Source organism: Tenrec ecaudatus, chromosome 9, assembly GCF_050624435.1.
Source record: "Tenrec ecaudatus isolate mTenEca1 chromosome 9, mTenEca1.hap1, whole genome shotgun sequence".
Taxonomy (NCBI): Eukaryota; Metazoa; Chordata; class Mammalia; order Afrosoricida; family Tenrecidae; genus Tenrec; species Tenrec ecaudatus.
Genome location: NC_134538.1, coordinates 112,035,890 through 112,180,068, shown reverse-complemented (window position 1 = coordinate 112,180,068; position 144,179 = coordinate 112,035,890). Strand labels below are relative to the sequence as shown.

The window sequence follows — 144,179 nt, the reverse complement described above, 5'->3', positions numbered from 1 at the left end:
TAACATGGTTATAAAACGTCATTTCTGGAGACTTCTGATATTTTGTCTGCCTCGTGACAGCTTTCACCTTGTTCCCTAGCTGCGCCCTCACATTCGTGTGAACGGTGATAGGCCGAGATTGCCTCAAACTGGAGTACTTTCCTTGAAGCCTCGTGGCTGATGCATAATGTAAGATTTGTGTCAAAGGTAGTGTGTGTGTGTGGTTACAAATGGATTTTGAATCACGTGTGTTTCTAATTATAGATCGGCGCTGCAGGCTCATTAATTATAAATGGAGCAAGCCTCAGGAGAAAATGCAACTTCTCTAGACTTTCTCAAAAAGTGTATTTTTTTTCCTCACCATTTTCACAGACGGTGGAACTACGATTTACTATGAACGTGGGGTCACTCCTGTCTCAACAATGTCTTTCTAATAACACTATGGCATCGGTCATCTGCGTGCAAAGTAAATCAGCAAGAAGACATCAAGAGAAGGGGTTCAATAGAGCCCTCCTCCCACACTAAACCCGTTCACCGCCACTGAGTTGATTCCGACTGATAGCAACCTTCTAGGAGACGTTAGCAGGCTCCTGAGACTGTAACTCTTTACCAGAGTAGAAGCCTTACATTTCTCCTTGCTTGAGAATAAATTAGCGGCGTGGTTGTTAGTTCCCTTGAAGAGCTCCACATCTATGAAACTACCTTCTTCCTGCGTGATTCCTCAGGCGGAATACCTGGCAAAGAATGGGGCAGGCGTGTTCCAAGCCGGGCAGAACTCAATTCTCGCAAGCGCGGAATGTACCCCCAAGGTGGCTTTTCCTTACATTCCAGAAAGACTGACTTGAAGTCCCAATTTCTATATCGTCAGACCATTTTCTTGGAAAATTTTTAAGTTCCTTCACAGTATATTGGAGAACTGAGCAATAAATTGTCCAACTACACCCTTGCTAGAAAGTTTTCTTAAATTAGCATCAAAATCAATGAAATCGGTGTCTATCAAATTCTAATATGCGTTGGAATGACCAGAGACATTGCTAAAAATTCAGATGTTAAGTCAATAGGCCAGGGATGGTGTCTAAGAATATGCATTTCTGGGGAGATCTTGGTTGGTCTTCCTGCTGGAAAAGAGCACCATGCTGGGTAAAGAGGAAGGAAAGTGAAAGATGTTGGACAAGACAGATTGATGCTTGCTCTGAGTGAGCCCAAGGTTGCAGACACTGTATCCGTCTGTCTCTTCGAGGCGCTTCCCTCCGGCACTGACACTGTCCACAACCAGCACGATGTCCTTTCCAGGGACTGACCTCTCCCGATAACACGTCCACAGTATCTGAGGCCAAGTCTTGCCATCCTTTCTTCTCCAGAGCACGCTGGCAGTATTTCTTCCAAGACAGATCTGTTTCTTCTCCTGGTACAAACAGCTCGCAGTGTATTCAATATTCCTCACCGACATAACAATTCAAAGGCATACATTTGTACATGTGTTGCCATGTGTTTGATATAATGGATATATGTATGGATTGTGGTAAGAGCTGTATGAGCCCCCAATAAAATGCTTTTTAAAATGCACAAATTATGTTTGCATCATTTCCTCTTTGGTTTTCCTTATTCGTGGTCAAGTTTTCACATGCAATGAGGCGATTCAAGAGCAGGAAGTCTTAATACTGCACCCTTAGTCTTCAAAGTGCTATTGTGTCTCTTTAACACTTTAAAGAGGTCTTATGCAGCACATTTACCCAATGAGATACATCACTAGATTTCTTGACTGATATTTCCATGAGCACTGATTGTGAATTCGGGTGAAATGAAATCCTTGACAACGTTAATCTCTTCTCCATTTATGATGATACTAATTGTCCAGTTGTAAGGAATTACATTTTCTTGATATTGAGTTATAACGCACACCAAAGACTGTATTCTTTATCAATACATGCTTCAAGTCCTCTTCCCTTTCAGTAAATAAGGATGTGTCATTTGCATGCCACAGTTTGTTGAATAAGTCTTCCTCCAACCCCGATGCCCACTTCTTCAATAATCTGGCTTCCCAAGGATTTGGTCACCAGCTGCGCTCGGTCTAGGTGCAGGTTCCACATGAACAAAGTCAAACTCGCTGCTTCCAGCACTGCATCAGTTTATCGAGACATTCCGTTAGGGTTCTTCACTAAAGACTTCAGTGCAGCTTGGGATTTGTCCTTCAACACCATTGGTTCTTGATCCTGTGCTACTCTTTGAAACTGTCCATGCTGGTTGTTAAAAGTAACTGTTCCGGGCCTTTCCGTAGTTCATTATAATGCTTTACTTTGTCTTCTTAAGCTGACTTTGGAAATTTATGTTCAACTCTTTTACTTTCTCATGTCTTCCATTTGTTTCAACTACTCAACTTTCAGTGTCCTTTCTGACATCCACTTTGCTCCTTTCTTTCCTTCATGCGATATTCATGGGCTGTTGCTTTCCTCGGGTATGATGTTCTCTAAGACATTCTGCAACTCATGGAGTCTTTGACCATTAAGATTCAATGTGTCAACTCTGTCTGGAGATGGTATCCAAATTCATGTGGCATATGCTTCCGATCATATTTGGCCCTCTTGGACTTCATTTCCCGCAGCTCAAGTTAAACTTACATAAGAGAGAATAAGGGTCTTTTCCAACGCTAGCCAATTGCCTTGTTTCCTGATGACATTCGCCTTCCCCATCATGGCCACTCAGACACAGTCCATTTGATGACCGTGTACCACAGCTGGCAAGATACAAATGCATGGTCTGTATTTACATTGCTGAAAAAGAAATCTTTTCAATGAAAATGTCAGCTTTTCAAAATTCTCTCATGCAATTTGCCACCTTTGTTTCTCTCTCCAATGTTCTATCTTTAACTACTGATCCTTAATCTTTGTTTCCGACTTGCACAGCCCAGTCATTTGTAATTATCCAAGCATTTAATCACATGTTGAACCAATTTCAGACTGAAAATGTTGGTATAATTCTTCTATTTCTTCAATACTGGCTTTAGTGGTTGGTGTGTAAATTCCATTTATAGAGTATTAACTGTTTTTCTTTTTTGAGCATATATAGATATTATCCTATCACATGCAGCAATATACTTCAAGATAAATTTTTAAATGTTCTTTTTGATATACAATGTAATGCCAATTCTGTTGAATTTGCTATTACTGACATAGTAAGCCACATGATTGTCTGATTCAAACTGTCCAATAGCCATCCACCTAAGCTCACTAATGCACAGGATAACAATCTTTATGCATGCCTTTTATTGTGGATGACTTCTAATTTTCCTAGACTCACACACTAACATTCCTCATTGTGTTTGCCGCTGTTTCTTTTCATTTTTAAGACATGCTCCATCTATCGATGAAGGTCCTGAAAGTTTTCCTTCCCCTACAAGATTAACATTGACTATACTCAGAAGTAGCTGCTCTGCCCCAGTCACACTTTTAGGGTCTTCCTGCCCAAAGAGCTTACCTGTCTGCCTTTATTAGACTGATATGCTGGTGCCCAGGAGGTTTTCGGTGACCAAACCCCAGAAGTGGACTACCTCTTCCTTCTTCCTGTTCTGTTTTGAGCCAGAAGTTTGCTGAGATTTGCTCATCATGGTGACCCTGCCAGTACTTGAACTAGCAGTGACTTAACTTTCAGCATCACATCAACAGGCAAGCCAGCACAGCACTACAAACTGACAGATGAGTGAGCCTACTGCACGTATCACCCTCCAAATTTAGTGTCAGAAAGCCACCACTATTAGGCTATGCTCCTGTATTATGTGGATGAGGAATTAATAAAAGAGTTGGCAGCCTTAGGCTAGGCAGACTTGGACATGTGATACAGAGCTCTCCGCACAGCTTCATTGTGGACAAGGTAGAAGCAGCAGCATCTTCCGATACCTAGCTGCTAGAGTCACACGGTATCTGTCACTTCCACCACATTCTAGCGATTACTAGAGTCACAAGTGCTCTCGTTTTCAAGGGTAGAGCAATCAAACTTAACCTATTGATAAGAGAAACAAGTGTCCTTACAGAGGAACAGGTAGGATGGCCATCTTTGTAAACTAAAGTTTGCCGCCGTAGTCATTTACTCCCTGACTCGCTGCTATTGAGTCAATCCTGACGCACAGCCCCGCTACAGGACAGAGGAGAACTGCCCCTTTGGTTTTCCTGGCCTGCAAATCCTCCCAGGAGTAGAAAGTCTTCTATTCCCTTTGTACTGTTGACTGACGAAAACCCTATAGTCATGGTACTCCCGCAGCCATTGTTGGACTTTGTATTAACGGCTTCTGTGCCTCAGTCTTAGTCTAAGGCTCCACAGTGCACTGGCATGGCTAAGGAAAAGACGGTGGCCTCACCCCAATGTGCTATCAGTGATCGTCTTCTTTGTCTAAGAATTCCTGCAGGTTATGTCAGCTCCCGTCCCAAACCAAAGGCCACTCACCATCTCATTGGAGGGCAGCTCTCTAACTCCAGGTGAGAGGGCTGAATCTGTGCTCCTTGGTGGCACCTGTTCTGATGTTCGTCCCACTTCGAGAGTTGAATTTCATTGAGGGTCTCCTGATGCTCAATACACCAACACCGCGTGAATCCAATTACATCCTCATGTGCTTCCATCATCATCCAAATTCTCTCTGGAATCTATTTATTGTAACTGACCTCTTTCTCTAAATTTCTCACGACTGGGCCTTCAACAGCCTATTCCACGTATCTAAATCCTTATAGATCACGACTCCAAATTATCACTTCTTACTACTTTTATTTTAATGATGTACTCGAAAAGTTGGTGCCATCATACTTCATCTGAGATGGAGAAGTATAATGGAAAGTACTTTTCATATTTACCGTATTTACATTTTCTGTTGGTCTAACCTGGGCCCACGCTGAAAATTAATAGAGTCATTTTCTCTCATGTGAGGGACAAGATCTGAATACTAACAATGGAAACGAAAACCTGAAACGGACAATTTCAGTGCAGCAGTCAGAACCGAGGCAGGGGATGCAGAGACCTGCGTGGGAATCAAATATAATAAGCAGTCAACAAAGTCTCCAAATAGAGCCAGAAATAGAAGCTCCGGTGAGGAGAGAACACACATGAGAATAAAGGAGTCCTCTTTTTCCAGGGAATTAAGTTGGAAAGGCAGGAGGAAGACAAGTTAACTATAGCACAAGGCAGAAGGTGATGCACCGCACACGAAAGACACAAAGAGATTCACAGGACGTTTGTAGAAGGTTTTAATGGAAGAATCATCACTTTTAAGCAAAGGAAACTATTTCTCAGGATGAAAATCAAACCCTTTGGAAGGCATTCACAGTTCCTTATGGTTTCCTTTCTAGCTATAGCTCTTCTCCCAGCAGCCTTCTCGCCCCACCCCGCCCCCACCCCTTCCCAGTCCCATATGTTCATCGTTCTTTCTCTGGATAATCCCTAACTCCTACCAGTCCTGGAAGACTCCCTTCACATGTTTCCTTCCAGCCGATGGCGATAGATACTCGCTCTGTGTACTCTCCTTATCTGTTACATCAAATACTATCATGTACATAATCTTTATCAGTCCTTCACTATCTTCTTTACTTAAGGGAAGAAACTACACTTTTCCTCTCTATCTCTGTATTTTTGGTGAAAAGCTGGACACACTGTGGCACTGACCAAACGGATGTTGAATATATGAACGAGAACTCAGAGTCAAGTCAGAAGCCAGGTACAAGAAAGAAAAGTTTTAAGAAAACAAGATCAAGTGAAAATTTACTGTTTTATAATCCCCAGGTATATGAAGGGACGTAGAAGGTATTACTATATGATCTGAGAAAGCTTTACTAACAAAAATACTGCAGTGTCAAGTTATTGTATCTCAACTTATCCTCCAGCTAGGCCTATCCACTCTGAAAGAGGTGTTTCCAAATCTCTACCCCTTCCCAGAAGAATTCTGTAATCTTTAATTCACATTCTGTCAAGTGGTAGCTGTGGCATTCTCAAAGGATTTAAATGTTCTTGCAGTTTGGGTAAAGGAGAGCCCTGGTGGTCCAGTGGTTTGGGCACTGGGTTGCCAACTGAAAGGTCAGCAGTTCAAAGCCACCCACCATGCCATAGGAGAAAGAAAAGGCTACCCATTCCCATAGATTTATAATTTTGGAAACCCTAAGGTGTCCAAGAGGGTCACAATCAAGTCAATGGCAGTGGGTTTGAGTTTGGCAACTGAAAAGAAGACTGAAAGCGGAAGCAGAAATGTGGGGGAGGTGGGGGAGGTAAGATTTCCCAAAGAAATTCTCATGTGATAGTTTTTGCTACCCTTAAAGACTAGCCAAGGGCTTTGTCAGGATGTGGTAGAAACTTTCCCAAGTAGAATGAACCCTCCTGGGCTTGTCCACACCCATGCAGTTTTCTATCTTATTCAAACTAGCTTCTTCCTGATATGACTCCATGATCTTGCATGCCCTCTGAAAAAAATCTATAAAGATTTTCCCTATGGAATCACCAAAAACAGTTGCCCTCGCGGCTTTAAATTTGGCTGGCTAAGTAGAGCCTCGTTGGAAGCCACTGCTTTGATTAGACCTTTTTAAAGGCACCCTAATGAGACCAGACAAGTGCATAGCTGAGAGAATGTGTCTGTGACCACCCACCAATCATAGAGACATTTTAAATATATTTTGTTTGGAATAGACTCATACGGGCATGAAATGACACCCTCGTAGCAATGTTTTGTTTGTTGGTTGGTTTGCTTACCGGGACTAAGTGCATGAATGTCAAAGTGTATGAACTAAACTAGGGTCAGCAAACTTCTCTCTGTGGACTGAATCTGGTCTACAACCTGTTTTTGTAAATAAAGTTTTATTGAAACAGAGCTTTTCACACATTCCTTAATGGATTACCAACGGCAGCTTTCACACCACAGCTGCAGTAGAGTCCCTGTTATGAAGACCATCTGGCTTACAGAGCCGAAAGTGCTTACTTTCTGTCCCTTTCCAGAAAACGCTTGCTGACCCATGAAATCTCAACATCAAGATGGGTAATGCTTAGAATATTTCAAAATGGCACATAATACCCTGAAAACAATTTAGATTGCCTCAACATATATATTTTTTCCTTTGAAACTTTCTTCTTGTACTTTTCAACAATTTAAAAATTATTATTATGCCACTGAAGCGCTACTCCTCCTGGGTCAGCTTTCCCCCCGTTACATTAGACACTGGAAGGTGCCGCATAAAAAGGACCTAGACTCTGCACTCCGGGAATTGAGAATCAAGACAAAAATTCAAAGTGGTAGTTCCATCAGCATCTTCCTCTGCTTCTAGGGAAGCGCCAGGATGTCAAGGAAAGAGCAGTGCACCGGGATCCTCTGCGGATGCGAACGGAAGCATGAGTGAAAGTCCAACATCATTTAGGCTTATACAGAGTCTCGGGCTGTGTTTGTCTCAATCTCCTGCAGAAGGTTGGAACAAGCTTAAACGTCCTGAAAACTTGAAAAACAACAGTATCCTGAGATTCAGCCCATCCCCAGTTGTGAGGCTGTTGAGAAAATCAGTGAGTTAAACCAGGCAAGTCAGTTCTTAGATTTTACGTGTGCTAAAGTCCTGGCTCCTGCATTCAGCCCTGCCCCTGAGCCTACCACCTCCTTTCTCATCATCCTCTTCCTTCCTCACAGCAAGTGTCTGCTTGTCCTTTCCCTTTGGAGCACTGCGGTGTGACTCTCTCCATATGTTCACTGCCTCTCATTTGCCACACACCGAGCTGGGCATCCGTGTCCACATCTGCTCTACGGCTTGGGGTTTATCATTTAGCTAATGAGCAGGCAATGATACTGGTAAAGAAAGCGCAATTAACTCCAACCCTCCCACAGTGAAATGCAGTAGTGGAGATACATAAGTATTGATGTGGGGTCTGCACCGGATCAGAAAGTCCTTGTTGGAAGGCTGTCTTTGCCTAGCATATGCGTTTTGTAAAGGTACCTTTTGAGTCATGAGTCTTCGGTTGCCATAGGAAATGTATCCTTAAAAACGAAAAAGCACCATTGCATCTGCTCCGATTCCACTTTCAGAGTGAATCCAGGTGCAGCGCTACTCAGTGACTCCTGGTTGACTCCCTCTTGTGAGATCATTCCAAAACAGATTTCCTAGTTGAAGAAAGTTGAGGACCAGGGCCCTAATGTTAGAAAAACCATTACATAACAAGCACTTAAGAACATGGACGCCTGACCCAGGCTGCTTGCCTTCAAATCCCAGCTCTACTGACTTCTATCATAAGGATCCCCTTGGCATCTGTTGTCTGCAGTTTCCACACCTGTAGCGTGAACATGATTGTGCTTGCTGCAGGAGGCTGTAGAAGGATGAAGTGGGTTAATATGTCTAACGTGTTAGAACAGCATACAACATGTCATGTTAGCCATCCATAGGATTGCTCAAACTCACTCTACATTTGTCTAGAGAGCATCCTGTTGTTACATATTGTTCTTCATGGAAGTGGCCTAATGACCTGGGATTACCCATTCTGCTCTATTAATGACATAAACATTTATTTTCAACCAAATTCAATTTATGTTTCTACTACGCAGAGAAGAGAATTCTAAATGGCTAACGCTCCCATATTCGTTAACAGAGGGCCAATATACCGTGTACTTTCGACATGCAGTTGGGAAAACCCCTCCACAGAGAAGGACGTCCAGCTTGGCAAAGGAGCAACACCATGGCATTTCTAGGGAACCCAAAGTTCCATATGCTAATGCATGAAATTATATATGTATGTGCTTATGTATTCCAAATAGTCTAACAAAATCGAGGCAAGCTGGCTGTGTAGGTGTTGGTCTAAAGTAACATAATTTTACAAGCCACGTGGGGAAAAATGCCTCCTTATGGTTTCCTTCATTGCTTTGATCATATAAAACCTAATTCATTCTTTCAAATACCCCAGTCAATCCATATGATTATTTAAAAATAGCATAGCTGGTTGCAAGATAGAGGGATACTTAAAATTTTGAAGACTTTTACCTGAAAGAAAAGCCCAGAATTCATATCCCAAAGGACCTCATTTGTCAACTACTGCACTTGTTGCTCCACTTCATTTATTTTGTGCACTTTCCTAAGGAAAAGTAGCTTTTGGGAAATCGCACTCACTAGCTATATTTCTCTCCTCGGTACCTTTAGAGCGCTCCATCTCATTTTCCCCAAATTGACAGAAAAACCAAAACCTTGAATCTTTCCAGAAACTTCATAGATATATACATAAAAAGACATACTCCCAAAGAACCTTGACAGTCATCAAGTCACAAGTCTAAATCAGACCAATAAATCAGACAAGCATAAAGCATCTAAACACTTTAGGCCCCCACATCTGAGCAAAGAGCCACTTTACCTGGTAACCTCCCATAATTGCTTTGACTCTCTCATCGCTTACAGCCCTAGCATACTGTCTTCCTCGGAGCCGTCACTCTGAAAGGGTCCTTTGAGGGTCGCTGGTGGTCTCCTAATTGCCAGACACTCACCAAATGGCCTTTGAGCTGCCCACAATTTCTCCGAACTTGCTAAGGCATTTTGAAAGTGTCAGTCATCACGGGATCTTGGCTACTCGGATGACACTCTTCTGAAGGCTCCAGTTCGCTCGCCTTGCCTGACCATGCTTTTTATGCACCCCCTCAAACCCAGGCATTCTGAAGTGTCTCTGTGTGGCTGCCACCGTGCCCAAGGCCATCTTTCTCAATAAACTGAATTGATGCCATGGTTTGAATCACCGCCTCTCCCTGCTTAATTCTATCCCCAACCTCTCTAGAACGATGACATGTTTCTGCCTATTTTCAATCTTTGATTTATTTGTGTAATTGAACATCTGGGACATCTCTAAAACTATCATTATTGTGCTACCTCTCTCCTCATAAACAAGCTCCTCTTCTTAAAATTTCATTTTTATTTCTTGGTAACTTCACCCTTGATATTAAAACATGGCGGTTTTCTTTAGTGTCTTCCTCCCCCTCCTCACCAAACAGCATTATTCCCCAAATTATGTTGATTCTTCCCATGAAATGACTCCAAATCCTCTCCCTCCTATTCATTTTCCAGGACCACCACCAACGTGAAGTCATCACTGAACTTCTGCATTGATTCTTAATTGATTTCTACACTTCTCCCACTCTATCTCCCTTCCCTACCCATAGTGCCTTTGGACATGCATGCTCACATCCGCCATCTCGTCACAGCAACACCCTTACAAAGTCAGGCCTTTGGAGCATTGATACTGTTGTGGTTGCCATGGTTCTTCATTGCTGTTGTTAGGTGCCAAGTAGTTGGCTCTGACTCATAGCAACCCTACATCTAACAGAACAAAACACTACCACGCCCCAGGCTGCCCTCACATTTGTTGTTAAGCCCATTGTTACAGCCACTTTGTCAATCCATCTTGTCCATGGTCTTTTGCTATCCATCTATCTACTTTAACAAGCATGATGTTGTTTTCCCGATTTGGTCTCTCCTGAGAACATGCACAGTCTATGTGAGATGAATTCTCACCACCCTTGTTTCTCAGGAATCTCTGTCTGCACTTCCTCCACGACAGGTTTGTTTGCTCTTCACCAACACTGTCATTCAAGTACATCAGCTATTTTGCCCCAGTTCCTCTCAAATCATATAAATAGTACAATTAAAACTTAAAAGGCAGATAGCTACAAAATTAGGCTGCATATAAAATTAAACCATGCAAAAAGGCATTTTCTGTCACTAAATTTGCTGACAATTTTTGGTTTAACATGGTGTTTACATAATATCAAGAGAGACCTGAAGAGAGTTGTGGAGGAAGTAGAAAAGAATCTAGACAGAAAAATTGATAGGATTTTAATGGAAAAGGAAAACCAGATAGGTAAAGATGAAAAAAGTGTTAGTTAGGAACATTATCAAACTTCATCTGAGTAACATTGATGGATCATTTCGCTGGATTTTGGGGAGCAAAAATAAGGAAAGGTCAGGTGCAAACTGTGGAGGATCTTTAAACTGCATCTGTGTGCTCTCTGGTGGGCCCTGAACCAGCAGGGCGGTATGCTTTCCCTAGAGCTATCCGATCCGTACATGAGCGGAAAATCCTAGAAAATGGACTCACTGGAGGAGGAGGAGGCACCAGTCTGTCTGTCTGGATCATCTACGTTACACTAAACATAGTCACAAATTTAGTGACAGAAAATGCCATTTTACGTGGTATAATTTTATATGCGGCCTGATTTTATAGCTATCTGCCTTCCAAGCTTTAATTTTACTATTTATATGATTGTGAGCCATTCATTTAACTTCTCTAATTCCTAATATCTTCATCTTGAACTACAGTTTCATAGTTTGCTATACCTACCTCATAGGATTTTTTTATTGCGCAGAAAACAGGCTTGTAAATATATGAGTGACAATAGCAGGATTATTGGACTACAAAGACCTTTTTGTCATATTCCCCAATTCTCTTATTAGGATCACAGTAAGAGCTACGATAAAGGAAAGAAAACAGAGGGAAATTGAATGATGGCTAGGTAAATGAACTTGGCTACAGAGGCAATTGTTAAAGTAAAAAATTATGGCAAATGTTCATGTGATTCAGGTAGGAATTCTTCAAACAGAGACTACAGGGCAAACGAAACTACCTCACTGCCATCGAGGTGATGCTGACTCACGCGGACCCTGTACGGCAGAGCAGACCCGCCACTGTGAACCTCTGAGACTGGAAGTCTTTACGGGAGTGGAAAGTGCTGTCTTTCTCACGGAGAGCACTAGGTTGCAGCTGCCGACTGTGTGGCTGGCAGCCCCGTCCGTAGCCACCAGGGCTCCTCCGAAGGCAGCTCGTCAGCATTTGTTAGTACTTAGTAGGTGCTAGGCAATATCCAGAGGGTTTACTTATTTCATCTTACAACCATCCTATCATGAAGGAATTAATATTATCTCACTTTCCGAATAAAGAAAATAAGCTTTCAAAAGTATCAATGCCTTTCCAACAGTTACACCACCAGCAAATGGAGGCGTCTACAAATTCAGGACCTCTTCAATGTAAATGGAGGGCTGCTTTGACTGACCGTTGACTTCGCACAGCAGAGTCGTAGCGAAGTAAAGCCTAGCGTGTTTCTCCAAGAGGCTGGAGTTGGCATTATCCAACCAGTTGTGTACACTCGGATGATGCCAGTGCAATCCACACCCAGCAGGGAGATGGCATGCTGGGGATAAAACGCAGATAGGATAACAGGGGGAGACGTCAAAGAGTTGGTGGGAAAGAGTCCTGTTTCTTTTGACTTCAATTATTCCAAGAACTGCCAGTGAAGCAATTCTGACCCATAGCAACCCTGTATAGAGTTTTTAAAGCTGTTCCCAATTCCAGTAGCCCCAATTTTCTCCAGTCGAGGGTTGGTGGATCTGAAACACTGACCTTCAGGTTAGCAGGTCAATGCTTACCCAGCAACAACTTAAAATTTCCTTTGCTCTCTCACTGGATTCCCAGTCTAGGGAACGAAAGACTAATCCAAGAAGTATAGATTTGTGGCTTTTGTCATTCTACCTTCCTGGAAGTTCCAAGCAGAACTGAGCCTATGGGTGGGGCGCATGTGTAACTAACTCCCAAAGGAAGGAATCAGTATCTGAAATTCAGGCGTAGATACACTGGATTATGTAAGGCTTCGGGGAAGAGAACTGGAAGGATTTTTAAAGACTGGGGGGAAAGGATGGGTTTCTGAGGAAGCACAGATGCAGGAGAGCAACAGGGAGTAATCCAGCTTAGCTGAGGCAAAGAGTCAATTTAGGAAAATAGCCAAAGAGCAGAATAGCAACAAGTCCAGCAGATGAGGGGCTTCACAGTGGCAGTGGCTGACGAGGCGTTTTCATTGACCTTTAACTACTAACTATACAACTGAGAAGAGCGGGTTGAAAATCCTCTTGGCATTCGTTAATACCATGTGCATATTCCTCCATCATAGCTTATTGCTCGCTGGTGTTGGTCATTTCATTATTAAATTAGGGCTTTTCTGGAAGCTATGACAGGCAGATAGGAGGCAAGAGTAAAGCTGTCCATTCTGCTGCTATTTGAAACTATGGGTTAAAGGGAAATTTGGGGGTTACTTTTGGATTCCATTTATCTTTCCAATTTCTGTCCATCAAAATAGTGGCATTAGTCATAAAACATAAATCTCTTCATAGACATTGTTAGAGTTAGATAGCTCAAATATCTACTTGTAAGAAATAATAACCTTCATATTCCCACAAAGGGCACACAGGAAATCACTCAGCATGTAGCCTCATTCCAGAACAAAGCCCCCTAGCAACCCGAATGTCCTTCACAGACAAACCTAAACACAGACAGATGCCTTCCATTCCCTGCTACTTTGGGATATCCGGTGAAATCCTTCTCATTCATTCTTTCCCGCACCTATCACTTCTTATTTGTATTTCCTCTCCCACAGTCTCCCGCTCACGCCCCTCCTCCCTGCTCGCTTCCTCAGCCACACACATCCCAGCTCATTCAAACGGAGTCCAATTCTTGTATTTATACACACACTTAACATTTAATTATGTGTGGGTGTATCATTATTACTATCAGCAACGATTTCACATACACATGATACTGAAGCGGTTGGGGAGAAGAGACTAAGTGGAATACGGAGGCTCGTCATTCCTTTGGGCATGTCGCTGGACAAACATGTAACTGTTACAATGCAGCTCCAGCTACAAAAGACCAACGGGGATTTGAAAAGAAACCACCTTAAAATAGCTGGACCGAGAAAAGGCAACGGCAGGTGGTTGATGATGACATAATCGCCCTGGTGCTAATCCTTCCATTTCTGCAGGCTTCTTCATCAGGCCTTCCCTAAACAGCTGCAGACCACTGTGCGCCTTAATACAAGCACCTGATCTTCCTGCAAAAGATAGGATTGTATAGACCTTACATAAACTGAAAATCTTATAAATCAGGAAAAAATTATTCTACTGGCTACCGTTGAAATTTCTGATGCCTCACCTGACCTCCAGTGGACTGTGATTTCTAATTCTTCAATATTAAGTTTGTCTTCCTCTTATCTCTACAGCTAAATATTTCCTAATCTGCATGCAAACAGTGACAAGTGCAAGAAGGATCTGACCTGCAGCAAACCCTTTGAATAGATGAATGATTATATTTTTCAGTGGCTCCATGAGCTAGTGCATATTCGATGCTCAAAATAACTCTACCAAGTAGGCATTATTATTCCAAGTTTACCAGTAATAAAACCAAGTCATGAAGCTACTGGTCCACTGAAGTACTAGTTTCTGCAAGCAATGGACATAAGGCTCAACTAAAACTCTGTGTCTACATTCACTGTACCACACCTCACTTCCTTGTACAGATGGATTCAGAACCCTTCTGTGGTGCCGCTACACAATTAACATGTTACTAAAGGACCCCAGCGCTCCCTTACTATTTCATATAAATAGAAATTAGGATGCTCTGCAGAGCATTTACTAATCCCTTAAATACATTCCCCTACGCCATGTCCATCCTGGGAGTATCTCAGGTAGAGAAGCACCACAGAACAGATGAATAACAGTTTTCAGAAAAAAGAAAAAGATGAGAGGCATGTGTAGAAGTGATTGTAATGCCACCCTTGGATGACGGGGGTCAGTTCAATGGCCACCCTGTCTTGTTCATGTTTTGTATAATAAAGGCTTGTGTCTCTGCTAAAAAAAAAAAAAAAAAAAAGATGGTAAAAAAAAAAAAAAGATAGGCTTGCCCAAACTTACATGGTCAGTAAGAATCAATAGAATCAGAACTAACCCCCAGGTCTTCCTAGTTTCTTTCTACCATATTAGGAGCAGTCAATATTTGCGTGTCATGCTGAATGAAGATTCAAATCCCACCTGAACTGTATTTAATGATATGATAGGGTAGATATTGTAGCTAATGGTATTGTATTATGTGGTCCTGAAGAAAATTGAGTGAGGGAGAAGAGTGGATGAATATCATCAAATTCTAAGGGGAGCTGCTGTCTGGAGGCATGTACTAGTCCACTCTACCCACAGACGGTGACCTTCAGCAAAGAAGACGGAAAGGGGACAAAAAACCCTTCTTTACACAAGAGTCAACCTGATTGACCTCCCTGCCGAAGAGTAGAAAATAGCAATTGGAAAATCTTTCTGTGTGAGTTGAATTAAACAAATAATCCCCAAAGAGATAATATCCCAACACAAAAGAAATTCTACTTTGGTGTTGGATGGATGGAAACTCATTAGGAATGATCTAGGAAAGCCAGATGCCTTTCATATATGGCTTTACCAGTTTATATAATGACTCTCTTGCCATTTTCTATAGTGACTTTCAAGTTTGACAAGTTAAACTTCAATCTAGCCAGGAAGGAAAAAGAGCATGAAGTCTATTTCACGGAAAGCTTACATGAGCACCATTATGAATATATTATATTGACATAACTCAGTTAAACCTAATTGCAAGGGAGCATGAAAAATACATATATATGATCTATACGTATATATGATCTACCAATGAACTTAAGAACCAAGACCATATCTAGTGAATATCTAACACAATCCCCCCAACTCTATGCCATATTGTTCTGTTGTAAACTTGGATTTGCATTTTTTAAATCTAACCTATATCTAAGGAAATGCACACAATGGTTACTTAGAAGAATATTTATTTATCCTATTGTGGCGGAATCCAAAAATCATTATTACTGAAGTTCATAAAGAATAGAATTCAAATAATATCTCTTAAAAATGAAAACTGCTTCACTTCTTTAAGAAATAGCCAAATTCACATGCTAGCTTAAATTTTAATTCAGCATGCAAACAGAAACAAGTACAGTTTTGGACTTAAGAAGATGAAATTTGGTGATAGAAAGATCCTGATGGCTTTTCCTTGGTAAACACCAAAACCATTGTTGTGAATTCCATTCTGATTCATAGCAACCTTAGAGGCTGTAGTAAATTCACTACACCATTAGATTTCCAAGGTTGTAAACCATGATGGAAGCAGGCTGCCACATCTTTCTTATGTGCATGGTTGGTGGGTTCAAAATCCCACCCATTGGATACAAGAAAATGTTGATCCACTGTGTCATTGGGGCCCCTTCTGGGTCCATAATGAATCGGTCATCCGGGCTTCCTAAGGTCTTAGCCCAGTGCGTAGCGTCTCACCTGACTTATCATAAATCACCTTCACAGCAACCCTTTGGGAGTGAATTTTGTGGATGAAGTAACTGACGAAAGAGCTAGTTTAAACTTGCCCAAGGGCAAAAATAAGTTACTGAACTGAGCTCAGACCCAAGTCTGTGGGACTCCAAGGGGCTCTGCCATTTAATGAGCCTCTCTGAGCGCCACTACATCTGTAAAACAGGAGTAATCAGCGATAGCTCACACTCTGCTGTAGACAGTACACAAGCGAGTGCATGAAAACGCACAACACAGACACCTAATGCATGCAATGAAGTCCTTAACTTGTCAGTGCTCCCATTAAACACATTAAGTAATCATTTTATCCAGTTTAGCACAGTTTACTTTTGGTCCACCTTTTAAATATATGTATCTGAAAAGACTATAATAGAAACATTCTTTGTGACACATCCACGTTGGACACAGAGGTCTCTAAAATTACCAAGGGGCACATGTGTGAACAGTTAATAAAGGTTCAAACAGCCTCTGCAGGCGCAGAGCATGATACAAAATGAATATAATCTTTAAAGCAGCTATAGAAGAGGATAAAATATAATGGCAAATCCAGAAGGGAACAGCCAGGACCAGCAATCTATTAATCTGTAAGCTGGCAGACGAGAAGGATAAATACTCTCATTATGAGTTCCGCATGCTCCATTTAGTTCTATATGAAATCTGTGGTGTACATTCCCTCCACCATTTAGATGTTTCCTTGCCAGATCTGACACATGAACATTTCCCACCCTTGTCAGGTTTGCTCTGCTGGGAACATCTTGTAGACAAGAGTGTGGTGTGGTATTGCAGTGGGTGTCCCTGGCTTAATGTCAACAAACTCAGGGCAGGAAAAAGTCACATATTTATTGCTTTGTAAAGCACGGTGCGCACTACAGATCTGGACAGACAGTGGGGAAGCGGGAGCTCATGCCTCAGAGGTTTCTCATGGAGTCCGGGGGTCCAAACAGGATCCCAGTGTCGTGGTTATACATTGTGCTGTTAAGGGCAAGGCCAGCACTTGGAAATCACCGGGAGAGAGAGGGGGTTCCTATTCCCATGAAGAGTTACAGTCTCGGAAACTAACAGTGGCACTTCTCCCCTGCCACTGAGTTGGCATCAACTTAGCTCCACAATCTTTCTCCCTTCTCACTAAGATTCCTCTTTTTTGCTGATCCTTTACCAAACACGAGGGACTAGTCTCTCCAACGAAATGTTCAAAATAGATACGCCGAATCCTTGCCAGGCTCGCCTGTAAGGAGCACGCTGTCCGTACTACACTATATCAGAAGATACACAATGTAGGCATTTGGAGTTCAGCTACTTCATTTAATCCTCATAGCTTCCCTGTGAATCTGATGCACTCCTCTGTTTTACAAATGAGAAAACAGGCTCAGAAAAATTAGGGGATGAAAAAAAAATAGGGGACATACTAAGAATCACTTACTTAGTCAGCATCGAAACTAGGACTCAAACGAAAGTAAGTTTTCACTTTGAAACCAGTCTCCTATGTAGTAAGGATAGAAGTGACTTGGAAAGATAGCTTTTGTACTTGAATTGTACAGGTGAAAAGAGGGATTAATTGTATAATGAAAATGAAATTGGGATTTTAAATCCAGGTGCTTCCTTTATATACCTTGTGTAGAGTATTTCATCTGTAAGTAAAAGAGGTTTAGTAGCCGATTTCTCATGTATGCATGAATGCCTTGTAACTGGAGGACTCGTGCTTCCAACGGTAGCTACTGTACAATGTTAAGACTTCGGAACTATTGAATATGCCGGCTGTTTAAATTACATGATCGCATCCGGACCCCACATTGACCAGATGGTAGACTTGTAAGTGAAGGGCAGGAACGTTCCTGGATAGATAGACCTGGGCCTTTTTCATCTTACAATGCCCCCGTGGGCATTTTTTCCAACCGATACACCACTGTTGCTTTTTAAGCCCATATCATAGTACATAGTTGGAATTCCCAGTCTTCTTCACCTTCTCACATTTCTTGGAGATTTTCACATAATAGATCATTCAAGATTCCATGTAACAATTGACAGAGAATAGCTGTCTTTGAAAACTGACTACCTCCAAAGAGAGCAGTCAACAAATTGGAAGGAGGCAGAGAGGATCAGAAATTGTATCATTTCCTAACAAACCGGACTCATACTACCCCCATCAATGTCTGCCATAAACAGGGCCTGGTGAAAAAGAAAATGTCCACATGTACAGAGCAGTAGCCTGTCTATCTTGAAGAATTAGGAGTCACTCTTTCCCTTGAACAGAAGGCTGCCCATTGTTGTTCACAACCACAGATGTGCAAGAGTGAATACTCCCACTCTCTAAGAGCAAGCTCCTGCAGCACCACTCAGCCAAAGCCAAAACCAATTACGAGTTGATTTTGACGCAACTCAGGGTAAGTCTGTGTGTGTGTGTGTGTGTGTGTGTGTGTGTGTGTGTGTGTGTGTGTGTGTGTCAGAGAGAACTGTGCTCCACAATTTAACCAAAGGAACAGTTATACAACAGTTCAGGTGTGAGGCTGACACCACAAAATCTTCAGAAAACCAAAAGAACTATTGTAACTCATGCATGACAATCGCCACCTCGCCGGAGGACTGCAAATGCAAACACTGGAGCAGCACCCAGATCTCCTGCATCTGAAATGCTGAGGCTGGAGCCCACTCCCAGCACCTTACGTGCGATGTTGATGGCACTTAAGTATGCAAACCATTGGACTAAGGCAACTTGAGTGCAGCTATTCCTGTAAATTCAAATAAATACTGAAAACAAAATCTATAAGCTTCAGTAAAATGTCCAAAGAGATTAGGAAATTTAAGCAAGTAAAATATATATGAGAAAATACGTATATAATTTGGGGACAATTGAATGATAACAGTTAATTAATGAGGTAGTAGTTAATTAAAACCGGATACTATTTCATGGGTCCAGTTTTAATTCTGATAAGGTGCCAGTGTAAATAATTGCCCTGAGTGTAACTCATTCTGGGGAAAACACCTCCTTCATCTAGCGGATGCAGGCCAGGAAGCGGAAGATGAAGTAAGGAAACATCACACAGAAACACTCTCCTGGTTCAAAATAAGCACAACTGGGAAACTTACTTTAAAAATCAAGAGCTTTAGACAAAAGAAAATGTTGAAACAGCAAAATGTGTTGCCATTGAAAGTATTCAAATAAAAACTAACAAAAATAATAAGAAATTTATCAAGCAATTAAAACTGAAACTTCAGGGCAAAGTTTTTAACCCAAAATGCAAATGAATCTTTCTTCATAAACACCCGTGTTCACAAGGACACATAATTTTGAAGCAAAGGAATATCAAGTAATTTTCATGAAAATTTTCAAAAAGTAATGAAGAATTTAATCATCAAATTATGGCAGAGGCAAGGTAAGGAGTGATTTCGTGGTCCATTTAAAAAAATCAGGTCACTGATTGAAGACTTCAAAGAGCAGAAAGAGTTCAATGCCAGAATTCCCAGGTCACTGGCTTCATTTCATCCGGAACCTGCTTTAGTTGACCGGACACTTTCCTCTCTGAATGACAGAAATTGTTTTTACTTCATTTAATTTCCCCTGTGTGTTCACTTCTTTAGCACCTTGTGGAGCAGATTGGTTGGGCATGTAGAGATCAACCTGTATAGTTCATGTCCAATTTTTGTGGCAGATAAAGATGCAAACTAGGTATAGGGATTTCAAAAAGTTTGAGGGAAATTCCATCACCTTCTAATTCCATCTTTCCACGAACTCTTTGAAGCCTTCTTGTGTATAGGAGGATAGCCTTGCACAGTCAGGTGAACAGAAAATGTTTCTCCAACATTTTCACGAGTCCTTTCCACTCCAGACCTAGCACTGAAAACATTTCAATCTCTTGAAAAATTGAGTCTGAAACCCAGAGCAGAGATAATAATAGTCTTGGGGAGTTCCTCTGAAGGAAAGCTGATGCAAGAAGTGAAATACTCTTCCAGGCACTTGCCTGTGGCCTCTCCCTGTGACTGCTTCACAGCAAGATGGCTGAGTTCCCAAAGTGAGCATCCCAAGAGAAGCCAAGGGAAGTACAAAGTCGTGCCCACATTCAAGGAGATGGGAAATAGACTCTTTCTCTTGAGTGGGGAGTGGCAAGATTCTGGAAGTGCAAGTGGGACCAAAATTATCTTGGGAAAATACATCAATCAGACCAATGAATGAAATAACAGATATATGAAGAATAGTGGAATATGGTGAAAATTTGGGCAGAACAAGTGTAATATGCAAAGATTCTCAAGGAATTTAGATACATAGGAAAGTAACCCAACATGTTAGGGAAGGGGTTTTATAGACTCAGAGATGTGACCTCCAGTTCCTTTCTATGCCCTCTTACTATTTGGCTGTAAAGTAGAAGTAAACCTTAGGAGCACTAAAATTGCTAACATACATCAGATATTTCCATTGCATTAACTTTCGTAAAAGTCAAATGAACAATCTTAGGTCAATGTTATTATCTCTACTTTGTATATAAGGAGATTGAAGGCTAGAAATCTTCAATAACTTACCCCAAATCAAACTTGGTTTGCATTCATAGAGCCATGATTCAAACTCAGTTTGGTTGCTCTAACACATAGGTCCTTCTCCCTGTGTGTGTACGCTGTTACACTGCTACATTGCTTTAAAATGAAAGAATCACAGAAACTGTGCCTGATATATAGTGAGGAATACTGTAGTAGTCCCTCTCTGCATTTGCTTTCTTTTTCAAGTTATGGAAAATGAAATATTCAGTTTCTGTTTAGAACTTAGAATAAGAATTTGGGGGAGAAATTGGAAAAGTGTGCACCATCATATCTCATGATCCCACTATCTGTGATATATTATTTACTCAGTGATGCACAACTCTCACTGCCACCAAGCCAATGCCGATTCATAGCATCCTTATAGGACAGGGTAGAATTGCCCCCTGTGGGTGTCCAAGAATGTAAATCTTTCGCCAAGGAGGTTGAGGATGGTTTCAAACTGGTCAGCACCACCACCTAGCCCACTACACCACCCCTAACTGACTCAGGGAAGCTATCCTCTGAGGAATTGAAATATCACAAGAAAAGAGGCTACATTTGTAGTGATTTTATGTCCTTCCTTCTATCCTTTCGATCAAAATGGTCTTCACTTTTAACCTAATATTTCTTCTCCCTTGAAGCCTCATGTGTAGTTTTTAATGCTGATTCTATTTGCAACTATAAGTCCACCCCTGTCCTCATGACCAAGGAAATATTGGAAAGTTGTCCACTATCTTGGTGACCGAGTACTGCCATGACAGAAACACGCGAAGTGCATGGCTTAGTAAACAGACATCTATTTTCTCACGCTTTAGGCAGTCAGAATTGTGATGCCAGAGAATATGGAAGATGCCATGACTGCTAAAATGACAAACTCATCTGTCTTGGAAGAAGTGTGGCCAAAGTACTCCTTAGAGCAGGGGTTCTCAACCTGTGGGTCATGACCCCTTGGGGGGGTCGAATGACCCTTTCACAGGGGTCGCTAAAGACCATCAGAAAACACCTATTTCCCATGGTCTTAGGAACTGAGACACCGCTCCTCTATCCATCTCCAGGCAGGTCCTCCCACATGCAGATACACCCACATAGGAGCGAGTACCTGGCATGAACACTGTTACCCATGCTGCACCATGCTTCAGGACAGAATTTATTTGTCATTGGAAATAAATATTTCTTAATATATGATTACATATTATTTTTGTGATTCATCACTATGCTTTAATGATGTTCAGTTTGTAACAACGAAAATACATCCTGCCTATCAGATATTTACATGACTATTCCTAACAATAGCAAAATGACAATGATGAAGTAGCAATGAAAATCATTTTATGGTTGGGGGTCACCACAACATGAGGCACCGTATGAAAGGGTCGCAGCCTTAGGAAGGTTGAGAACCACTGCCTTAGAGACAAGGACGGCAAGCTTCTTTTGACCTACTTTGGACCTGTGGCCAGGAGAGACCGGTCCCTGAAGGACATCCTGTTTGGACATCGGTAAAGAGCAAGGCCCTCCAAGAGCTTCGTAGACCCAGCGGCTGCAGCAAGGGGCCCAAGTAGAGGAGCCAGTGTGAGGAGGCACAGGCCTGGCAAGTGTGTCGCTCCCTCTGGGGGGGAACTCGCTCAATGGCAGCTGGGGACAGCAACAACCGATGGAAGCCTGGCAGCACAGAGCTGCTGAAGCTGCTAAAGCCACGTGGCGGGGGCAGCTCTCCGAGCCAGTTCTTTTCTTATCTCGTCCCGTCCACCAGGGAAAGCCCTGCTGTCCAGGCTCTGTCACCACAGGCCTCCGAGCAACACGTTCCTCCTCCAGCGACGAGTATGCTCCGCCGAGACGAACTCAAACAGCAGGTGAAGGATGCGACAGCTTTTCTTCACAAGGGCAGTGACAGACATGTGGTGACCAAACCTTGCCCTCTGCAGCCACCTAATGTCCCCAATTTTTTGCAATGCTGAAAGAATTGAAGCGGGTTCATTCTAGTCTGTTCATTCTACTCTGCAATACAGTTTATGAACGACTTCCCACCACCAGATCTCATCGACCCCCCTGCACCACCACCACCACCTCTCTCTCTGTCTCTCTCTCTCTCTCTCTCCCACGTGCGAGCCAAAATAGATAGATTGATAGACAGATAGATAGATAGATAGATAGATAGATAGATAACCTCGATGCTGACTCATAACCATCCCTGTGGGTTTCAGACACCGTAACTTTTTACGGGAGTAGAAAGCCCTGTCTTTCTCCCTTGGGACTGTTGGTGGCTTTGAACTGCTGACCAGGAGGATCTCAGGCCAATGTGGAACCCCTACTGCACTGGGCTACCGCAGACATCATCAAGGGGAGATGTTATTCACAGGAGAAGGAGGCGATCCATAGGAAGCCTCCACGGAAGAATAGCAGACAGGGAACGAACACCCCATCTCAGAGCCAAAGTCATGTCTCCTGAGCATTGAGTCTGCAGTTCGCTGTGGCGAGCGCTGAATCCACTCGGTCCGGGCACTCCAGACATACGACCAACACAAGTTGGGAGATAGGTTGGCTATGACACAGACTACGGCCCGCCTTACTAAACGTCCAAGAAAAGCACACTTGGAAGTGCCTGGAAGGCGACTGTGGAAGCAGAAACAGGCCCAACTGAACGAATGCCAGGCCCCGGACTCTCAGCCCCCCGTGTTTGCTGCCTCCCAAGTCTTGGGAATTCACGGTGCAGTGCGGTAAGTGGCTGATGCATGTTGAAAAGGAAAGTCAGACTTTCTCATTTGCATATTTTAACCTGATGGAACCTTCCCGTTGGCCTGCGAACTCCCCTGCGCCGCATGTGGGTCAGTGTCCTCTCCGGCTGACTTGTTGACCGGCAGCAAAATCCTGAGCTTGAGGCCACAGCGGAGGGATGGGCTCGGCCGCACTGAGATGCGCTCCATTCGGCTTGGCAGCTGTACCTGGCAGCCCTGAGGGCAGTCGGAGGTGCATCTGATCCAAGTCTTCGCAGTGGTTCTTGTGGGGTAGAAAGTGGCAAAGATCCAGGGACAGAGAAAAACACCTCCCTCTTCTTCAGCACGGGCCGGCGTGGAGAAACTGGGCTAAAGTCTCAAACACTGCCTTCCAAATGTGGAACGTCCGGCACCAGAAAATTGGAAACAACCGTCAGGAATGTGCAAAGAGAAGAACTCGCCATCTTCCCCGAGGCACCTGCAGACATCCTGGATCCAGAGCTCTCGGTCATTCCCCTCTGTGACCGCGGCGGGCTCACCTGATGGGCTATGCTCCCAGTTTCCACCTGGCATTCATGGCGTGAATGCCTACCTGCGCAGCTGCCCACCGGGAGTTTAGGAGGATAGGAAGTTGGACATTTTTAGCAGAAATTTATTGGACAAACATGCTCTATAGTGCATCACAGAACAATGTATACAGACCTACTTTGGAGGGAGCAGTGTCGTTCATGGTCAGGAAGAATAAAGAAGAAACACAGTTCCAGAACTTTCTGAAAGAAATCTACATAATTTTCTCAAAGCATATGAAATTCTTTTTTTTATAAAATGGAGGATAAAATACCTAAAAAGACCGTATCTTTTTTACTTATCCCTCTATCAAGGGCTTAATTACACTGATTAATATTAATTTAAATCGAGTGCATGGTGGAGAGGACTGATTATAGTGTGTTTATGTCTAGCTCAGTGCCTAGAACAAAGTAGAGCCTCAGCAAGTATTTCCATCTCCCCCCCCCCAGCTTTTTCAAAGATGTAAACATTCTAACAAGCAGGCACTAACCATTCATAGCTTTTAATAAAATTGAATTATTGAGTACAGTTTTCTAAAGTTTTCTGCTGGCCTTCTAATGCTCACTTTGTGATTAATTAATGTGCTCTCATGCCTTGGGGCATGATGGAGACGAGCGGCAGGTGAGAGAAATGTCAGGCATGAGGACATATACCCAACAGTGGGAAACCAGCCCGAGTGAATGACGAGAAGAGGTGTGACCATGTAAAGAAGACAGATAACCTATCTGTAAATCACTTCAATAGAAATCTACACCAGATTTCAGATGCAAGAGGAGTATTATGAAATTAACTAGATAGAGCACTCAGTTTCTAGGAGAAAAATATTAATATTCAATGTAGAATTATTTTTAAAGTGCACCTAGAGAATACCCTCACTCAGCCCCACCCTCTCATCCTAGGAAACTGAGGCCGCAGGTTTCCCGTGGGCACACCAGAGGTCAGCCATTTACTCTGTCAAGTCTGTCTCACTTTCCAATCAGTGTGAATGCCTAGCCTGAGACATCACTGAATACCTAAGTCAGAAACTGTTTCACACGGTTACATTACATTACTCAAGAGGCATATTCGACAGAGGTCCAAAAGTGATTTTAGTGATTCTCGGGTAAAGTTGATCATTTGGAATTGGCTTCTTTGAATTAGGTTTCACCTGACAAACATTGAAAGGAATCAAGTGCCCCATACTAGCATTGGATTTTTTTTAATCATCTTATTTGGGGCTCTTACAGCTCTTATAACATTCCATATATCAATTGTATTTGTACATATATGTCATCATTTCCAAAACATTTTCTCTCTACTTGATCCCTTGGAATAAGCTCTTCCTTTTTACCCTCATGAATTCTTGATCAATTATATACTGTAGTTATTACTTCATATCTTACACTGTCCACTGTCTCCCTTCAGCCACATTTCTGATTTCTGTTATTCATCCCCTTCGGCCTTCAATGAGGGTTGGGGGGGGGGCTATATATCCAACCTTGTGATGGATTCCCCCTTTTTCTCCCTTCCCCCCTCCCTGGCCATCTCCATACCCTCATGATATCACTAATCCCATGTTTCTGAGGGGTTTATCTGTTCTGAATTCCATGTGTCAAGAGCTCTTATCTGTACCAACGTGTGTTCTCTGGTCTAGCCCACAAGGTGGAACTTGGTTATGTTAGTGGAGGGAGGAAGCATTCAGGAACTAGAGGAATGGTGTGTGTTTCATCAGTGCTATACTGCACCCTAGTAGAATCATCCCCACACTATAATCTGTCTGTGGGGGGACAGCCAATTGTCCACAGATGGGCTTTGGGTCTCCACTCAATATAAGTGTTTGTCTTGGATCTTTTGATACCGGATACCTGATCCCATCGACACCTCAGGATATCAGTTCTGCACTGACTTTGCAGATCTGGTGTCATTGCCCTTGACACCTTCAAAGGCAAATACCCTTTATATCCAAACCTGCTGCCATTGTCAACTCATGGTGATCCTTGGGAACAGAAGCCAACAGCTCTATAGAGTTTCTAAGGCTGGAAATGCTTGAAGCCACTGATCTACTGCAAACAATACAGTCAAAAGGACTCTGAGGCCATAAACTTGGGTGCAAGTTTAGCTCTGCTATAAAACCAATGTAACAATGTGGACAAGGCTAGTCCCTGTTCCTAACCCTCAGAAAAATGGGAAGAGATGTTTTATAAGATGCCATCCACATTTAAATGTCACCTGCACCATCATCTTAAACAAGTTTCAGTTGACTGCAAAAAGAAAGGTGTGTCCATATGTGTGCTCTTCATTGTACCTGCACTAACACATGTCAAAGCAGAAATAAGAACAGACACTCCAATACATTCCCAAAACCAAACGAAATGCACTGCCCATGCACCAACGCTGACTCACAGTGACCACCAGGAGTACAAATCCCAATGTTTCTCCCTCGGAGCTGCTGGGTATAACCACTGCACACCAGGGCTCCCTCCAATGTCTTAGGAGAGAAAACTTTGATAGCCGCTTGTTTTAGAGAAAATGCCTTTGAGCTCTTTTTCTTTTTCTTAATTGTTTTATTAGGCACTCATACAACTCACCACAATGCATACATACATCTATTGTGTAAAGCACATTTGTACATTCATTGCCCTCATCATTCTCAAAACATTTGCTCTCCATTTAAGCCCCTGGCATCAGGTCCTCATTTCCCCCTCCCTTCCCGCTCTCCTCTCCCTCATGAACCCTTGATAATTCATAAATTATTATTTTGTCATATCTTGACCTGTCCGACATCTCCCTTCACTCACTTTTCTGTTGTCCGTCCCCCAGGGAGGAGGTCACATGTAGATCCTTGTAATCGGTTCACCCTTTCCAACCAACCCTCTCTATACCCTTCCAATATCACCATTCCTCTGAACTCTTTTTTATCACAAAAATAAAGGCCATTACAGAAATTTAATCTACAAAAAATCAAGGTCTCTGTTCTTACAGACATAGTAAATTCTCTGAGCTGTTATTGATCTGTCTATATTACCAGGTGTTGAAGAGTTTTAGCCTGACCCATGTTTAGATTATCAGGCATAATTTTTTTATGATTTATTGTTCTTTTTGGAAGCCATTTTATTGGGGCTCATACAACTCTTATAACAATCCATATATACATCAATTGAGTAAAGCACCCTTATACATTCGTTGTCATCATCCTCAAAATTCACCTTCTGCTTGGGTTCCTGGAATCAGCTCATTTTCCTTTTTTCCCTCCCCCTCCTTCTCCCTCTCCCCTCCCTTATGAACCCTTAATAATTTATAGATTATTATTTTATCTTATCTTGCACTGCCCGGCGTCTCCCTTCACCCACTTTCCTGTTGCCCATCCCCCAGAGAGGAGGTTATATGTAGATCCCCAGGATCAGTTCCCCCTTTCTACACCCCCTTCCTTCCTGGTATCGCCACTCTCACCGTTGGTCCTGAGGGTTTCATCTGTCCTGAATTCCCTGTATTTCCAGATCCCAACTGTACCGCTGTGCATCCTCTGGTATAACCAGGTTTGCAAGGTAGAATTGGGATCATGACAGTTGGGGGGAAGGAAGCGTTTAAGAACTAGAGGAAGGTTGTAAGTTTCATTATTGCTACACTGAACCCTGAGTGACTCATCTCCTCCCCACTACCCCTCTGCAAGGGATGTCCAGTTGTCTACAGATGGGCATTGGGTCCCCAACATGCACTCCCCTCATTCACGATGATATGATTTTTTTCCCCACCTTTGTTGCTTGAAACCTGGTCCCCGCAGCCCTTCATGATCACACATGTTAGTGTGCTGCTTCCATGTGGGCTTTGTTGCTTCTGGACTAGATGGCCACTTGTTTACTTTTAAGTCCCCAGATGCTATATCTCTCAATAGCCAGGCACCATCAGCCTTCTTCACCATACTTACTTATGTACACATTCATCTTCAGCGTTTATGTGGGGAAGGTGATCACACAATGATGGTTTTTGTTCTTTGGTGTCTGCTACCTGATCCCTTCAACACCTCGTGTTCACTTAGGCTTGTGTGCTTCTTCTCTGTGGGCTTTGTTGCTTCCAAGCTAGATGGCCGCTTATTTGCCTTCAAGCCTTTAAGACCCCAGATGCTATATATTTTTGATAGCCGGGCACCATCAGCTTTCTTCACCATGCTTGCTTACGCACACATCTGTCTTCAGCGATCATGTTGGGAAGGTGGATATCATGGAATAACCATTTAGCTGAGCAAGGTGCTATTATATTGAGGGAGTGCATGCGAGGAGGCCCAATGTCCACCTGCTACCCTACTACTGAACCTATAAATATATGCACATAGGTCTATTTCCCCCATAACCATAAATATATTTACATATGTACGTATCTCTATTTAGGCTTCTATGTATGCCCTTTGCCTCCTACTCCTTTCCTCTATTTCCTTATGCTTTCCTCCTGTCCCACTACCATGTGCAGCCTTCATTCTGGTTTCAGTAATTCCTCTCAGTTACCTTGCCCTTGGTCATTCTCCACCATTCCTCCCTTCACTGGTTTTGAACCACTCATTGTTCCCTTGTCCCTGGGTTGGCCAACACCTCCTCCCTTCCCCTACCTCCCACACTCTCATGTCCCTCTGGGACCGTTGGTCCCATTATTTTCTTCTCACAATTTTTGTACAGCCTATCTTATATTAAGAAAAGTACATAAACCAAAAAATAAACACTTCTGAAAGAGTCTATAGGATTATCTTGGGGCCCTCAGCTCTGTCTGTCCTCACAATTATACTTCTTTCGTGCTTCAAAACCCTAATGGTTAAGACCCAAAATAATAGCATTGTAAGCATAACTAAAATCAACTGTTTTATTAATGATTTAATAAGAACATATTATAGTTTAATAAACATCGAGTTGTTCAATATGGTTGCTGAAATGCAGTAATAGCAGGATGTAATTAGCAGCAGCTTCGCCTCCCTTACAAACCCTTGATCTGTTCATTGTGATTTCACACCTAACTGAACAGCACAGCCTGGAGCTAACGTTATGGGAAAGGAGCCATTACGTTTGTTGTTGTTTGGTCTTCTTCAATGTTGTTTTTCCTCTGCCCTGTGGTTAACGTCTCTTTTGTCAAAAACTGCATAGAACTGATGTTACCTTTCTCAAGGAAACACTCTTTTCTATTTTTCTTTCCATCATTTGGCAGGAAAGAGCCTGTGGATATACCTATTATTCTGTGTTTGCTTTTGTTTTAACCTTTCGCTTTGCACCGATATTCTCTATCAGCAGCATGTGGCCCATACACATTTTCGTCTTCCCTGCAGCCAGCCGCCATCAACTCCTAGGACTAAACAATAGAATATGCTTTTTCTGCCTTGGCTCTGGGTTACGCTAATATCCCAAACTCTCCCTTTATGTAACTGTCCCCTTGGGAAAGGATGATCCTATCACTGGAAGGAAAATGTCAGTATGAATTGTATACTCCGCTTTAAAAAAAAGAATATGCAAGTATATTGAAGAGGGAGTTCAGTGTTTTACATCCACAGATGATTCTAAGTCTGTTCCCGGTGCGGGCTTGGCTCCGTCCACGGGAGGGCCATTAAGCAGGTTTTAAAGCCTGAGCCTAACACAGGGATAACGAGCTCGGGTGATGTCATTTTTAAAGTTGTAGGGAACTGAAAAGTTGACAATTCAAATCTATTCGGTGGGTCCTTGGAAGAAAGACATGGCAGTCTGGCCCCATTAAGTTTGCAGCCTAGAAACTCTATGGAGAAGTTCTTCTCTGTCACACACACTTACTATGAGTTGAAATCAACTCAGTGGAACCCACTGTGTGAGACTGGATTGACTAGAGAAAGAAATTCACGGACACTCATATATGTGTAAGAGAGAGTTTTAGATCAAGAAGTAATTATGCATCCATAAAACATCCCAGCCCAGTCTAACACAAGTCTGTAAGTCCCTTTTCAGACTCATAAAGCCACATTCAATGGTGTGGAATTCAGGAAGATCACAGACCGGTGGGTGCAAAGTCTTGTGGATCTAATGGCAGTGGATCCATCTCCAGGGTTCATGCAGGTCTCCACATGAAGGTGGAGTTCCCAGGACTTCATGAGAAGGAGGCATTTTTAGGCTATAACCTGATTGACAGGCTAGAGTCCACCCTACAATTTATTTATCAAGTTGACACAAAATTATGTAACTACCTTACCTACCCAAAAATGAGAGCCTATGGATATAGGATCATTTCCTTACCTCCCATGACTCAGATTCTTCATATGACAATTGAAAAGACCAAGGGTCTAGGTACATTCTGAAAATTGAGAGGATAAATGGTTTGGTTCCATGGCTTCCAAAAGTTTTTCTGCTGGAAATATTTGATGATCTATAAATATTCACATTTTAAAATCAAAGAAATTAGTTTAGTTATGACCTTGGGAATGCTGATTGCTTGGGAAATAGAATGTGAGTAGTGTATATAGTACATTAAGTGCATGAAAAGTTGTCATAGAGTTATGCTATTGTATTGTTGTTCCCTGATTATTATCAAATCAACTCAAGATCTCTAGAAGAATCCTTATTCTCTTTGCTCATTCCAGTGAAAGATAATTCCAATATACTTGACATTCACTATATAAAACTTTTATAACTACAATGGTAATTTATTCCAGAGGCAAATGTTTAAGAATCTTACACTCAGTAATCTTAAGAATCAGTACATAAAACATGCAGCCCACACTGATGCCAATGTTCCAGCTAGAGGTTGCATGCAAAGTACATGTGGCATCAGTAATATTTAAAGAAGCCGTGTGTTCACTCTTCATGCGATTTTGAATAAAACACAAGGTGATGTTTCTCCTTCAAAAAATTCATGGTTCACTTTCTAAATGTTATGGTAATGGTAACTACAATGTGTCCATCTGATGAAGAGATGCTTTTAAATAGCATCTGATTTCCCCTAGGTCTCTCAATCTTCCTCTGGGTGATATCTGTGTGGCCCACAGCAGATCCTACAGTGAGAGCCCTCCCATGGTGAACTAGGTCACTGGTTGGCTATAGAGTAGGATGCTTGGTTAGTTCAGCATCCATTCCACTGGGAAATTTTTGAACTACAATTTCACAGGAATTGCAGGACTGGGTTTTCTAATTTCCCCAAGGTTATTACCCCATATGCATGCTAAACAACAAGGTATAAATGTCTTGTTCTAAGTCATAAGGTAAGGAAACATCTGGACAGAGAATGGAGTTAGCTACAAAAGTAGTCTTGATGAGAAGGCTAATGGATATCAGATGTGGGAATCAATAATGTTCAAAGGTTCATCATCTTCAGTATCGGCTCCAGGTTTCCATGGTCTAGGAGATAAAATCTCCACAGGTATTAATTTGACAGGATTTATTCTTGAGGCACCAATGCTGTAGAAATTCATCTGTCATCTACACAATTACATGGAAGGAAAGAAAAACTACAGAAAGACAGACCACTGAAGATATCTTACATGAGAGTAAATCAATATTGCTACCAGGGTTCCAGTATATTTATATTTATATCATGCCCCTACAATCAGATGACTTAGGTTATCTACTGTTGATGACAATAGATAAGTTCTCTTATAAAATATTTGTCTTATTCTTAGAGTGCCATCAAAATATGTTTTTAAAGGTCTAATCAAATTAGGAGACCTATTGGGCCAGTTAACTTGCAGGAAACAAAGTCGACTCACAGGCTACTGAAACCGTTTTGTGAGACTCCAATGGAAGAATATTGATAGAGTTTCTTAAAGGACCTAGGGCAATCGCTGGTGATATTTTCAAAAAGAAAAAAAGTAAGAAAATTGAAATGTTCGTTGGTTAGAACAAAGCCAGGAAGATTTTGCTAAAGAAATGTTCCCAGCATGATACTTCTCCTGCTAATTCTTTGAGGTTGACAAGTACTATCCTATGAAAATTTCATTGGAAACCTTCTCCTACTCACCTTATAGTTCTAATATTACCCCTTAGGACTTTTTCCCCAAACTCAAAAAAATATACAAAAGATATATTGTTTGTATCCCTTGAGGATGCTGAAGTTGCAATTGGTGTAAATCAAAAGCAGGGATAGAATGAAGGAAATACCACCTTAATAAATGTATAGATTTAAATGAAGGAAATACCACCTTAATAAATGTGTAGATTTAAATGAAGGGTGTGTTCAGAAACAATAGCTCCACAGTTTGAGCTTCTTGTTTCGTATAGGTTCCCATGACGTTTCCCGCGTGTCTATCAGTTTGTCTCACTGTGGTGCCTTACCTGGGGCTTTTATAATGGAAGCCATGTGGTTGTTGTTAGCGCCTTCAGGTCAGCTTGACGCAGAGTAACCCTCTGTACAGCCGACTGAAACACTGCCCAGTCCTGTGCTGTCCTCACAATTGTTCTGATTTGTGAGCCCATGATTGCAGCCCCTGTACCACTGGTCATTCCAATCCCAGCAAGATCACCCAGGGTGGACAGGTCTCAGTAGAACTTCCAGACAAAGAACAGGATAGGAAGAAGGAATAGGTGGTACATTTCTGAAAAAATTAGCCGCGACAGATCTTATGAAAAGCAGTAGACCATTATCTGATATAGTGCTGGGAGATGCGTCCCTCAAGTTGGCACTCAAAATATGACTACAAAAGAGTTGCCTCCTCAAAAGAGAGTTGACCTTGGTGACAGGCATGTAGCAAAGCTCTTGGGTCTTTCATTACTGAAGAGCATGACCAAAACATAAGAAGAAGTGGTTGTAAATATTGATTAGCATTCAGAGCATGGAATGTACAAAGTATGCATCTATGAAAATCAGAAGTCATCAAAAGTAAAATGGAACACATAAACATTTTTGAAGTACAGTACTATCTGTGATAGGATCATTCCTTCAAGAAAGATCAGTTCAAATTATTATCCAAATTTAGGCATCAACATCTAAAGATGGTAATGAATAAATTGAAGAATTCTACAAGTTTCTTCAGTCTGAAATTGATCGAATGGGCAAAAGATGAATTGATAAGTGTATGGTGGTTGGAATATAAATAAAGAAGGGTCAGTACTTGGAGTAAGATTTTAGTGTTAGATTATTATATTCTATCTCATGATAGAATTTTGCAAATAATGTTTTTCAGCAACATAAAGGGCGAACGTACAAGTCACTCTCTCCAGGTGGAATGCAGAGGAGTCAAACTGGCTACATCTCTGGGAAATGCCAGTATAACCAGCCAAAATTGCCGGTAGGCCAGGGACCAACTGTGAAACACATCATCCATTCCGCCCATGTAAAGTCAGGTCATAGCTGCAAAAAATAAAAGAAATTCAGGAGAGTAAAAGCCCAACTTTTCACACAGCCTGTCCAACTTTCAAGACTATATCAAACCGATTTGATGAACTGAGCACTAAGGAGTGACGAGCAGACCAGCTGTGGGATGGCATCAAGAGCTTGATACACAAAGAAAGTAGAGGTCATTTGAAGGGGAACAACCAACCAGGTCACTGTCAGAAGAGACTCTGAAATTTGCTCTTGAACTTCGAGGAGCTAAAGAGAATGAAGGAAGTAAGAGCCGAACAGAACATTTCAAAGGATAGCTCAAGAAGATAAAGCAAAACATTAAAATGAAATGTACAAAGAACTGGCAATAGTGAACCAGAAGTCACTCTTCAAGACTTCAGTTGCAATATTGAAGGCTTCGGGGCAACCTATCGAATGCTACAGGAAGCATCCAAGGAAAATGGGAGAAATACGCAGAGGCACTGGACCAGGAGGAATTAGTCGGCATTCAACCATTTCAAGAGGTAGCCCATGATCAGGAGCTGATGGTGCGGCGACAGGAAGAATCCACAGCTGCGCTGAAGTCAATAGTAAGAAACAAGGCTCCAGGAATGGATGGAATGCCAATTGAAATGTTTCACCCAACTGATGCAACATTGCTGAGAAAGTTTAACCAACTAGAAGAGACCAATATTTGTGCCCATTCCAAAGAGAGGTGGCCGAACATCATGCAGAAATTATCTAACAGCATCAGTGATATCACATGCTGAAGTTGATTTTAAAAGGCAGCAACAGTATATGAACTGGGAGCTACCAGAAGAGGATGTGGCACAAGCGATATCATTGCTGACATCAGGTAATTTGGGGCTGCAAACCGAGGACCTCACTAGGACAGTTACTTGTGTTCTACTGACTATGTGATGGCATTCAACTCTATACTGTTATCTATAACAAACTGGATAACAAGGTGAAAAATGGACATTCCAGAACACTTAATTGTGCTCTTGTGGAGACTTAATGTAGACCAGGAGTCCGCCTTTTGAATAGAGCAAGGGGATATTGCATGGTTTAAAATTAGGAAAGTTGTGTCAGACTTGTATACTTTCACCATATTTATTGAATCAGTATGAAGAGCAAATAATCCAAGAAGCTGATTATATTTTTTAAATGGAGCATTAGATTGGAAGGAATGTTGATTAACAACTTGTCCTGTGCAGATGACCTGGCCCTGTTTGCTGAAAGCAACAAGAACTTGAAGTGCTTATTGATGAAGTTTAAAGACTGCAGCCTTCAATATGGATTACAAGCTCAATGGGACAATACCTAAATCTTCACAGCTGGACCCATAGGAAGCGTGACAACAACTAGAGAAAGAATGGAGTTGTCAAGGATTACGTTTTACTTGGATGCACAATCAATGCTCGTGAAAGCAGCAGTCAGTCAGTACATCAAAAGATACATCGTATTCAATAAACATGCTGCAAATGACTTTTTGAAAGTATTAGAGAGCAAAGATGGAGGGAAGTTTCCCCGATACAAGCCATAGCATTTTCAGTTGCCTCAGATGCGTGTAAATAGGTGCATGTAAATAAGGCTGGAGAAAAACTGATGCGTTTAAATTATGATGTTGGCAAAGAATACTGAAAGTACCTTGGACAACCCGAAGAAGAAACAATGGTATCTTGGAAGAAATATAATTAGAACGCTCTTTATAAGAAAGCATGGTGCCACTTTCCCTCAAGGACTTTTGGACTTGTTGTTAGGAGAGACTAGGCCCTAAAATAGGAGCTGCTGCCTGGCAGTGCGACCAAGTCCAGTAAGGTCTCTGAGTCAACATCAACTCAATCACAGTGAGTTATCAACATCTTCTGCCGAAATTGATCAAATATGAAATCAGATGCCTTGTTAAATATTTGTGATTGGAATGCAAAAGTTGGAAACAAAGACGGAACAGTGGTGGGAAAATATGGTCTTGGTGATAGAAACAAACCTGGAGATCACATGACAGAATTTTTCAAGACCAACAATTTTTTCATTGAAAATACCTTTTTTTCAACAACACAAAAATGACTATACATATGGACTTTACAGATGGAATACAGAAAACTCAAATTGACATATGTGTGGGAATAGATGACGTAGAAGTTCAATACCAGCAGCTCAACCCATGCCCGGGGCTAACTGCAGAACAGACCATCAATGAAGCTGTCAAAGATTTTGTCCTGCTTCAATCCACAATCACCATCATAGAAGTTGTAGTCAAGAGATCAAAATACACATTACAATGTGAAAATCTGTTTACCCAGAACCTCTTTAAAGTGTTGAACAGCAAGAATATAACTTTGAGGATTAAGGTGCCCCTGATCCACATCATGGTAGTTTCAATCACCTCGCATGCTCATGAAAGTTGGGCTTGAATAAGAAAGACTGAAGAATAATCAATGCATTTGAATTATGGTGCTAGCAGAGAATATTGAAAGTGCAATGGACTACCCAAGAGAACAAACAACTCTATTCTGGAAGAAGTACAGCCCGAATGTTCCTTAGAGGGAAGGAGACTTCATCTCATGCACTTTGGACATGTTGCCAGGAGAGACCAGTCCTCGGGAAGGACATCATGTTTGGTAAAGTGGAGGAGCAGTGAAAGAGAGGATGACTTTCAACAAGTGGATTGAAACAGTATTGCTGGGGTCAAGCATTAGAACAACTGTGAGGATGGACCAGGACTGGGCAGTGCTTTTTTCTGTTGTACATAGGCTTTCTATGAGTCAGAACCGATTGGATGGCACCTAACAATAGTGAGAACTAAGACTACGGCTACAAGAGGCATAGCACACCGACCTGCAGCCCAGTAATAAATTACAGACACGAGGAAAGATTACACTGACCTGCACGTATCTACTAGAACTCATTTACTCAGCTGTGGTACCTGCTTTCTGCAAGTAAAAAATAACTTGTACCATAGCTTATTTCATAGTCAATAGCACACTTTCACATACCCCCAAAAAATGACCTATAGGTATCACAAGTTTGTCTCTTCAATAATTTAACTTGGGCCAAATAAAAATGTATACTTCACTAGTTCCATGAGCTAATCAGCTGTATTTACTTGTACAGACTTGGGAAATCATACCGAGCTAGAAATTAAAGCAGAGAACATCAAGCATTCTCTTTGTGTTTTGTAGATACTAAATAAACAAGATATGAACACGGAGAGAAAAGAACTGAACAAGCAGAGTGAGTGAAAATGGTGATGTTAAGATTAAATTGAGAACGACAGAAAATGTTTGAATCTGTTCAAGAGGACAAATAAAGAATTCAGGCTTCGAGGGGAACCTTTTCTGGACTGAAGTGGAGAGAAGACAAGTGTCAGAAACTGGGGACATGAAAGGCTGCAGAATAAAGAAACATAGATTGATGAAAGATTGGTGCAATCTGACTGTGGAGACAAAGAAAGAGCCGAATTTAGAACTACTTATTGAATACTGGAATTTAGAGAAAAGAGTGTGCAGCTAGGAGAACGTAATAAGAAAGATCATTAAAATGGACTTTCTGCTCAGTCTGCTTATTATTGAACATCTAAACATGAGGACTCACTACAGCCAGAAATACAGAACACATGCAAAATAAGAGAAGCAGGTATCAGGCACACACACCCGGAAGTGCTTACTTGTGATCGATGGTCAGTGGGTTAAATTCACAGACCTAAAAAACTGCTCTTTAGGTTTGCAAATCAGTAAGTTTTTACCAGAAACAGACTACCTCACCTTTCTCGCTCAGCAGATTTGAACCAATGACCTGTCAGCTGCCTAGTGCTTAATCCACTGTGTCACCAATGCTCCTTAGGGAGCAGGATTGGCACACTCAAAGGTTTGCCACATATGGAAAGAGCAGTAGTAACCTGCAGGCTTTGGAACTCTGCTATTCATATTCTGCAGCGGTAATTCATCTCAGTCTGTAGCCAGAAATGCACTTTGACCCTCACTAATGCTCATTGGTGAGCCTTGGCAGCTTAGCGCTTATGGGTTGGGCTGCTAACTGCAGAGTCAGCAGTTTGAAACCAGCAACTGCCCCAAGGAAGAAAGATGGGACTTTCTAGTCCCACAAAGAGTTTCCGTCACGGGAAACTATAGAATGGCTCTGGGTTCATACTGACCTGATGTCAGTGAGTTCGTTTTCATGGAGTGCTTATCAGAACACTGTGCCAACATAAATTTGTATTACACTTTTAACAGCTTTTGATTGTTATCAAAGTTTCAAGAAATCATGTGTTCTTGTATTTATCTGAAGTGACTTCTATTCATCCTGGGTCCTTAGAAACTACCACAGATATTGACATATATGTGCAAATGTTGGGTTTTATTTTTGGTTGGTTGGTTAGTTTGTAAATTACTGAGCACAAGTAATGTTCACTGGAGCACGGAAAGTAAAAAGAAAAAAATCAATTCGCTTTTAAGCTCTCGAATTATGAAAATAATAGTTGCCTCACTTCAAAGTGTTTAGAGCTGGGCTCCTCTGTCTGGATCTTGCTCTGTACCTGACAATTCCCATCCAGCCAAAACTACTCGGCATTCGTTTGCAAATGGGCTGTGACTGCTGTATTCAGATTCCTGGTTTCTTCTTAAATTTGAGAAGGAAAACAAAATATCAGGTTTCCAACTGGAGTGATGAGGCCTCCATGTGGCCATCACACACTTGCAGTGAAGTAAAAGGCTGTATGTTGCACCCGGTCCTCCCAGCATATATTAAAGGATTCTTTCAGTAGGGTTAGTGTTGTCAGCAAACTCTCAACTCAAGTTCACACCAACACCGTTCTTGTCAAATTCTCATATAAAACAATTAAAATGCAAATTCACTATAATGCCAACCATTCTTTTTCATTTCAACCCTATTTTTCAATTTTAAATTTATATTAAAGTATGATATATGAGTGTGAGAAAAAATATTGCTATCACATCATAGATAATCTTGTTAAAGAAAAATGCCCAAATGTGAAGCTGTCATTTCTCCACGTATCTTCCCACTGGGTCTACACCCTTTGGAGGTGGCGTTTCCTAATCTCTAACTCTTTCTCATTCAGTGGTCTGCAGCATTCAATCTTCATTTAATCCTCAAGAGCCTCAAATTCTGTTGCTTGTAAACGCTGAGCTTGGGGAACAAAAATAAGTCTGAAGATGCAAGATCACAGCTGTAAATGGAAAGAAATTTATCCCAATGAGAGTTTCACAGGACAGCTCGTGTCACCCTCAAAGAAAGAGCGAGTGTCTGATCGTGATGGAGAAAACGTTCCTTGGCACAACATTCCTGGCTCCTTATCACCAAAGCAGCTTTTCAAAAATTCTTCACCATAAATTCCCTGACTGTCCTGTGTCCTTTGAGGAAAAACTAGCCAGATTACCCCTTCCAAAACATCAAACTCACCGCCATTGAGTCCATTCTGAGTCTATCGGGTCATAGTGATCCTATAGAACAGAGCAGAGTCTGCCCCTGTGGGCAGGTTTCCAAGACTGTAGTTCCCTGTGGGAGTAGAAAGCCTCATCTTTCTTCAGTGGAGCAGCTGGTGGTTTTGAACTATTGATCGTGCAGGTAGCAGCTCAACTCATAGCATACGTCAACCATAGGGAGCCTTAGATGACCCCTTAGGAATCCGTAAAGAAAAATAAAACAGTTGTCATCACCTTCTGAATTAACCTCTATGGCTTGAATTCACTTGGACAACTTCAATCTTTTCTGCATTTATCCTGATGTCATCTATTGTTCCAGTCATGAGGATTTTGGTCTTCTTTTTATTGAGGTGTGATCCACACTGAAGGCTGCAGTCCTTGATCGTCATCAGAAAGTGCTTCCAGTCCTCCTCACTTTCAGCAAGCAAGGTTGCGTGTCATCTGGCTATTGCAGGTTGTTCATAAGTCTTCCTCCAATCCTGCTACTGCATTCTCCTTCATATAAACCAGCTTCTCTGATTATTTGCTCAGTGTGCGGATTGAATAAGTATGGTGAGAGGACACAACCCTGATTCATACCTTTCCTGATTTTAAACCAAACAATATTCTCTTGTTCTGTTCATAAAACTGCCTCGTGAACCATGTACGGATTCTGCCTCAGCACAATTTGGTGGTCTGGTCCTGTTAGGCCTGGTTTTATTCTTTGTATCCGTGGATCTGCTTTGGTCTTGAGCTTCATTCTATGGTACGTCCCTTATTATGAACCTTGGTCCTTACTCTTGGAGGGTGACCTTTCTGGGTCTTAACTGAATGTACAAAGTGAGGTCTCTCCACTCCAGTTTCATCGAAACTCCAGTATCTCTCCTATCTACGTGACTACTGACACCCTTATAAAGCTCTCAATCTTGTTGCCGGCAAGTGGTCTCTCTCTGACATCATGAGTCTCTCCCTGTGTGTGAGCAACACCCACAGTACCATACAATTCTTGTCCCACACTGAAGCTACTTAAAGTTAACTTAAAGCTCTCATCTCTGCCCCCTTCATATGAACATGACTGACATTACTCCAATGCCAGAACGTGCTCACAGGAGGAACACTGAGAGTCCATGGGGGGCTATGGGGGTTCCCTCATTAGTTCATTTCCTTCAAGGATTTTTAACTCATAGTTTAAACTCATATGCTTGGTCCAGTTACATAGTCCTCCAGCAGGAGAACAAGTCCAATACCAGTTCCTATGACGTTTCCAGTAGCAGGCGTCACTTATAGATCAGTCTTTACATTTTATTTAGTACTAAGCAAAGATTTGTTTCCAACATTTTTACCATTTGTGTACTGTGGAACTTTTGAGAAATCGAGGTGATATTTTTGTGAAAACATGTATATGTGTTTTCTTATATCAGATCGATTGGGTAATAAATGTAAAAGAGTCTTTTATCATAATTCTATCTTTCCTTCTATCTCTTAAACTATCGGCTTTTCTTACCTTTCCTCTCTCTCTTTCTATTTAGTAATAAACAGCACAATACATTCTCAGCAGGAAAGAGGAAGAATTAATTCACCACGTATAACAAAAATGAAGAGACTGCACATGCAGGATATTATTAATAATAGCCACTTGATTGATCATATTGCTAACAAGTAGAAATATTCTTTATATAAATGATACACCTCCATTTCTTTCCCATCATGAGTTTTTCCCAGAGTGAGAGAAAAAGCTTTTGACAAGGCCCTTCTCTGTCCCTTCTCTGTTCATGCTGACAGGCCTGTAGTTCCTAAGAGACGCGGAAGCTTCTGAGAGGAACAGGACAAAGGTAGACTGCAGGGAACTTGGGGAGGTGCCAATTCAGACATTTTTTTAATGAATTAGGAGACTTGAAGGTCAAAAATAACCAAAATGGTAGTCCAATCATATGCACACAAGAAAATACTGTGCACTCTCATGTTTCGAAACTAATGACCTACTTTGAAGGGAAGTGAACCATTTTCTCCTACATTCGATATTGAATGGCCCAGCCAAGTGAATACTATTGATTAGAAGTAAATTACCTGCTATTACGCTAAAGACCAAAGTTTAGAACTACTGCACATCGGTGTTCCTATCTCATAAATACATGCTCTTCTAAATTCAGAAAAGAAAGGAAATAGATGTGATTCCTCTCACCACCATCACCCCGTCCCCTACCCCATCCCCACCCCCATCCCAGTCAAATAATCAAATAGGCGTTTTTAGCAGAATCAGCTCCCTCTCTGGTGTCAGCCCTCTCTGTGGCAGTGCCTCACAGTCTCTTAAGTGGATCTTGTTCTCCATTATCTTCTTTACAAATTAAAGAGACCCATATAAAAGGGTCTGATAAATTCATCCTTGCAGCTTGACCTAAATTGATTTCATATAATATTGTAGGATTTTATGCAGTTTCAAAGTAGGGAACAAAATTGAATAAGAGTAGAACTCTCCCCTCTTACTTCACAGGGAGCTACATAGGGCTGCCCCTTCCTCCAGTCACTGTCTCTGATATGTAACTTGCACCCTGATGAGTTTTTAATCCCTTCTAATGTCTCGCAGATCAACAATGTGTGTACTAACCTTTCTAACTTCTCCAAATGATCCCACCTCTTCCCATTTCAGTGGGAACTTCTAGTTCCCATTTCAGTGGGAACTTCTGGTTCAGTGGGAACTTCTAGTTCAGTGGGAACTTCTGGTTCAGTGGGAACTTCTGGTTCTGAAAACACCACAAGCAATTTAAAGCCAAGGGAACGTTCAGAGACAGCCAGGCAAATAGCTTTAGTGTCAAAGTTGCATCTTGACCTACAATGAACATCATTTTGAAAAAGACAAGGATTTTCAGTGATTGCTTTTATTTTCTGAGTGGAATTTCCACATTATTTTTCCAATTCCTTGGCCAATCTTTCATAAATTACATACCGCTTGAAAATGATCATTTAACCAACATCTGACAGCTTGTGTTGAGGCACTTTGGAAACTACAACCATGTCTGAGACATGGTCCTTGGTAATCACTAGCTTACAAACTACTAGGAAAAGCATTTTTCTATTTAAAAAAGCAAATAAATTATAAAGTGAAATATGATTACCAAGCTAAAAATAACACAGTGTGCAGAAGAGTTCAGCAAACTGAGGACTAGGGAATATGGTGAGAGGTTTCAAGGAAGGAAAAAAATTAAGTTAAACCTGCTAAATTGGAATTTTTAATCATCAGGCGCTTATACCAATATCTTAAGGACATTTGAGTTCTTAAAAAATGATCTTTTTACTCTGATAAAAAGTAAAAGAATTACAATCGTGTAATGATATGTTCTACTATTTAAAATGCCAGTCTAACTACTGCTTCTATTTATCCAGTAGAAAATGTCAACTTTGCCTTTTGTTGACTATAATTCTGGCAACTGAAAATTGCACAGCCATAGACTAACTGCGTAGAAATCGGAATCTCATCTACGATAGTGGGCAATGCTAACCCAAACTTCACTACAACTGGGTTGGGTGTTGAATCTTTCAGTCCTCTCAGGCTCGCAGAAACTTAAGGGTTAACGTCTCCAAAAGGATGAGGGTGGATTTTGTCATTATCATCTCTCAGGGAAATCATTTTCTTCAGCTAGATAGGCAAACGTGTGTCAAATTTCCAACTCTCTGTGCAAAGTGGATAGGTAGAAAAGTATGCATTTGTAAATGCAGAGTCAAGAAATGTTTCCTGTCCACTTATTCCAGGGTTGTACTCACACAAACTTCTGGCATCCTATCAATGCACCAATTAATAAGACACAGGTGAGCAGGTTGCCTAACTATGGAAACCTCTACACATGCTTGTTTGTAGTTGACACATCACTCATCACCTCTGACTGGAGAGCTGCAGTTCTCCAAGAGCATGTGAATGTGGCTACAGGAAGGAGTCTGTTTATCAGGGGGATGTGCTGCTGGCTGATTTATAATAAAAGGAACCTGAAAAGAAGTGCTTGGTGCCCTTTCCCACAATCCAATAAGCTGTTACACAGAGATAAACAGTTGCATTGAATTAAGCATGTTTGCCTATTTTTCAATGTTAAATTTTAATATCCTCTTCTTTCAGTTTGTTAGGGCTTCATTTTAAATAATGCTAAGTGTTTCTAAATGATGCATGCCTCCACCGTCTTTATCATTATAAATTCTACTTTAATGAAAAGGTAAATAAAATATTAAGAATGTATTTAAACATTACCCTAATTGATTTTTGATTTGCAATTCTAGATGATTCCATTAAATGTTGCTTAATGATGCCCTGTCAGAGTGTACACACCTACGGATAACAGAAGGACGCACTGATCAGTCCTTCATCATCCGAACACATTTTAAGTACAACATTTGGATCGATTGTAGCCGCTGTGCTGATCTGTCTCCTCGAAAGATTTCCTCTTTTATTTTTACCCTTAAATTTATCGAGCATGAGATCTTTCTCTAGAGACCGATCTTTTCAGATAACATATCTAAAGTATATGAGGCAAAATCTCCCCATCCTCACGTCGAAGGAGCATTCTGGCAGCTTCAAGACAGATGTATTTGTTCTTCTTGAAGTTGCTGGTACTTTTAATATTCTTTACCAACATCATCCTTCCTTTGCACGTGCCTATGAGGCAATTGAAAATATGACGACTTGAGTCAGACACCATTTAGTTCTCAAAGTGGTGTCTTTGTTCTTGAGCACTTTAAAGAGCTTTTGTGCCATGGATTTTCCCAGTGCACTAGATCCTTGGATTTCTTAACGACTGTTTCCATGAATATCCATAGACCTAATTCAAATAAAGTCCTTGACAACTCCAACCTTTTCCAAGTGTATCATGATATTGTCTAGTGATCCAGTTGTGAGGACTTGGGTTTTCTTCACATCGAGTTGATCTTCATCAGCAAGTACTTCAAGTCTGCTTCACTTTCTGCAGCAAGGTCACACATTGTTGAAGAACCTTCTCCAAGCCCAGTACCCCATTCTTCTTCATCTGGTCCAGCTTCTCACATTGTTTTCTCAGATACACATTGAATAAATATGGTGAGAGGATATAACCCCAACAAACACCTTCCCTAATTTTAAACCATGCAGTGTCCCCTTGCTCTGTTTGAACCACTACCTCCGGATCTCTGTGTAGGTTCCACATGAGCACAATTAAGTGTACCGTGATTCCCATTTTCCACAGTGTTATCCATAATGTGTTATGAGTCAGTCAAATGTTTTTGCAGTCAACATCTTTCTGATTTTCTCTCCTTTAAGCCAAGATAAATCTTACATCAACAATGATATCATTGGTTCCATGTCCTATTCTGAATCTGACTTGAATTTTTGCATTTATCTGTGTAATACAACAACCACTTTTAAATTATCTTCCGCAAAATTTTACTTGCATGTAACATTAATTATATTGTTTGACAATTTCCACATCCTCTTGGATCGCCTTTCTTTGGTATTGGCACAAATATGGGTCCCTTTCAATTGTCTGGTTGGGCAATTGACTTCCAGATTCCATGACATAGACCAGTGAGTGCTTTCAGTGTTGCAACATTTCCCTTGGCATGCCATCAACTCTTGAAGACTTGTCTTTCACAAATGCCTTCAGTGAAGCTTTGATTTTTCCTGCAATAACCTCAGACACAAACTAGTAATATGGTTGAATGTGCACCGGTTATTTTTTTGGTACAGTGACTTTGTGTATTTCTTCCATATTTTCAATATTTCCTGCAGCATTAATACATTGCTTCACTTTTAGGCTTGAATTTTTTCTTCAGGTCTTTCCATTTGAGAACTGCTGAGCATGATCTTCCCTTTGGCTTTCTAATGCCAGCAGTGCCTTTTTATTTCCATTTTTGTCTTTTCAAAGCGTGTTTGAAACTTTCTGTTTAGCTCTTTTACTTCATCATTTCTTTCACTTGTTTTCACAATTCTCTGTTCAAGAGCAAATTTTGGAGTCTCTTTTGATATACTTTGGTGTATTCTTTCCTTCCTGTCTTCTTTTTTCCCTGTCTTTTTAGTATCCTGTTGCATTCTTCATCTACGAGGTTCCAATGCCATCCCATAACTTAAAATGTGGTCTTCAGCCATCCATGTTCAACGCATAAAATCTGATCTTGAGATGGTCTCTAAATTCAAATTGGATACACTCAAGATTGTGCTTCGGCTCTCATGGATTTATTTAAAGTTTCTTCAGCTTTTCCTGCACTTACATAGGAGCAATTGATGCTCTGTTCTACAGTTGACCCCTGAAATGGTTTTCAATGTTGATTTTTATCTTCTCCATAGCTTTTCCCATAAATATGGCAAATTGCATTTCAATGCATTCCATCTGGTGAGATCCATGTGTTTAGTCACCATGTATATTATTGGGGGGGGGGAAGGCATTTTCAATGAAGAAGTTTTTTTTCTTGCAAAATTCTGTCTTGTGATCTCTGATTTCATTTCTATCACCAACTACTCATTTTTCCTCTTTGTTTCCAACTCTCCTATTAAAATCACCGTAATTCTTGATGCAGTCTGATTGCATGTTTGATTAACTTCTGATTGAAGGAGTTGGTAGAACTCTTCCATTTCTTTATCCCTGGCTTTAATGGTTGCTCCATAAATTTCAATAATGTATAACTTATCAAGGATTTGTGAGGAACGGAGGCGGGGGAGGGAGGGCAAACAAATGGGTAGCTGATATCAGGACTCAAGTGGGAAGAGAATGCTTTGAAAACGATGATGGCAGCATATGTGCAAATGTGCTTGACACACTGGATGAATGTATGGATTGTGCTGAGATGTAAGAGCCCCCAACAAAAGAAAGAAATGTTTTGACTAATAGTTGTATTAACTGATCTTCCTTGTAGGTGCATAGATACCATCCTATCACAAGCAGTTTTGTGCTTCAGGATGCATATTTATGATGGTGTGAAGCCATTTCTCTTGAATTCATCATTCTCGGCATAGTAAACTATATTAGAATTATTCAAAGAGCTAATACCAGTCTATTTCAGCTCACTAGTGACCTGCATTCCATTGATCTTCATGTGTTCCATATCACTTTTGGCAACTTGGTTTTCCTCGATTCATATGTGTATGAATTTCATGTTCCAAGTATGAGTGGATGTCCGCAGCTTTTCCTTCTCGAGCCTGCACTCCACCCAGGCCACTAAGCCCCACGCTCCCCTCAGGGGCTCCTCTTCTCCAGTGGCCTCTGCGGGTCCTCACTGGTGGGCTCCTCGCCAGGCACTTCATCAGACAATGCTTCGCAGCTAGCTATTCATATGATCTTTAGGGCCTAATTTTCCGGAAGTGGATTGCCCACTCCTTCTTCCCAGTCTGTCCATAATCTGAAAGCTCCCCTAAGCCTATTCATCACGATCAGTGATGCTCGTGGTATATTTGCAACACTGGGGGCAAAGCTCCAGCATCACAGTGACACGCAGGCCACCACAGCAGACAGATGAGGGGGGGGTTGTTTGTGGGATTTCTGTTTTCTCTATGATGACATGCTCTCCACACTGAAAGCTATAGTCTTTGTTCCTCATCGGAATAATATTCCTTTGTTTGAGTTAAAATAAACATGCTGGGCATCCACTTCATAACATGATATACACATAGTGAGTGTTTAATAAGTATTTGATTAAATTAATCCCTAAATCTTTGAAATATAATAAGTATGCTCCTTATTTAATTTTCATTTGACCAAAAATGTAAGAAGTCAATGTAGGTGAGCTAAAAATCATCTCTCTCCTGGCTCCAGAGTGAACCACCACAGCTGTAAATGCCAAATCAAAGGCAAGATTTCCCCTGCCTGTATACAAAATCATTCCTATTGATACCTGTTGGCGATCCTATCATCAAAACGCTTAATAGGGTAATGGCACTTAAGTCATTAAGCAGGTAATGAAATAAAACCAATGAATTTCTCTACTTTAATTCCCATTTCCCATGTCATGCATAAAACAGTAAAGAGTTCTTTGTAAGTATAGTTGTCGTGAGTGCGTGTGGTCCTTCAGGAAATATGTGTGAATCCCCTCTGTTTCCAGGCCCTGTGCCCGCCTTGGTACACACAGATAAGCAAATGCAGCCCTGGCCTGTGAGACGGGCAGACATGCCCGCATTACCTTTAGTGCTATAATACTACATTTAAAGTCTTTTATGGCTAAGCATATTTTTTCTCCAACAGAGAAATCAATTTCTCATAGACTACAAGGTCATCTTTACTACTTGAATAATCAAGTTTAATTCACTTTCAAGACATGTCCCTACTTTTTAATGACATCTTAACATTGCGTATTAGATTTTTTTAAACAAAAGTTTTCATTATTACATTTCCTTGTAATCAAACTTAGCAAACTTCATGTAAGTTTGTGTGTGTTTCTTATATGAGTTTCCCTATATTCCTTGCGATTATCAACATCTTTTCCTACTTTCATTAACAGCATTTAAAGCTTAGCTTTTATCATAACTTTTAGCATCTATTTCCATAATTATTGTAGAATTCATATATTAAATTATATAATTCAATAGTTTAATCATGTTAAAAGAGCCATACAGTTATCATCACAATCAATTTTAGAACATTTTCTTCTTCCTTTTCCTCGTTGTTAGCTCCCCATCCCACTGCCCAACCCATCCCTACCCCCAGGAAACTGTTAATGCAGTTACCATCTCTACAGATTTACTGTCTCTGGATTTCCTATACAGAAAGATTTGCAATGATAGAAGCAACACAGAGAAAACCCCCAATAAAAAAAGAAAGTAGGAAGTATTAAAAACTGGAACTAATTTGAGAGGGTCAACAGGTAGATAAAACAATAAGGCATTATATTTTAACCTAACTTCAGAAACCAAACCAATCTCACTGCCATCAAGTTGATGCCAATGCATAGCGACCCTATAAAACAGGGTAGAACAGCCCCGTGGGTGTGCAAGACTGCGACGCTTACGGGAGTGAAAAGACTAGTCTTTCGCCCTCAGAGCAGGGGCGCATTTAACCCGTGTCATCAGAAACCCACCTCACAATGCACTCTGCTTGATAACAAGGCTGTTCACACCCCTGGACCATCATCAAAGGGGATTCACCAGGAGCTTAATCCATGTGGGACCCTGAAAATGGATTTTGGCTTCCACCACCATCAATAGTTTCATAGCCTTCTGCAAATCAGGTGTTTATGATTGAAGCTGATGGTATTCCCTCCTTCAGATTTAGATTTTTATGATTGATAATCCTTGGATTACACAAGCTGGTGCTTCCACCCTGTGGCGTTAGTTGATGCTTTGTTTCGATGGCTGCTTTTCTGAACAAAAGCCTTAAGGCCCCAGATGCTATTCTTTCTGATAGCCAGGCACTATCTGATTTCTTCACTGATCTCTTCATGCGGACAAGTAGGGCCCTGTCATAAGAACTAATTTTTCTTAAATTAGGGCTACAGTTATATACAAGCTCAAACTTCATTCATATATGTCTCTGGTTCATTTTAACGACATCTTAATTTTTTATGGGAGAAAATGTCTATAATTCATTATAAAGGTACATGGTGAGTCTATATAGAGGACCTTCCTTTAATTAACTACTCTTTTTATTAGGTACATAAAACAATTAATTTATGGAGCAATTTCAGCTTCCTTATCATTCGTGATAATGATCACAGTATCTTTTGCCTTCCATGGCAGTTCTACTTCAAAGAGAATTGCACAGAGATCGAAGAGAGATCAGAAATTGATATAAAGAAAAAAACGACAGTATCACTTTATAAAAATATATATTATTATTATTCAGATTTCTAGAGCCTGAGGCAGTAGTCAATTTTAAAATGTTGTACTGGAGGAAGGAGCTTCTTTTTCTAACTCCCAAATGAGGGCTGAAAGCAGCTCTATGGGAAACTGCGGCAGTGCTGAAGAGATGAGCGCCCGGTAGAGATAGAAAAGAGAAAAGGGCCTATTACAAATTGTAAACAGGAAGATTGGGCAGGATTCTCCATGGCTAATAGGAAACAGGAAGCTGAGAGTGAAATGAGGACATGAGATTTCTGGCTTGAGAGTTTAATGTGTCGACCTACGGTACATGTTTAGCAAGCAGTTGACCTTGGGCTATGGTGCTCTTTAAGTGGTAAATGAAATGAAAATGGATGTGTTAGCCTGGGTTTGGAATTAGCGATGGAAATTGAGATGTGATTAGAAATGAAGAATGATATTAGAAACCAAGGAATTTGGTAAATAATTCTCGAGATTTCATAGCCGGTCAGGTAAGATGAGGAGTTCAGTGAGTTCACTGTACTTCATGACTACAGATTACTGCTGGTATTTCCCAGAGTCACTTTATGGACCCTGGAGGCAGACTCTCGATTACAATGGTCTGAGAACATGTAGGATCGAAGAAATTGGGGACAATGTGGCAGATGAGTCTCTTCCAGGACTCACTTTGGGAAGGAAAGGCGGGATTTAGTAGCTTCAGAAGTGAGGGCAGTTACAATTGTGCTTTGGGCTTTTTTGTTTTTGTTGTTGTTTGTTTGTTTCCAAACAGGAAGAGGAAGAATTAATTTTAAAAGAGTGGTTTTCAAATATAGCTGAAGATCAAGAGGTTAAGACTTACATCCAAGTTGCCTCGCTAACAATTGCCAAGATAATGAATGATGCAGTAGAAAGAGTACTGGTCTTGGTATTAGAAAAACTGGAATTTGACCTCTTCTTTCATTCTAAGTATACTTCAAAGGGTTGTTTTATCTCTTTGGTCTTTACTGTGCATTCCTGTGAAATGGGCCTGGTAATATTTGCATTTCGGTGTGTTGCAAGGGTTAGCTGAGAGTCCCTGGGGGAGAGGGCTTGGTCTATGATTAGTGAATGGTGATTTGAACCATTATCCTATCAAAGGTCTAATGGGACCATGAATGTTAAACCATGCTTTTGTTACCATGTTTTGTTCATATAATTTTTATTCCTCTCTTTAGGAATTTGGTGACAGGCTCTGTTAGTCTGTTCCTCCCTTGAGGGCAGGCCAAAGAACCAGCTCGGAAATGCGAGAGGACGACTAGCGGTCAGCCTTGGCTCCATCCATTGATCTCTGTCAGAGGCACGGAAACAGGATTCATGAAGATGTTGACTAGACTCCGAGTCCTTACCTTAGCTCTGTTTTCAAGGGGATTTTTTCTCTCTCTTGGGGACCATAACTTTATGAGAAGGGAAATCAAAATAGAAGGTGACCTGGTTTTAGGGGGCCTATTTCCTATTAATGAAAAAGGCACTGGAACTGAAGAATGTGGACGAATCAATGAAGACCGAGGTATCCAACGCCTAGAAGCTATGTTGTTCGCTATTGATGAAATCAACAAAGACAACTACTTGCTGCCAGGAGTGAAGTTGGGTGTTCACATTTTGGATACATGTTCAAGGGACACCTATGCATTAGAGCAATCACTGGAATTTGTCAGGGCATCTTTGACGAAAGTGGATGAAGCCGAATACATGTGTCCTGATGGATCCTATGCCATCCAAGAAAACATGCCGCTACTCATTGCCGGAGTCATCGGTGGCTCTTATAGCAGTGTCTCCATACAGGTAACTTGGCCAATGATGTGTTTAATGCACTGTGTGTTTCTTTGCTTTTCTATCTTAAATGAATGCAAAGAGACTATCACAATAATTTTACCAATTCATGATATGAAGATAGCTGCCCTGTTGGGTAGGCAACAGACTGCTAACTGCCAGGGTGGCAGCTCAACCCCACAAGCTGCTCAAAGAGCAGTAAATACTTACAGTCCCAGAAATCCTGTATAGGGCCTGTGTGAGTTGGAAATGACTCGATGTCCATGCTTTTGTTCTCTAGTCCTGCACAGAACATTCCTCTCGCTATGGCATTTGCCTAGAACCATATCACTTAGATACGACAGTATAACTACTCCAAAGCATAATAGCTTCAAATTACATTTATTAAAGTTTACAAGAATGCAGGTAATCTGGAGGGAAATGATTGAGAATAAGTGAGCATGGTTCTGCTTACTCCAGACTTCCTGTTATCCTCCTGAAACCAATGGACTAGCCCAGGCATGTTCTCACAGGCTGGCAAAGGTGCAAGAGAGTGCAAATCATACTGCAGAAAGCCTTTCCTAGCTTCCGCTTGCATTAACTCTGCTAACCTCTCATTGGCCCAAGCAACTGACCATGCTGAGCTCAGAATCAGGGGAGAGGAAATCTATCTTACAGTTCGAATGCTGCCAAGTTACATGACACAGATAAAAAGCAGAGTGATAATTAGAAGTCGTTGGTACAATCATCCTCAATCACCGAACTCTATTTTGTTTTGACCTCATTTTGATTAAAACATATTTTTGTTCACATATAAATTACAACAATTTCTTATGATACAAATCTGAAAATGCATGCAAAGAAGCCAAACAATTACTACAAAAGAGAAAAAAAATACATCACTTAGCAGAAAGCATAAGCCAGATAAAAACAAAGCAATGGCTCCTGTAATTTTGCTCAGCAAAGAAGAACTGGTTATTTATTCACACTTTCTGATAATGCTCACTTATAGGGTCACGGGATTTCAAGAAGAGAAAAGAAATGGGAAATCATTTGGTTTAGCCTTCAGCTTTTCCTGTTCCCTAAACAGATTGGCTCTAAGAAAAATCTCTTCAGCAGACAGCACAGGGACTAGAACACATGCAGGTCTTTTGTGCTTTTTTTGCCTACCTCGTATGATTTCTATGTGTTGGTTCAAGGTCAATGACTTTTTCTAGGAGTGCACCACAATGCCAGCGATAAAAGCCCTGCTCCCACTCTGACTCCCACGGAGTCACTGCAAGAAAAGCCCCAAACACTGAGGAACCCTTATTATTTTGGTGTTTTCTTTATGTCCAAAACCACTTAGATTTGTCCTGTTTGCATTGGAAAAAAAACATTTCTTTATCTGATATGCAGGGTGTTTAAAATTGCATGTACAATTCTTTGCTATTCTAAATGAGCAGTTTCAAATTTATTTCCTCCTTCAGAGCATACGCTCATATTTTGAATAATTAAGATAATTGGTTTTTCATAAACACCCTTTGACTTCATTAGATAGACAATGTTGCACATCTTAAAGATTATCATGTTAATTATGCCACTATTTTTATACTTGTGTCAGGATAAATGGAAATTTATATTTAAGAAGAGAGAATTAAGGATATCTGTCACACTCGGGAATAATTTCAACAGATGAATGCCAATCATTTTACAAATATTCATACTATTCCAATAACTACCACTGATACACCTATTTTTTAACATAAGCACCCTGGTGGTGTTATGGAGTAAACATTGGGCTATGTATTGAAAGGTCGGCAGTTCAGACCCACCAGCAGCTTTATGGAAGAAAGCTGTCTGTCCCTGTAAAGGTTTAGAGTCTCATAAACCACACAGAGGGCTGCTGTGAGCTTCGGGCAACTGGGTGGCAGTGAGACTGGCTCTCTGGCTTGGGTTTTGCTGATCATAGGGTTTCCCAGTGCAGTAAAAGACATGCAACCGCAGAGATGAAACTACATATTTATCTATTAGGCCTGAGTGACTCAGTTTGTGTTCAACTACCAATTTAAAGCTTGGCAGTTCAAACATTCCTACTGGAGCCAGGGGTCAGCTCCTGCTGGTCTGCTCCTGTACAGATCGCAGCCAAGAAAACCCTCCTCTGCTCCAGCACCTGGATCATCATAGTGGAAATCAGCTTGACAGTCACATGTTTATCCAAAGTAGCTAACAAATTATGCCAGGCCAATAGATTCTAATAATCTAATTTTACTCTGCCACTAACTGTGCACTCTTCAGAAGAGACTGGATTGCTTTAAAATAAAATAAAATGTGGGCTATTAAAACTCTGTATTCTTCATACGGGAAGAACGTACTTCTTAATCATCAAGAGATCTTGTTTATTAGTACATTTACTTGGTCACATTATAAAATCACAAATGGGGATCTGGTTTTAAATTTCCACAGTATAAATAAAGAAAACGATCAGATGCTACAAAAAGAATGCAAGTCTTAGCATCCCAAAAAAGGCCTGTTTTTTCATTCTACTTATCCATGAGAGAAGAAAAGGTGTTCAAATAATTGTAGAGAAGATAGAGTGAATTTGTTGGAAATTCATCTCAAAAGACAACTGATGGGCTCAAGAAACAGTAACAATGATGTCCTTAAAATTATAGGAAAAGTCAGTAGACGATCTCCACCTAAAAGTAACATCATAAAAATTCCAGTATCTGAACTGCCATGTTTATTGAACTCACTCCTGAATCCATGAGAGCTCAATCCACAGGTCATTCTATTTTGAGCTCCTGCTATGTGTTCTATACTGAAGCAAGCGTTAGAACATGAAATTAATAGAGACTATAGCATTGTTAACCAGATTTAATATCTGGCTGTGGATACAATGTTACTACAAGATAACAGTGATTAAATACAGAATATGTTTGCATTGATCATAAGGTAAGAAATAACACTTGGGGAAGTTTTGAGGATGGATAGTAGAGGGAAGTCGCACTGGAAGGCCTAACTGGGCCAGCAGGTGAACAAAGGGATTTCAAAAGAAATATGTGGGTCCCAAGGAGGGCGGTGAAGAAGGTATGGCCCAGGCTCATGTACAAGAAGACAAAAACCTTGATAGGTGAACTAGACAAGAAGAGACAGGGAGACTCCAACCCCCCTCCGTGATCCCCATATTTCTTGACTGCTCAGAGGGTTGTGGGTCACATATTGGCCCAGAATACAGTAAAGCAGGGTAGTGGGCAATTTATCTCACACACACATCCCGGCACTCTGCCATGATCATTGTTCATGTGGCCTTGCTTAAATTAGGTATAATGAACGAGAAAAGGTATATCGAAGAATTATGGGACATAACACCTTCAAAAACATCTTTTAATGAGAATTTGGGGGGGGGGTGGATGAGTCTTTAGCAATCTTTAATACTTCAGCAAAGTAATAAATGCTGAGTGGTGAATCTACGGCATCTGAGCACTCAAAAGAAGGAAACATTTCGGGAGAGATTGTCCTGGATGCCTTTCCTCCTGACCTATTCTTTCTTCTGTAATTTTGGTCCTTCACTGAGGCATCTGATAGTCCAGATGCAAGTCAGACGCCCCGGCACTCCGTGTTTAACTGTGTTTGACCGCCTGAATATTTGCTCAGAAGTATCTTTACTTGAACTGAGCAGGAGGGAAAGGTGAAGCTGTGGAAGAAATGCAGCAATATGAATGCACCACTCCGTGGTTTCAAATCCCTGTCCTCGCAGTCCCTAGCTAAAGCCCCAGGTTTTCAGGCACAGAATTACCTGTTGTGAGAGGGAAGTTTTAAAGAATGATTATAATCATTCATCCTCTGTTTAATGCTCAGGTCAGTTTAGACATCATCTCTCCCACGTGGGCCTGGCATGCTTCATTAGACCAATTGCTTCACAAAGCGCTTTCTCTTCTGCTTCCTCTTATTTCATTACCCTCCCACTGAAGGGGAACAATTCCCCAGGAAGTCAGCAAAGGAGACCTCCCCTGCTGTGTGAGTTCTTACAACAGGCAGTGTTCGCAGGGAGTGAAAACTGCATGATATGGAGAATTCTTAATGATTTGCTGGGTTAAGCTGTATTGCCGGTGATGAAGACCTGAATAATTATTTTCCCAGTGTTCTTATTAAGACAGACAGACCACTCTGGGGTGGTCCCTTTCATAAAGCAACAGTATTGATTTATTAATTCAGTAATCAATGAAAGCCAGCATCAAAATCCTACGTTATTAGCAAATAGTCATGGGCCCTGGTCAAACTGTTCGGCGAACACATTTATTCGCCAAGCATATCCTAAGCAGCCCTCTGCTTTCCCTGTAAATCTGAAATCCCCTCACTTCAGAGAAAATAGCCCGTATTTATGAGCGCAGAGAATCCGGCTGGTTGTCTGTAGCTAGGCAATTGTCTACATGATACTTGGTTTGCAGCAGAATGTGTGCTTGTGCGTTTCCAATAGTCTGTCATGACAGCTCCTGAGTTATCCAGCCAAAAAATGTTCTCTGAACACTCTTCAGAGGCCGGCTCACTTCCTCAGGCTTTCTTCCCCAGCGGCAAGCAGCTAGTTAGAAGTAGACTCGCTTAGTGGTTAGCCCCTGACTGTGATGCCTGCAACAAATGGAGAGTTTGTTGAGATGCTATCTACAGATCCCGCTCCCAGAACTAGCAGAAGGGAGCCTTTGGAAGGTCCTGCTAACTCTTTCACATCCCAAGTAGAAGCAGGCCATTGTTCAAGATTTCTAGCAATGTCCACATCCCAGCAGTCTCTAAGATTAACAGTTTATCATGACATGGATTTGGACACGCTAAGTATTGCTTGCCTGAGAGGAATAATTCTTTCAATTAAACCCCTTGCTGTACATTTAACTGATTTTCTGTACATGGTACGAGGGGAGGCACACATTAAAACACATTGCTTATCTTACCTCCTCATAAATTTGCCAAGGCTAACATGGCCAGCCAATGGCTTTTTACAGGAAGCATTGCCCATCCCCCTGCCTCAATGATAAGGTGCCCTGATGGTACGATGGGTTGACAAGTCACAAGGTCTGCAGTGCAAACCCCCCGCTGCTGTGACAAGAGGCTGTGTGCTCCCATAGTCTCAGAAGCCCTGTGGAGCAGGTCTATTCTGTCCTGTAAGGTCACTAGGGGTAAGAATTGACTCAATGGCAGTGGGGTTAGCTTGCTTTGGGGTTCCCTCAATTATGGATTTCTTTCTTTACATTCAAATGCCTTGGAGATAGGTCACACATTGATTGCTGGTCTTGTAGAAGTGTTGGGAAAATAATGAAGTGTTTAGGATGCAAAGGCTTTCCTATGATTAGCTATCTCCAAGTATCTGATGGACTACTGAGTGGAAACCTTTTTACTTTTCTCTGTTATGTTAGTCTGGGTAGGCTAGAGAAACAAATTCATAGACACTCATATGTGTATAAGAAAAACCTTTATGTACAAGAACAATTGAATATTGAAGAAACATCCCAGCCCAGGCATATCAGGTTCATAATTCTGATATTAGCCCATATGTTCAATCTGTAAATTCCTCTTCAGACTCACACAACACATGCAACGATGTCGAATGCAGGAAGATCACAGGGCAGTGAGTGGAAAGTCTTATGGATCTAGTGGCAGTGGAAGCATCTCAGTGCTGGCAGGAGTCTCCATGTGGCTCCTTCAGCTCCAGAGCTCTAGCATAGCTCCATGTGTCTTCTCAACAGGAATGCCTCGCAGGGAGTGAGGTGTCCCACCTCCAGTGAGCTACTTATCTCCTTAGCACCTCCAAATGAGGGCATCAAGCTGCAACCTGATTGACAGGCTAAACTCCGCCCCTTCACTCTTAAGTCTTAAATTGACAACAGATTATGTAACTGCTACACCCTTAGATGAATATGCTGAATCTAGAGCAGATATTCTCAACCTCAGCACAATTGAAATTTTGGACCAGATTACTCCTTGTTGGGGCAACACTGTATAGTACTGTTTTACAGCATCTTTGGCCTGCAGCCACCAAATGCCAGAAGCATCTCCAGTACATTGCCAAAAGTGCATCCATACACTTCCAAATCGCAGTTACCCTGCTCCGTTCAGTGCCACTCCCTAGAGCAAGGCCTGTTTAGGGCCAGCATAAAGATGAGTGAGAGCGAGTCCTCTGTCACTAAAGGTATTTAAGCAAAAGCGGGCCTAAATGTTAAGAGAGAAATTATTGTGATATTGACCATATAACATTTAGAGTCTTTCTTAATTTTATAATTACACACTGCTCAAACAGAATGCAATTCGGACACGAGTGATTGCAAAAGGAAGTATGTAAAACACAAAGCAAAATAAAAAGCAGGCTCTTTTCTGTCAACATCACTTGAAAGCAGAAATGCAGCCAATTGTTATGTCACTTGAGTATGGTAGTAATTGTGTTAATTTAGTAAAATCAAGCTTTTCAATTAGCTACATCTTACAACTAGGGCATTCATAAAACATCATTTTTTAGTTCGAAAATAAACACTTATCAAGCACACGTGTTTTACATACAGCAAGACCACTATGGTCTAAGCTGTGAGGGAATGGAGATAATGCATGAGCATCTTGCCAGCCTCTGAAGCACATATGAGAAACTAGGCAATATCAAATCCACACACAAAACAGGTGCAAGCGCTGAGTATCGTTTGACAACATAGGCCCTGGAAGACCAGAGAGCAGCGGTTCTCAACCTTCCTAAAGCCGTGACCCTCTCATACAGTTCCTCATGTTATGGTGACCCCCCCACCCATAAAATTATTTTCATTGCTACTTCATAACTGTAATTTTGATACTGTTATGAATTGGGTGATGCCTGTGAAAGAGTTGTTCAACCCCCAAAGGGGTCACGACCCACAGGATGAGAACCGCTGCCATTGAAACTAATAGAATAAAGGGAAGGGAAAGAGTGGAAATAAACAGGAAAAGATATTTAGCTCTATGCATACAGTATATTTGCCTTTACACTCATTATAAAGTTGCTATCTTATAGCGTACTGAATGATATCATAAATCTGTCATAAAGAGGAACATTTTTCGCACTTGAAGTGCAATGTCCATCTTGACCTGTCTGCCTTGCCAACTCCAATTACTGCCTCAGTTCTCAGCTGAGAGACTATCTCTTTTGAGAAGCCTTTCCCGAGCGTCCTGCTACATAAACATGTGCTTCTACCACTCTCTTATTAAATGTAATCATGCATTTGCACATCTGTGTCCCGTCTGCGGTCTAAGATCCTTGAGCTCAGGAACCACAGATTTTTGTCTTTGTAATAGTGACACTTAGAATAATTTATCTACCACGTCGAGAGTAAATATTTTTATTAAGTTCATAATCTGTCACATGTCCAAAAGACTAGAAATATTTAAAATGAATCTTGGAGTGAGACTCACACCCAAGACTACCTGCTGTAGTTAAGTATGGCTATTCACGAATCAGCATTTTCCCACGATAGAAAATTGGATTTGACGCAAAAGACAGATGAAGTACAAAGTGATCAGGTGGGACAAAGATGTGCCCAGTATCTCTACTTCCACTGCCTGCAACTTCCACAAAACGTTCACAGAGACACTGTCAGGCAGGCTAGAGCTGCCTCCCTGAGAGATTCTGAGCTTGCAACTCTTAACTGGAGTAGAAAGTCTCAGTGTTCTCCCTCGGAGCAGCTGGTGGTTTCGAACGCTTCCCTTGCAATTAGCAGTCAACTGGTAACCACGGTAGCACCAGGCCTCCGAGGAGCAGCCAGAGGGTTTCATTTCCTTCTCAACATGCACAAGTCTATGTGTGGTCTCGGTTGCAGTCAGTTACCCAGACCCATGATGGATATGGTTAGAAACCTTGTTATTACTCTGATCCTGCTCCATGCATACATACTCTGTGTGGAAAACAATATCTAGAATGTGTACCATGTGCCAGACCATATGTACTTGGAGCCAACCCAAAAGAAATCGAAAGAGCACCTTTTCTCCCAGGAAAGCACAGTAAACAAATCGGAAATCCATTTATTAATCTATCATTCGAGTCTCTCATTAAAAATGTAAGAAGAGATTCAAACTGCTGACTCTGGGGTTTGTAGCTCCAATCAGAAAGTATTGTCTAAAAGTTTCAGCCTACTGGGAAAATATTTTAACATAAAATAAATAAATAAAATTGATAAGCAGATAAAAGGAAAAAAATGTAAGAAGGAAACCATTCAGTGAGCTTAGCATTGCAAATACAACGATTATAGTAAGGATAAGTTACAGATATACTTTCTTAGAGTGTGTTTCTCGAAGATTTGCAGCACGATGGTTAAAAACAACCCTCTAATTTCCAATTGACTGGGATTCCACGTACACCTTGTCTTAGGTTCCTAGGACTGCCTAGCAGAAGATACAAAGGCATGCGGCTTTGAAGAGCAGAGACAGACTAGAGGTTTGAATTCAGGGCAGCCATCAGGGCAATCCCTTCTGAGGACTTTGAGCAAAGAACCACGCCATGTTTCGCTCCTTAGAGTTGCTCGTGCTTGCTGGCAATTAGCATTCTTTTGCTGCTCGTAGCTGTATCTGCCCCTGTCATAACATGTCTTCTGTCCTTCTGCGTCTGTGACTCTATTTCTGTGGCTGTTTTCTCTCTTATAAAATGCTAAAGTATTTAGGATCAGGACCCACCTTGGGAGGACTTTGTTCATGTAAATGATTGCATCTACAAAAGAAAGACTATTTCCCCCCAATAAGATCAGTTTCCTTGATGCGGGGTGTTCAATGTCTTCTGGGGGGAGCGATACAACACAATGTGTAAAATGCCTCATTCTCTCTTTCCTCATGTCTACAAATTGGTTATCATGGGAATGAAGTGGAAAAATTTTAAATAGTGCCTCACACCTGAACATTCAATATTTAGTATATTAGTATTGTCATCTGTTAACTCTCTCCTCTTTCCTTTCTTCTTTCCTTCATTTCTTTTTAATTTTGACAATTCTAACCGAAGAGGAATAGTTCTAGAAACTAAGACTCAAAAAGATCAAGTATCAAGTTCAGGTTTCTATCATTTTCACAAACAGCAAAATCAGCATTGGCTTCCAGGTACTTGGCAGCCTATGTTGCTGACCTGACCACCCCACTCCACCCAAGCCCCCTCCCCCACGTGGTCTAAGCTTCACAAAAACTGAATTCAGAAGTTATCTCGGACAGAATCTTTTTATTTCTTTCCCAGACTTTTCATTCTAAAGCAATCTCCGAAAGTTGATTGTGTTGAAACCTCCCTCCCTCCCTCCATGGCTCCCACCTCCCCTCTTGCCCGAGGGCAGAGCACAGTTCAAGGGCTGTCTCACAGGGAGGAAGCCCAGCGACAGCCAGTCACAAATGCGTTTGTTGACCATAAACTGTGTTGTAGAAATTTCTCACCACAGGTAATTATCCAAAATGTACTATCACCCCCTGCCCCCACTTGCTCTGGGGTTAATTTGTTCCTTAATTAATTCTCCTTCTGTCTCGTGTTTTATTTGGAGACAACTCTTGTGAAAGACCAGAGGGTGTCCTCTCCTCCACCACGTTCACAGGGCATTAGTCCCTTGGGGAAAGCATGACGCCGGAGTAGGCTTCTGTTGCAGGTCACACGCCTAAGACGATGGAGGTCATGGGAAGAGGAAAGAATACAGATATCCCTAAGATAATCAGCCACTGGTTTACCCTATGATTGCAGAGTCACATGTAAACCAATTGAAATAAGACTCTGGGTGCATTGGAACACCGAGTTAACAACAGACAGTTCTTTTTCCAAGGGACTATTAAATGCGTGCCTTCTTCAATTGACAGCTCCTATTCTTAGCAATGTATGGTGATGAAAGTCCACTGACTTAATGCAGTAGAAGTGCTTTTACTGAGCAAGGAAAAATACATTTAAAAAAATCAGAGTATTTTACACATTAGTAGACTTTGGGAATTTAAGAATAATGTCCCCAAACATCCTCACTTAGACGCCAAGCTCTCATTGATACGCCAGGCAGTGTGTCAGTAGGGCTTTGAACAATTGTGGTGTCCCTGTTTTTGACATGGACACCTGGCAGATCATGGAAATCCCTCTGTTACTAGTCACAAGGCCTTGAATCTTGCCAGTTATCTGATTTTTCATTCCAACAGGTGAACTGTAACATACAAGAGAAGCAGCACCTTCCAAAATTATATTCCAAACATAGACCCGATGTCTTGACAGTGGTCATGAGTTCACAAATAGCAAAGCATCCTGAGACATTTGCCAGCAGGAATAGAGTTGAGTTTGCAGGAACATGCATTCCACGGACTACTAAATCCCTCCGAGGCACTGTGCCTCCAATTTGGGTAGCTGCCATGAGCAGGTTCACAGTGAGGCTTCGCTGAGTACAAACCCGGCAATTAGCCCTCCTAACTCGGAAAACAGATGTGATTGAAGACACAATCTGCAATATGCTGAGAATGATTTTATAAAAAAAGTAACTATTCATTGAAATAAAAACATGCATATACATTAAGCATGTTTTATCTATGTTTACAAAGTAGTCTTATGACTATGGTTTAGACAAGCACTTTAAAGCTATGAAACAGAAACACAGGTTGGTGTCAGCCAGTGAATTTCAACTGTTCCCAATCACTGTCTAATTAATTATCATTGAGGAAACCCTTGGTTACCTTTCTGAGAGATCTAGGAGTTTAACAGTACTTCCGTCTTTTATAGACTAAACAGCTATCGCAGTAGAAGCCCAGACCTCCACGCTAATCCCTTAGAAGGAGCATCGAGATGCGATGTGGTCAAGTTCCGAATCAAGTTACCCATAACAAACTGAAAACGGATTAATCTGTTCTCAACCACCAAGTTTTAACCCTAACCTTGCCTTTTTATACAAAACATTACACAGAAATTTCGAAGTTCAGAGTTAAATAATATAATGTAAAAGAGAGACATAACATTAAAAAGTTTTTCACAACTACAGTATGGTCCATACCTTGAGACTGATGAGGATCTGGATCTGTGGACAGGGATGTGGAGAGGAGGCATGGAGAGAGAGCCATTGTTTGGAAGGGGAATCCCATTCCATAAAATCAACTGGAGCTGCTTTTCAGGAGATTTTCCCCCCCTTCTTTGTCTTTTTCACTAGGACCTGACTGGCTTTCTCTTTAAAAAAAAAATCTAAGTGATCTGTTGTTGGTGTTTCCTTAACTGTTTTCTAAAAGGTTTCCTACATTATCATTGACGGTATCGATAATATGGTTAACCAGTTTCTTATCATAATGATTCTTTTCAAAAAACTCTTTCTGAGCACCCATATTTTCTATCTAAAAACATACAAAAAGCCACAAACACTAAGAAAATGATAGCAAAACGCTTGGAACACAGCCGCCAGAGGCTTAAACAAGCCTACTAACAACGCCAACTAACGCCAGGTGACCAAAACACAAACTGCTTTCGTTTGCGACAGTCACGCGCCTGGGTCAGATTCCATGTTTTCCTCGAGCTCCCAGGCAAAATTTTCTCGACGTTTCGCGTCAAACTCTGATGATGTCCAGTCCTGATGCGGTCCAGTACCAGGGTGCTACCGTATTATTTATGGTCTGCTTTCTTCCAAGAAAGATTCAGTGTACGCCTAGAACACAAACCAGAGAACACAAAGGAGTAATTAGTATAACCATATAACATAGATGTAAATAGACAAAGCTCATCTTTCTCTAAACCCGCCGTCTGGGCGGTTCCTGTTCCTCCTTACTCTCTGCTCGATGGGGACATGGTTGTATAGGCTTGAAGGGCTCACAGCCTCGACCAGGATGAGCGTTTCCTCCATTTCCTTACGCTTGCCTGCCTTTCTTTGTAAATTGATGACATCTGGAGCCTTTTAAAAACCAACCACCACAAAGTTCTTCTGGCCATGCTATTCTCTGATTAAAATGCTTTATTGGCTTTGTCACCTGAATGAGATTGAAATCCTCACACAGCACCCAGTCTCGCCGCAGGCCCTCCAGTCTTGCTCACCGGGTGGGCTCACTCAGGAAACCTCACTCACCTGCAGTGAACAATTTCACATCATCCACCACAGTGATCCCGCTGCCAGGTGTGACAGGAATCGGGTGTGGCTAGGTAGAAGATATGTGAAATTGTTGCATATAGATTAGGAAAATAAGCACAGGTAAGTCCATGCTTACCCAGCTTTTTGGATAATCCAACCCTGTATTGAAGCAATGCTCAGTTAACAAGGAGACCATGAATAAAATGGATATTTTGCTAAAATCATATGGTCTACACCCCTCCTCTCCTGAATTATTACAAGATCTCAGAAGTTATAATGATTTTTAAAAAATAAGCTACAACTCTTGGCTGCCCCAAACATATGCTGTCCCTTTTGACTTTGATTAAAAACCAACCAAGATGGAATGCATGTCTTAATAGGCAAACAGCTTCTTTTATATTATTGTTATACAAGTGACCCTAGGCCCTACAGAAAAATATGATTCTGTTCAATTTGAGGGTCTGTCAGATTCTCCAGAGCCATGGTCAAGAGTAAGTTTCCCAGGGGCCAGAGGAGCTATTTCTCACCAATCTCTTGGTGTCAAGTCACCCTGGGAGTCATGCTGTGGCCGGCGTACATTAGACAGATATATGACATAGCCTTTTGGTGACTGGAACCCAGAGCACTTCAGTTCCACGATTGCTCTTGAAAGGTGACTCGTGGCAAGAGAAAATGAGCAAAGAGAAGAGGCAGACATATCACTGGACAAAATTATTTCTTATTAGTCCTGTTTCAAGTAACTGCTAAGTCTGAGTAGAAAGTTATTTCTAAGAGAGTGCCTTGTTGAATGTGGAGTAGCATGTTGACGAGAAATGGGACATGTCTGATAATGCTGGTCTCCTACAATAATGTGGTTTTGTGGTTTCCTTAGATTTCTGCCCCAATGACAAGCCCCGGCAGTGCCAAAGTGGAGAGCCTTCCTATCCATAAGCCCCATGCTCTCAAATAAACACAATAGCAGCAGAGGATGAGATGGGTACAAATGCAAGGGTTGATGCAGTGAGTCCAGGAGAGGTTTGGGATAGTTAGTTTGAGTCAGTTTAAAATTTTTCTGCTTTGATTAAGGGGTCTTCTGTCTGGCCTAGGCAAAAATCATTAGGAACAAATCATGTTGTTGCGCTGAAATGGCAAGAGTGATGAATCATTGCCCAGAGTTTTGGGGCCCGTGGCATGTACATGTTTGCGACTTTTGCAGATTAGACGGAGTCCAGCCTCATTATCGGAGCTCCAGGCGCTGCTCTTATGCAGAGCATTCCCAGATGTGCTGTCAATAGTGTGGGGGGGAAAAAGAGTGACTAATTTTTTGGAAATAACAATATGACTGGCACCCTTTATGGACAGATAACTCATGGGATGTGAACAGCTTGAATTCCTCGGGCGGTATCTCAGCTACATACCACCACCAGTTCCAGTTTAAGATGTAAATCAATCTGGGGTTTTGCATGGCTAAGAGTGCGATCTGATCCATCTGAAAAGGAAGGTCGTGGAGGTCTCGCAGCTTCACAGCTTGTAGACTTGGTCTTAGGTAATAACCTGTACCATGAGGTAGCAGCTTGTACAGGTGCCAGCACCCAGAGGTGGCAGTGGCTGGCTTTCACACTGATGGATAGACATGCATTTAACTGAAAGAAGCAAACAAAAATTCCAGCATGGGGCAAATGATAAGACAATTAGAGGTCTGGCCTTATTCTTAGAAAAAGACCCCAAAGAAATAAGTGAACAGCACCAGATACAAAGGCAAAGCCACGGAAGCAATCGCTGAGTCCTTTCCTGCCCAATCCAGGCACAGCAGCTTAATTTTGCAAATGGATGTAATTCAGCTCCGTGGATAGCATTGTTCTTGGACACGAGCACTTAATGCCTCTTTACCATCTGGATTTTTTGGTAGCAAAGCATACCCCCTGTCATCCAGTTGATTCCAACTCACAGGGCTCTAAAAGGCAGAGAATTACCCCATAGGGTTGCCAAATCTGTAAATCTTTACCTAAGCAGAGCACCATGTCTTTCTCACGCACAGAAGTTGGTGGGTTTGAACCATCAACCTTTTGGGTTGAAGTAGAGTGTTTTAATCACTGACACAGAAAAACCAGGTAGTGCTGTTCATTTTAATGTAACTAAAACTCAGTCTTTAAGGCGATTCAGATTCCGAAGCCAATGCCTTTGAGTTTTGAAAAGCCTCCTCATGGTAGACAACCAATCACATTAGTGTTGAACTTATTTCTAGTAGACTCTGAACTTGCATTGTGCTTGTTGTCTTCTGTGAAATGGGGGAAACATAGCAGTGCGTCATCACAGAAGGGGCGGATTTCACATTTGAAGTAAGCGCATGGTGCACCTGTGTGCCTGGCCCCACATGACCATCGCACTGATGTGGAAACTCACCAAGAGACTCAGAAATTCCCTCTCTAAATTCTCTTTTTATGGAAGTCCCAAAAACTAATGGACTACCTGAGGTCTTTTCCACAGTCCATCCTTCGCATTTGAAAGATGAATGACACCTGAAATCCTACAAAGAAGAATCACCATGATGTGCTAAACATTTTCAGAAGAGAAAAATTTCCAAATAAATTCTTTTTTAACTCAAAATTCTCATCAGGAGAGGATAATTTGGATGCCTATAGTCTAAAGTCAACTATTGATCGTGGGAACGATAAACGTTTTAGAGGCCTTGGCAAAGCAGAACCATAATGACATGGTAGCTGCTGATGTGAGTGTTTGGCTGCTTGTGTGCCTTGTAAATAACACATTTGTCTTCAAACAGAACCAAACCTTTTCATACCAGCAAACCTTAGTGCTAGTTCCTTTGGTGAAGCTGGTTGTCTTCATTGTCAAGTCCACCACACCAGAAATACCATGTGGCTTTGAACATCAAACTAAAAAAAAAATTCTTTTTCACCGTCCCGGATGCTACAAATATGAATTCAGTGCTTAGCTCTCGGGGAAGGTTCTCTGATGTCTGTTTCAACATCTAGTGGTGACTAGTAATCCTTAGGGATCCTGGGCCTATAGATACATCTGTCTATATCATCTGTCTTTCTCTTTCCTATGTGTGTGTCTCCGTTTATTCTGATCTTTTAATAACTTAAAAGTGATTGGCATCCAGGCTACACTGATATGGCCTAGTAACAAAAGCAACCCCTCTATTGCCACAGCAGGATGGTGTGTGCAGGTACAGAGGTTAGGACCTGAGCATGTATTTGGAGGGGAGCACAATTCTCAGTTCATACCATCTACATCAATAAGAGCAACCAAGTAGTTTGAGTACTAAAAGGATGATTGTAGAGCTAGATGCAATTGATATAATATTGACTTCCTCCCACTTGTGCATTTTTGCAGTGTACACAGAGATAATCTGGAAAAATTGGCTTTAAAGGTCTAAAAACCTTGGCTACTGATTCCCAGAGATCTACACCCATGTTTAGCTATGTGTCCCTTCCTTGGGCCATATGACTATTGAAGGATTTGCACAGCAAATTGCCTATCAGAGTGTTTCAGAATGGAAAACAACATGTGGAATTGACTGTTGGTAGCCAGATTTCCTCTTGCACAAAATCTATCCTGGAAATGGAAAACCGTGGGAGGTAGAGCAGCACACTGTCAGTTCATGAAGTTAGCAAACATGGCGGCGTGCCTTCTACCCTACTGCATATCAGGAATGGAGCCACATGAGCCACGTTCCCTGTCGTAAAAGCGATTCTACCCTACTCCATATCAGGAATGGAGCCGCATGAGACACGATCCCTGTTGTAAAAGTGATGGCTGCAGCAACGGAATTCAGAGTATAAAACAGAGAAATCGCCACATCATTTGATTCGTGTCGTGACAGAAATAGAGAGAAGAGTCAGAGACGCTCAGAAAAGGGACACACAACTCAGCTTGAAGGGAGGGACCAAGAAAGTCAGCAGAGTGAATACGATGGCGCTTTTACTTACTTCTTATTAGTGTTTGATATCCTGTTTCACCTCACCAGGTGTCCTCCTTTGCCTGGGGTAGTTGCTGTCTTCTCAGTTCATACAGTCACTGAGCGGCAGATGTCACTCTCCTTAGTTATTATTTTCATTTGGGGGAACGATCCTTAAATGGGTGGCAATAACCACTCTTGTAGTCCAGCCCACCCTCTTCACAAGCGGCCCGCAGCTCATTGTGTGCTTGCTCCTGCCGGGAGCAGAGAACCTGTTCCATACTGCCATCATTGTACGCGTCCTCATTCTCCATCCCATTCTGCCTTGCTGGTCAATTGTTCTAGGCGTCCTGGAGAGGTAGACTGGAAGCCACAGGATCCTGTCAGTCAAGACAACAACATTTGGTTCATGTTTGTCCTGTGCAACCTCTCAGTACTCCTACCCCTCTGGGAGAGCAAAGTTCCAACCGCTTAGGATTTTAGGATCCTTTCCCCATGGTGCCTCACTGCCAGAAAAGCGGGGCTCTGGGCGCTTTCAGACCCTTTCATCCTCTTCTCCCTGGGGGATCCGGGCGCTGATGCATCTGGAAGAGGAGACATAAACAGTATAGAAAAGATAGGGCATCTCCAATTCTACCCAGAAACTCCGTAACCAAGCCACGCCAGTGCATGCAGGACTTTCATCACCCAGCCTGGCACAGTGGTACATACATCCCAAGAAGACAAGTATTTCTTCTACAAGTCAGGCCGATCAGGCTGAGTAAACAAGCAATCTGTTTATGTTCATGTGACTCAGTAAGAGCGGTTTTGTCCAGGATCTTCTAGTTCCAAGAAAAGAAGAGATAGGCTCTCCTATCTAGACCTCATCTACTCCCACTCCCACCAAATATCCCATACCTTAGAACATAAAGAGTCTTTACCAAACAGAAGGCAGCTTTGGGCTTTCAGTTTGCACTACATGGTATGTTGAGTGCCAGGTTTGTGGGTTGCTCCCCTTGTAGTTAAGTAAGAGGCAAGAAGATTTTAAAATTATAGAAAACATTTTTGATGGTTCTGGCCTACATCAAGTGTCAGTTTTAATAGCAGACCAGATCTCCACAGACATGCTGTGTGGCTGTGTGTGCACCTGGCTGTTAGTGTCATTGCCAGATGAAATGATGATTAATTAGGGCTCAGATGTCAGTTGTTTTATGTTGCTTGTGCTCTTAGCTAACAGCTGCTTACTTCAAGCTGTGCTTGTGACATGTCACACATAAACCTGAGGCCACAATTTCCAGAAGAAAATTTCACAGTACTTAGAATTGGAGTTGGAATGTTTCAGTGCAGTTCTTGATTAAATTTAGTCCATTATATAATTGAACCAAAGTCTGGATAGAAATAGATTTTTATAAACACAATTATGCAGATACTGTTAATTATGCATAAGCTGATCTTTGAAAATCTGACTTCACTTTTTCTGTCTTTGTTCTATAGTAAATAAAACAGTAAAATATTGACAAGAAAATTACAAGACATAAATTTTGAATCGAATAAGCTTTGAACATTTTAAGCAGGTGTTTCTTTTTTTCAAAAGATCTCAGTCAAAAATATCATAAGAGTAGCATTTGTATAAAAATTGTTTTAATTGATGAAAAGGAAATGTTTGTCGAGTTTTTCTGTTTAGGCAAGTGTACGACTCATAGTTAGAGTGGACTATGTAGAGTTTCAGGGGTTTTGTTTTGTTTTTAATTGATTGCTTTGTTGTTGTTGTCTCCTGACCTAGATAATAAATGTCTAACTGGGACTGTCCATGTGGCATACAGTTTCCAATTTAAAAGTTTTCTGAGATTATCATTTTTAGCAAAAAATGAGGAAATGGGAATCAGATAAGACTCAGACTCTTTTAATACAGCAGCGGCCAAAATGCCTGAAAATGGAATTTGACTAATTCATTGTAGCTCACTTTTATTTGTTTGTGTGTTTTTGACAGTTCTTTCAGTTTAATTCAATATATCCAGCAAAATAAACAATTAAATGTAGACCTGGTTACAGATTTATCCTTTATAAATTCAGCATCTAAGATAGACAAAGGTTGACACAATATATCGACAATACATTTAACAGAATGTGTTTCTTTTATATAAGACAAAGGTTAAGTATATATCAGCGTGGAAGGCAAACCCATTTAGTTGTATGCTTTGATGTGTTCACATTTGAGGAATGCATTAGGACAAGTTTGTGTCGTCTGTTTTTCTTTTTATGGAGTCTGAGAGAGTAAGAGCAAGTAACATCCCTCCATCTATAATCTGTGACACCTCGGGCAAGTGACTTAAACCCATCTCAGTGTCCTCCTCAGATAAGTTGTTTGTTGTTGTTCTTGGGTGCCATCTGGTGTGTACCTTGACAAACTAGGTAGGACCCAGTAAGTCATCAACCAAACAGCCTTACCACGGACACCTGAACTGGATCTGGGATAAACCTTATTCATAAAGTTTGGAGGGAAGCAAGAGGCCCCCTTCTCATTTTTCAACTATACTTTTCCCCAAGGCAACCTGTTTCAACCTGTTCCCAAATGCTGGAAATATGGTACCCAAGGAAACAGCTAAAGAACAACTATGGAGAAACAGGAGCTGAAGTCCCCTCACCACCTCCCCGCATTGAGCCTTACAGACACACACACACACACACACACACACACACAATTTTCAATGAAGCAATACCCAGGTTTATAAGGACAATAACAGTGAGGGATGCACCCCTTAGAATAATCAACCATTTGAGGTCAAAGGAGCAGCACGTTTCCCAAGGAGCAAGTTCAGAAGGGTCCATGGGAATCACAGGGGCAAGGTGGGACGAAAGGGGTTGCATTGAGTGTATTGCGTTCGGAACGAGATGAAGCAAAATGCAGATGAATCGTCGAGTGTAAAACTCAGTAAGGCTTCACCCGATTCACAATAAATGTAAAACTAAGCAAGTCGATGTGAAAAAGAGAAAGAGCCACACAAGTTTAGAGAGTTGGGCGAGAAAAAAGCCCGGGGCATAAAGTAGACCGTGATTCATTTTTCATCTCCAATGATTTACCTCTGAGATTCTAAAGACACCCTGTCTCTGCTTCCCTCCCCAGGTGGCAAACCTGCTCCGGCTCTTCCAGATCCCGCAGATAAGCTACGCGTCCACCAGTGCCAAGCTCAGCGACAAGTCTCGCTATGATTACTTTGCCAGGACGGTGCCCCCCGACTTCTACCAGGCCAAGGCCATGGCCGAGATCCTGCGATTCTTCAATTGGACCTACGTGTCCACCGTGGCCTCCGAGGGGGACTACGGGGAAACCGGCATCGAAGCCTTCGAGCAGGAAGCCCGCGTGCGCAACATCTGCATCGCCACTGCGGAGAAGGTGGGCCGCTCCAACATCCGCAAGTCCTATGACAGCGTCATCCGCGAGCTGCTGCAGAAGCCCAACGCGCGGGTCGTGGTCCTCTTCATGCGGGGCGACGACTCCCGCGAGCTCATCGCGGCAGCCAGCCGCGCCAACGCCTCCTTCACCTGGGTGGCCAGCGATGGCTGGGGCGCGCAGGACAGCATCGTCAAGGGCAGTGAGCACGTGGCCTACGGCGCCATCACCCTGGAGCTGGCCTCGCAGCCAGTCCGCCAGTTCGACCGCTACTTCCAGGGGCTCAACCCCGCCAGTAACCACCGCAACCCCTGGTTCCGGGACTTCTGGGAGCAGAAGTTCCAGTGCAGCCTCCAGAACAAGCGCAACCACGGGCGGCCCTGCGACAAGCACCTGGCCATCGACAGCAGCAACTACGAGCAGGAATCCAAGATCATGTTTGTGGTGAACGCGGTGTATGCCATGGCCCACGCCCTGCACAAAATGCAGCGCACCCTCTGCCCCAACACCACCAAGCTCTGTGACGCCATGAAGATCCTCGACGGGAGGAAGTTGTACAAAGAGTACCTGCTGAAAATCAACTTCACAGGTAAGCAATCGGCCTTCAACGCCTCCTAGAGCACAGACTGGTGAACATATGTGTATTACCAGCTCCTGTTTGACGCCTAAGCCTACCTGGATAATGAGCACCAACCATTACAAGCCTGCATTTTTTTGCACCAGTCTGCATTCATCTCAAATGCCAGATAAATTCCAAACACATATGTATTGTTGGTTTACAGGTATCTATCCAAATCTGTTGTTGTGGGGCGCAGCGAGTCCGTTCTGACTCGGAGTGACCCCGTGTACAAGAGAGGGAAACGCCGCCGCATCTTGTGCCAGCCTCGTATGTCTGTGCCCAGTGTTACAGTCCCTGTGTCCATCGATCGTGTGGATGATCTTCATCCTTTTCAATGCCCCTCTACTGAGACGATATCCGTCCCCAAATTCAGCAGTTCAAACTCACCAGTCATTCTGAGGGAGCAAGATAAGCTTTTCTCCTCCAGCAAAGATTTACAGCCCCACAAACCCCAAGGGGCAGTTCTACTCTGTCCTATAGGGTGACCATGAGTCAGATGGACTTGATGGCAGTGGCAGATATCCAAGTCTCCACAATATGTATTCCCAAATATATCTGTATTGCACATATGCCCCCGCACAGTGTTTCCAAGGCTGTAATCTTTAATGGAGCATACACTTCAGCTTTCTCCTATGGAGCGGCAGGTGGGTTTGAACCACCAACCTCATGGTTAGCAGTCAAATGCTTACCCAACGGTGCCACCAGCACAGCTAGGTGTTTGATTCCTTGATATATATCACATATACATACCGTGTGTGTGTGTGTGTGTGTGTGTGTGTGTGTCTTATGAGGAATCAAATACACATTCCCCAACCCTGAAATCATTATTTCAGGACTATATGAAAAGCTCCAAACTAGTAAATAAATGAGCAAAGATACAATTGTGATGTTCTTACTAAGCTTCGAGCGATTGTCTTGGCCAGTACACTGAAAATAAAAGACTGTCTCGGCTGGACTGATCGCCCCACTGTGGTAGCCTCTAAATGTGGGGCATGCGCCATTTTCTCTCTCCTGCTGTTCGCTGCAGGGGACGGCACGTGCGATATGGGTATTTAATCTTCTTTAACAGAACTGGTAACTGTGTCTAAGGAACATGAACTTCTGAGCCTTCCTTGTGGGTGATTTAAGCAAAGGAATCTCATAACTTTCACAGCGGGTGGCAGAAAAAAGGCACTGCTTTCCCTGAGCCTAATGGGGGGTGGGGGGATGAGATCCAGACTCCAGTGATTTCCAGGCACTTCTGCTTACAGAAGCATTTCCATAGGGGTATTTAGAGTTGTGGGATTTTTCCTTTCACATATTCTTAAGAAATGAGACTTGGTTACCTATGAGCCTAAGCATAAGCAAGTTGAAGATGGGTGAAGATAATTCTAATACAGCAGTGAACATACAAAGGTGCACTTGAAGCGGTTTGTTATTATTTCGTAATGCCCTCCCTATTTCTGAATATAATATTGTGCTTTAATGCATTACTAACATAATGAGCACAACATCTTGAAGCTGGCAGAATCTACGATGGCATGCTCATCAATTTACCGGCTCTGGAGACTGGAGCATAATCTCAAACCACAAAAGGGTAAGTAATATCATTGGTCATAACGAGATCATTGATGCTGAAAACATTACAGTAATAAGATATTTTCTTTTATTTAAGTTGCTAATAAGCGCGCATGCCGTGGGGTCATCACTGTCATTTGCACCGACTGCCATTGAGTCCGTTTGGTTAGCAACTCAATTCATAACCCACTGAGCCAGTGGGTTAGCAAACAAGGCTCCATCTTGTTTGCACAGAGCATTTCATTGAACTTATTCTCCAACAAAATTGTTACATGTGTCACTAAGTTGAACCCTAAGGTGATCATTTAGTAGGGTCATCGGAGCAAGGATTATTGGTTATACATAAAAAAAATATGGTAGGCTAACTTGCAATATTTAGCCCTTTTGTAGTGATAGCAATTTGGGAAGATTTATAATTTCCATATATATAAAACTTTTATATAATGGACATTTATCTTTTAAACCTTCCCCAGCATTTTGAAATAAAACACTTTATTTTTCTAAAAAAACATATATCATTGCAGACGCAAAGTTTTCATGTTCGCGTCATCCTACGGACTCCTGTCTGGGGCAATGGGCAGTTCTCAGGTCTCCCTGTGCAGAAGTCAAGTGGCCTCTGCAAAGTTACCAGTGGTACCGAGCAGGGACACGTGACCTTGGCTCCTGTTCCAGAATGCTACCCCTAAGGAAGCCTTGGAAATCAGCATGACTCTTGCTCACCTACCTTCGGCGCAGATTGTTTTCCCTTCATCATCCCCAGATGATGAAAAGTAGCAGAAAGCAATTAATTATCTCATCTTCCGTTAATGGATACCTAAATCTTACCATTAGAAAGACTAAAGAAAGTGGTAAAGATTAAACTTTTATGTCCTGTATACTCACAGGAATATCCTATATAAAAATAACAAATCATATAAACGTAATAATCACTCAGCATTCATTTCAAATTTTCAGATCAGTTACCACTTGACATCTCCAGGAAATAAAAATAAGCTCAGAGTCAGTAGAGAGGAATATGGTTAAACATGCCAGACTCCTCGTGAATAGCACTACTCCAGAATAAAAGAGCAGAGATCTCCCAAGCTCATCTGCAATGCACTTAATTCTTAGAGATGAATACGACACAGCAGCATGCCCAGACCCTTCAGAATATCCTTGGGTGATCATCTAGCCTTTTCACAACATCTAGAACTGTGCTGTGTTTGTTTCATTTTTCACTCTTTAAAATTCAAATATGCAAGCATATCTACACATAAACAGCTAAAATAAAGGGAACTGTGAAATTTGAGAGAGCCTTTGAAATATGTTTTGTATAACAAAACACTGTTCTTTTATTCCACTGACTGTTGGGTCCTAGGTGGCAACAACAAAAAAAGTGAAGAAATAAGGCCATTATTTGAATAAACAAAACAAAAGTATTTTCTTTTTATATGTCTTGTTCAATCATGGACTTCAATTGTACAATTTGGCTTGACTGTCCAGATCTAACCAGTGCTATTTTAGCCTTCTCAGTTTGTTAGACATTACCCATCATTCTACATCTCTGGAGAGACTAGGAAGGACAAAGAACAGATTTAATCTACGGAAGAGAGAGGGAATTTAGATCAGTCACAGCATAAAGAGTTCTTAGCAGGGAGAATTGGGCAAGAAAATGCAAGACTATGGGTAGATGTCAAGATACTGGATTAGCTAAATATGTAGATTAAATATGTAGCTAAATATGTAGATTAAAACATTAAGAGGGGAGCTGTACTATAAAACTTTAGCACTCTGCTAGGAAGAAAATACAAATAATTAAACAAAGGAGAATGCAAATTCAGAATTTAATCACTACAGATAGTAACTATCTGTAGTGATTAAATTGTAGCAACTAAGTATACACTTACTAGATATACTATGTAGTAACTATTTTATAGTGTGTGTGTGTGTGTTTATTTAACTTGGAAACTGGTAACATATTATAACCTGCATGCCATGTTACTGTCTTAACATACTGTAAGGTTTTTTTCTCTAGCTATTGAAAAAGCTTTATTTTCCTTTTTTTTCCTGAAATACCTGTTCTTCCAACGTGAATACTGAGGCAGTGGACCAGTCTTAGTAGTAAACACTGAATTGCAGACCCAGACTCAATCATGGGTTATTGGATTGGAAAAGCCCTCTTCTAGCCATCTGATTGTAGTTAGGGAATTATATGCTGCGTGAATATTCTGACAAACAATAGCTGTAGCTGATTCCTAAATGCTCTCGTCCTTAAAGCAGCTGTTTGGGGGTCGAGTGACCCTCTCACAGGGGTCACCCGATTCATAACAGTAGCAAAATTACAGTTATGATGAAGTAGTAACACAAATAATGTTATGGTTGGGGGGTCACCACAACATGAGGAGCGTATTAAAGGGTCACGGCATGAGGAAGGCTGAGAGCACTCCCTGCCTTACAGAATGAAGGAGCAGGGCCTTTGAGGATTGAGACCACAGAGATGAAAATGCTCCCTCGTTCCCCAACACATATCCACTTTGTAGCTCAATATTGGCCACGGTGAATCTTGCTTGACGTTAATCCAATTTGACTTCTTCTTTTTCACAACTGACTGCAGGACTCCAGGTTGTTAAATAACTAGCGAGCTCTCAAGTAGGATCCGAAGACTGCCTACCACTCAACATTCACCAGTGTCAAGCGCCCACCATCACTCCTCTGTCCACTGAGACTACTTGCAATTCCTCAAAACACACGTCTTCAATTTTCTCTCTGTGCCCTCTGCACAAGCTACCTCCTCCACCTAGACCCCCCAGCCCACCTTTATCTGCCCCATTTGGTACTTTCACCTCTCCGGTGCCTCTGGTGGCGTGCTGGGTTGGTTATCTCTGGGGCTGCTCAGCCCACAGTTAGCGATCCCAAACCACCAGCCACCCTTAGAGAGAACGAAGAGACTTTCCGCTCCAGTAAAAGCTGCGGTCTCGGAAGCCTACAGGAGCACCTCTCACCTGCCCCATGGGGTGACGCTGAGTTGGAAGCAACTCAGTGCCAGTGAGTTTGGAATTTTCGGTGCCCCTTTACGATTCAACTTAAATAACACCTGCTTTAGGAAACATCCCTTCAATTCCCCAAATGGAGATAAGCTCACCTCTTCTTTTTTCTAGATCAGTCTGGGATTTTCCTTTCCCTCACAATTTTCATCTAAGCTTAAGGTCTCCACCTTCTACTGCTACTAACTTCTCCTGGCCACCAGCACCTCGAGCCTACATTTCTGTAATTGCCTCCTCATTAATTGACCCTGGCTCACCTCAAACCAGCCCCCACAATCATTCCCTACACAACAATCAGGATATCCTTTCATAGCATAAATCAGAGCAAATCACTCTTTTGCTCAAAATCCCAAAGGAAGGCCTCCCATTTCACTCGAATTAAAGTCAAAATACAAGAGCCTTACCTGGTCAGTCCTTACTCTCTGGTGCTTATTTCTGTCCTGTCCCCCTGGCACTATCACAATCTGCTTTCATAAAGATTCATAGCTTGGGAAATCTTCTGGGTTCAGGTCTATAGGTCCCCTATGAGTCAGAGTCAACTGTATGGCATTGAGTTTGAACTTTGTGGTTTTGGGTTTTCTGTTTAATATATTCTGTTTATTTCTTATTGTGTGATATTCACACTACTATATAAACACGATGAAAACAAAAATCATAAATAATTTTATGCACTGATGTATCCCTCACATCTAAGCATAATAGGGTCTCAGTTGATACTTGTTGAATTATGAGTAGCCTTAGACTCGTGTTTCCTTCCATACCTCTAGGTTGTGACCTCTTTGAAAACAGAACATGTTTCATTTTAAATTCCGCATACTCAACAGATTCTGGCACAGAAACACATTATATTTTTTTAAAGGAATTAGGAATGGGGGAAGCAATCAATAGATCTGTGATAAGATTTTGTGAAATTTTAATGTAAATGTCTTATTCATTAACAAAATGAATTGCAAGAAAGAAAAGTAAAACCTGACTTTTAAAAAGCTTGCTCTTACCGGAGGACTCTCCTTTGGGTATGTTCTGTTATTCCACTTGAGATAAATTTCAAAGCAAATATCATTAGAACTAAGAAAGATCCATCACTGTTTTACAGGTGAATTGATTAAGGACCCGCAAGGTCATTTATTTGATTAGTGGCAGAGGCAGGATTAAAAGTCATGTCACCCGTTCCAATGCCACTTTGGTAAGTTCACCAAGACATCAGGAAGTTAACCTCCTTAATACCAAAACCTAACACAATTTCTGGCACATACTAAAAGATGCAGTGATATTTATCAAAATAATGAAAGAAAGGCTTATCAATGAGTTTAAAATGCATTTCTTTCTGTACTCCTTTGTGTGTTATTTAAATTCCTGGGCTGCTTCTCAATTAGCTCATCAAACGCTAACAAGCAAAGAGAGCATTCTATTACTGGTGGCCAGATGGTGAGAATATGGATGGATAGGACACAGCAGCTAAGATTGGTTCTTGGTTGGTCAATTGGTTTTGTTTTGCTTTTCTTTTGTTTTCTTTATCTCTCTTGCTCACTCTTCCCTAGATAATAGGCAAGGAACAGACTAACAACCAAAATTCAGGGACCTGGAGCCTGGTGGAAATGTCCAACTTCGTCTTTTATTTACAATCCTCCACACCTAGAAGACGAGACAGAGAATGGTAGTCCAGCCTCCCTGCCCCACGCACTTCTGTGTGTGACTCATCCAATAGGGAAGAGGATCATTCCTGGTTAGGGCCGTCATCACAGAGCTCAGGAAAGGAAAGGCAGGTTTTCTGGAGCACTGAACTCCAAGGAGTACTTCAGAACAGTCCAGTAAGGCTCTCCGCTTGCACAGTGCACAGCCATCCAAGGCATAGCGAGGAAGCCAAGACGGTAATGAATGGCCACATCGTTAGATGAATGGGCTTTGAAGTCCCTGAAAGAGCAACTGCTCTTGACCTTGCTTCCTCTCCTGGAACATTTGTGCTTCCCACAAAAGTCCAGGAACCTGTTCCAGCTCTGCTGATCAAAGGCATTTCCAAAACGTAAAGATAAATACTTTGTACTCTTTTCTTCCCTTTTTCTCTGGTCAGTTTCCTGGGGTCACAAGGATAACATCTAAAGCACCACAGGGCACTGCCAATGTGGTTATTTACTTGTTTATGCACCGGTCTCTGTGCTTTGGTGTCTCGGAGGCTTGAGCAATGACTCCCTTTTTAAGGTCACACGTCGAGAAAAGCAACCTCTGGGAAATCTACTTTCCCATTGGGGCCCACGCTCTGCTACTGTTACTCCTTGTTATTTATCATTATCATTGTAGCTGCAATATTAGTGTTAAATCTTCATTTTTAATTTGCTTTATTTTAAGAGGCTATCCTGTCGCGAGGGGGCGAGGTTCGGGTAACAATTGCTGATGAAGTATAAAGGAAATAGATTATCATATATACTCGTGTATAAGTCGAGTTTTTCAGAACAATTTTTTCCTGCAGTTTTTGTGGTAAAATTAGGTGCGTTGGCTGATATTCGGGTCCACTTATACTAGAGTATAAGTTAATTACAAGTTATATCATTGTGATGAAATGAAAAAAAGTACAATTATTATACTATTTTTCCATGATTCTACACTTGTTGGAGAAGATGGTGGATTTACAGAAACTTAATTTGCAAAAATGTCAGAAGATGGAGGAAATGATTTAGCGCATATTTCTGAAACATAGCTACCTTTAAAAATATGCTTGGACTGCATTCTTGATATTCTTTGGTCACCACAACCTACTTTTTTAAAGGCTTCTAAAGACACCAGTGATCCATCCGTTAAATTACTAATTAGTAATACTTCAGAATCTTGAAAGATATAATTAAATCAGAGAACCATAAATAGTTTTACTAATAGAAAGTTAACCATCTGATACATTTATTAAATAATATCAAAATTACAAAATATGTTCATACAAACATTAAATGGCTGGAAAAAAGTATGATTACATGTTTGAAGACTGATCATTAACCTTACCCTGCTACTACCTGTCCGTTCATGGAGTCTCTCCTGGTAGATATGTAGTAGATTTACCGGAAATGTTTGTAATTATCTTAGGCTGGTCTCTTTAGAGAAGTAGAACTAATGAAATATATATATATATATATATATATATATATATATATATATATATATATATATAGAGAGAGAGAGAGAGAGAGAGAGAGAGAGAGAGAAGTAAGGAAATGGCTCATGCAGTGTGGAAGTTGTCTAGTCCCAAATCAGAGGCCAGGTTAGAAATTTCTCCTGATTTGGATGCTTACCGGGACTGAGAAACCCCAAATCAGCAGATTGGATGTTGGACTCAGGGGACTATGGGAGCTGGAAGCCCCCAAATCTGCACGTTAGGTGGTGGCTATCGAGTGATGCCCAGTGAAGACAAGTCAGATGCAGTATCAAAAGCTGGTGGGTGAGCAAGGACATCTATATATGTTCCTTTGGAACGAAGACCCCTAACCTGTGGAACATAGAGCCTCGGGGCACAAACGAGAAAATACTCAAGTGAGACATCAAGGGTAATAGTGAAGGATGCCTTCCCATGTCTACTCCTTGATTCCTGGGCCCACACATCCCGGGTATGGGAGAAAAACCACCAGGTATTGGGGGCTAGTTTACAGCATATATAACTTACTAGAGAACACTGCACCCACATTGCAAAGTATTGCCATCTAACCGACTGTGTCTTTCAAAGGCTAGTTCATTGTTCTGTCAGGCCAGTTGTTTCTGGATGATGGGGGACCTGGTAAAGTGGGTTAATTCCTGCAGCACGGCGCATTGCCAGGCTTCATTTGCTACGAAGTGCGTCCCTTGAGCTGAAGCAATGATGGATGGGATATATCATGGTGAATAAACCGTCTTTTGGACCATGTGTGGTAGTTTGGGCATCAGCATTTGTGCAGAGAAGGCCCAGAAATATCTGGTTATTTCTTTTTCCCTAATGAACACTCATGCTCATAAAAGGCTAGAGACCCCTCTGACTGGCAAAGGCTAAGCAATTGATAAATACTTGACAGGACTGTGAGGTTCTTCCTGAAAGGGGCCTTCCTCAAGAGTCACCCAGCCGCCCGTAATGCAAAGGATCTACCTGTGGGTCTGCATGCCGACTCAAGTTTTGGAATTGAATGAGGGCCATGCTTCTCAGTTCTGGAGATGTGGCTTACACTGTCTCTTATCTGACCTAGAATTGTTCCAGCTTGTAAATAGTAGACATCCCATCTATTTCTCTTAAAGAATACTGTGACTGAATAGTCCATGCCAGAACTACTAGTTAGACTATTCTGAGGAATACTTTGATTTTGTTGTCCCTTATAGATTTCTATGATTAAGTGTTACCAATTGGCACTTACCATCACAAGATTCAGTTGGCCCCATGGTAATAACCCAAAACTCACTACCATTGAATTGGATCTCAGGATCACAGTGACCCTATATGACAGCATAGAACTGCCCCTTTGGGGCTTCGAGGCTGTAAATCTTACCAGAGAAGTGGAACTCACAGCCCAGGGGGTCACCTGGACTTCCTTGGGGGCAGTTCCCGCTGTCCAATTTGACTTACATAAAGTGACATTTGCAGCTGTCTTCCAATGCTTCAGCTCCCTTCACAAACAGGTCCCATATCCTTGTGATGAAAGGTGTGTCCTCTGGGCACTCTATGTGTGGGTCTGTGTACCCAACCTAATAAATCGACTGCAACATGTCAGTTTTCTTAGGCCCTTGTTGCCTTCGTCTACAGTATATGATTCCAGCATTTCATCTTGATTTAGTGAATGCCACCACCCAATCCATGCTCCCATGAGCCAACTAAGTAAACTTTTAGATCTTTTCTGACCTTCTTGAGCTAAAACATTGAATGGAAGATTTAGGCCCATATTAATAAACTCAGACGGATTAAAGTGAATCTTCTTCACACAGGTATTCCCCACCCCTAAAAGCCTCCCTATATATATTCCACAGCTTTCTGTATAAGTCAGAAAAAAAAGTCTAGCTTCAATAAAGTTATTTTGAAGTGTAGTGTACCTCTTCCTGGTTCATACATTGTACTTCACCTTTTGGGGATCACTGTGACTTGTTGAGCTGCTAGTCCCGAGATTGAAAGTTTAAACCCACGAACAGCTCTGCAGGAGAAAGGCAGTTCTTTCTACTCCCATCCAGAGTTACCATTTTGGAACCCCACGGGGCCAGTTCTGCCCTGTCTATGGGGTCACTGAGTCAGGATCCGCTGGATGACAAGGAGAAGAAGATGACTTGACTCTAGTTATAGATCTAAAAGCAAAAGCGAGTTGTGGAGATGGGTCCTGGAGACAGTCAGCACTGTCTTGTAAAGCATCTGCCTCAGACTTGGTCCCAGGTGATGTCTCAGACTCCGGCTCTTCAGGAGCACCTGTGTTACGCTCATCAAGTGCAGTTTAAAGGGATGAGAGCTCCATGGAGGGCAGCAGTTTACAAAGGTTGAGCAATTCCTGCTGATGAAGGAAGAGAACTAATTGGGTGCCTTGGCAGGAGGGATCCAGTCGAATTTAGAGACGCCTTGTCCCTATCTTCTTGGGTATCTGCCTGTATGTCCCCATGCCAAGTTTCTGGATCCCTTTCTGCCGAACTCATACCTTAACTTTAATTTCAAACACTATTCAAGGCTGGGAATTCAATTGATGTAATTCATACACTTTTACAATCAGATTCTAGGTTTGATTTTGACCAATATTCGCTCGGCTTTGACAAAAACTAAGGCTTTTTTCTCAGGGCACAAATGACAACTTTCAGGTCTTTGATATGAAAACATGACTCTGAAGCATTCAGCTTATTGTTCTTATGCTCAAAATGGTCGAAATGTGTACAACACACAATCACCCAGAACCTTGTTTCTCACAAATATCTTCTCCATTGGTGGTGTGTTCTTGTGTATTTTTTGCCACAACCTGACATAGGTTAGCCGGGCCCTCTCGACTGGTGGAGAGAGAATCAGTGGCGCCTTGACGAATAGCCAGACTTGAAAAGAAATTTTAAAAATCACGCTTACATTTTCTGTTCTTGTAGAACCGCTCTCAGTGCCAAAAGTCTTAGGCTAGGCTCTCTCCATAAGCGAAGTTAGTGAACTGGGAGCGAGATCTTCAGGAAAGCGCTCCTGCAATTGCGGTGTCTGTAGAGGACTAAGTTTATGCGCCAGGCACCAGGCTGGAGGCTTCTCCTGACTCACGTTGCAGGTGCAGCAGAACCCGAAACCGACAGGTGAAATGGCTGATGTTTAGCTCACAGCAATCACATCATTCTGTGGCACAGAGATGTTAGAATCACACTGGTGACACTGGTGAGTATGAGGGAATGACACCAAAACGACAGTCTGTAACTATTTTTATAAAATGTCCCTGTAGTTCAGGGATAACAACAAAACATGTATCATAGCCCAGCTTACATGTGTCAATATACCTACAAAGCTAAAATGCCATGCTAATTGACTCTGAACCTTTTAATGCACTCCAGTCAAAGCGATCGTTATTACCCAAATAAAATGTGCTTCAAATCATGGTAGTTTCATTTGCAGATACATTTTTTCATCAATGCTGGTATTTTTATAGACACTGCTTTTGTTAAATGTTCAGGTATGTTAGCTACAATGTGTGGTACTTTATATTTGAAACTTTATTAATAACGTATTTTAAAATATAGTAATTAAATGAAAAGGAAAATTCAAAAGAAGCTTCTGCTTAGTTACATATGTTATAATTCAGTGTAAAATAGTTTACAAAAGTTTTGTTGCTAATAGTCATATAATCTAAGAAATATTGCATTTAAATAACTTCGAACCACATTTATCACATATTATCCTATGACTAAGATTGATAATAAACATTTCAACATTACTAATGATCCTATATGGCTTGTAGAAGGAGGTTCATGGGGAGGGAGGTGACATGAGCTATCATACTGGATGAGACCAGTCCTACTGATGCGGGAGCGAGTACGTCCTCAAACGCTCAGGACAGGCAGAGGATTCTGTCTCATAGTCCAAGAATTAATTGGAGGTTAGATGATTCCAAGTCAGATGCAGAATCAAGAGCAAGCAAGTGAGTTTTATCCACGTCTCCATATAGATTGGATTCAGGATAACCCCCTCTCCCCCCCCCCCCCAAAGGAAACTCTCCTTACAGCTGATAGGCTGACACATCAGAACACATCTTGGGTGTAATCACAGTATTATATTTTGGAAGAACAATTAGTCCAATGTCTTCCACAGCATGGCGACTCATAACCTAAGAAAGCTGACCTATAACATTAACCATCACAACAATACTACTGCAATTCCATGTGTTGCTTCAATTAGCCAACCTACCAGAAATCATTCCCATTACTCTGTTTCAGCTCCAGAGGATTTATCACTGAGAACTCAAGCATAAGAGATTAGCTTTAGAGCCATTGGCCTAGGTTATTTAGATTCCTTTTTGAGATAAAATTTCACATTTTCTCTCTGTAATAAACTAGCAGGTTAGCGACAGAGCTCATGTTTTACCAAAACAAGCATCTTATAGAATTGGTTCTTCATGATAAAGTGAAGAAGAGATGGTGAATTGATTGTTACACACATAGAGCTGGTAGAGAAAATATTCTCAACAACATTCAGGGGACTTGGGGACAATAGTGACATATGCACACAGTGAAGACAAAATATCATGTTATATTTATGAAATTTCTCAGAGTCTTCATTATTCATTGTGATTCAGTGCCTGGTACTAAAAAGTATGCAAAAATATGAGGGTTTTGTTTTAAAGAATAGTTTCCGCCCTTATATAGCTTAGCAACTAGTAAGAACAACAAGATAATTATAACCAAACTCCATTGCAGATTATCCTTAGCATCGTGCGAAGTATAAATAACATATATTTATTATTAACAAAGGAGCTATCACAGTGAGCAGATCCGGAGATTTTCTAAATGATGTAGTACTGGATATGACAAAGATTCAATATAAATAGGGCAGGAGAAAAGATTTTCCAGGGAAAAAATTAACCCAACCCAAGCATGTTCATAATTTTTTCCTTGTTAATTTAATCTGAATGAAAATTCAGAGTTTTCATTGAAATTAAAGTGAAATTGAAACTGTAAAGTATTGATCTGATTTTATAGAATCTGAAATATATATTTTTTCACCTCCCTGTATGAAAATATATTTTTCAAAATTGCATTATTTGTGATCATTAATCTATCATTTCCCCTGAACTTCAGCTAAAACCAAAAGAGCTCTGATTTGAAAATGGAAAAGAAGAAAAAATAACTAGCATTTATTGTTTGACAATAGCCTTTTTATATATATTTAGCTCAACTCTCCAAAACTTGTCAGATGGGTAAATTTTATTTCTCCCTATTTTACAAATTTAAATGATGCTCAAGAAGCTAAATCTATTCTCAAAGTGACAAAACAAATAAGTGTATCCAAAGCCAATTTAAGTCTATACATTTTTTCATCACACATCTTTTCCCAGAAATGCTTCTTAGAAAAAATTATTCTGGACCTAGAATAAGAACAAGAGCACTGTCACTTTGCTCAGCTTACCACATGTGGTTACAACCGTGATAAGTGATTGCCTCAAAATGTTCATTATCCAAAAAAGGTATTTGTTAACTTTTTCATTAATTGCCATGATGATGTCTTAATAAGAAATGACTCATTGCAAACGCCTCCAATGAGATACTCCACACCTTCCTTTTAAGAGCATCAAGCTACACAAGTAGTTGAGTACCAGACTGTTATTTCCAAGAATCAATAGTAAATTGCAAAGAAAACAAAACTAGGCTACGAGTCACTGGGACTGAAATGCTATTTAAGAATGCGTTTGTCTTCCCTATCACCCAATCCTTCCACTCTCATTACAAGCCTACATAGTTCATTTAAAGTAAATCGATCAAAGAAAGAGGAAAAGAGTGTCTGAAACTTTTACAGAATTTCCATCTAAGCAATAATTGTTTTGTGGGTTTGTTTGGTGTAGGGGAAAATTTTAATTATTATGTTCATGCTGGTAGGTGATGGTGGCAGTTGTTTGGTTTATAGCACACATCACAATTCCGTTTTATTTCTCAAAATGTTACAAAAATATCACTGATACTTTCATAGATTAGAATTTCAGATTTTTCCATCATAAATTTTTACTAGTAGGCGATTAAGTCACCAACAGTCCATGGTAGCACCACATAAACTTCTTGGGGGACTTAAAAATAAAATACAACTTTCTTATTCCTAAATTGTTTATTGTCTAATAAAATTTTAAACCTTGATTGTCTCGATTTTAATCAAATTTGAAATAAAGACAATTTACCATTCCCCAGTCATCAAAAAGCAAGCCTTTGAATAATTCAGCTATGTATATCGTGTTCATTTTTACTCATTAAGAACTCTCTGTCATCTTAACCAATATCTTTAAACACTAAATTATAAATATTTTTAAAGGAAACCAAGAGTGTCACCAACTTCCACAACTGGATTTCTTAGAAAATTTATAAAAATTTCCCTATAGGTAATTGGTCCTCAATATAATATGATTTCCTTTTCACTAGAGAAATTAATCGAGTTCCTCTTTGCCTTTTGTCTTGAAACATTCTTCCCTTGTTGAATTAATCCAGTGATCAAATATTATACAAAAGGAATATTTGTCTTGTTTTTTTCTGAGAACATAATATCATAATTTTGCATTTTAAATATTATAGTGGAATTTAGTACGAATCAACAACAAAATTGAGAACAAAATAGGTTATTTCCAGTCTTCTACTTCTTTTTGATAATGCTGTACCATTTACATTTAGTCATCCAAGCTTCGAAACAAGGAACTGAATTAATTATTATTATTCCTCAAATGTGCATCCCTTTTCCCTCCATCATAAGCCATGGGGTAGCACTGGGTTTATTTTCCTGTCCCTTGCATTTCGTGACCCATCAGAAATGAAATTGCCAAACATACAGAACCCTAAAATTCTAGTAATCATTGTGATCGTTTTTAAATCACTTTCCAACATGTTTTCTTTTTTTTTAATCCTGACCATAAACATGCAAGCTAGGATGGGGGTGCTATTGTTCATCATTTTATAGACAATGTAAAGGAAGATAAGAGAGGATTAAATCACTCACGCAATGTAACAGAGAAATAGAAAATATCATGGATTTGAAATCAGATCCTAAATTCTATAATTGATCCTCCCAGTTTAAAGGCAATACCAACAACAAAACCACACTCACAGCGACCCTAAAAGATAGGTTAGAACTGGCCCCTGTGAGTTTCCGAAATGTAACTCTTTATGGGAATAGAAAGCCTGGTCTTCCTACCGAAGAGCTGGTGGTGGTGAAGGTATACAACCGTGGTGCAAACGTTTCCTGGTTCTAAACCATGCTTTAGTTCCCCTTCTGTTCACACAACTGCCTCTTGATCCATGGACAGGTTCTGCATGAGCACAATGAAGTGTTGTGAAATTCCCAGTCTTCTCAAGGTTATCCATGGTTTCTAATGGACACAGTTGAAAGACTCGGCATAGTCAATAACCAAATTAAATATCTTTCTGATATTCTCTGTTTTCAGCCAAGAATCAAATGACATCAGCAATAACATCTCTTGTTCCATGTCCTCTTCTGCATCCTGCCGTACCTCCAGCAGCTCCCTATCAATTTGTTGCCACAACCAGTGCAGAAGGATCTTAGGCAAAATTTTACTCGCGTGTGACATCAGTGATATTGTTCTATAATTTGAGTATTCTGTTGGGACACCTTACTTTGAAATGAGTACAAATATGAATCTCTTCCAGTCAGTTGGCCAAGTAGCTGTCTTCCAAATTTCCTGGCATAGATGAGTAAGTGCTTCTAGTGCAGTTCTCGACCCTTTCACGGGAGTTGCCCGATTCATAACAATAGCAAAATTACAGTTATGAAGTATCAACGAAAATAATGTTATGGTTGGGGGTCACCACAGTATGAGGAACTGTTTTAAAGGGTGGCGGCATTAGGAAGGTTGAGAACCACTGGTCTAGTGCTTCATCAGCTTGTTGAAACTTTTAGTGATTTTCCCTCAGTTCCTTGAGCCTTGATTGGGCTAATGCTTTCAGTGCAGCTTGAATTTCTTCCTTCGGTGCCGTTGGTTCTTACTAATAAGCTACATCTTAAAATAGTTGCATGTTGATTAGTTCTTTTTGGTTCAATGACTGTGTATTCTTTCCATTTTCTTTTGATGTTTCCTGTATCAGTCAGTATTTACTTTGTCTTCTTGAACCGCCCTTGAAATGCTCTGACTTGTTGACCTCACGCTTTCGTCCCTTGGCCTCAGCTACGCGACCATTCAGAGCAAGTTTCAGAGTCCCTTCTGGCATCCATTTTAATCTTTTCTTTCTTTCCAGCCTTTTTAATGACCATTTGCTTTCTTCATGAATGATAATCTTTATATCAACCCACTGCTCACCAGGTCTTCTGATTTCAGTGTTCAATGTATCAAAACTATTCTTGATATCTTCTCAAAATTCTGAAAATTCAGGGGTACAGGGATACATTCAAGGTTTATTTTGACTCTCAAAGACTTGGTTTAAACCTCTTCCGCTTCAACCTGAACTTACTTAGGAGCAATTGATGGTCTGTTCCAGAGTCAGCCCCTGGCCCGGTTTTAGCTGTTGGCATTCAGCTTCTCTATATTGTCTTCCCAAGGATGTAGTCAGTGTGATTTCTGTGTATACCATTTGGACAAATGTACAGTTTCTGTTTGTGTTGATGAAAGAAGATAATTGCTAAGAACAAGTTGCTGTTCTTGTAAGATTCTATCATGCTATCTCCAGCTTTGTTTCTATCACCAAGACCGTATTTTCAAACTACTATTTCTTCCTGTTTGTTTCCAACTTTTGCTTTCCAATTGGCAATAATTATCTATGTATCTTGTTTGCATATTTGATCAATTGCAGATGAAGATGTTAGTAGAATTCTTCAGTGTCTATTTCACTAGCTTTAGTGGTTGGTGCATACATTTGAATAATAATTCGACTGAGTGGATTTGCATTGTATTTCAAGCTAGAACTTGAAATGAATGCCACACTATTCTTCTTTATCATCCCCAGCATAATAAACCATATGATTTTCTGATTCAGAATGGTCAATCAATAGCAGTGCCTTTCAGCTCATTAAAATCTAGAATGTCAATCTGCTTATGTTCCATTTTATTTTTTGACAACTTCCAAATTTCTTATATTCATTCTGCATACATACCAAGTAGTAATAGTTAGTTGATGTTTGCAGCTGTTCCTCTCCACTTTGCACTGTTCCTCGATGCACATGCGGGTCCTGGCGGCTTCGTCCCACAGGCTGTATTCCATCTGCAGCTTACAGCAACTCGACTTTGAGAAGGCAGCTCTTCCTCAGTCGTGTTTTTTGAGTGCCTTCTGAAGCATCCAGGCTCATCTTCTGGCACGATCTCTAACAATGTTCGGATTCTATCCATGATGTGATCAGTAGCTGACAATATTTCAATGATATCCATAAGGTTTTCAGTGGCTCATTCTTTGTAAGTGGACAGCCTCTTCCTTCTTCGTAGTTTGTTCTTCGTCCGGAAGCCCTGCTGAAGTCTGTTTACTTTAAGTGAACCGGCTGCTGTTTGAAATGCTGGTAACACAGCCTCTAGCAACACAGCAACACATAAGCCAGGACACGAGCTGACAGACAAGTGGCTACAAATATGCCGAGTCCCAGACTGGACTATCGAGCAGGTGTGGTACACTGGCCTTACCAGTTACATGATCAGTGTTCCAGTTTCTAAGAAGACAAGAAGTGTTGGTTGTATTTAAATAGGATGAGAATCCACATGCCACTCCTTCGGTGAAGGCTTTCCAATGAAAATGGGATTACAGATGGATTGTGACTATCTGGGGAACTTCATCTCTGCTCTCATACATCAGATCCTGCTCAGACCCGAGACTCCAACATTGAAACCCACTCTCATAGAACTTGTGTTCCTTAAGAAAGTTAGCAAATGCATTGTATGGCACATGGTGATTCATGCCACGGAAAAATGTCAACAGAGAAGTGGATAAGAAACTCCATGGAGATGTGGGGAGGGGATGAAGGCTATTTTCATATAAAGTGGTCAGAGGAGGCGACACTGATAATTGGGCTTCTGAGCAAAACCCTGAGGTACGTGAGAGTGTAATCAAGCCGTGTGACTCCCCACTTTCTGATATGAACCAATGTTGCCCAAGAGGGACGCGGGGGAGGGTCATCCCAGCAGCAAGGCCTGAGATGAGAGCGAGCTTACTTGATACACTCCAGGAGAATCAGAGAGGCCGGCGTGGTTGGGTGGGATTCGCAGAGAAGAGATGGAGGAGCTGAAGTCAGTCAAGGAGTGGAGTCAAGATATTTTAGGGTGCCTTGTAAGAATTTTGACTTTTACTGTGAGTGAGAATTGATGCCATTGAGCGTCTCAGAGAAAGGAAGTGATAGAAACAATGAAAGAGTTAGAATAGAGCATATTTTAAAACCTTAATCACAGATCAAAAAATTGAATATAGAAAACTAAAGAGACTTATCAGTGTTGACATATTAATCAATTTGTTGTTCTTATCCAACTCTCAACTCACTGCCATTGAGTCATTGTCAACTCATAGTGCTTACACAGGACAGGGTAGAATTACCCCCTGTGAGTTTCTAAGATTGCTACTCTTTCTAGGAGTACAAAGTCCTACCATTTCCTGGTGGTTTCAAACTGCTGACCTTGAAGCTAGCAGGCCAACTTGTTACCAATATATGCTACCAGAGCTCCTCCTGTTCCTGTTAGGTGCTGCCAAGTAAGTACCAAATCACCATGCCCTGAGCACAACAGAACGAAACTGCCTGGTCCTCGCCGTCTTCACAATTGCAGCCATTGTGTCACGCTTGTTCCAGTTCTTTATCTCTTTTTCCCTGCTGGTCTATTTGCCAAGCACGATGTCCTTTTCTAGGGACTGGTCTCTCCTGATAACATATCCAAAGAACATGAGATGAAGTCGGTCCATCCTTGCTTCCAAGGAGAATTCTGTCTGTAGTTCTTCCTGGATAGATGTGTTGGCTCTTTTGGCAGCCCATGGTACTTTCCATACTCTATGCAGCCCCATAAATCAAATGCATTGATTCTTCTTCAACCGTCCTTATTTAATACCTAACTTTCCCATGCATATGAGGTGATTGAAAATACCATGACTTGAGTCAGAAGCACCTTAATTCTCATTCAAGTGTTGTTGTTAACACTTCAAAGAGGTCTTGTACAGCATATGAGGAGATTCCCCCCCAAAAGACTATGTATTTAATTTTTTTTCACAAAACAGCCTTATCACCTTCAAAGTACTCTCCATTATACATAATACATTAGTCTAATCTGCTATTCCATTCTTGGAAACATTTTTCAAACTCATCTGTTTAGATGGCTGACAGCACCTCCCTCGTTTTTTACTTCACTTTTCTAAGATGAAATCGCTGTTCTTTCCTGTCCCTCTGCATTCACTGAAACTAAAAGAAGTCGCAGGGTGAGGTCAGGTGAGTAATGTGTGGGGGGTAAAAGAGGCGTGCTGTTTTTTTGCCAAAAACTGGCACGCTGAAATGGCTACATTATCAGGTGCATTATCATGGCGGCAAAACCAGTCCCCCTTCTGCCACAAATCAGGCCTTTTTTTGTGGCACAGTGTTATGAAATCTTTTCAGAACCTCTAAATAGAAAGATTGATTAACAGCCTGACCTGGTGGAACATACTCCAAATGCACTACAAGTTGACATTGTCATCCTTTTGGGAAGCTGACAAAGGTCCAGAATGAGCTTTGTCATCAATCGGCATTTGACCTCTTTTGAAATGAGAAAGCCACTCCTATCCTTGAGTTTTCCCATAGCACTGTCCTCCTAAGCTGTGTTAACATCACAGCAGTTTCCGTGGTATTTTTTCCAAACAGGAAACAAAATCTCACAGCCACATGCTGTTCTCTTAAATCAGCCATCCCAAAAAAATGATGTTCGAGCAAAACTGCGTTCAGAAAAAAATTCACTGTGACCGGAAAGAACCTTCCCAGGTGGCGCCACTGGGTGTACTAACTCAGAGCAAGTTGCCTGATGCTCTCCAGCAGGAATAATGCACACTACAAAGTTCCACTCCACCCAGCACAACTCCGGTTTTGAGGGTGTACCCCCACTTACGCAATGCAACCCATCATTTGAAATCTTGACGGTTGCTTCATTACTTTACATTACATTGATTGTGGATCCAAGCAAGATGAAACCCTTGACAATTCAATGTTCTCTCCATTTATCAGGATGTTATCTATTAGCCCAGCTGCCAGTATTTTGGTTCTTTCCTTTCATTGTAATCCATATTGAAGACTGCGATCCTTGATCTTCATCCACAAGCGCTTCACGTCCTCAGTTTCAGCCAGCAAGGTTGTGTCATCTGCATATCACAGGTTGTTAAGCCTTCCTCCAATCCTGATTCTTCTCCATATAGTCAAGTTTCTCTGATTATTTGCTCAACATACAGAATAAATAAGTATGGTGAGAGGATACAACTTTGATGTATACCTTACTTGATTTTAAAACATGCAGTATCCCCTTGTTTTGTTTATACAACTGGCTCTTGGCCAGTGCACAGATAATGCAGGAGCACAATGAGGTGTTCTGGAATTTTCACTCTTTGCCTTAATTTGTTATGATCTACTGTGGGGGTCCAGCCCCACAGTCAAATGGTCCTGTGGAGTGATGTGCACCATTAAAGAAGAAAAAGAAGGCCTAAAATGGGGTGCAGGGGACTCAACTCCATTCTCAGTAGATGCAAGAAGAGCCCAGAATTTATTCAACAATGGGTTTTGATAGCACTTGATCATGCAAGCCTCTCATTATTCACACATATCAAACAATCAAAGCACGAATCTTGATAGTCCAAGCCTCCAAAGGGAATACTTCAAAGGAAGCACAAAGCATACCAGAGACAAGAGGGGCAAATGCTCCTTCAGATAATTGACAAAGGGAGCAAATATTCTTAGAGATATGCATACTTCCCCTGTGTCTGTGAGGAGTTCAGAGTCTGTAGGAGACAGCACTATTTCAACATCTATGGGGGGAAAGTCCTTCCTAGAATCCATTGAGGTGCTTTTCTCACATTTCCGACTGCCCGCTAGGTGTGCCTCGCGTTGGGAATGGTGTACCAGGCCTGTGGTCACGAGCACTGGGAGCAGGTCACGTACGCTTTGTCCAGGTGCTCAGTTTCCCACAATCCACACAGTTAATGCCAGCGCCCACAGCCCCATGACTTAATAGTCCAAAATCAGATCTGCTGATTGGGGGCTTGTTGGTTCCTGCAACCATGTGAGTCAGAAGAGGCTTCTAGTTCAGTATTTCCGAAAGTCAGTGATGTCACCCCCTGAGTGAGTGGGCAATGGGGCCACTAGAACAAGCCAGCAGAGCTATAGTGCAGATGCCTACACTTTATCTTACATTAAAGGGAAAGGCACCAAAAAGTGACTGCCGGAGGAGTGCAGTTTGGGTTTTTTTGATTTTCAGAAAAAGGGGTGGTAGACAAATAAGTTTGGGAACCTATGTTTGATATTCAAGGCTGGACATAAGTATCACAGTGATAATGTGTTTCTGTATAAATCTGCATATTCTCAACCCCAAATTTCCTTTTGGTCATGTCTATAAAAGAATAAAACAGTGAGTGTTATTTGCCTTACTTCTAATTGTGTGACTTCAGTCCACTTTCAAGTTGCTCTTGTACTTCCTAAGCTGAACAGAGATACAAGGTGACCTACATCTGTGCCCACATAATTGATTATTAATGATATGACCACTGTAAAATCTTACAGGGCTCCAATGATCCAAGGTGGTAAGCCTTTTCTGCAACAATTGCTTTAATACCTTTCTTAATGCCTAATGCTGAAGGGAGGATGGATGTAATTGCCACCCTCAGAAACCACTACCCTCCAGCAACCACTAGTTTTCTGGGAGAGACAAGCACGTACCTTGAAATATGACAGGAGGCAGGAGACATTAATGGCTCTCACAGAAGTAACAGGACAAAACAATCATCTGTTTGGTCATTTACATCTAAAAAATAAAATAACTTTCACACACTATATCTCGTTTGATTTTTCAGTCTATCCTCAAATAAAGCTTCATAAACATAACTGTTTGGATATATACTTCTATATTAAAGGATCCTACCTCCTATGGCTACCCTGGTCCCTCCCATCCCTAAGAAGCATCATCTATGGGGAGGATTGACGGAGAAGGAGCCCTGTGGTGTCACTGCTTACCACAAGGTCACCTGCTGCTGTACTCTTGTAAAGATCTACCATTTGGGAAACCACAGGGCAGTAATACTCTGTCCAACATGGTCACTGTGAATAGGAATCAACTCAATGGCAGTGAGGTTGTTTGTGGTTTTGTTTTCAGAGGTAGATGAATAGAGGTTTGCATGGTACTCTCTTACTTCCATGGGTAATATCTTCCCCACCCTGAACTCTGTCCTTCAGGCTATTGCATAACTGCTGACTTCATATGCTAAGAAGCTTCCCAAGAATGAATCCTTCTTGACAAAATGGCAGAAAACTTAGAGATCAAAGTTTCAACCATGTTTATCATGTCACGGAGCTATTTCTTAAACAGCATTAGTATCCTACTAAGAATTGCAAAATGTAAAGCAGAAGACAGTTAAGTCACTCTGATTGCTGTCAGGACGTGTGGGGACCCTCCCATCATGGACCCTCTCCTCTTTCCTTCCCCCAGCTCAGTCCACTGTGCCCTGCTGCTGGATGAGGAAACCGGAGGCACATCGTTCTTTATGGTTGAAGTGTCTCAATGGTAGACTTTAAATTCACTAATATTTATTCAGATTAGCAAAGGTATCATCCCAAACACTATCGCGATCATCGTGTACAGTGGTTGCAGTTCGTTGGCTTGAAAGGTTTATTATAACACCCACCCATTTTAAAGAAAAAGATAGGAAGGACGTTCAAAGTGCTAACAAGAAGTTATGTGTGATTGTAAGAGAAAAGTGATGTGTGGCTTTGGTTACAGTCTTGAGAAAAGTGACCAATTTTGAAAGGAGGGTATGACAGTAAGTATTGGAGAGGTCAGGGGTGTGTATGGGGCTGCTTTTTCTAGAGGGGCAAAACCAGTGACACTCATATATGTAATGTAGAGGAAGGAATTTTATATCCAGAAGTAATACTATATGCAGAAAGCGTTCCAGCCCAGTACAACTCACATCCAGGGATCTGACGCTAATCCGTTCACTCTTCGGACTAGCTGCAGGCAGGAAGCATAGAGGCCATCCGAGGCCAGTGGAAGCACCCTCTCAGGGTTGGACAGCGACGTGGAGCCGCCCTGGAGGCAGGCCCTGAGTCCCAGCAAAGACTCCGGAAAGAGGAAGGCGAAGCGCCCGAGAGGAAGGAGACGCTCCCAGACCCAAGGAGGTGTCATTAGGCTACCATTTGATTGACAGGTAAAACTCTGCCCCTCCCCATTCATACAAATTCAAGCTGACATAAAATCTAACAGCCACAAGTGGGTTTACAATGGCAGTGACTCACAACATCCAGAAGCCTGTGCTGCGGCGCTGACTGGGCAAATAACTGAGGAAATGGGAAACGTTCAGGGGGGAGGCCAGGGAATCAGTATTTTCCATCACTGTCACATTTGTGTCAGAGTAAAGCTTTGCCTCCTGGCTGGTCCTCTGGAAGTAGATCACCAGGTCTGCCTATCCCCATCACAGAGTTTACCACGTGCACTGCGCAGGAACTTCCTGACACCTGCTGGCTGGGCGTTAACTCAAGAACACGTCAGGTTTGCGTTCCAGACGGTGAACGCTCCGCTCAGGCGGAGAATCACGGCTAAAACTTGTGTTCCAGGTCACACAGATGGCCCATGGTTTTACAGCCCATTAAAGTCTAAATCGTATCCAAGTGAGCAACAAGGTTGTAGAGCTGAGAAATTCTTTACAAGGATCGTCAAGGGCAACAGATTTGATGTGGGAGGGAAATGCTCTATTCGGAAGAGCAGAGGATGTCCGTTTCCCGCTACACGTGGTTGGTGGAAAGAAGGCACCCATAAGCCCTCTCAGTCACTTTGGATGTAGGCGCAGGCGGTTAGCCACATCCTCCTGGAGCCTTGTTCATGGGTGTGTGCTTTATAATAAGCAACAGCTCCTCGGGAACGCCAGAACCTCCCTGATCTTGAAGGAACGGGTCTCTTTGGAGGGTCGTTGCTTGAAGGTTTAGTTTCCTTTGGAGGCATACTGGTCGAGAAAATGATGGCTCACCATAGTGCCCTCTTTATTCTCAGAACTTCTAAAGTTATTTCAAATGATTATTTTCTCCTAATTTAATATTGCAATATAAAAATAAATTGCATTGTTTTTCAAGTAATAAAATCTATACTCATCAGCTAAATGTGCAAAATCCACCCTATAAAACTAATGAACTAGATAAAAGGTCCATATCAAGTTGTAAGCAGTTCCTGTCTCTGGGGGCCTTACTTGGTAATTAATTATGTTTCTGAGAGTCTCTGAAAACACTGTTTTAGCTTCATGGGTCTTTTAGAAAAGAAACATCTTGGGCATCATTCAAACTACCTTAATCTCTCAATCTGTTTATAGTCAAGTTTCTGCAGAGAAAGCCGAGTTACGTGTCTCAAATGAGGCCTGTAGTCCTCGTTTGATCTGTTCCTCGGGGTTCAAATAACCTTGGTTGACTTTTTAACCAACCTCATTTTAAAGCATTGTTAACATTCAAGGGACCATTCATTTAGGGTCAGCTTATTTTCCTTGCTTAAATCAAAGATATGGAGAAAGATGTGGTTAAGCACTGAAGGCAGTTGGATAGGGAAAGTACACTCAGCCAATAAATGCTACCCAGATACGCTGTTGCTGAAGCCATCTACACTTTGTCCCTGTTAAAGTTAGGATGTGTCTGTGTGCCCTGACCCGGCCTCCTTCATAGGTCACAGGCAGCATTATGTCCTGTTATCTGGATTTTTCTCTTGACTAAAACTTACTTGGCAATTCAAAACCTCCAAAGAGGCCTGATATATTATCAAATAGCAGGGAGCTCTGGTGGTGTAGTGGTTTCTACCTGGGCTGGGATCTTTTAGTCGGCCGTTCAAAACCACCAAAAGCTTCTGTGGCGAAAAGACTGGGCTTTCTACTTCTATAAACAGTTACGGTCCTGGAAACCCACAGGGCATCACGAGGAGTCAACAGTGATTTGATGGCAGTGAGTTTTCAGAAAACCCAAGTTGATCCAGAGTTGCTAAGAGTAAGATCCTGAAGGAATGCCCATGGAGAAGAGGGCAAGAGGAACTGACAGCCAGTATGTGAAAAGAAAGGCTCAAAAATCTTCCCCAATAAGTTATTATGCTTAGGCTTCTATGCTGTACTTCCCACAAAAAATGAAACCACTAAATCTTTAATGGAAAATACACTGTCTAAACCCCAAATATGTAAACCCACCCCCATTGAGTAAAGTCTGACTCCTGGTGACCCTGTATCACAGAGTAGAATTGCTCTGCAGGGCTCCCGAGGCAGCAAAGCTTTACCCAAAGATGTTTGCATATAACATTGACTCTCTTTACTATAGTCTTTAACTACAATGCCACATTATATGATCGCGTCACTGTCCCAGTCTGAATGTTCTCGTCTCCTCTATAATCAGTCTCTAGTGACTGATTTAAAAACACTTCGTGTTGTTCTCAAAAACCAAGAGTAACATAAATTTCATAAACACCCCGTAGGGAACAGAGTAAACAATATCAGAAGAATTACGCTCTCCTGAAGCTCGAGAGCTACTCCACCAAGACGGCTTGAAATACAGCTTCATTCCTTCTCTCCTGGATGCCATCCTGTCATCCTAACAAAACTGAAGAGGGTCGAAAATTTTAATTATAGATGTTCTTAATTACAGACTCCCTTGTTATGTTTCCCAAACAGCTAGTAGCCCCAAGGGTGGAGTTAGGCTGTTTAAAGGCATGTTTTAATCTCCTTTGTAATGGCAGCTTGGTTGCGAGTGTGAATCACCTCGTAGGCTTGCCTCGCAGCTCCATCATTTCCCAGAGTGCAAAATGTTGAATGAAAAGGCTGATATCCTTCCCAAAGTTCCCCAGAATGTTTCATAGGCTCCGTGAATTATGCATTACACAGAATTCTTTAAAAGAAGGCAACTGACATCCTTTGATGTCAGTTGGGATTCTTTCATCATGTGGACTATTCGTTTCTAGGCTCTTTAAGAGATGGTTTCTTGAAATCTATGTCCAATTTAGGACTTATTACGAATTCCTCTTTAGTCTTTATGTTGTATTTTAACAGAACCATATAGCATAGTGAATATGGTAAGCTCTGGCAGAAATCTAGTAAGGAATTTCTTCAAAGGAAGAAAAATGGGCAATTTGCTCCAAATACACCATCTGCTGGAAAGTGCATGTACATACCTCTCAGAGCTCACCACCACGTTCAGAACATGCATCCTAAGTGTCGCGGTGCTGGGTGTCATCGAGTCAGCTTTCAACTCCCAGAAGCAGCCCCATGTGACAGAGCAGAACTGCTCCCCCCCACCCCGATTTCTGGGCTATAGTCTTTACCAGAGCAGGTCATACACTCCCCACCCCCCCACCCCCCACCGCAGAGATGCTGGTTGGTTTCAAACCTAACAGCTGAATCCTTGATGATTGTGCCACCAGGGTTCCTTAGAAGTCACCTGAGAACTAAGTCTTTTGTTTGACAAGATCAATTAGGGAAATGAGCTCATCATAGGAAATCCATAGACCACATCTAAATGTCAAGGGCTTCCTTTGATAATTTGTTCATCACCACAAAAGGGCTGACATTTGCCTGACCATTTGATTTTGTGCTATGTTCCTTTCTAAATATAAGACTACACTTTGTCATTAAGCAAAATGGAACCTAATAAAATAAAACAGATTCCCTTATCTACCCAGCTACCCACCACCAGCACCAGCACCTAACAAAAAGAACCGTCGCTACCATCATATGCAAATATATTTTAAAGGAAAGGTATTTCCATAGTAACTGATTCCTTTTAACGCTTCTCCATATTGCTATTCTTTCTGTATATAATCCACTACCATCTGGTATATTCTAATCCACAGCAACCCTATTGGACAGAACACAATGGCCCTTTTGACTTCCTGAGGCTGTAAATATTTGTGGGAGCAGAGAGCATCATGTGTCCCCTGCATAGCAACTGGTAGTTTTGAACTGTTGATCTTGAGGCTTGAAGCCCATTGAACAATCCCCTAGGGCACCAGTGCTCTTCTCTATTTACACAGCCCTTACAAAATTGTCAACAGCTGGGCATATAATTCAATATGTAAAACAATCGCTATCCACCCAGAACATTTCTGAAAGGGGCGGGGACCGCCGCTATGAGCAGGTGCAGTAGAACATCATCCGTAAACTGGGGCTGCGCTGTGTTATCTAGACATGCTGTTGCTGCCAATCTGTGCCATCTAGTTGATTCCAACTCCTGATGGTTCTGTAGAGAAGCCGTAAGGTCTCTCTCTTCATGGTTGTCACAAACAAACCATTATCTCAGTTCGGAGAAAAAGAGACATACTAAGATGTAATGATGTAGGAGAGTGAAGCCATTCTGGACTGGAGCAGGGGGAAGACTTGCGTTTTCATCACAACCCTTCTCGCACTGAGTTCATTTGAGCCTCTTATGTGTATGTTTCTTCTATAGTTAAATGTCATAAGAAAGGTCAGATAAAGTTTCACAAGTGCCTGAAAAAGACACTTGTTTATTTCAAGTTAAAACAAACAAACAACCAAAAAAACTCAGCATACAAATTTAGCATGCGAGGTAGGATGGAGGTATAAGCATTTTAACAAAAGATGAAGCTTTCCGTCATTAATAGGCAAACAAAAATAAGCTTAATATTTCACCATCCACATAGCTAATAATACCTTTCAACAAATGTTTCTTGAGGCAATTAAGAGCCAAGAACTTTTTAATGCACAGATAAATAAAAAGACACCGATTCTACCTTCAAATATTTTGTTTGGCAAGCAGTAGGATTTGTGAATCTGTACTTCAGCATCCATGTCTGGGTTGGATAAACTTGGGAATCAGCGCCATATTTAAACTGACAGGGATAGAAAAGATCACTGAGGGCAAAATGTCGAGAGGAAAAAAACACACATGGAATATAAGCATGAATTACTCCAATAGTTGATAAATGAATGAAGACATTTCAGACAAGGACACTGAAAAGAAAGTCAGCAAGTGTAATAAGAGTCAAACATAAAGGAAAAAAAATCATATTATTTGTTTCTATTGGGGAATATAAGTAGAGCTCAGAGAATACATAGCTTGTCAAGGTACAGGTTAGATGTAACTTTAAGCTTTCTCGTTATCCAATCACTATTGCAATAAATTTTAAATTATGGCTACTTTTCTCCAGGGAATTCTAAATACTGCCTCTGTCCCTTCAAATTTCTCTAGGACTGTTAGTAAATTATAAAAGCATACATCATTGAAAGTGAAGCAAAATTACCATCACAATCAGTTCATATTCAGTTTTAGATTTCCTGTGGGGAAATACTCACATCTCCCTTTTCACTTTCAATGAAGCAAATCACAGCACAGCTACAATTCCAATTTTATTTATGAATATATAATTAACGCAAAATATTTCTCAGTCATTCGTTGCACACACCCTGCATAGTGGACTCTAGCTTGCTGCCCAATAGTTTTTAACGAATATTATTCAATGAGCTCCTTGAGACATTCTTTTGATCAGCTTTTAGGTTAATGATTACAAGAATATTAAATGATCCCTTGGGTCAGGGTCAGGGGACAGGTCCCAGATTTTCTCAGATCTGTCAGAGGTCAACTGTCATCTTGTTATGTGATTGGATCCATTTATTTATTCATCCTTTCAATAATACTTATAGCACCTCCTGAAGATGACACGGGACCAGACAACATCTCATGACACTGTGCACGGGGCCACCAGAGGTGACCAGGGACAGCGAACAGAGAACCATAATTATGGAAATGTTTACTAAGCTTAATGTTAGCAATGAACAAAACATGACAATTAAACATTAAGTGATAAGGATTATGGTAAATGAGCCCATTCGTTGCTTATGGAAGCCCAGGGAAGAACTGTTTAAATTAGACTAGGAAACCTAAGCATCCAAGGCTAGCACATTGGTGGTGGCGGCGGTGGGTGTCAAGTTTACTTTGGTGGCCCTGTGTGCGTCAAGTGGAAGTGCGCCGCAGGGTTTTCCAAGCTGTGGCCTTCCAGAAGGAATGTGCCAGGCTGTCTTCCAAGAAACCTTGGGAGGCTCCAACCACCAAGCTCTTGCCTATTTTCCCGTGCTTCACTGTTTTTGGCACTGGTAGTTAGGAACAAGGCCTGAAATCATACAGACCTGGAGCTCTCACTGACTGCTTGCATGCTCAATCTCTACCAGACTGGCTTCTCTCATCTGAAAATGGACCTGGGAGTTCCTTTCCTTGGGCCAAATGAGAGGAGATCGTGGATTTCAGGCACAATGGCTGATACCCAGTACTTACTCCAATGCATGTATAGATGGTGATAGTCATAAATATAAAGGCTCTAAAGGACCTGCTGACTGAGTGTCAATGAAAGAAGATTTGTACAGCACTTAAAATGTTAGAAACGAGGCACGACAGTCAGCAACGAAAGAGGAAGCTCATACGAGGTTGCTTGCCTCCCGAGGCATGAAGATTCACACGACTCCCTGAAATTTCTCTTCTCTGATGTCTCTCCTTAGTCCTCCAATCAGAGGTGGATAGAGAAGCGTAGCCCCCCTCAGTCAACCCCAGCCTCCGTCACTGGTCTCTAATCATCGCCTCTGACTGCCTCCGCCTATAGATGTAGCCCCATGGGGCCTGCCAGCACAGCACTGGACACAGGGCTTCACCTTCTGTACAATGCAATCTTCACAGCCAGAGAAGCGTGGCGCTACTTTGTGAATTCACAGGATGAACATTTTGTAAAAAGAGATAGCTTTCATGGTTTTGATGCCTTTAGGACGTGGGAAGTGGTGAATGTAAGGGGGGGGGGGGTTGCTTTCACCTGTCCCCTTTATTCTTGCAACAAAAGTTTGCTTTTTATCAGCTTTTTTTTAGAAATATCTTCTTTGATTCATGCATTATCAAAAAACATTTTGAAAATAAATTTGATATGTATTCCAATGAGTACTTTGAAACTGTCATTACCTCTGCTTCCAGTGAGCCATCACACAGAGCACTCCAGAAGGACAAGCAGACACTCTAAAGCAGACAAAAGGAAGGCTTCAAAGGCAATTTGGAAACTGCTTGAGGAAGGCTATTGGAAACCAACTGTCTGCTGCAACAATGGGAGCTGGAGAGGCAGGAGGTGAAGCTGGTGCCATGCTGCCCTGCAGGCCTCGGGTGCAGATCCACCACAATGGCTGTGACCAACACCCAGGGATGGACTTGCCTCAAAACGGCACTTTGCTGGGCAATTACTCTGGGCCCAGATGCATCGTGTCCTGATGCTGTGAATGCCCGAATCGCAGACATCTCCACCTCTTCCCACAGTGGTCTGTCCTTACCTCTGAAGTGGAGAGCACTCGCCACCATGAAAATAGTCAGACTCCTCTCCCACTCCACGGAAGACTATCTGACATCAAAATAAAATGGGACTAGAAGGTACAAACGATAACAAGCAAGGTCTATGTGAGCCTGGAGATGGAAAGACTCCTTGCTGTCCTGGAACAAATGCCGAGGACCATATTAAATTCCACTAACTAGTTCAAGGCCTTCCTTCTATGACCGGAATTCAGAATGGTACCCGCTGAACCCACTTCACAAGCTGAAATTCCTTCTCCGGCTTGACAGGCACCTGCCATGTCCTTTTCGGTGGGCGAGCGCTGATGGGAGAAGGCGGTTATCTCCAGTCCTGTGGAAATGGCGCACATGTTATGGGGAAGGAGGATAGGGAGTCAAACCTCGGACATTTGAGGCTTTTTTCCCAGGAATAGTCGTGGATGCGGCCCGCCAGGCCTGGGGAAGCGCAGACGTGCGTTTATGGAGCGGAAGGAGGCCGGCCTCACCGGGACTTGCACTGGGACGTTAACCACAACGTTTGATGGGCAAATCCGAAGGTCCTATCCTTCCTACAAGCACTCTGTCCACGGGGACAGCAGAAATGAGGACATTCAATGGAATCTTTCAAGTGATTCAGCAGGCAGCACGCGGTCAGTGTGTAAGCAGACAGTGTCCTTCCCTTTGAAACCTTCTCAGTGCTCAGGTGGAAAAAGCACCACTCATTCCAGATCCACCTTGGTGCCTGAGAGTCTTGTGACTCTATTCTTACTGTGTCCACTGGTGTCCCGGGCCATCCTTTGCTCTTTGTGCCTCGTTCGCTGTTGGCTCTTTCTTCCCACGATTCCTTCCCTCCTTCCTGCAGCACGCTTTCCCTGCCTTCGAAAAGTGGAAATGTTTCCTGAGCGAAAAGAGCCCGTAAGAAAACACAGCCACCCTTTTACTGACCGAGAATAAAAGTATCCAGGGAAAATGCTTAAAGCCTTCCCGACTCTTTCCCCTTCAGCTCCCCCAGTGCCCATGGCAACGACATCCTTCCAGGGCCCATTTGCACACCAGCAAACTCCAGGGGAAGGACCCCCGGTGAGCTGGTGGTTAAGTGTGGCTGCTGACCAAGAGGCCGGCAGTTCGCACCCAGCCACCCAGTTCCTGGGAGAAAGAGGGGCCTGTCTGCTGCTGAGAAGCTGAAGGGAACCAGGCAGAGTTCGTGTCTCCTCTCCCCTGGGGTCACTAGTAGAATGGATCCAGCAGCGATGTGTTTGTGGTTTGTTTGTTTTTTAACCTGCATGGTAATGTAAACAGGACCTTGAGAGTACTTAGGACAAGACTCAGCTTACAGAAAGTGCTCAATAACTTTTGGATAAGCATTCTTGAATGAATAAATGAAGAAATATCATGCACCCACTGTACTGTCCGTCAGCTGATTTTTTTTTTTTTGAGCCTTGGTTATTTGGCTTCATTCTTCAAATAATTGTTATCAACTCTAGCGGTTCCTTAGATTGCAGCCTTCATTTACCCAATTCGGCTAAACCTACCTACATGTTTATTATATATTTATTTATAATTAGAAGAGTTTTGGTCTCTGTTTAGCCTGAATTCGTGGAATGTATTACCTCCCATACTGTACTCTTCTCCAGCTTTTTCACCTCCCTTATGAATTAGCTGAGCCCCACCACACCCTACCCCCTTGCCTGGCTCCCGCTGTGAGAGGTCGGTCGACGATGATAAAGCACTGACCAGAAGCTAGCTGTCGGGAAGACACGCTGGATTTTGACAGGCTCGGGGTGACAGTAATGCATGATCCCATCCAGCTCTGAAGGGGAACCTCAGCGCAGATGACAACTGTCCACACAGCGGATCACGTTCAAGCAGAGGCGCACTCCAGGACCCTGAGACACTCTACGAAACAGATCATCTGTGATCAAGCCCGGCTCGTTGACTTGCTGTTCCAAAACTTGACTTCTGTAACTCCTCCCCTTTCTCCTCATTTTAAAAAGGAAATAAAATTTTTAAAATATTTTACTCCATACTTTCTTTCTAAGTATTGCAATGTTTTGTTTTCCTTCATTGTATCTATGAAGAAATTACTCCTAGCTTAAAACGTGGTTTTTTTTTCAAGAGCCTCGTCTGCAATGGACATTGTTGAGAGCCAGGGGAAATTCGAATGAATCTTCAAGTGTGCTGGCCTGCTCCAGGTGGACAGGCTAAGGAGACTCCTGCCAAGTGCGACTGTGTTCAATTAAGGCCAGTGAAGAGGAAGTCTAAAAGGGCCTCTCGATGTTTTAATAAGTACAGTGCAGGCCAACTAAAACCTTTCTGCAACCAGAAGTTAGCCTATCCATCCCAGTTTATACTTTCTGTTTGAAAGATAACAAAGCTTTGTGTCTGCTACGGTGAAGCTTACAAGCTCGTGATGATAAAGGAGCAATGAAAACAGAAATAGAGAGGAAAAGGTGCGCTGTACACGATGTGTGCTAGCTGCTAGAGAAGCAGAACATTATACGTGGGATCGCCGAGAAAATTGAGCACTTGAGGTTGAAATAGAGCAAGGGCAGCAGAAGCAACATTTGGGCTGGCCTTGAACACTGTAAATAATTTTAAAGATGTTAAGGGGAAGAAAGGGCACATGGAATGATATAAATAAAGCTTCACAGGCAGAAAAGGGCAATTTGCACGTGAACGAAAAGGGAGGTGAACCTAGAGACTGTGAAAAGAGAAAGCAAAAGTGAAGGGGGGGCAGGAGGGCCAGAACTGCTATGAAGAAAGCAGAGGGCGGGGCGGCGGGGGAGGGTTGCGGGGAATCTCAGTACTTAAAAAGAAAGATATGGAGGAAGAGATGTTTAAATCTTTTGATACAGCACAGATGATACAGTAATGCACAAGAGGTTAGACAAAGGAAACTCGCTGTCATCAAGTCAATTCTGACTCAGAGTGTGACCCTATAGGATGGAGTGAAACTGCCCTTAGGCTTTGCAAGGCTGTAATCTTGATGGAAGCAGGACACTATCTTCCACTACCAAGGAGCACAGGGCAGGTTCAAATCCGTGACCTCTTGGTTAGCAGCTAGGCACGTAATCACTGCACAACTGGGGCTCCCTGCAAGAATTTAAATTACCTTAAATAAATAAACTGTGATAGTCCAAATATTGAGGAAAGTTTTTATATCACAGCGCTCTCTGAATGGTTGATAAAGGCACATTCACAGATCAGACGCTCCAAGAACAAGCCCCCATCTCCCATACAGAAACCTCTCTAGCTTTGCTAGTCCCATTCATTTGATCGCAGAGCGTGTGCCTGTCATGTGACATTTATCTTTACGCTGAAAACAACAATAAACAGCTGCAACCGGGAAGTCCTTCAGGTCTTCGTGTAGTGTGTGCTGGGTGCTGGGGGTTTGCATAACGGCATTTAAGAGGAATGTGAACCAGAGGAGAAGGAGAAAGAACAGGTACTAAATACTCAGCCAGGAGGCTGCTATAATCACCCACATCGAAAATGGTGAGCTCTAGCGGCTTGGTGGGTTACAAGTTGAGTTGCTATCTACAAAACCACCAGCTGCTCCTCAGAAGATACATGCGGCTTTCACTCCTGTAAAGAGTTACGATCTCAAAACCATAGAGGCAGCTCTAGCCTACCTTGGATATAGTCACTGTGAGTCAGAATTGACTCAGTGGCAGTGAATTTGGTTTTCTTTCTTTTCTTTTTAAAATTATATAGCGCTTCCCATATGCAGACACCTTTAAGGCACTTTTCCTATTGAACACGCCATAATAAGGACCAGAGTTTGCAATAAAATTAGCAAGCCACATCGAGTTGAGAAACAAAGGCAAGCAATCAGCATTCACCATTTCCCCTCCTCTCTTCCCAATTATTTGTTCTCTTCTCCTTTTCCAACTGCCATACTTAAAAAATAGCACAAAATGTTCCCCTAGCCCTGACACATAATGCCATGTAACTTCAATTTGAAAGAAAAAAACTTGAAATTTGAATGCTCCCATTAAATTACTTTTCAAATAGTTGAATTTCATTTCCAGCTGCCCTTTTCTTTAAGATACACTGTTAACTAACCCGAAAGGAAAGTGAGGGGTTAGTTGTATGGGGCTTAGGAAACTGTGAAATGGGGTTTCGTGCTCAAGTTGCTTTCTCCTCTTTATTTCTGGGGTTCTAAGCAAACTGAAATCAACAGTCAAACAAAACAAATTTCAACCTTCATTGATAACTGAGGCAATGCCTGATACTCCCTGTCACTCTACCTCTCCTTCACACTATTAAGAGAATTGGGCATAGACAGAAACCAAGAAGTCTTTGGCTTCCCACAACCCTGGTTTAAATAACTGGTTACTTAGAGCCGATTGCCAGGCTGCTTAATTAAATGCTTGTATATAAGGTTTGTACGTCCTGGAGGTGAAATAAAGAGCTTCCAGGGACAAGAGGATGGGGTTGTCAAAGCTGTACAGGCCCTGTAAAACCTGGAAACTAGAAATGCAAAGATGGCACAAAGATAGCTGAGCCTGGGCCTGAGAAATTGGTCCCTCTGTCAGTCGGCCTCTAGAGGCAGAAGAACACCTGCTCACAGATATGGGTGTCTTCATTGCTCGATCCTGCCCACTAAGGATTTCCCAGAAGGTGGATAAAAATAGTCCTGTCACAGATAACATTGTACTTCATGATGGATTCTGCAATGTCCTTTTTAACCATGTATGCCACCAGGCCTTTGGCTGTGGGAAGACATAAAGACCTCATTCAAGAAGAAAGCCTAAGGTCATTAAAAACACAGGAAAGAAAGGAAAGATCAAAGTGGATGTCAGAAGAGACTCTGAAACTTGCTCTCAATCCTAGAGGAGCTAAAGCAAATGGAAGAAATGATGAAGTCAAAGAGCTAAATAAAAATTTCAAAGGGCAGCTTGAGAAGACGGAGCCAAATATTAGAATGCAAAGACCTAGAAGTAGAAAACCAAAGAGGAAAAGCAAGCTCAGCATATCTGAAAGAACTAAAGAAAAAACTGAAGCCTCAAGTTGCAAAATATGGTATGATGCAAGAAGCGTCAGAAGAAGATGGAAAGAATACACAGATTCACTGCTCCAAAGGTCGATAGTCCTCCGTTTCAGGAAGTGGCCTATGAGCAAGAAGCAAGGGTACTGACGGAAGAAGTTCACGCTGCAGTGAAAGCTCTAGACAGTAACAAGGCTCCAGGAGTGATGGAACACCCATGGAAAAGTTCCAGAAAGCCAATGAATCACTGGAAGCACTCCCTCGTTTAGGCCAGGAAATGTGGAAGACAGCTACTTGCCCGCTGACTAGAAGAGATCCATATTTGTACCCATTCTAAAGAAAGGTGACCCAACAGAATGGTCAAACTATAGAACAATGTCATTGATACCACACACAAGCAAAATTTTACTGAAGATCATTCAACAATGATTGCATCAGTATAGTGACAGGGAACTGCCTGAAATTCAGGCCGGATTCAGAAGAGGATGTGGAACAAGGGCTATTCTTGCTAACGCCAGATGGACCTTGGCACAAAACAGAGAATACCAGAAAGATATTTACTTGTGTTTGACTGTCTATGCAAAGGCATTCAACTGTGTGGACCGTAATAAATGCTGGATAACCTTAAGAAGAGAAATTCCAGAACACGTGATTATACTCATGAGATACTTGTATCTGGAACAGAAAATGGGAATACTGCATGATTTAAAATTTTTAAAAATATATGTATAAAGACTGTACCCTTTCACCATACTCGTTCAGCCTCGACGCTGAGGAAATCATCAGAGAAGCTGGCTTATTTGCAGAAGAATGTGGCATCAGGATTGGAGAGAGGCTTATTAACAACCTGCATTATGTGGACGACACCACCTTGCTTGTGGCAAGTGAGGAGGACTTGCTGATGCAGATCAAGAATTGCAGCCTTCAGTGTGGACTATCCCTCAATGTCAAGATGACCAAATCCTCACCGTTAGACTAATAGGTAACATGATGACAAACAGAGAAAAGGTGAGGTCGTCGAGGGTTTTGTCTAACTTGGATGCACAATCAGTGCTCATGGGCACAGCAGTCAAGTGATCAGACAACAGGTTGCATCAGTAAAGGTGCTGCACAAGACCTCTGTAGTGTACTGAAGAGCACGGATGGAAGAGCAAGGACTAAGGTGCTCCCTTGGATTTTCCATTGCCCCATATGCATGCGAAAGTTGAACACTGAATCCAAAAAACCGAAGAAGAATCAATGTATTTGAATTGTGGTGCTGGAGAAGAATGTTGAAAGTGCCACAGACTGCTCAAAGAACAAAATGATCTGACTTAAAGTCCGGCCGGAGTGCTCCTTCGAGGCAAGGATGGCAAGACTTCCTCTGACACACTTAAGACGTATCGCCAGGGGAGACCTTCCCTGGAGAAGGACATAATACTCAGTAAACTGGAGGGGCAGCGAAAAAGAGGAAGTTGCTCAAGAAGATGGATTCACACCATGGCTGCAACAATGGGCGGCGCCGGCAGAGGAACAACTGCAAGGATGGTGCAAGATCCGGCCGTGTCTCGTCCTGCTGTGCCTGGTTCGCTCTGGGTTGGAACTAACTCGATGGCACTGAACAATGACAAACACTAGAAATGATGGCCTAGTAAATGCAAGAGCACACCCATCAGATCTCTTACCTCTCCTGTCTGGGGATAAGATGATGGAAAAGGACGGAAACTAGGGGCAGAAGTTCCCTCTTCTGAGGGGGGAGTCTAAAATATGTTCTGAGAATAAGAGCATTCTTTCTTACCCAAACATTATAATTTTAGAAAATGTGGGTAGACTCTATCTAGACTTATTTCTCCATTGAGTTGTCAAAGTCTGTTACTGATAAATTATCTGTAATGTCCTTAGTCGTCGTTCTTTGACTATGACCTCTTTCATGTGATTATCTCTAAGTCACATTTAGAGCTATCTATATATATACAGTATATATAGTTTTCTAAGGGGAGTAGGGAGGCCTAGGAGACTTGGGTTTTAGAAACTAGAAATATGCTGTGACAAAAGGGGGACAAGAGAAAGGGGGTGATGCTGAGGATTCCCAAGGATAATAGGCGGGGGGAGGAGCTAGTCATGGGCCAAGCTGCTAACCGCAGGGTCAGCAAACACGGCACTCCAAGAGAGAAGGACTTTCTATTCCTGTAAAGAGTTACAGGCTCAGAAATCCATGGGCAGTGTGACCCCGCCCTATAGGTTTGCTATGAGTTAGAATCCATTCAATGGCAGTGAGACAATTATACACCTAATTTGATGCTGACATGTAAATGCCATCATTTTCACATGCACGTCTACTAACTTTCTTCATTAAATTCAGTGGTAATGTGGTGAAGTTCTGGGTTTGGGTACTGTACTATGCTCTGGTATTCAGTATAAATGTCACATAGAAATGTGAGTTTCCACTCAAGTACTCCCTCAAGGCAAGAATACTTTGTTCTATTAAACTGGCATTCCATGATGCTCACCTTCCCAACACAATTGCTGAAGACAAAGCATATGCATAAGCAAATGTAGTGAAGAAAGCTGATGGTGCCTAGCTATCAAAAGATATAGTATCTGGGGTCTTAAAGGCTCGAAGGTAAACAAGCGGCCATCTAGCTCAGAAACAACAAAGCTCACATGGAAGAAGCACACCAGCCTGTGTGATCACGAGGTGTCTAAGGGATCAGGCATCATCAGAACAAAAAAAATCATATCATTGTGAATGAGGGGAAATGCGGAGAAGAGACCCAAAGCTCATCTGTAGGCAATTGGACATCCCCTTACATAAGGGTCGTGAGGAGGAGACAAGCTAGTCAGGGTGCAGTGTAGCAACAATGAAACAGACAACTTTCCTCTAGTTCCTAAATGCCTCCTCCCCCCACCCCCCACCACTATCATGATCCCAATTCTACCTTACAAATCTGGCTAGACCAGAGGATGTACACTGGTACAGATAGGAACTGGAAACAGGGAATCCAGGGTGGGTGATACCGGGTGGGTGGAGGGAGGGTGCAGTGGAAAAGGGGAACCGATTACAAGGATCTACATATAACTTCCTCCCTGGGGGACAGATAACAGAAAAGTGGGTGAAGGGAGACGTCAGACAGTGCAAGATATGACAAAATAATAATTTATATATTATCAAGGGTTCATGAGGGATGAGGGAGCAGGGAAGGAGTGGGAGAAATGAGGAGCTGATGCCAAGGGCTTAATTGGAGAGCAAATGTTTTAAGAATGATGAGGGCAATGAATGTACAAATGTGCTTTACACAACTGATGTATGTATGGATTGCGATGAGTTGTAAGAGCCTCTAATAAAATGCTAAGGAAAAAAGGAAAGTAATTAAGAAAGAAAAGGTGGAAGTTTATGCAAGAAAGTAATTAAAGCATGTGTCAGTATTATGCCTAATGATATATTAGCATTCTCTTACTGAGTAACCTTATACATTTAATTAATTTAAAACAATTGGTCAAGAGTGGAAGTAAAGCTTATATGTGTCAAGATGATGCCTGGGGGTGATACATTTTCAGAAATACATTAAAAGTAGACCAAATTAGGTATAGGTTACCCTTAGCACTATTAGTTTTAGAAAAATCCAAAAGTGAAACTTTTACACAATGAAGAAAACATTTAATCCATTACTTTCTACATTTTCACCTTAATTTTTTCCAGGGAGACAAACCCTTTCAGAGCAATATAGGTTGGGAAATACTTACCCAAGCAGGGATGTGTTTGATGAGCTCACGCAGGCACTTGAAATCATGTTGCTCAATTTCGTAACCGTCTCTGTGAAGACAGACCAGGCTCTGCCACGTGGTTTAGAGAAAGCATGGCGGTGGAACAACAGACCAGCGTGCTGCAGCAGATGTAATTTCTTTTCCCTTGTAGTCTCTGCACCTGGTACGTCACTGAGAGTCAAGTCCATATTGATGCACCTATCGGGCAAGAGAAGAGAAATTAATTTATTTCACTCATAGAAAATTTAACTGCTGCATGTGAAGCTGATGTGCGTATGTTTGGAAACTTTATCCTAAACGGCCGACTAAAATTGCTGCTCTTGTCCCTTTCGTATAAACAAGAATATTGTTTACTTAAATAGGAAAATACCTTTTATGATTTTGCTACTGTGATTATATTGTTCAAAACATTGGCTCTGCTAGCATGTTTCAATATGGCGGGCTGGGGGTTGTTTATTTGCTTAATCGTTTTCACTCTTGGCTTAGAGTAACTCTCAGAATGGCACTTTCTCAGCCATCCTCCCCTTCAGCCCATGTCAAGTTCACTCTTCTGCAGCACTTAGACCCAGAGCACAGCTGGTGGGGAAGTGATTAAGGACAAAAGGATGGCAAGTGTCTGCTTCTTTTTAAGAAAATACCCTGAATTTGTACTTTTACCCAGTGTCGTTTGGAGGAGCGCCTTTATTTTTCTCCTTTCTTATCCATACTCTATTACTTAGTATGGATGCATTTCCAGACATGGGGCTAGACAACACTCTCCTTCAGACTTCACAACTTCTTTTCACAAGATTGAAAACCTTTGGCGAATGTCTCAAAGTCGCACTGTAGCCCGTACTTAGGCTAGAGCTGAGGACAGTCGCCAGAATGAGAGCAAATTCCCATAAAGACCGCACAGAACTGCTCTCCACAAAAGTGATTCTTGCCGTCAGCTCCGCAAAGACTCCATGTCACCCAAGGCAGCTAAAGAAGGAATTGACTTCTTTCCCAGGAGGTGATGGGCAACAAGGGGTGTGTGTCCCCTGACACTATAAGAGAGGGTGACACTGACAGGACCCCAGAGTCCTGGGAGGCAGCGGCTATACTGATGTCATGGAGGAGGGGCTGTTAAGGCAATGACCTCTCTTGGGCTGTTGTCACCTCTTCTCTAATATGGTTGCTTGTTACCCACTTACCCAGCCAGGGTGCAGGGCGCAGGACATGGTCCCACCATGGACTTGCTGCTTTGGCCAGTGGGTGAAGGGAGGGGCTGAAAAAGTACAATAGGTGGGACTTGGAGGGACTTGGAGCCACCAGGCTTGGTGCTTGTCCTTGCACAGGGGACATGGGGCAAGAGGGTGGGCCATGCCAATCTACCCATGGGAATGGGGGGATGGATTGACACTGCGTTTATCATTTAGTCTGATACCTACATTAGTGATGTCACATGATGACATCCTAATGGGATGTTGGGAGGGGCAGGGGTTTAAGGGGAAGGCAGAGGGAAAGTATGATGATCTCAGTGCCATGGGGGATGTGACAAAGGTGGTGACAAGGTGAGAGTGATCTAAGAAAAACTGTGGACATATGTGAAAAAGAGAGACTTGGGAAGGAGAAGAGTGAAGGGGATGTCTAAGTCGGGAATTACTGCAGAGAGAACTGAAGACCAGATGCCGTGAATCTCAGCTACAATAACTGTGTGCACACTAGGCACAAAAGTCAATTGCAGGTGGATACAAAAGATAGTAATGCTAATAAGAGAATATATATATATATATTCATAATCTTGGAATGAGCAAAAGTTTCTTAAGGAGAATTCTAAAAATATTAATGATAAAGGAAGAATTGATCAATTGAAAATTAAAGTTAAGCACTTCTATTCATTGGACAGCACTGTTAAAAAGATGTAAAAACAAGACCCGAAATGAAAGAAGATATACATCCATACACATAGCAATACATACAGGTAGATATAAAAATAACTTGTACACAAAGTATATAACTAATTCCTGAAAATCAAGTTTCTAATGACCTAAAAATTCAATATAAAGATAGGTGAGAATGGAAGGGTTGTTTAAGAAAGAGTGTATACAAATGTGCAATTAACTTATTAAAAGGTGCTCAGTAAATGGAAAGTGAACCACCAAACACAGGGAGATGCAGCTGCATTTTCACCAGAATGGTCTAAATTATAAGAGAACAACATTAGATATGTAAAATCACTACTTACAAATCAGCTACTTACACTAAGCTCACCACACAGGATTTACTTCTGGGATATCCCAGGTATAAATACAGAATTATTTTTAAATTTAAATAATTAAATGAAATGAAGAATGTCTATTAGTTTAAGAACATCTAAACATTAACCCAGTATTAATAGCAGAGATCCACAAACAGGACCAAGAAATGCTGGAGAGGCTATGGAGAGACTGGCATTACCATACACTGCTGTGGGATATCAAAACTGGGTAACTGGTGAGGAAAGCAGAATGGCACGTCCTCCAAGGGTTGGAAATTGAAATACCGTGCGACTCAGGAATCCCTCTACTTGGGGAAGATCCCCACAGAACTAACAGCCGAGACTCAGAAAGATATGTGCACGTCCACATTCACCAGAGCACTATTTACAATAGCAAAAATATGAAAATACCCTAAATGCTCGTCGGCGGAAGAATGGATAAATAAACATTGGTACATGCACAATGGAACAACATGCAATGCTAAGAATAACGAAGTGTCTGTGAAATGCTTCAGAACATGAATGAGCCGGGAGGACATTAGGCTGAGAGAAAGCAGTCAATCACAAAAGAACAAATATTGTCTGAGACCACTATTCTAAAAAAATCAAGAAAAGGTTTCCACACTAAAAGAAACAATCTGGTGGTTAGCAGGGTGGGAGGAGAGGGAAAGTCACTGACTAGAGGGTAGACAAATGTTAACTTGGGTGAAGGAAACACAACGTACAAGAAGAGAGAGGTTGACAAAAAATGATAAAGCCAAGAGCAAACAATAAATGGGAGGTTTGAGAAAGAGAGTCAGGAGGGACAAATACTATTAAACATGCAACTCTGAAATGGTGGTTACCTATGAATTGGATAGCTACGTGAATAGACACACAGGCTAAATAGATGTTGTGAGGAGAGTGAGAAAATACCCATGGGTATTTGGGCAGGATGTTTATACATGTTATTTGCCTTTGCTGCATATATGAATGTGGTCGAGCATACAGGGGGTGAAGTTACAAAAACTCCTTAGACCTAAACAAACACCTTGCGGGAATGAGTCCCTATCCGGAGGGATCAAAATGATAGGTTTAGGAGACCCAAGGTCAACTGGCCTAACAGTCCACAAGGACAATATTCTACATCCTATTCCCATGAGTAGTGACTGGAATCCTCATGAGCTGCCATCTAAGGCACAAATAGTGACCTCGCTCCATTGAGAGGAAAGGAGAATGATGAAAATGGAGACACGTGGAAACCATTAGTCCAACGCGCTAATGGGCCATACGACCATCAGTTTCCACAACCCTGAGACCAGAAGAACTAGATAGTCCCCACTTACCACTACCAACTGCTCTGGAAAGGATCACATTAGAGGGTCCTGGATAGAGCGGGAGGAAATGTGGAACAAAACTTAAAATCATAATGGGTACCAGGCTTAGTGGTCAACCACAGGCTTGGGAGAACCTTCCAGTACTCTGGCCCTCAGTCACCCTTCAGGTCTGAAACTGAACTCACTTCCCATGGCAGAACAATCAACCATTGAAGATCAATCAGGAAGCATTTACTCCAAGACAAAAGTCGGATGACTAGGAAGGAAGGAAAAAACAAAGCACAGGGAAGAAGGAAGGTAAGGGAGGGTTTGCAATGACGAGTTAAAGCGATACACACATGAATCGCTGAATGTAAAGCTGATGATCTGCCCGGTAAGCCTTTGCATAATTCAAAATCGAAAGGATTTTTGCTTTTTTTAATGGACAAGTTGTGACATTGTCATATAATTAAGTTATTATGCATCTATGAAAGTGAGCCAACTTTTAGCTCATTATTACTCATGAATCACAAAACTTAATTTTGAGATAAACTTGTTAGATGCAAAATAATACATAATTTATCATTGTATAAGTTCAATAACAGGTGAAACTAGGCTGTGGTAATTAAAGGGGCGCGGGCGGCTGGTAAGGAGGAGGGAGATTACCGTGATGAGTGTAGGAACAATGGTCTTGAAGATGTTCCATTTCTTAATGTCCAAATGCTATGTCTGCATTTACCTTGTGTATATATTGTAATTCAACAGAAAGGTGCTGTTCTTTTTTATCTAAGCATTCATTGTAGGGGAACAAAAGAGCAGTAAACTACGCTAATTAGGAGTGCCGAGTTGGAGAAGAGAGAGCATTTTAACATTAGCTCACATTAAAACCCAAACCTTTTGCCATCAAGTCTGTTGTAACTCTTACCAACCCTCTAAGACAGAGTAGAACCGGTCCCTAAGGTTTCCAAGGCCACTGTTACTACAGAAATAGATGGCCACTTTTGGTTTTTTACTGCAGAGTTCTGGTAGGTTCAAGCGACCGTCCTTTCGTTAGCAGCCAAGGGCTTTAACCACTGCAACACAGGGATCCTAGCTCACTTTAAACGGATCTCCGACCTTCCATAGCCTCCTCAGACATCCAGCTAACATAAAATGACTACGTTTGCATGAGCCACGAGCCCCCATTGACAGTGGAGTTGGGGAGGCTGGCATCATACTAATTCCCACTGGCTTATCTCTTCTCTGCCTGTCCTTCATTCTCAGTCTAAGAATATGTTGGCCTTTCTGAGTACAGTACTGAGTACTGTAAAGTTCCATAGCAGCACGGCTGATCGAGAAAGGGGAAATCAAGAAGATGATGACCCATTAACCATGTTAACATTTTAGAAATGAAAAGGGTCCTTTGGCGAAAACCATAAACACCCTTAAAAGTGTTCTTTCGATACCTTTTCTGAAACATTCATATTCTCTAGGTCTTTAACTGAACAGCTGTCATATGTGAGAGAGCGCAGCAGGATGTCTGTGTCGTGTTTTACCCAGTCCTTAGGCTCAGTCAACAAAGAAGTGTTGAGAAATGTTCCAACATATTGTTTTATATCAGTGTGGTAGTCCATTTCTAACAGGTAGGTATCTGTGTTATTCTTTCCTATCTCATTACTGCATAACATTTGTTTTGTAAAATTGTGTGCTCTCGCCAAAGAATTTCGGGTTCTTGCTCTCTTGATCCTGTTCCCCTGATCCTGCCAATATCCTTTCCTCCCCAGCTTCCACAATCAGACTTTTTAATGCCATAGGCGAGTTTCACTGGATCTGAACTTCCTAGGAATATAACCAGATCTTTCAAAGGAGACATTTTCTCTCCTCTTACCTCTGTCTGTATTGCAATTCATTGAGCTAGTTCATAGAAACGTTCATGACACCCCAGTTGTAAAACTGGAGCCAGCTTGCGTCTAGTAGCTTTGGGGATCTTCATAGGTACTTATGAATCTGACCCAGACAGTGGCAGTAATATGTCCATTACTGAAGGCCTGGTAAGAGCCACATTATGTTCTTACCTTAATTGGAGTCCTGTCTACGAAGAAAATAAAGACCAATTTAATTCTCTCTTGTCATTGACCTCCGATGTTTTGGAGACCTAGACTTGCTTCATCTCTACCAAATGGGCCCTAAAAGGGCCGGCCACATCGGTCCTCAGTCTTTCAACTAAATCAATTTGAAAGTGAGGTCAGACTAATTGGATAATGAGCTAAACGTGAGAAGCCGTTCTCCTGGCTGGAGGCCAGACCAGGCTCCTTCTGAAATGAGGGCCTAGTTTTGAAATACTAGAATGATGAAGGACCCAAAATCTTTTGGAGAAGGTTGTAGGCCTTTTAAAAAATTCTATTATCTCCCAGTAGATCTTGGTTTTCACTTCCTCTTTAGTTTGGGTTCTGCACATGCTGTTGGCAGCATCAGCCAAGGGCAGAAATGATATTTTCCTATTGTGAAGGATGCTCGCTCCCTTAGTGTGACTCAGCTTGAAAATAGGAAACTTTCTACAGTTTATTCATTGTAGTTCTAGTTCCTTGGGCTTTCAACGAATTGCCAAACTTTCATCCAAACCACAAGTTTTTAAAAACCAAACATTAATTCAGAATCAGTAGTCAAGTCTTAAGAACCAGGACAGTGCGTTAAATGTTGTGATTTTCTCTGGCTAAAGAAACTAAGTTTCTGGCTAAAGAAGTGCTGAGTTCTAAGTGGTGAAGATATTTGTAAAGATAGTAAAGTTCGTTTTCTCCTCCATTTTCTTCCGGGACCTTTCACTCCATTCTGCGTGTGCAGGTGTCCTGTAGGTACCATAGGACAAAATACCCCCTAGTGGACAAAAAGTAAACTGTGAGCTTTAGGGAGACAAGATTGTCCTCTGGGGAAACAGAACTCGATTAAGTTGTCTTAGTAAGGTCAAGGAGGGCGGGCTGTTTCTCTGATGCCAATCAATCTGGTGCACTCGGACCAGACGCAGTAAGTGATGCCCATCGCTGTTCGGACACCATCTTCTTTCATTAACACCTTTCCTTATCCCCTCTTATTGCGCTTTCCTACTTATTTTCTATGCATGCCATTTGGTAAATAGAGATGGTTGTCTCACTGGTATGTAATCCTGGGGGTGCTCCTCCTAACATGCGAACCGAGGTGTGTTTGGATGTGATCTAACTCTGTGGATGACAACCAAACTTCACGGAATTTAGGTGATGGTGAAATGTGCTACGATGGTGTAGCGGTTACATGTTGGGCTGCTAATTGCGAGATCAGCAGTTTGAAATCACCAGCCACTCCTCGTGAGGAAGATGAGGCTCTCAACTCCTTTAAAGACTTGGAATCTTGGAAACCCACAGGGGCAGTTCAACTCGGTCCTATGGGGTCATAATGAGTTGGAATCAACTTGATAGCAATGAGTTGGGTTTAGTTGGTTGCCAATAAAATAGAATGCCATAAGATTTTTAAAAATCAACCATTTTCCAAGTGAGTCATTTGACTTAAAAGCAACTGAAAAACCACCAGGCAACACCAGATAGTATTGATCTCAAACACAAGGGCTGATTGAGCCGCTGTGCCGCTTACAAATCATTCCTGCAGCACCAGAGAACAAGGTGTGGCTCTTACCTGCCCTCCCTGCTCTGGGAAGAGTTGCGCTCGGAATAACCAATCAGTAAAATGGTTTTTCTCCCAGGTGGACTATTGGAGAGAAATAGTTCTGATTTTTCTTCTAAAATTTTGTTTTATTATTTCACACGCTAATTCCAAAACTGAAAATTAGAAAATTCGGACTGACAATAAATTTATCTTCATATTTGGAACATGTGCTTTATGTATTTTTAAGGATTTAGACACCAAGCCTGGTTTTGTTACCTAACAAAACAAATTTAGAGTAGGCAAACTTGTAGTAAAATGCAAGATTCTGCCCCAACTATTATTTATAGCACCTACATATTACCTGGAGTATATATATTGCCCAAATTGAAGTTACTAAATCAAAAGTTGCATGCTTTTAAATTGTAAGAGATTTTGTAAAATTACCCCTCTGGTGGAGATGTGTCCATTTATTCTCTACAAACAAGGAGTGGGAGGTCTTGCTTCCCTACAGCCTCACGAATGGACTAAGGAGTGCTGGTGGCTTCGTGCACCGCTAGTTGTGGATGCTAACCCCAAGGTCAGCAGTTTGAACCCACCAGCCACTCTGTGGGAGAAAGTGAGGCTTTCTGGTCTCATAAAGACTTTAACCCTCTGAAACCCCCAAGGTCAATTCCACTCTGTCTCCTAGTGTCACTATGTGCCAACTTGATGGCCTTCACTTTGGAGAGTTTAACACAAAATACTGCAACTGATAAAAATTACCACAGACATGCTAGCTTTAAGCAGCACAAATTGATTATTGTATGATTCTGCAGGTTAAAAATCCAAAATGTCACTGGGCTAACTACAAATGAATCAGCAGAATTGCTTTCCTTTCTGGAGCCTTGCAGGGAGAATCCATTTACTTGTCTTTTCCATTTTCTAGACACTGCCCACATTCCTTAGCTCAAGTTGGTGGTTGACATAGAGCCTTTTCCAGGAGGTATCACTCAGCTCCGGATTCTTCTGCCCCCCACTTTCACGTTCACAGATCCTTGTTATTACCATGTCTATTTTTGAGTAATATGAGGTAATCTCATGTCTTGACATTATAAACTATTAATGTCAGGTGCTGTGGAGTTGACATCAACTCATAGTGCCTTTATCTACAACAGAAAGAAACAGTTCCCATTGTGGTCCCATCTGCAAAATTGTTGTTAGGTTTGAGCACATTGCTGTACCCACTGTGTCAATTCATTTTGTTAAAGGTCCTTTTCGTTTTTACGAACTTTCTACTTTCCAAGCACTATGTCCTTTTTCAGGGACAGGTTCCTCCTGATAACATGCTTAAAATAGAAGACGTCTTGCCAATGCGTCGAAGTAGCATCCTAGCTGTACTTCTTACCAACCAGATGTCTCTGTCCTTCCGGCTGCCTTTGGCACTTCCAATATTCTTCAACAACTCAGGAGTCCTCAAACTTTTTAAACAGGGGGTCAGTTCACTGTCCCTCAGACCTATTGGAGGGCTGGACGATAGTTTTTTTTTAACTATGAACAAATTCCTATGCACACTGCACATACTTTATTTTGAAGTAAAAAAACAAACGGGGCTAAAACACCCAGCGGGCTGGATAAATGTCTTTGGTGAGCCGCATGTGGCCCGCGGGCCGTAGTTTGAGGACGCCTGAACAATATCATAATATAAATACAACAGTCCACTTATGTCTTCCTTATTCATTTTCCAGCTTCCTCATACATATGAGATGATTAAAACTATCTTGCTGAGATCAAGCAAAATGATTAGGAAACCTGGTCTGACAATAAATTTATTCTTGTATTTAGAATTTGTGTTTTATGTATTTTAAGGATTTAGACCAAATGACATCTGTGCTCTTTAACATTTTGAAGAAGTCTTGTGTGACATATCTGCCCAATGCAATGCATTGTTCGATTTCTCGGCTGTTGCTTCCTTAACTACTGCTTCTTGATTCGAGTAAAATAAAATTTGTAGCAACCCCCGTCTTTTCCCTATGGATCAAGATGTTGTCTGTGGGTCCAGTTGTGGGGATCTGCTCGCTTTAGGTTGAGTCGCGCTCCGCACAGAAGGCTGCCGGTTGTTCCTGGACGTGAATGTTTCAAGCCTCCTTCGCTTTCAGGCAGCAGAGTGGGGACATCTGCACACTGCGGGCTGTTATGAAACTTTCTCCAGCCCTCGTGCCACGTTCTTCTTCCTGTCGTTTGGTTTCTCAGATTGTGCGCGCAGTCTAGAGAGTGGATAAATACGAAAGTGTACAAGCCTGATGTACACCGTTCCTGATTTTAAATTATGCAGGAGCCTCTTGTTCTGTTTGAATAACTACCCCTTGACCTGGGAAGTGGTTCTACATGAGCACAATTAAGTGTTCTGGGATCCCCATTCTTCACAATGTTACCCACATTTTGGTATGATCCACACAGTTGAATACCTTTGTATAGTCAATAAAAAGGCAAGTAAATATCTCTCTGGGCTGCTCTGATTACAGCTAAGATTCATGTGATATCATTGACATCCCTCTTCCATGACCTCTTGTGAACCCACCTTGTATTTCTGGCAGCTTCCTATCAATGTATTGTTGAAACTGTTTTAAAATTATGTTTGTGATAATCTTTTGTGATACCAGTATTATTTGATAATTTCTGCATTCTGTTGGATCACCTTTCTGTGACTGGGCACAAATATGAATTTCTTCTAGTCCATTAGCCAAAGTAGCTGTCTCCCAAGTTTCTTGGCATACAGTAGCGAGTTTTTCTCCTTCTGCATCAATTTGTCAAAGCATTTCCATTTATATCCCTACAATTCTTGGAACCTTATTCTTTGCCTTGATGCACCTTGGCCCTTTTCTTCAATAACAACAGTTCTTCATCCTATGCTACTCTTGAACTGGGTAAACATCAAACAAATGTTTTAAATTATTTTTAGTACAATGACTATATGTTCCTTCCATCTACTTTTAATACTTCCTGCATCATTCAACACTTTGTCCATAGAAATAATTCTTCAATACTGGAAGTCAAAGCTTGAATTTTTTTTTTCAGTTCTTTCAGCTGGAGCTGTACTGGGCATATCCCTCCCTTCTGGGTCTCTAGCAACTTTGCATGATAGTTATAATGCTTTGGCTTCTCAAGCTGCCTTTTGAAAATTCTGTTCAGCTCTTTTACATCATCATTTCTTCCATCCACTTTAGCTCATTGTCTGTGTTTTAGTTTCAGGCTCCCTTTTGACATCTGCACTGATCTCTTCTCATTTCTCTCCTCTCTCTTCAACATTTTGCTTCTTGTACGATGTCCTTGATGTGAACCCACAGCTCATCTGGCCTTCAGTTAGTAGTGTTCAAGGCATCAAATCTGTTCTGGAGATAATCTCTAAATTCAAGTAAGATATGCTTTCACCTGTTTCATACACATGTGAAAGTTGGACACTGAACAAGAAGACAGAAGAAAATGATGCATTTGAACTATGGTGTTGGTGAGGGATATTAAAAACATCATGGACCATCAAACAAACAAAGAGATCTATCTTGTAAGAAGTAGATCCAGAATGCTCCTTAGAGGCAAGGATGATGAGACTGTGTCTCCTGTACTTTGGGCATGTTGTCAGGAGAGACTAGTCCCTGGAGAAGGCCATTGTGCTTGATAAAGCAGAGGAGTAGTAAAAAAGAGGAAGGCCCTTCAGGAGACAGAAGGACAAAGTGGTTTCAACAATGCACTCGAACATAGGAACAATGATGAGCATGGTGAAGGGCCTGGTAGGGTTTTGTACTATTGTACATAGGGTCACCATAAGTCAGAACCGATTCGATGGTACCTACCAACAACACATACTCAAGGTTGTATTTCCACCTAGTGGGCTCATTTTAATTATCTTCACTTTCAACTTGGATTTGCATATCAGAAATTAATTACTTATTCCACCGTCTGCCCCAGCCTTGTTTTGTCTGATAATACTGAGATTCTACATCATCTCTCCCAGAAAATATTGTCCATTTAAAACCTGTATCCTCTGTCTGATGAGATTGCCTTGTATAATTGCCATTTATTTATTTTTTAAAGATATTTGTAATAAAGTCTTACAAATCATACAATCTTCAGCTTTCATTTCTATCACCAATATTTTCCAACTACTGATGCTTCCTCAACTTTTGCATTCCAATCACCAGTCACTTTAATGCATATTAATTGCATGTTTGATCAAATTAAAACTGAAGAAGTTGGTAGGATTCTTCTTAGGCTTAAATTGATGGTGGATAAGTTTGAACAATAGTCATATGAGCAGATTTTCCTATCACAAACAGAATTGTACTTCAAAATAGATCTTGAAATGTTCTTTTTGATAAGGAATGCAAAGCCATTCCTCTTGAGTTTGTCCTTCCAGGAATAGTACACCATATGCTTTTCAGATTCAGAATGACCAATGCCATTTCACTGCAACTGATTACTGGCTAGGATATAAATCTCTATGCATTCCATATCATTTTTAATGATTTCCAATTTTCTTAGATTCCTGACTTGTACACTCAACCTTCTAACTATTAATGACTCTTTGTAGATTGCTCTTCTCATTTTTAGTTATGTCTCATCAGCGTATGAAGGTCCTGAAAGTATTATCCCATCCAATCATCATTATTGCCTCTACTTCTTTCCCAGTGTTATTTTGAGTGACTTTCAACTATAAAAGTTAGTGACTAGTAATCTTAACTGTTCCCTGTCATATGAAGGGACTTCAAAAATTCAAGTTCAAGGCAAAATTCCATTCTCTTTGAATTCCATTTTCCCAAGAACTTTCTTGATGCCCCTGCCATATACTATAACGTAGTCACGGGTTCTGGCAATTAGGACGTGGACATTTTTCAGAAACTATTATTCTGCCTACCATAATGTTTTTTTTTCCCCAGTAATACTGAGGATATATTTATCTAAGATCCATTTGTTTTTCTGTGCTACTATTTGGAATTTACCAAGAGCTGTAAGAAATAAAAAGATTGAAATCGGCCCATCTACATGGGGGCTATTCATCCTATGCACTTAGGAACTTACATTAAAGCATATTTGCCTAGATTCTACACCTCACTGGGAACTTCTGTGTTTATGTAGGTGAAGAACACTCTATGTATAGACACGTGCATGTATGTAGTCAATATAAATTTACTATGAAATATTAATAGAGTTTTATTAGGGTTCAGGGATTAAGAGTAGGGTTCAATATTTTTCCTATTCATTCAAACTGTTTAGAACAAGTATATCATAAATGTATAGTGATTAAAATTTTATTTTGAAAAAGAAGAAAATATGTTCATTTCATATTTTGATTAAAAAAATACTTCAGATGGAAAATATTTATGATGGCTGTGTACAAATACCTTATAATGATGAGACACAAAGATTTGCCTGGTTCCTATTGTGAAATATTTTAAAGAAAGTGTCTGTATACATCACATAAAACGATGGCTGTGTGTTTGCCAGCTCCTTCTTACCTGCTGAGCTCTGCGGAGGTCAACACTACATTGTACTCGTGATTGCCGTTGATACTACACATTCAGTAATGTTGAATGAATGAGTGAACTGATGAACGCATCCATATTTACTCTAGTAGTTTTTGCGGAAAGACTCTTAGTGGTACGCCGTAAACGACGTCAACCTACCAATCCTCATACCCTGTTATTTAAATTTTGAAGTTATGACATCAAGTAATTGACTGATCACATCTAAGACTCCTAAACAGTGCTCTTGTTTTGTTTTTTTCTTTTACTTTCCATGCCACAGCTCCATTCAACCCAGACAAAGGTGCAGACAGCATCGTCAAGTTTGACACTTTTGGAGATGGAATGGGTCGATACAACGTGTTCAATTTTCAGTATGTGAGCGGCAAGTATTCCTACTTGAAGGTCGGTCACTGGGCAGAAAGCCTTTCACTGAATGCCGACGCTATCCACTGGTCCCGGAACTCAATCCCCACCTCGCAGTGCAGCGACCCCTGTGCCCCCAACGAAATGAAGAACATGCAACCAGGGGACGTCTGCTGCTGGATCTGCATCCCCTGCGAGCCCTACGAATACCTGGCTGATGAATTTACCTGCATGGATTGTGGTCCTGGCCAGTGGCCCACCACTGACCTCTCTGGCTGCTTTGACCTCCCCGAGGACTACATCAAGTGGGAAGATGCCTGGGCCATTGGTCCCGTCACCATAGCTTGCCTGGGTTTTGTGTGCACATGCATAGTTGTGACTGTTTTTATCAAGCACAACAACACACCTTTGGTCAAAGCATCGGGCCGGGAGCTCTGCTACATCTTGTTGTTTGGAGTTGGGCTGTCATATTGCATGACATTCTTCTTCATTGCGAAGCCATCCCCAGTCATCTGCGCGCTGCGCCGACTAGGGCTCGGGACCTCCTTCGCTGTCTGCTACTCAGCCCTGCTCACCAAGACCAACTGCATTGCCCGCATCTTTGATGGGGTCAAGAATGGCGCTCAGAGGCCCAAATTCATCAGCCCCAGTTCGCAGGTTTGCATCTGTCTGGGTCTGATCCTGGTGCAAATTGTGGGAGTGTCTGTGTGGCTCATTCTGGAGGCTCCGGGGACCAGAAGACATACCCTTGCGGAGAAACGGGAAACAGTCATCTTAAAGTGCAATGTCAAAGATTCCAGCATGCTGATCTCCCTTAGTTACGACGTGCTCCTGGTGATCTTATGCACTGTGTATGCCTTCAAAACGCGGAAGTGCCCCGAAAATTTCAACGAGGCCAAGTTCATTGGTTTTACCATGTATACCACATGCATCATCTGGTTGGCCTTCCTCCCCATATTTTATGTGACATCAAGTGACTACAGAGTAAGTCTTCGAATGTTATTGGTTTGTTTGTTTGTTTGTTTGTCCTTTTCCTGGTTCTTTTATATTGCCAGTGTTTCATTGCCCAGAATTTAAGAAATTACAAATGTCATCACGAGCCTCTATATTAATGTAGAAGTTAATTTATTCTGAAAGCATTTAATCAGTGCCTACAATCCATGAGGCACTGTCTTTAGCACAGGGAGGAAGATATATAAAAATGGCATAGTCATTAAAGCAACTTTTAATCTAATTGGGGAGAACAATACACATGCATATTTATGATTGATACACACATATATACATATAGCAAGAACTTTAATTAAATTTAAAAAGTGATCAACAAGAGAACAAAACATCAGCAGCTAAGAACCTAATGAGTATACTTCCGATTAGGTACCAGAGATTCTGGCCACCACAAATCAATCTATAAGTTTTAAAAAACCTGCAGCAGTAAGCCAGGATTGCTTCCAAGATTTTCAAACTTTCATCCAAGGTTTTAAAGCATTAAAATGTAATTTGTGAAACTCTTTCTCAATGTTAGTTTCTCTAGAGCAGAGGTCAGCAAACGTTTGAGGCGGAAGAGCTAATCCTGTCTCTCACAATTTGAAAAGTATCTGAAAGCCATAAAGATATTGTTACAAACAAATGAAATCACCAGTATCTGAGAAATATCCTTTAAAATGTTATCAATCAAACTAGGATAGTTTGATTTTCATTTTCAAGTTTGCTTCGTGTACATACCGAAAGAGCCACAGTTTGCTGACCCTGCTCTAGACACATATGTAGTATTCGTAGTCACTGTTATTGATGCTGTCAAGTCATCTATGACACAGAGAGAGAACCAGTGTGCAGCAGAGCAAGCCACTTCCCTGTCCTATTCCTTCCTCGCCACTCTCCCGGAGCCCGTCATTCCAGCCACTGTGCCACTTTATTCCATGGAGGGGCTGACCTACTTCCCCAAGTCTGAAGTCCTTTTCCAGGGACTGGTCTTTCCCAGTAACATGTCCAGAGTACATGAGATGAAGTCTTGCCACCGCTGCTTCTAAGGAACATACCATATGAGAGTATATATATTATATGTACACGTATATATATAGTATATGTGGTTTGTATATAATATGTATTGCATAAATGCACATAATATATTTACATACCTTGAATATAGCATACTAGTATAAATTAAAATATACATAATACTAAGATGTTATATAATATATTAATATTCCTACACAAATATTAATATATTTATATGTAAAATATCTGTTAAACAGGTTAAAGGTTTTAGATATATGCATTTTTAAAAATCATTTTATTGGGAACTCTTACAGTTCTTATCACAATCCATATATACATCCATTTATATATATTATTTGAACTACTTAAAAGTTTTACTGTACGTAACCAAGTAACCTAATTAAGGCCTTCATCAAATAGTCTTAGCAATATACAGCTCAAATTACCGGCCTTCAAGGTAATTACCATCTCTTCTGAAAGAATCAGTTCATCAGCTCATCATAATCGCTAAAATCACTGAGTCCACTCATCAGCTGTTGTGGCGTTTCATTTCTGATTTTAGTGGGTTTCAATGAATGACTACTAGGACACTTCTGTGCCCGAGGCAATTAATTTTGATCCTATACATTTCCAAAATAATGAAAGTTTAAAGTTTGCTAGAGACAGAATGGTTTCTTTTTTTTTTTTACCAGTTATGCAAAATGAAGTGCTTCCATAGGTTGAAATTGCCCAAAAAACCTTTTGTTAGTGATGCCCACATTGCCAAAAAATCTGGAAAATGACAGTGCAACAAGAACATAAAGTTATTTAAAGCCTGGAATCAAGAGACTGGCAAAGTTTAATGTATCAAGTCTATAAACTGTGCACAACCATGTGACTGACAGCACCACTACCTTAACAAATGCATCATGAAGATGAAGAGCATACGTTTAATGTTAGGGTAATGGTGAAACTTTCTAAAATGACATAAACAATTTTTGAAAATCTACGTGGAGGGATAACATCCGAATGAGGTTAAGTTAAAACAGGCTGGGAAAATTGACAGCGAGGAGTCGAGCAACTGTAAGGAGTCTGGCACAACAGTTTAGTGCTTAGCTGCTGACTGAGAGGTTGGTGGTTCGAATTTGCTCAAAGGCTTTGTGGGAGAAAGGCCTGGCTTCTGCAGAGGTCGCCTCCAAGACAAGTTTAGGTGGCAGTTCTACTCTGTCACATGAGGTTGCCTCACCAGGAAGGGCAATTAACTGACAACAACATAGGCAATGTATGAGGGTAAGTAAAAAAGTACTGCTATAAAACATAGAAAGCTTTATGAAGCAAAATATCAAAATGTGAAGCTATTGTTTGGCAGCATTTCCCCCTCTAGATGTAGACACTTCAGAAGGCAGGACAGACACACGCTCCCTAACGTTCCTTGAGGATTTGGCACCCTTTAACTTAGACCACATCAACATGGCAGTTCGGCCATCCTCAAAGGGCTCAAATTGTGTTTCTTTGCAATATTCTTTGAATTTGGGGAGCCAGAGGAAGCCTGAAGGGGCCCGATCAGGTTGTAGGGCAGGGGTCAAGTTTTCCTACCAAAGTGTTCTAGGCTAGCCCGCGCTGCCTGAAAGAAGATGCAGGGCTTCGTTGTGATGAAAACAACTCACAGACCCGTGTCTCCTGATCCTTCTTCCCTAATGCAGTCTCCATCTTGAAACGTACTCGCAATACGCCCGTGTTCTCCCTCTGTCCTTTTAGAAAAACCTATCGAGATTACCTTGGAAATTCCAAAACACAGCCACCATAACGTCTGAGTGGACCTCTCTGCCTTGAAATTAACTGGCTTCGCAAATCTCCCAAGAAGTCAGTTTTGATTGGACCCTTTTTATTATGAAGGTACCCCAACAGGACTAAAAGACCCTATGGCATGGTGGACTATGCATGGTGCTGCTGACCTCAAGGTGGGCAGTCCAAACCCACCAGTCAATCAATCTGTGGAAGAAAGATGAGGCTGTCTGCTCCCGTAAAGATTTCAACGACTCGGAAACCCAAAGAAGCAGGCCCAGGCTGTCCCGCAGGGCTGCTGTGAGGTGGAATCGGCTCAAGAGCAGAGTTTGGTTTTGTGTTTAACATAACTAAGACACACATATTGTAGAGAGAAATTTTCGACCACCATCCACACATCCCAGAGATGTGTTTAAGCACATTTTGGTTGTAATAACCTCATATGTGTATGAACTAGAACTCTCGTGACAATATATGTTGACTTACAACCCAATGTGTGTATTAACCACAACCTTAGGGCAATATGTGTTGACTTTCCCTTGTCTTCTGCTACCCCCTCTCTAGCGTCTCTCTATAGACATCCTCTCCAAATGAACTGCAAGGATTGTTTGTTAAAGACATGCTTAGGGAGACATGTTCAGTGGACATGGTTTGGGTTGTTGAGACTGCAATATGATTAAAATAGTCATTATGTCCCCATAGGCCTCTAATTGGAGGAGCCCTGTTGGCATAGTGATTACTCATTGAACTGCCACCTTCAAGGTCAGCAGTTAGAAACCACCAGCTTCTCAGCAGGAAAAAGATGGGGATTTCTACTCCTGTAAACAGAGTCTTGGAAGTGCACAGGGTCTGTGCTCCCCTGTCCTCCAGGGTTACTGTGGGCCAGAATCGACGCAACCACAATGGGTTTGTTTATTGTTATATTTTGGTTTCACGACGGTGGCTTGAAGCTATTCAAGGCACAAAAGATTAAAAAAAGAACAGAAAATACTGCTGAGAATAAACACATTATAGTAAATTAAATTTCATTGGATGAATTATCTTCTCTTTTTAAAACTATATATAACTATATATCTATATATCAACAAAGTAATGATATAGTAGAACTGATTGGATGCAGTTGTCTGGACGCATCAGAAATTGCACCACATGGTGTAAGTTGTAAGGCAGATGGCGCAGACATGGTGGAGTTGAGTTTCATAAAGTATATATACTTAGACATTCAATCACATGAAGATTGTCTGAGGCCTCATTTACCCCGTACTAATGCCACACCCAAATTTGACAAAGGTTGAAAAAGAAAGAAGCAAATTTGGCTGAAAAGAAAAAAAAAAAGAAGGTAGCCTTAAAAATGCATATTCACACTTGGGCTACCCCCCCTACCCCCTACCCCCAACCCCCTCCCCCAGAGACATCGCTGGGCTGGGCTGTGGCCTGGGCATCAGGATTTTTCCAAGCCCCTCGGGTGGCTCTAATTTTCAGCTAAGGTCAAATATCACTGCTCTACCATGTTACATTTTTCTTGCTCACAGAGAATATTTGTTTCACAGTCTGGCTTGCACTGTTGAAATTGGTCAGATTTAGGAAACTGAGAAATCATTCACAAATACCCAAACGTTTGGTTTCTCTTTAAAAAGTAAGATGTGAACTCAAACGCCTACACACAACAACTAGCTGGACCCGCCTCACTTTTGAAGGAGCCCTGGGGTGGCAGTGAGTTCTGAGCTGAGCTGCTACTTGCAAAGTGAGCAGTCTGGACCCCCAACCACGCCAGGAGGTCCAGAGGAGGCTTTCTACTCCTGGAAAGAGTTGCAAGCTCAGAACCCCCTCCATGCCTGTGGCTTTGGTTTGGATTGTTAGTTAGCCTGCCTCCTCTAGATGTGGCCTGCTCTGCTGTTTCTCATAGCCTCTCCTATCCGCTGAATTCTTATACCTGACTCGTTTCACTTGTGAACTTTGCTAGAAGCATTTGAACTTAGGACCCTTGTTTTGAAAGACTTATGTATATACAGAACAAGCCTGGAATTGAAAATTTCCCAGAGGGAAACCATGTAGTGGAAATAAAATTAGCACTACTAGAAAAGTATCCCATAATTCACGAGTTGCTGGAAGGAGTTTGGGAATCAGACAGTCAAGAAGGTTTATGGCTCAGTGCTTTACCACCCATTGTGAGTTATAAATAAATAGAAAGCTCTATTCTAGTCTTCAAGAAGCTTATATCCCAGCAGGGTGAGAGAAAACTCAAGCATGAAAGAATTCAAGATTAACACAGGAGAATTTATAATTAAATTGGTTATACAGAATCTGAAGGCCTAATTTTGCAACTAAAACAACAACAACACACACACACACACACACACACACAAATCCACGTTGAATTGCTAAAAGCTTGCATTTTCCAGGAATGCTTCCTATGAATTTCCCCCTGACCACTGACGGCCAGCTCCAGTTAAAATAGCTAGAGACTCGAGGAGGGTGACGAGAGCAAGGCTGAAGAAGAATTAATGTGCTTAAATTACGGTGTTGGTTGAGGATATTGGCAGTCCGCTGCACTGCCAGAAGAAACAGCAAATCCATCTTGGAAGAATTACTGACAAAATGCTCCCTGGAAGCAAATTTGGAGAGAATTCATCCCATAAACTTGGGACAAGTTGTCAGTCCCTTGAGAAAAACATCAGGTTTGGTAGCCAGTGGGTGAAAAAGAGATGGATTGACACAATGGTTACAGCAATGAGCTCAAATAGAGGGACAGTTGCAAAAAAAATGGCAATAGTCAGTGTTGTATTCTGCTGCATACAGGGCCACGATGAGTCACAACCAACCCAACAACAGCTAACAACAATAGCGATATATAAAGTGAAGGGTTGGTAAAAGGAACGTTCTTAAGACCAAAATGAAACAATCAGAAGGCAATGCTGGATCTTACTTAGTGATAGGTGATTTGAAGATAGGAAGGATCTAATTAGTACATGAACTCCGCCATCCTTCATGACACCTTGGAAAGTTGATAATATAATAGGAGAAATGAGTAAACAAATTTAGAGGATAATTAAATCGCCAGGTGTCACCATTAAGAAGTAATAGGGCAGTTTGGGGGTTTTTTTTGTGATCCAAATCTATATTCTCGATACAACACCACAAACTTTCTATTCTTGTTCTGAAGGATGGGTCTGTGAAAGAGCCTAGCACTGCAGCTGGTCTACAGGTCTCCAAGACGCGCCATGAGGCCCAGCTGTTGCCTTTCTTCCTTCATGAGCATGATGCACCCTACCTCCTTAACTCTCCAGGGAACTAGCCAATTCTTAAGTGATTCTCCTGGTTTCATTCCCTGTTTCGCGTTTCATATTTAGTGTGGGTACAGGGCTCTGTCAGTGCTCTGTGAAAGAAGATTCTTTAGCCTGCTTAACCCACACCCTTGTACGATGGTTCCAATCAAAGGAACCTGCAGCAGAGAAAGAGAAGTCCCTCTCCAGTCCCCCGCTCCAAGGCCAGTTGCCACAATCAGGATACCTACCGTTCAAGCAGCGTTCTTTGAACTGACTGTTTGTTGCTCAGCCTGCATCCACCTCCCCGATCCCACCTCATTAACAGGCAATAAAGGGGAGCACCACATACCTGCTTGGGTGTCTGTGCAGTTTAAGAACATATGTCTGCCCCTTGCCATGGGCTTCCCTCAAACCCTGATAATCCACCAAAGTCCCATATGTCCTCCTTAAGAAAAGGGTGTGTGTGTGTGTGTGTGTGTGTGTGTGTGTGTGTGTGTGTGTGTGTGTGTGTGTGTGTGTGTTGTGAGAGAGAGAGAGAGAATTCATCAACAGTTCATCTTCATTGTCAAAACTGTCAAGAACTGCACAGTCTGATTTCTTACCGTACTGGGAAGCTCACACGTTAGCCTGCCACTGTTGTGTTGAGGCTAACAAAAAGGACTTTTGGGTACATGGCAGCAGCAGTGGCCAGAGTATCCGCCTTTGTGCTGGATCCCCAAATTCCTTGTCTACCCTCCACCCCCACAGCCCCCCATCCTAAAAAAACAAACTCAGGACCATCGAGTAGATTGAGACTCATAGCCACACTGGAGGACGTGACAGACCTTCCCCCTTTGAGCTTCTGAGACTCTTCAGAGAAGCAGAAAGCAAGCCCCATCTTGCTCCTGAAGAACACATACTTCTTCCTCATGGTTAGCAGCCCAGCACCGTAGCCCTCATGCCACGGGGGTTTCTTATTCACTCAGGTTGTGCAAAACGTGCCCAGCAACCCCTGCAAAAGCGACGGGGCTGTGTCTCTGCAGTGGACGCTTGTGCAAGGGAACCTGAATCTTTCATACGGAATAGTCTGCTGGCTCTTTGACAGATGGAGAAATTACTTTCCCAGGCTGTAGACAAACAGTGCTTCGCTCCTGGAGACACAGTATCTTCTCCAGATCTTTGCTTTGCAAACACCCATGTAAAGAAAGCTTGGAAAGAAATGAACCCGTGTCTCTGCTTGCAGAGACGTACAACTATGAAAGACCCGCAGAGAACTGACAAGGTCAGACACGTGTTCTTGACTTAAATGCATGATTATAAGAGAAAGGGCATGATCACAGAGGACCCTCGGACTTTTGTCGTACACAGCTGGGTGACAAAGCCAACTCGCCGCTGTCGAGTAGATTCCAACTCACAGCCAGCAGACAGTGTTTGGTTTGGGTTTCTGAGAGTGCTGAAACTTTCTCTCACAGAGTGACTCATTCCCAGCTCGATGAGTAGCCCACAGCTCCGTGAAGCTTTGCCATCAACTCCAATTTACACACGTGGGGGGAAGGGATGAAGTTCTATTTACATACTAATTCTGAAATTCCTAGTACACACCCAAAAGAATCTGTCACAGCCTTGATTGAATATGTAAGTCTGGAAGCCCATAAAATAAAGTCAGAGTTAATAATTAATATATGGATGTTCTCAATATAAACCAAAATATTATGCTGCTAGAGTCAATTCCAACTTATAGCAACCCTATGGGACAGAATATAACTTCTCCCTAGGGATTCCAAAGCAGAGAGCCTCCTTTCTCTCCCATGTAGCAGCTGGTAGGTTCCAACTACTGACCTGGAGAGTGGCAGTCCAATGTGTAATCCCCTGTGCCACCAGAGCTCCTTTGACATTACCACCTTAAACTGAAAAACCCAGCGTACTGCTGCTGAGTCGATACCCACCAAGGAACCACTACACCAAGGCCATGGAATTCAATGAGATAGGGATTGAGAGAATCTAAAGTTGAAGTCTGGGATACTTCAGCATGAGTGGCTTACGAGGTAAGAGACTCTACAAATGTTAGGAACTTCATTCTGTTTTGTTTTTAATGTAAAGCCTGCTTAAGCTAAAATTCAGCCCATAGGTTTACTTTAACGTTGAAAGCATAATCCAGCTCTCCCATTCTAAAGCTAGTGTCTCCCTTCACTACTCCAAAGTGCCCTCTGAACCTTGGGCTGATGAATGAGATGTTCTGCTCCTTTCAGTCAACCAGAGTCCCTCTGATATTGGTTGCTGTTAGTTGGTTTATCAGAGAAAAGGCTATTTATTATCTATGATATAAAACCTTGGTAAATTATAACAAACTCACCACCAGTATGTCAATTCGGGCTCACGGCCATTCTAAAGAACCGAGTAGAAATACCCCCTCTCCCCACCACCCCGATCCAAGATTGTAAAAGCACGTTGATGTGCCAAACCTTTTTCCTGTGGAGTGGCTGACATTTGTCCAACCAGCAGTGGAGTGCTGAACCAACACACACACACACACACACACACACACACACACACAAGACCCCAAACATGCCGCTCTGAGTTAATTCAGTCTTCAGCTTTCCTTGATTAAAAAGGAAGGTCAGAGATAGAAGAAATAATTTCCATATCATTATCCAACGTGATAAAATATGTAGTATCTAATCTGGGAACTGAAACCAGGACAATAATGATATCAGAGAAGATGGAAAATGACAGGAAGAGACTTAGAAGAAGTTCCTAGTTCAGGGTCTAGTTTTCGGAAGCGTGAAAAGGGGGAAGGGAAAGTTCCAGGTCATGAGTGGGCTTGTAGGCACCTGTTGTTGTTAGATGCCAAGGTTCCACCCCATAGCAACCCTATGCACAGCAGAAGGAAACGCAGCAAGGTCCTGCGCCATCCTCCCAGTGGTGCCTACACGTGAACCCATTGTTGCAGCCTCTGTGTCAGCCTCTCTCCTCCAGGGCCTTGCCCAGTTACACTGGCCCTCCATCGGACCAAGCCGAATGTCCAGCTCACTGCACTGTTCTCTCAGGAAAACACGTCCAAAGATGGAGGAACCCTCGGGCCGCCCTTCTTCCGAGAGAGGTCAGTTGTCCTGTTAGTGCAGCATGGTACTTTCCTGGGTACATAGAGCACACAATCATTGAGCAAAACTCTCTAATGACCCAAACTTCCAGAGAGATGCAAATAAAAAAAGGAAAAGAGAAGGTGCCTCAAAACAAACTTGGTAGGGTCCCTCCCCTCGATTTAAGTAAACGGGTAACTGATAGGCAGAGCACCCAGCAAGAGGAGGGGATGTGAACATATCAGAGGCCAAGTTCATTGACTGCAAACAGCAGCGAGCTTGCCATTCCATCACCGAGTATTGAAGTTTTGCTATTTAGTTTCTGACCCTAGTGGTATTGCAGAAATGTCTCTGTAAACATATAAATAAAAAATAAAATAGGAAAAGCCACAGGACACCTTGGCAAGCACTCAGGAAAATCACACACAAATAGTGTTTGCTTTTAGTCCTAAGCAACATTTCCACGACTGCCCCGAACTCAAAAAAAAAAAAAAACCAATGTGTTTGCTGCATCAGCTTGGCCGTAATACAGACAGTGCTGTGGGTTATTCTCAGTTTTTCAGGGATTGGTCTTGGTCCAATGTTCTTTTCAGCTCGACACCTTCTTGAATGCACACCTTCTTGAACATTAAGCAACCTTTTCTTGTAGGTGCAGACGACAACCATGTGCATCTCCGTCAGCCTGAGTGGCTTCGTGGTTCTGGGCTGTTTGTTTGCACCCAAGGTGCATATCGTCCTGTTCCAACCCCAGAAAAACGTGGTCACACACAGGCTGCACCTCAACAGGTTCAGTGTCAGTGGAACTGGGACTCCGTATTCTCAGTGTAAGTATGGGGCTCGTCGCTGGACCCTCGGTAAATAGGATTGTCATGGGGACCGGGCTGGGAGGGGAAGTAGATGACATAAAGACAAACAGTGCATTTTGAAGCTTGATTGAAACTGAATCAATCAAGGTTCAACTGTGTGCCACATACTGTGCTTAGGGGCCGGGACACAATGGTGAGCAGAAGGGTCCATTTCTGTTTGGGGGGTTCACACAGGAAAGAAAGACATTGAGTCCACACCTGCATGCAGTTGGGATTTTCAGCCATGTTGTGGAATCTGAAAACCAGGTCGCTGCTCAGTTCAGTAGGTAACTGGAGCACGTCGCTTTATTGCTCCCTGTCTCAATTACTCGTTACACCAGAGGATTGGATTAGATTGGTGCTCTGCATGGTGTGTTCGACATTACACAGGTGCTGAGAGTGTTTCTGGAACACTTAAAAGGGGAAGAAAACTAGGTGAGACAGAAAGAGCTATATCCTCAATATTCCCTTGGAAACCCATAACGCCGTTAGCCTGCTAAAGGTTTTGAGAAACACTGTAATTAAGAAAACAAAGAAACAAGTGTTTAACTTTGCTATTCATAGAACTTCTTAAACAGGCTTGACCCCAGTCCCACCAGGAAACACCCCACGGAACCCCTTCAGGTTGCTGGAAGCGCACAGGTTGCTTCAGCAAAGACCCAGTGGAGAGTCACCGCCGTGATCCCAGTGATCCCAGGGTATCGACATCAAAGCCCCAAATGTGTGAAACAGTTTCCTTAGAGAATCCCTGGTTTAATTATTTAGAGCCCTCGAAAACACAAGTCTTCCTAGAGGGGGCACTCTTTTGAGCCATTTTCAACTGGTCTCTTGTGTGGAATAGGAGACGTTAACTGATAGAAGGATAAAGCGGAAGGTCAGTGAGAAGACTCACAAGACGGGGAAGGGTGCTCGCACCTGACAGAGACAAATGGCTTTTTATGTTCTTGCCTCCAGTCAGCTAGGAAGGCTACTGCCCAATAACCCAGCATCCCCAGGCGAGCAATCACATCAGTGCCCCAATTTCTCCAACAACGTAAAACGTGTTCCTGGCAGCCCTCACCCCCAGCAAACGGTGTGAAGACTGGCAGGCTAGGGGTGAGGGCACCAAGATGCGCTGCGTGCACACAGAAGCACCAGGCCACTCGAAAGGATTTACTGTACGTGGGAAGGCTCCTTCCAAGGGCAGGGGACATTCAGACACCAGGAACTCCTAAACTCACACTGGGGCCCCCACACAAAAGCAAACAACCTTGCATTTGGATGAGAAAGAAAGAGGTCATTTCTATCTTTTGTTGTTCAGCTTTAGAAACAAAGAGGCTTTCCCGAGCGGATTCCCAAGTCCAGGCAAGCAAGAACGTATGCTGGGAATGTAAGTGAAACTGTATCATTTTGAAGGAGACCGCCTGATGTATACAGGAGGTTACTTAGCATAAAACGATAAAGGATCCATGCAGGTCGGTATGTCGTTAGCACTAAGATGGCTTTATAACTTGGGGAGAGAGGTCATCAATGAAATGTGCCCAGTGGTATCTGGAGATGCTCTAAACTTGGTCTTAGGCAAACACGTGTTTCTCTTGCTCAAGGTGATCATTCAGGTCCATGGATGCCATTAGCATTAGGATCAGCCAGGAGGCTTCTGTAAACGAATGATGCCAGGATTTGGGTCCCGGAGGAACTCTAGGCACAAGGAAATTGATTCGCTCTGCCAAAATCCTCTTCAGAAAGTCAACTGTGTAGGTAACTGCTCAGTTGACAGAATTAATCTTTATTACAAAGTATTTTTACGATATAAAAAAGACGCTGTGGTGCAAACAAGCAAGCAGTCCATCTCCCAGCATCACAGAAAGCATGTTTTTGGTTTTTCCCATGGAACCAGAGCCACAGGGAGCAAGGACAGCTGACCAGGTTCTGCAGTGACCGTGGCCGAGCCTCTAAAAAGACCCAGTGAGCAGGAGCCAGCCCCTCCTGAAATCTGATGATGACTTTAGAAATGAATAAAATGAAGTCGCTGCCCGTGTTTCTGCTTGACATCACAAGTCCAGGAAGACAGCATAAGATGCCGACACTGCAAGTTCAGGGAGCCCCATAATGACGCTCGTACTCGTCGGGCTGGGAAAATTAGCAAGCTATTTGGCACCACCGACGGAACTGAGCGTCTTCCACTCCACAGGCAGGAGTATATTACCAACATAAATCTGCCCTGGACAGTGCAGGAGCGTCTGGAGCAATCAGCAAGTTAGGCCCCTGCTCCAGGCAAAATACATCCAGCGCATCCAAATCAGCTAAGTGTCAATCCCATTTCCCTTAGGTATGAAAGTCTACAGCACCCCTAAGAAGCTCAGCCCCTTTTCTTTCTTTTCCTGCCTCACCGAGGATTGGCGAACAGCTCCTCTCCAGCTGTCAAAGAGAGAACCCAACATCCATGAGCAGCCCTGGTGACGTCATGGGTAGGAGTCGGGCTGCTCAGCTCAAGGCCAGCAGCTACCAACTACCAGTCTCTCTGCGGGAGAAAGACGAGGCTTTCTGATGCCATAAAGCGTGACAGACCAGCAACCCCACAGGGACAGCTCTAGCCACCCGACAGGGTCACTGTCGGTCAGAGCGGACTCTGCGGCAGTGAGGTTCACATCATGCGGAAGAACTGGTGTTCGTGATCTTGTTTCTTCTGTGCTGATACTTCCATCATATTTGACCCACAAATGAGCTTTTCCAATTCTTGCAGTATTTCCCCTTTGACCTGTCATTTTACCCTGTTGATCTTCCCCCAACCAAAAATAGCATGCCTTCCCTCACAGCGATGACCACAAAGACAAGCTAGAAGGGGCCCTACAGCCTATTATTATAATAACTTCATGTGTAGGTGAATAAACCAGGACCCTTCCTAACACATACTCTAAAGACTTGGTAACTGACATGATAGAAAAATGCTAGGAAGCTGTTACAAGGTTCCTCTGGCCTTCCTGGGCTTGTCTTCCGCAGCTCCTGACTGTGTTCCACTCCGTGTCTACTCTGACCATGAGAACCTCACATGCTGGCTGCTACTGAATCGATTCTGAAGTGTAGAACTGCTGAGATAGTAAATGTTTATAGGAATAGGCAGCCCCATCTTTGTCCTGTGGAGATGCTTGAACCACTGACTTTGCAATTAGCAGCCCAACACTTAACATGAGAAACTTAGCCTATTACAAGTTCAATGACTTTGTTGTTTGTCTTAGTTAAATGCGCTCCTTCAGCCATACAGCTGATGATAGCCTGTTTTCTCACATGCATGCACACTTGAATTCCTCTAAAAGGTCTTGTTCCAAGAAGCGCAGAACAAACATGTCTGTGCGCGACCTCAATGGTCCACACAAACAAGCTGCACACTGAGCAAGTGTGATCTCGCAGACACATCCATCTTGAGGGTTCTTGGATATGGTACTTGATGAAGGCAAAGGAATATTACTAATGGTGTCTTTCTAACTACCGGCATTTATCTCAAAGGCACATAATTGCTCTAACCTAAATAGTGCTTTAAAAACAAGTATCAGTTACTTGAATTAAATTATACTATATAGCCCCTTATTTACCCAACACTTGAAAATAATGTAAACCTAATATTCCAGAAAGGATTTCTGAATGAGATACTATTCTATGAGATATACCTAAAGCCATACCCATTTCAATTTATTCAGAATATATATATGAGCAAGAGAGGGGGGGGTATGATGTAATCCAATACCTAACCCACTGGTATCAAGTCTTTCCCAGTTCATAACAATCCTATATAAGGTTTCTCAGACTATACATCTTTACTGGAGCAAGCTTCTGTCAGTACTTGAAAGCAACACGTGCAAACAGTCTAAGATCAATTCATTACATGTTATTTCTCCTTCCCACTTTGTTTTTGTCAGTTTAGGTGAAAGTCTCTGGAGAACTTCCCTACATGGGGAGACTGTGCTTTCAGCAGAGAGATCCCTACTCATGAGCAGCAAGTTAAGATGGCTGCCTTACTTGGCATAATTCCAGAGATGTTGGGAGAGAGCTCCTTAGCAAATAAATATGACTAATCCAATGGATATTTACTCATTCAAGAAAAATTTAGATGGCTCAGTTCTAGGCATTGAGGAAGTAATAATGAATAACATATACAAACTTTCCTTACATATTGTTAATATCCTAATGGGGAAAGAAAGCACAAAGATAAACTAATAAATAATATGCAAGACATCAAGTGGTGAAAAGTGGCCTGGAAAAATGGATCAACTAGCAGGGCAGAGGCAAATCGAATATTCTGAGAAGGAGAGACTTCTTTCCTACAAGGTATCCAGGGAAGGCCTCTTTGGTCAGGTGACGTTTGCAGAGGGACCTGACACCAATGAAGGGCGTGACTCATGCGGGATCTCTAGGAACACATTTGAAGGAGAAGGACAGCACATGAAAAGGTCCACATTTGGGAGAATAGCAGAGTCAATGTGGCCAGATTGGAAATGAATGAGGATGAAAGTGGGAGGAGACAGGGACAGAGAGCAAGTAGACTGTGAATACTTTAGAGGTCGTTGTTAAAAAAAAAAAAAGTGCTCTCCTGATGAGAGAAATGGGAAGTCAGTAGACGGGTTTCAGCAGAGGGGTGGCATGAGCTGCCCTTTAAAGTCTCTTGGTGACTGTGTGGGCAGAAAAACAAGAGAGGGGCCGTGAAAGAGATCAGGTTGGAAACCTTTGTGTTGAGTGATTGAAGCCAGAGTGACAGCAGAGGAAGTACATAGAGTATTAGTACAGGGGAGAAAATGTAAAGGAAGGAAGCAGAATTCACTCATGAGAGAGGAAGACGTATGCCTGCCATTGATCGATGACAGCTGAACAGACTTGGATCGCTAGGTCTCGTAGCATGTGCTGCTAATACCAGTTGTTTGGACTTCAGGGTGAACGAGTTTCTGATCCTGGTCTGGGGAATGCATCGCCATAAAAGAGAGGAGCAGCCAGAGGTGTCTGGCAATGAAGAGGAGAAGAGAGTACAGTATTCATGGAATAGTACACAGAACGACTGTCCTTTCACTGCCAATTACCATTATCCATCCACTTGTGTTCTTCCCGAAGGAGGAAAAAGAGAGAGAGAGAGAGAGAGAGAGAGAGAGAGAGAGAGAGAGAGAGAGAGAGAGAGAGAGAGCGCTAGCATCAGGAAGATGACATCAAGTGCCAAAACTGTAGTAAGGCATTTGGTTGGAATTTATCAAGATGCAGTCAAGGACAAAGTAAACTTTCTGCTAAGGTACTCAAGCTGTAAAAAGGGCACATGATGTTTCTTTCCCTCTGTTTTCCTGACTCTTGCCTTGTAAGAAGGAATCACGGCATGAAGAAATATTTTGCTTTTCCACATTGCTCCTGGAGTTGGGCTGCTAACCACGATACTGACAACTCAAACCCACCAGCCCCTCATGGAAAGACGCAGTCTGGGAGACCCCAATTTAGGGTCACTATAAGCTGGAATCGACTCCATACCATGGATCTAACTCCATATTGGGGAACAAAATCCTGGTCTTACCAACTTCAAGCGAATATCATTTCCTCGTCGATCTGCTATGAACAGTTTGAGATCATGACTTGGATCGTAAAAGGCAAACACCTCTCTTGAGAATTGGTCCATCTTTCTGCAGAGCTTGTTTGGAGGTTCTAACAGGAAAGCCCCGCGTTACTCACACACCCTTGACTGACAGGATGGTCCTCCTCAATCACTCAGACAGCCTCCTCATGAAGGGACACACATAGAGCAGGGAGGGAGGAAGGGCACACCTGCCTATCAGCCAGATCAGTAGGGAGACGGATGTCCAATCCAGATTGCCCTCAACTCCTAGTCCCTGTTTCTTGATCACGGGCTCTCTCTCTATCGAGGCTACCAAGCCAGGGGGAAGTAAACTCGTGATCTGCCTGCTGGCACGCAGTAGTCACTAGATGACCTTCTGGAGTGGGAACAAGAGGCTCCAGCACAAGTGGAATAAGGTAAAGAGTCATAAAAGGGGTTCTGAAAGACAAGAGAGCAACTAGCCAGCGGAAAGTGGACTCCAGGCATTGAACAATTTAAGCAAGCAGACATCCTGGGAAAAGTCGTTCGGGTCACCAGGAGCAAGGAAATGGAACAGATGGGGTCAGAGTGGAATGTCTGTTCTGTTTAAATGTTTATTTTTTTCCCTGAGGCAGATGGATTACGCAGTTATAGTAACACACTGATTCTCAGGAACCACGTCTCAGCGCTAAACTGACCAACAGACTTGGCATCCATAAGAAGCTATGAAATGAACATGCTTAGCCTTGACTGAGAGGCCCGTCACCTGAAGAAAAAGAGGGTCATTTCTCCAAACCTTGCTGGCCTGTGGCCTCCTGGGGAAGAGAAGCAGATCCCACAGAGCAAGGCGGAGCTGCTACTTGATTGCATTGATCCCCAATGCTGCGCCAAGCTTGTGAAGCAAGAAAAAAATGTCTTTTGAAGGGTGTGAGCGTTCCTTCTATGATCAGCGGTGGTGGAAAGACTGGGAATTTTTCAGCTAGCTTCAAGTGCTCACTGTGAATGGCAAAATACGCCACCTTAGCCTAGAATAAGAGTAAGCCATCATCCTAAATCCTAGGAAAGCCAAAAATAAACCTGCGTGCCTCTTTTTTGTTAACCAAGATCTACTGTACATTTATTCTTTACACATGAAACATATAGAATAAAGATTTCATACTTGATAAATGATATTCATTAAACCAAAAAAGCGGGAAAAAGGAAAAATTTACATCAAGTTTTAGCTACATTGTTTCGAATACAAATAGGCAGATTTAATCACTGGGAAAAAAATCTCAATTGTGTTTATTCATCAGGAACTTTAACTGAACCTGGAACTTTTTCATGCCTCTTATTTCAGGCAAAAAAAAAATGGTTACATAAATTTGTTTAACTCTACTTTAGAGAATGAGTTACACTTACACCATTAAAAGTCTTCATGAGAATTTCATCAGAAGGATATCAAAAGCTCATTACGTGCACACACACACACACACACAGATGACAGCACATTGCTCTTCCACATAGTTTACTACCCTGGGGAATAACAGCTGGGCTCACATGGGAGGGGTATGCAAAATATTTATGAAAGACAAAGCAATTGAGATAGTAAAGTCATAAAACAATTCCTTCTATATGTGCAAAAATGAGAATATGTTTTACATACTAAAGTGTATTGGCAAAAGCTACCGAGGAAACCATAAAAGAGAAGCGTAAAAATGCAAGGTGCAGTTCCTCTGCGCATGCCAAGAGTTTTGGGGCCAGGGGGTTGCAGAAAGAGGCTCGTGTGTTGGGTGCTATTATCACTCATAAGGGGACTCTAAAGTTATATTATTTTCCTCCAAAATCATCTAGATATTCTGACATAGGGGATTCCCTTTAGTGCTCCCATGAAGCAGGTAAATGACGTGAAGATGTGCTGTGAACTTTGTCATGATGTCCATGGAGTGTAAGGAAAAGACTGTTCAAGGAGACCCTGAAGATTTCTCATGCCGCCCTGATGTACCCTACCTACATGGTCAAAATGCATTCTGTCGTCTTTAAGCAATCAGAATGCAAGAAGCAAGCCAGCTGCAGGTGCACACTTGCAAGAACAGCGTTCCATCAAATTCCCCAATAGCCTGGGATCGTCAGAGTGGGTTGTGATACAGTCTTAAGGACTGCAAGTAGAAAGGGTCTTAGCCTCTCCAGGGCAGAGAGAGAGGGGGGGGGGGTGGCCTTAGCACACCAGTTCCCCTTGTCTTTCCCCCATGACACATCATTCTTCTCAATCTCTGAAAATGAAAAACCTCTGCAAAGTAATAAAACTTGATCCTGGAGAAGATAAAGAGATTAGTCAAAATGTCAACGGCAGCAGGCTTACCATGGTGAGCTCACAACCTGAGCCAGTTCTCTCTGCAGGGATAGCTGATGGTCATTGCCACAACATGGCATGAACAGCGGAAAGCCCATCTGACCCCAAATAAAGCTGCCCAAGAGCCTCCCATTTGCAGAACAGTTTTTGGAGTTAAAATTTTTTTGTGTTTTCCTCTGGAAACTTCTACTTTCATAATGCAAACAGTTATATAGCTGTGCACTTGCCTGTGCCTAGATTTTTCACAAAAGCAAAGCCTTACCAACAAGTGAATAGCTAAGAATTGACTCTGGGAAAGCTAAATGTCAGGAAAGAGGATGAATGTACCTTCCCAGACTAGCTGGACACCATGACACTATTGTCATTCACAAAAGCCTTTTGGAATGTCTTCTTTTCTGAAGGTTGTCCTGAAATTGAAATTCTCAATCTCCAGCTCTCCCTAATGTTTTCACTGAGTTCATCCTCCTGAGCATGAAAAATGCGTCAAACCATTCTTAACGTGAAATTGAAAGATGATTTGTGGGATGATATAAACGTTATCTCTAAGCAGAACATCCCATCTTGTTGTGAAATGAGTATTTAATATCACTATCTTGAAGAAAATGATGGTGAGTGTTCAATTTTTCACCTTGTATTTTAACCAGTTTATCAGAGTTAATATCTTTCAACAAGGATTGTGCTTCTAGACATTTTCTTAGTTGGGGTATGTTCTAGGAAGGAAACTAATATTAGGCAGAACAACTTTAGAAAGTTTACCTGCTACCTTATTGAATCATTTATCATCTTCTAAAGCCAAGGTTCAAACAACTTTTAAAATGATGTTAACGTGTTTCTGAGATTACCTGGGCCGTTGTCCGTGGGCCTGCTCAGCTAACTGACTCTTTTGTCCTGATTGTGTGTTCCAGCCTCCGCCAGCACGTATGTCCCAACAGTGTGCAACGGGCGGGAAGTTCTCGACTCCACCACCTCATCCCTGTGATTGTGAATTGCAGTTGTTATTGTGTTTTAGACTGTTAGACAAAAGTGTCACGTGCAGCTCCAGAAAATGAAAACAGAGCAAATGAACAACCCTTGTACCTTTTTTAGAAACAGTACAATAAATTATTTTTGAGGACTGTACAGTAGTGATATGCTAGACATTTTTAGACTGATTTTAGTGCCCCTATTATTAACAATCCCCGGTTACATGGAAATAACCATTGCTTACAGAGCTGAGCAATGGTAACAGAGTCTGACAGGGTCAGGCTATTAAACAATATGGTGGCAATATTAGGTAACTTTTTTTCCTATAAAGTTTTTGTAGGTCCTTGTTGTAACTAATTTAGGATGCATTTCTATATTGTATATTAAAGTTACTTTATGTGTAACATTGTTTTTCTCAGCCCAAAATTTAAAAAGCATCTGTATTAATATAAAGACATTGACAATAAAACCTTCAGGGTTTTCCAGCATGGTGGATAATGGTTTGTTCTTTTTGAATTACTTAAGATAATTTTAATATGTTGACCTCAAATCATTTCTACTTTTCTACTTTTAATGTCAAAAGAAATGGTCTAACTTGGCTTCCCTTTGCAGCTATACATGTTTGAACACAATTTGTTACCCTACCAGCGACCAACCCTTCCTTGCAGCTCACAATGGTCAAAGACTGGCTGGCAACACCTGACAGATCGAACCATGTCATATGCCAACACAGATCCTGGTTGTCCATTCTATGTCAAAGTAGCATGGCAGTCCGGCAATTGCCAAAGCGGGGCTCTACACGCAGAACCTGCCCAGAAAGGTGGGATGGCTCTCAGTTCCCCCAAAGAACCTGAATTGGTAGTAAGGACGCTGGAAACGGGTCTTTGCATTCCACTGGAAAAGAAGACTATCCATAGCTGAATGAGGCAACAACAATGAACAATGTTTTATGTTCCCATCCTTTCCAGAGACCCAGGAGCAATGTGTGAGCACATGGGTTTGTCACTAAACTTGACTATTGTACTAACCTAAATAAAGGAGTGAACAAGAAAAGCGTGTCTATTGTCCTTGAAACTTTTTCGTCAAGAACCATTTATTCATGTAGTAAGCGTTTCTGAGACCCAACCTGCCAGGTCCCGTGCCAGGACCCATGGGGAGAGGGGTTTCACTTCCTCGGGCAATTGTAACAACTACCACAAACTGGTTGGCTGGAAGGTACCATCTCCAGAGCTGCACGTCCAAAACCCAACTATCAGTGAAGCTGCACTCCTGACTGAAGCATGCATTCCCTACAGAATCCATCCCATTCATCTTCGAGCTTCTTTGATTGCCAGCTTTTTGGCTTGGGACTACCTCACTCCAATCTCTGCCTCCGTGTGCCTCTTATCCTCCATCCTCACTGCCACTGAGGCAATGCTGCCTCCTAGATACCCCTCTGGGTTTCTGAGACTGTAACTGTTCTAGGGAGTAGAAAGTCCCGTCTTCCTCTCGCAGAGCTGCTGGTGGTTTCAAACTGCCCACCAGAGAACTGCAGCCCAATGCATAACCTCTACACAAACAGGGATCCTTAGATCAATAGAGACACCTTATTGAATTTAAGGTGCACCAAGATAATCCAAAGGACCCCTCGTGGCATATAGTGGGTTATGCATTGAGCTAATAACTGCAAGGTCTATAGTTTAAAACCCAGCAGGAAAAAGAGGAGGCTCCTCCAACCAAGAGTGACAGTCTTGGAAACACCCCATGGGCAGTTCTGTCCTATAGAGTCAGTGCTACCGGGTTGCTATGAGTGAGAATTGAGTCAATGGCAGTGAGAGAAGGTAATCCAGGAGTATGTCCTCATCTCAATGACCGTAACCCAATTACATCTGCAAAGGTCCTTTTTTTCAAATAGAGCAACATTCAGAGATTCAAAGGAAAGGATAGGGCCTATCTTGGAGGGGGCACTAATTTAGCTCACGACCAAGAGAAATATGAATATGATCTAGTCCCTGTGCTTTTGAGAATCAAAATTAGAAGGGAAGCCGCAGGCTGCATTACCAGGGTGTCGATAATCAAGACATACTGATAACCATTTTTAAAACATCCAATAATAATGACCACGTCGCTAAAAGCCAACAGTACTGGCCTTGGAGGAAATAAAAGTGAGGAGTCAGGTGTTAGGAATTCTTTGCTTCATTCTCTAAGCATTTGAATCAGCAAACTAATCAATCATTCCAAACCCACCAGATGCTCAAAGACAACGGTGCTCACCAGTCCTTGAAATCTCATATGCAAACAAGAACCTAGAATTTGAGGAGCAGGTGGGGTAGATCGAGTAATAGATTCAACAGTGGAAGATGACAAAATGAATTCTGCTGTGACTGAAGCTAGCAGGAATGCTAGCTAAGTGTGCTCAGAACGGGCATCTGCTCACGATAAAGGCTGAGGCAAGGCTGATAAGAAAGAAAATACACTTAACCCACTGATGAAAAGTGACAGTCTGAGGAAGACAGTATCAGGTGGGCGGTTCAGAGACCCAGC

General features: G+C 41.9%; 1 protein-coding gene across 2 annotated transcripts; it reads left to right on the top strand.

Moving 5' to 3' along the window:
• Positions 1–49,660: 49,660 nt before the first annotated feature.
• On the top strand, positions 49,661–141,710 carry GRM3 (glutamate metabotropic receptor 3). Of its 2 annotated transcripts, XM_075557642.1 has the most exons (5): positions 49,661–50,128; positions 69,120–69,975; positions 121,808–122,874; positions 132,627–132,801; positions 141,599–141,672. In XM_075557642.1, the coding sequence occupies exons 1-5, from the start codon at positions 49,661–49,663 to the stop codon at positions 141,670–141,672; spliced, it is 2,640 nt and encodes an 879-aa protein (XP_075413757.1). The 2 variants fall into 2 exon arrangements, with proteins under 2 accessions (XP_075413757.1, XP_075413758.1); XM_075557643.1 differs by lacking the exon at positions 121,808–122,874 and having other exon boundaries at positions 141,599–141,710.
• The last annotated feature ends 2,469 nt before the right edge of the window (positions 141,711–144,179 follow it).

Excerpts from the sequence above, each read along its gene's own strand:
- GRM3 (XM_075557642.1), top strand. The coding sequence starts at position 49,661 with ATGAAGATGTTGACTAGACTCCGAGTCCTTACCTTAGCTCTGTTTTCA. Across the intron at positions 69,976-121,807 it reads GCTGAAAATCAACTTCACAG|CTCCATTCAACCCAGACAAA; the intron begins GTAAGCAATCGG and ends TCCATGCCACAG. Across the intron at positions 122,875-132,626 it reads TGACATCAAGTGACTACAGA|GTGCAGACGACAACCATGTG; the intron begins GTAAGTCTTCGA and ends CTTTTCTTGTAG.